We start from the raw sequence: 144,179 nt of genomic DNA, 5'->3' as shown, positions 1-144,179 counted from the left end.
AATCGCCCTTTCACCAATTATCAGCGATCCAATCTTTTCCTCCGCACATCTGATATTTTGACATTCGTATTGAAGCCGCTGTTTGGTGAGCGATGTTATGCCCGTTACACAAATATTTAGCGTCGTTTCGCCGTATTTCTCTTTTTTCTTCCCGTAAAATTAAATTTGTGTTTGCCTCTCTGGCGTAGTAGTTAGTGTGATTAGCTGTCACCCCCAGAGGTCCGGGTTCGATTCCCGGCCCTGCCACGAACTTCGAAAAGTGGTACGAGGGCTGGAACAGCGTCCACTCAGCCTCGGGAGGTCAACTGAGTAGAGGTGGGTTCAATTCCCACCTCAACCATCCTCAAAGTGGTTTTTCGTGGTTTCCCACTTCTCCTCCAGGCAAATGCCAGGATAGGACCTAACTTAAGGCCACGACCACTTCCTTCCCTCTTCCCTACCTGTTTTTTTCAATCTTCCCATCCCTCCACAAGGCCTCTGTTCAGCATAGCAGGTGAGGCCGCCCGGGCGAGGTACTGGTCATCCTCCCCAGCTGTATCCCCGACCCAAAGTAATAATAACCACATAACCACATTTCAGTAGAATTAGAGTGAAGATAAGGTATAATATATTAGATAGTATCTTGCCAGTTATATTCGTGTTTTTCTTCGTGTACGGCAATCTTTTCGATACCTACTTAAGCATTTAACCAAACGCAGGGTAGAGTAGTGTAGAAACATTGTAGTATAGATACAGTACATTTAGATAGTGCCGTATCTTGCCTGCTATTTTCGTGTGTACCTATTAGACCGTAATACTTATAATAATTTGCCTAAGCATTTAGCTTCGTTGGTAATCTTTGAGTACAGTAGTTCTTGCAAATTTCATTTCTGTTGTGCTTAGTTTAGTGACATACGGTACGGTTCCGTAATTAGGATACGTCTGAAAGTAGTTTAACATTACTGTAGTGTACTGTACAGTAGTATACGAGTAATATCCTATTAGAATTTAGTGTGATTATTTTATTATTGTAAAATATTTTTGTAGTACTGGTGTAGTAGAGGTATCCGTAGAAACTCGTACTAAAATACTGTTGTTGTAATTAGAATAGGCTTAATTGCAGTTTGGAATTGTGTAGTTCTTGTGTAGGCTATTACTTTCGATATTCAGTAATTAACAGCAGTTTTTATCCTGTCAGGGGTTGTAGGATAAAAAAAATAGAGCACGACTAAGTAGTATTGTAGTGTAGTCGTATATTAATTACCTTATTGTTGTGTACTATCCCAGACAATATATCCCTCCGTTCATTTATTTTTTGCAAATAAGTTATTTTATTTTTAATTTAATTCCCCCCCCCCCGTAAAGAATGGCTAAGGAGCGCGAGTGTAGTTTCTGTGGGTGTGGTGAGGCATTGAGGGGTATGAGGGAGGAGTTGGAAAGTTTGAGGGAGATAATTAGGATTCTCACAGAAGACAGGAAGGAAGATAGGACTCCCTCAAACAACGTACAGGTTACAGTAGGTGTACAAGAGGGAGGGGAAGGAAAGGGAGGAGTTGTAGAAGATAGGTGGTCTAACGTTCTAAGGGGAAGGAGATTGCAGGCTAAGAGCTCTATTCAGGATCAGAATTCAGGACAGGTGTCTGTGCAAAATCGGTACGAGTCACTCCAGGTAGAACAACAGAGGGAAGATGAGGGACAGGGAACTGTTGATGAGATGTGTGGGAGTAGGAGGAAGGGAAAAGGTAGGAAAGGAAAATGTAGAGTAGATGATAGGAAAAGACAGGTGGAACAGGGTCATGGGAAGGAGAAAAGGGAGGAGGAAGTAGCTTCTGCAGTTATCAGGAAAGATAGGGCTGACCAGGAGGGGAGGGGATCAAACGAGGTTGGTAGGGTTGAGGCTCTGGTCATGGGAGATTCCATCGTTAGACACGTGGGGAAAGTGTGTGGAGGAAAGGGTACCAGGGTAGAGTGTTATCCAGGAATTAGGTTGAGGCAGATCTTGAGGAAAGTAGAAGAGAGGGAGGAGGGGAAGGAGAAGGTGGTAGTGTTTCACGTTGGTACCAACAACGTAAGGCAAGCTGATATAAGTACCAACATAGTTGGAGATGTGTGGGATCTGGTAAATGCAGCACGGGTGAAGTTTAAGAAAGCGGAGATTGTTATTAGTGGAATACTGTGTAGAAGGGATACTGACTGGAGGGTGATTGGGGATTTAAATGAGACTATGGAGTGGGTATGTGGGAAACTGGGAGTGAAATTTCTAGATCCAAATGGGTGGGTAGGAGATAAGGATCTGCGCTCAGATGGCCTTCATTTAAACCGCAGTGGTACGTATAAGTTAGGAAATTTGTTTGGAAGGGAAATAGGGAGGTACCGTACATTCAGGGAAACGGGATGGCCTAGGGAGCGGTGATAAGGGAACAGGGAACTGGAAATCAAGTAGGGATGACATAAAATTGTTAGTGTTGAACTGTAGAAGTATTGTAAGGAAAGGAATAGAATTAAGTAATTTAATAGATATATATTCCCCAGATATTGTAATAGGAGTTGAATCATGGCTGAGAAATGATATAATGGATGCAGAAATTTTCTCACGGCACTGGAGTGTGTATCGTAGAGATAGGATAGGAAGGGTGGGAGGCGGAGTGTTCATTCTGCTGAAAGAAGAATTTGTAAGCTACGAAAAAGTTAAAAATGAGACACATGAAATTCTAGGTGTAAGGCTCATTTCTAAAGATAATAGGCAACTTGATATATTTGGAGTGTACAGAACGGGAAAGGGTAGCACTGACGCGGATTCAGAATTATTTGATAGGATAGTCAGCTATGTGGGAAACGACATGGAAAGAAATGTGATTGTAGCAGGAGATCTGAATTTGCCAGATGTCAATTGGGAAGGAAATGCGAACGACAGAAAGCATGACCAACAAATGGCAAATAAGTTAATATGGGAAGGACAGCTGATTCAGAAAGTGATGGAACCAACCAGAGGGAAAAATATCCTGGATGTCGTGCTGATAAAACCAGATGAGCTCTATAGGGAAACTGAAGTAATAGATGGTATTAGTGATCATGAAGCTGTTTTTGTGGTAGTTAAAAATAAATGTGATAGAAAGGAAGGTCTTAAAAGTAGGACTGTTAGGCAGTACCACATGGCTGATAAAGCAGGCATGAGGCAGTTTCTAAAAAGTAGCTATGATCGGTGGAAAACGGTAAATATAAATGTAAACAGACTCTGGGATGGGTTTAAAGAAATTGTTGAGGAATGCGAAAACAGGTTTGTACCATTAAGGGTGGTAAGGAATCGTAAAGACCCACCTTATTATAATAGAGAAATAAAGAGACTAAGAAGGAGGTGCAGACTGGAAAGAAATAGAGTTAGAAATGGCTGTGGAGGTAAGGAGAAATTGAAGGAACTTACTAGAAAATTGAATCCAGCAAAGAAGGCAGCTAAGGATAATATGATGGCAAGCATAATTGGCAGTCATACGAATTTTAGTGAAAAATGGAAGGGTATGTATAGGTATTTTAAGGCAGAAACAGGTTCCAAGAAGGACATTCCAGGAATAATTAATGAACAAGGGGAGTGTGTATGTGAGGATCTTCAAAAGGCAGAAGTATTCAGTCAGCAGTATATAAAGATTGTTGGTTACACGGATAATGTCGAGATAGAGGAGGAGACTAAGGCCAAAGAAGTAATAAAATTTACATATGATAACAATGACATTTACAATAAGATACAAAAGTTAAAAACTAGAAAAGCGACTGGAATTGATCAGATTTCTGGGGATATACTAAAGACAATGGGTTGGGATATAGTACCATATCTGAAGTACTTATTTGATTATTGTTTGGTCGGAGGAGCTATACCAGATGAATGGAGAGTTGCTATAGTTGCCCCTGTGTATAAAGGAAAGGGTGATAGACATAAAGCTGAAAATTACAGGCCAGTAAGTTTGACATGCATTGTATGTAAGCTTTGGGAAGGCATTCTTTCTGATTATATTAGACATGTTTGTGAAATTAATAACTGGTTCGATAGAAGGCAATTCGGTTTTAGGAAAGGTTATTCCACTGAAGCTCAACTTGTAGGATTCCAGCAAGATATAGCAGATATCTTGGATTCAGGAGGTCAAATGGACTGTATCGCGATTGACCTGTCTAAAGCATTTGACAGGGTGGATCATGGGAGACTACTGGCAAAAATGAGTGCAATTGGACTAGACAAAAGAGTGACTGAATGGGTTGCTATATTTCTAGAAAATAGATCTCAGAGAATTAGAGTAGGTGAAGCTTTATCTGACCCTGTAATAATTAAGAGGGGAATTCCTCAAGGCAGTATTATCGGACCTTTATGTTTTCTTATATATATAAATGATATGAGTAAAGGAGTGGAATCGGAGGTAAGGCTTTTTGCGGATGATGTTTTTCTCTATAGAGTGATAACTAAGTTACAAGATTGTGAGCAACTGCAACGTGACCTTGAAAATGTTGTGAGATGGACAGCAGGCAATGGTACCGGTATGTTGATAAACGGGGTTAAAAGTCAGGTTGTGAGTTTTACAAGTAGGAAAAGTCCTCTCAGTTTTAATTACTGCGTTGATGGGATGAAAGTTCCTTTTGGGGATCATTGTAAGTATCTAGGTGTTAATATAAGGAAAGATCTTCATTGGGGTAATCACATAAATGGGATTGTAAATAAAGGGTACAGATCTCTGCACATGATTATGAGGGTGTTTAGGGGTTGTAGTAAGGATGTAAAGGAGAGGGCATATAAGTCTCTGGTAAGACCCCAACTAGAGTACGGTTCCAGTGTATGGGACCCTCACCAGGATTACCTGATTCAAGAACTGGAAAAAATCCAAAGAAAAGCAGCTCGATTTGTTCTGGGCGATTTCCGACAAAAGAGTAGCGTTACAAAAATGTTGCAATGTTTGGGTTGGGAAGAACTGAGAGAAAGAAGAAGAGCTGCTCGACTAAGTGGTATGTTCCGGGCTGTCAGCGGAGAGATGGCGTGGAATGACATTAGTGGACGAATAAGTTTGAATGGCGTTTATAAAAGTAGGAAAGATCACAATATGAAGATAAAGTTGGAATTCAAGAGGACAAACTGGGGCAAATATTCATTTATAGGAAGGGGAGTTAGGGATTGGAATAACTTACCAAGAGAGATGTTCAATAAATTTCCAATTTCTTTGAAATCATTTAGGAAAAGGCTAGGAAAACAACAAATAGGGAATCTGCCACCTGGGCGACTGCCCTAAATGCAGATCAGTATTGATTGATTGATTGATTGATTGATTGATTGATTGATTGATTGATTGATTGATTGATTGATTGATTGATTGATTGGTACTCCAGGACACTACCCTTGAGCGGTAGAGGTGGGATCCCTCGTTGAGTCCGAGGGAAAAACCGACCCTGGAGGGTAAACGGATGAAGAAAGAAGAAGAGAATTAAATTCGTTCTAACAGGAATAAAGCTCCTAAATAACCAATTTTAGCATGCTTTTCAATTTGGTTTGCTTTTTGGTCAAGTTCAGATACCGTATTTTTTTTTTTTCTGATTTCATTACCCGTATCCTACTTTTCAATTTACAGACTATTTTCTGGAATCTGGTATTTAATTTTCTCATCCGTATATTTTTTAGATTTAACAGAGATACTCGTAGACCTTCCTTGATATAGAAACGAGACTTGTACTCCTTTTTCGTTTGTGGCTGGCGTATGAAGATATGGTACGTTCATCGTTATCTGAATCATAACTTTTACTAAATTTTGATGGCAATACATCATTTTTGGGAACCGGACGCTTCCTGCGTCTGACATTTTCCTGTTTATGAACAGGATACACAATGAAAACAGAAGGAAATTTGATTGATGTGCTTACACTGAAATCTGTTTTATGAAAAGAATTGCTAGGTACCTAAAGCGATCCTACTATATCACTTTGCCTAGAAATAGTTTGCTTCCATTTCTCCCTTAAACCGCACTCGGAAGGGAAACTATGGAACGTCAATTTTCATGCGTTTCTAGTGTCATCCGAATTGCAGAGAGGTACACAACAGTGCACCTTCTTCTCAAACTCACAGACACTCACCGACAGAAACAATATTCACAATAAATTGCACAAAATCAACACAGCATCACAATTACTCCGCATATGACAATGTTAAAGTCCGCCAAGAATAGAACTGAAACCTGGCATCTAGCGGCCAAACCGTGAACACGGTCGGGCCGCTTTTTCAGCGACAAATTAGTAGCTATGTCCCGGCCTTGTATATATTGTAGGCAACGCCTAATCCGACTTTACAAATCGATTAACCTTGTTCGAACTAATATCGATTTTAAGCGATAGCTCATATGATGCTACAGTATTTGTGTTGTTCGAATTCCAAGTGCCCTGATGGCTGTGCTGTAAATATTTTTTCCTGGTGCTTGTTTATTAGAAATACATCTTAGCCAGTCCTGAAATCCTGTATTTCCTGTTTGAGTACACCTCAGAGGCTGGAAGCTGCATGATTCTGTTAATGTATTTATATATATTTCCTGCCTGAGTGCACTCAATTCTGTTGTTTTCATATTCGAGTGGTATTTGTATAATGATGTGATACCCATACCTTGCATGTGCTATGCTCTTCTGTCTTGCTTTTGAAAGAATCTATTATTTGTCATAATATCAGCTTTGTGGTAATGTGTGAATCAGCCATTTCTAGGTAAACTTACTTTGTTGTGTGAGGTTATGCTCTCGATAACATAGCATGCCGTACGAACTAGGGGTATCAGATCATTACCAGTATTTAGGACATAGCAAGTTCTTGAAAATAAAAATATATGAGTTATAATGTATTGGGAATGGAAATAGTATCACTGCATTATGATCGTTATAGTAGGTGTGGGGGTGTGGTGAAGAAGGTGGAGGGGAGATAGAAGGTGGAGGGAGGCGTCGTGATGAGCATAACCGGATGTGCGTCACTACGGCGGAAGTCACTTCGCTGCGCTAGCTGTTGATAATAATAGTAAGGTATTGCACACAATGCGCATTGCGGCGCCGTCTCTGATTGCGGACTGAAACTACAAGGGGCCATCTGTCTTGGAACTGAAATTTATTATTCACTTTCATCTCTATACTATTATATCCTTTTTAGAGCTCTTACATTCAAGAAACACTGCATGAACACTAAACTTAAAGTTTCCACCAGGAATCATTTTCTACGTAAATTATCTGGATCAGAATGGGGCAGTCAACCAAAAACTATTCGTGCTTCCGCCATGGCACTATGTTATTCTCCAGCGGAATATGCCTGCCCTGTTTGGTACAATTCATCTCATGCCAGACAGGTAGACATAGCACTTAATGATACCTGCAGACTTGTTACAGGTTGTCTAAAGTCTACTCCAACTGAAAAACTCTATCGTCTTGCAGGGATAGCACCACCCGGTGTGCGAAGAGAAGTAGCTGCAAATAAGGAAAGGACAAAGGTTAAGCACGAAAGTACTCATCTACTGCATGGACATGAGCTTCCAGTACAGAGACTGAAACCTAGGAAGAGCTTCCTACGAACATCTCAGGAACTTATAGTACCAGCTGAAAAGGCAAGGATACAGCTATGGAAGACGAAGATCCCCTAAGGCTCTGAGCAGATGGCGGTTGAGGAACGTTTGCCACCCGGTTGCAATGAGAGCTGGACAATCTGGAAATCTCTCAATAGGTTGAGATCAGGAGTGGGAAGGTCCAAAGTTAATTTGGCAAGATGGGCCTTCATCAATGGCGACAACACCAAGTGTGACTGTGGAGAAGATCAAACCATCCAGCATATGCTTCAGTGTCCGCTGTGTCCATCTTTGTGCACGCAAGATGACCCGCATCGGGCTACGAAGAGAGGACTCGAAGTAGCGTTGTACTGGTCCAAGATTATTTAAATGTTACTTGAAATTATTGTAACTGTTTTCTTTCTTTGATGTATCTGACACGAGAATAATAATGATATCCTTTTTGGGCCAGACCCTGTGGTCAACCGATTTAAACGAGCTTCAATATACCTGTGGGGAGGGGGGTCACTCAACGTTAACTCGTGTATAAGGATTCAGGTCAATTGGGTTGAATTGAAAATGGGAGTAGCGCCTGTGAGGTAGGCAACCCGAACAGCAGGAGTCAACGACCTTTTTTTAAACAAACCGACATAGCGTCCTCCCTGTATTTTAGACAGCTGGGGGTAACGGCTCCGGTTCCTCTCGTTTTCAAAAAAAAATGAGGTGAAATGTCATGACACAGGATCCGCTTCGGACACTAAAAGGCGAACAAGTTTTAAACATCTCAGGTCCACAACCTAATAACTTCCGAAAAATTGATGAATCCCCGATTCCATTGCAACGCATATATACTCGGAGTTAAATCACAGTCAAGCGGAGTGGTGGCGTGGCGGCCACCGTACTTGTCTGTGAGCCTCGTAGTCGTGTGTTCCAGTCTCGTGGCAGCTATAAATCTTGTACAAAATAAATTAATATTTGAGGGAACGCGAAGATAAAAATGGGAACAAAAATATTATGCAAATTGTAGCACACTTTATTTTCTAGCTGAAATTAATATAGACCTAAACGTTGTCTCAGTTTCTGCTGGATCTCTCTCTCTGTATACATATTAATTTGAGTCAGAAAACAAAGTTCACTGTAGTTTGCTTAATATTTTTATTCACATGTTTACCTTCTCGTTCCCTCTATAAAAACATAGCTACGGCGGTACTCAAACTCACGTCGCCACGGTTCGACACCACTCGGTCACCGCTCCGCTTGACTGTGTTGGAACTCTCCAATGATATATGAGTTGCTTTGGAATTTGAGGATTCATCAATTTTTCTTAAATTATTCGGTTGCGGATCTGACTTATCTAAGTAAAACGGGTTCACCTATTAGTGTTCTCTCATCTCCACTTGGTCCGAAGCGGATCCTGCTTCATGACATTTGTCCCAAATGTTTTCGAAAACGAAAGCGTATTGACCTAAACCCTTGAGTTACCGTTGAGTGTCTCCCAACAAGTGCATTAAGCTCGTTGAAATCGATTGGACGCACGGTCTGATCTCTCCATGTAAAAACTATGAGCTACTGCTGCACTGGAGATAATGATATGGTTCAGTCTGTTGGGAACTATAACCTATTTTTAATTTCTTCTAGTACCTTGTTCATTATGCCTTTCGTAATTAGATATCTTTGTAGACACATTTCTTCTGACAACTCTAAAAAGTCGCTTTTTCTTAGTATGGGTCATCCTTTGCCATCTTCAGTATATAAATAGTCTTCATACAGCAGTAAAGCTTCAAACTTACGTCTTCTGCATGCCACCATTTTGAAATATTAACAGCTGTTAAGAGGTTTAACACAGGGCTGCTGCCAGGTTAATTTAGCACAAGTATTAACAATTTGTTAGATTTAACGATTCTTGATGAGACGACCATTTTGTTAAATCGTGTATACGTCTCCTTATCAGAAATATTAAGACTTAACATTCGTTGAAGGAACTGTGCCTAGTGTTATAAATGTATAACATAGTACTCCTGTATTGTTTCAAGTTGTAGCGGTAGTGTTCTAATATTATATTTACTGTGTGATTGTGGGAAAGCCGTCATATGTACAAAGCTAAGGAATCGGACTGAGTTGGTACCGTGCGATTAGAGGCGCGCTGCTGTTACTTTGCAATCGGGAGATAGAGGGTTCGAAACCCACTGTTGGCAGCCCTGAAGATGGTTTTCCGTGGTTTTCCACTTTCACGCCAGACAAATGTTGGGGCTCCACCTTAATTAAAGCTACAGCTACTTCGTTCCTACTCCCAGCCTTTTCCTATCACATCGTCGCCATAGGACCTATTTGTGTCGGTGCGAGGTAAAAGAGACTGAGTAATGATAATAATAATAATAATAATAATAATAATAATAATAATAATAATAATAATAATAATAATAAATTTATAAGATTTTCTCAAAGGCCTTTCCTAATATAACAGAAACCACAGTTAGATCATCAATTGGGAGAATATCAAGCTCGATTCAGAAAGGGGAGATCCTGTCCGGAACAAATCTTGAATATTAAAAATCTCATAGCATACCAGAAATCTTGAGCGAAACATACGCCATCACCTTCATTGGCTTCCAAAAGGCGTATGACTCACTAGACCGGGAAAATCTTCCTTCTGTACTCAAATAATTCGGTCTAACCAACAGACCTCATTAGGGAAACTCTCACTTATACATTTTGCATAGTCAAATTCATGGCAGAAAATTCGGCTCCTTTTGAGATCAAAATTGATGTACGGACTGTTCCCCATACTGTTCAATTGTGCCTTGGAAAAGGTAGCCAGGGAATGGGATAATACAACCAGAGGTGGAATTCGATTGGGATCGGTAAACAAGGGTATCAAGAGCAAATGTTTAGCTTTCGCAGACGACATGGCCTTACTGGCTGAGACGTAAGAGGAAACTAAGGAGCATTCATCGAACTGCTGAAGCAAGCAGAGAAGATGGGTCTCCAAATCGCCTTTGGAAAGACCAAAATAATAACCAACATTAAGGATCCTCCAAAATATTTAAATGTAGAGGAAGAAAAAGTGGAACTCATCAGGGGTTTCAAATACCTTGGTGAATGAATCAGTTGGAATGGTCTTGAGAAGAAAGCAATGGAATTTCGACGAACCAAAATATAAACAGCCTTGCAGCTTACAAAATACACCGATAACAAAAAATCCTCTCCTGGAATTCCAAGATCAGACATTATAATACAGTAGTAAAGCCTGAAGCCCTTCAATTACTGGCTATGCAAAATTACGAAAATAACAAAGTAATATCTCTGAATAAATTAACTGAGGCATGACAAAATCAAGAAATTAACGTTCTTTCCATTCCTCACCAAAATCATAATGAATTCTTGTGTTATATCGCAAAATATAATTTCCAGTTTATATCATTGGTATCACGTTGCTGATGACCACATACCCTACTCCTACTTTATTCAGTCATTTACATATGTACACGGCCAACTTAGAATTGAACTTACTTCCAACCTGGACCCAATCATTAGTGAACTAACTTGGAATTAATTAAACTGAAAGGAAAAACTCTAACCTGTGTGCGTGCCAGAGCCTCTTCGTCAGGTGGACACAATAGATGACTGCCAGCTGATGTTCACCTAGTGCGCAATCTCCTTGTAGATGGTACCTGGCTGAAGGCTGTGTAGTGCCTTCACTGCTCACCCATGTAGCCCGGTGATCACAGGTACAGCCCTCCCCTCTGAAATACATCCGTTATGATCGCAGACGGTCTCCAAGAAGTGGTCCCATCATAATATGGAGGTTTCAAATTCAAGGTGCTGGAGGGCTTTCTTCCGGTATTCAAAGCTGGAATTCTTCCATGCAGGACACTGATTTCCTCCCTCAGGTCTCAATCCACCACCTGAGATATTGCTTTCATCTGCTTCCCAATGAGATTCCCAATGTTGGCTCCAGTACCATGAGTTTGAAACGTCCATGTTATGGCAGGACCACTTCTTGGAGGTACTACACAGCCTTCAGCCAGATACCATCTACAAGGATATTGCGCACTATGTGAACATCAGCTGGCAGTCATCTATTGTGTCCACCTAAGAAAGAGGCCCTAGCATTCACACAGAAGGTTGCAGGAATTCGTCGCCGAGGTCAAGCAGCCAGCCTGCATGCCTCTGGACTGGGTACCTCATCATCATATCCAGCGCGAGGCAGCCTACGCATTCATCATTGGGGTCTGCGACACTGAGATTTGTCCCAAGCCTGGGGAGAAATTCATTATGGTCACTGGCGCCAGCAATGTGGGGAATTGTGATTGCATACTACCGCATATCATTGTCCAAACCCAAGCGGAACTTCTGGGCTTAACGAAGACCTTGGGATACTTCCAAACGTACCTATATGGGTCACCACAACTCTGCTCTGATATGGCTTCTTAGCAGGCCAGTTGAATACAATGTTTTCAGGAATATGACTTCACCGCTAAACACTGTCAGGGAAGGAGACACTGCGGAAATGATGCTCTCTCCAGAAGGCCGTGCCACAAAAATTGTGCCCACTGCCAGGATGTGGACAAGCAGGCGGGTGCCGTTGATCTGGGAGCTGTCACCGCTGAAGGCTGGGATCAAACTGCTCTTCCAAGGGTAGTATGAAGGACAACAATGTGCGGACAGAAGTCGAGTCAGGACATTGCCAAACGCAACCCAACCCATAATGGTGACAGAGTAACATGTGGGCCATCAGTCTGTCATTAAGACTCTAGAACATGTCCGATAGCGCTACTACCGGTTCACTTAAGGAACAGTATTGAGAGGACGTGTCAGATCTGTGAAACCTGTGTTGCGAGGTGAGAAGTACGTACTAGGGATAGGGGTCGGAAGATGAAGTAGAATACTGAAGCACCTATTGAGATGATAGCCATCAACATTACTGAGTCATTTCCCGAATCCAATGGCAGAAATAGCTACCTGCTCCCGGCTACATACTATTTTGCTTAGTGGCCTAAAGTCCACGCCATCCCCAAACAACAGGCTTCGATAGTTGCCGACGTCTCGATGGAGGTCTTCTACCGCTTCAGTGTATCGAGCGAACTGTGTAGCAACCAGGGGAAGAACTTCTATTCAAGGCTGATGCAAGAAGTCGAGCAAAGTCTGGGTGGTCAGAAGATCCGTACGAGACCTCTAGAAAATAGTAGCTAATAATCACCCTACCGGCCCATCACGTTACAATGAGGACTTATAGCTATACAGTGCGATGTCAAAACCTTTTACATTCGACTCATGGTTAAGCTGAGTTTAACATGGGATTATATGTGGCTCAATACAAACTCTGTCCTGGGAGAAGGCCTGTACCGATCATGCTGTCACACGTGGAATACCCACATTATAAACCTGCTGCTGTGAACCGTCACTGGTTCTCAGAACAGACTGGAGACAGGTTGAAATTCTACTAGCCTCTTTAGATAGTTTATTGCTTCCACCATCAAGTACAGGAAATGTACACTAGGTATTGTCAGAATTAATAAAAAATATCCATAGACAATATCTCAGCCATAATACCTGAGTCATAAGAAAATTATTTTAGCTAACTATATTAGGTCAGTTTGTGAAATACTGCATTCTAGATAATCTTGTACACTATAAAATGCATCTTTCCTTAAAAATTGTTACAGTGCCCTGATAAATGCACTATTGTCTAATGTTCAAATTGGTATTGGAAGCTTATTGTACATCTTAAGCTGTTGATATCAGTGGCTGTTTGTGCTTTTACTAAGCCTACAGTGAGGAGTATCCAGATCATTCTTGTAACTTGTATCGTGCATGTGAACTGTAGATCTTTCTTTAAATTCGTATTCTCTTTCACATGTATAATATTTGGAAAAATATATAAACAGGGAAGTGTCCTAATTTTTAGGCTCACAAAAGAAGTTTTACAGGAGTCTCTAAACTTTAACCCAGCAATTAGACAGACTGCCTTTTCTTGCCAAATAAATACATTATTTTATGTTGGACAATTGCCCCATAACCCGATCCCATACAGTATATGAGGGTGAAAGAAAGCATGATAGGATGCAAGTAGCATGTCCCAACTGATGCAGGTTTCAAGTTTCCGCAACAGATACCACACCCTGGCTATTCTGTTACAGAGTTCTGATGCATGTATTTTCCAGGTAAGTCTTCTATCTATGTAGGCCAAATAACTTAACAAAATTATGGCGGCAATTATTTACAGTGTGATCCAAGGTAAATAGGATATTTTCTGTTTTATTGACATTAATAGTTAATTTATTGTGATGAAACCAGTTTTCAGCAATTTTAACAGATGTGTTGACTTGGTTTGTAGTGTTGTGATATCATTACTAGAGGAAAGTTGTATCATCAGCATATAGAACTGACGTGCAAGGAACATTACATGCTAGGTCATTAATATAGACCAAAAACAGGAAAGGTCCCAAAACAGACCCTTGTGGGACACCTGATTTAACAGTTTCCATACCAGACATTTGCTGCAAGTTTAGCCTCATGTATAAGTTTTTATATAATTTCCTGCAGTTTGTGAATATTTATCTTCTAAATTATTATTTAGTTTATACTTATTACAATAAGCTGACATAATGCTACGCATTTTACCCAAAATCAGGCGTAAACCAGTTTTAACTCTATTTCTTGGTTGAGAGCTGCTGGCCTTAATAGTTACAACTTTTACAGGAAGAGCTGAATTCAAATATATAATTATCATGTTAATGAAATAAGAAAATGCAAAGTTGACATCTTTCATGGCATAAAGGCTAGTCCAGTCTGTTCTTATTAATTTGTCTTGGAATTCATTAACCCCTTTAATTGATATGACACGTCTGATGCATTTTAATTCTTTCGATGACTCAAAAGCACTTCTCTTAGAGTTAAGCTTAAATTCAACCCAAATGCCACCATGGTCTGACAATACATCTTGTCCTAGATACGAGCATTTGTAAAATGATTTGTATAGATTGGTTACAACTTTATCTAGGCATGCATTATTTCTTGTGGGTTCACCATGTGTGCAATATAAGTCATGAGATCTTAACATATCAAAGAAGTTTCGAGTATTTTGTGATACCTCTAAGATATTTGTATTGAAATCAGCAGCTATAACAATATTTTAATCATATTTACAAGTTAAATAAGAAATCAACTTCTCTAACTGTGATATGGTAAATAATTTTACGTTGGTATTAGGGGCACGATACACAGATACTACAACAAAATCATATTCACAAAATGTAATAGTTACTCATTCACATAGGTTATTAATGCAAAAGGAAGTAATATCTATTACTTCAAATTTAAGTGATTTCTTAACATATATTGCAGCTCCACCATGCGTTAGTGGGAAGTCTCTACTAAAATTACTTCCAAATTCAAAATCATGAGGTAGCCTATATATAGATTGGTCTCATGTCTAGTCAGCGAGTGCTCATTTACACACAAAATATCAGTAGGGCCTTTATTGAGTATTGCATCTAATTCATCCAGTTTATTTTTAACTGACTGTAAGTTAATGTGAAAAATAACTATGTTGATCATGATTGTTTCTACAGGTTCATTGATTTTAGTGAACTGATGAGAACCTAACCTAGTGTGACTACCTTGCACATTAAGACTATTCCCCAATGCAGTTTTAAAAGTACCTAACCTGTATAGACTACCGTAAGCATTAATATCATTCCTTGACTCTAACACAACAGACCGACCTACATTGGTCGCTTTCTCTAGTTTTTTAGAGGAATGAGAGAAGTTCTACACTCTACATTTTGAATTGCACTAGCAAACTCTAATATACTATTTACAACATACATTTTTCCAAACCTATTTCGGTGCTGACCATGCCAGCTATAAAATCTTCTCCCTAAATTACTAATATCTACAAATTTTACATTCTTGAAGTGCCTACATATTTTCAAAAGTTCCTCGTTAACCTCCTTGTTAACACAAGACCATGCCGGAAGATCGTGTCTATGAGGAACCGAAAATACCACAACATTGGTGTGATGCAACTCCTATAGTCTTGATCTGAGGGAAGAAATCATTCCTCTTGCATTATTTCTTCCCACGTTGTTAGCCCCTGCTAGATAAACAGCAACCCCCGTAGCTCCTAAATGTTTACAGTATTTTTGACTTTCCAAGGTTATGTCATTAAAATTTGCACCAGGCTTAATCACAGCAGAAACATCATGCTTACTGTTTCTAATTAGTTCTGTAGCAATATTCCCCCCTAACTATCGGCAGAAAGTCTTATCTTCACAGATTTCCGCGAGGTTTTGCAATTTGGTTTTACAAGATTCTTGTTACTTTCACTTCGAACATCCAACATATTTACTTCAGAGCTGTTATCTACAGATTCGTGACTACCACTTGCAAAGTGTTGAAACATATTAAAACAGGAAAGTGACAATCGTCTTTTATCCGCTTTCTGCAGCCGCGTATTTTACCGGCACCGATCCCCACCGTCTATAGTTTTAGGTTCATAATTCGAGTCCAACTCGAGCTCTAATCCACAGTTCAAATACTTACTCTCCATCACATTAATCCTATCCTTAAGTGCGTCATTTTCAGCTTTAAGATCCTCAACGCCATTTCGCAAAATATTGAAGATTTCCAACCCATTTTCATACTCTAGATTTCGAGCCGCCATCATCGTAACGCACTGTTCACAAAACCAGTCTTCAATTGCATTAATATTTTCTCCATGGGCCTCTTCCTGCACTTAAAATGCCACCAATGATCGCACGATTTACACATTATGCCGTTTTTAACTGTTTTATGGCATTTACAGCACTTAACATCAAGTTTTACACTCACTTCCTCGGGAGTAGACATAACCGTGTTCACAATACCGGACGTCATGTTTTACCTTCAATTTACTTGAAAACAAATTGATACAAAGTATATGTTTTTGATACACACTTAATTGAAGTATTTCAAGGCAACTAAGGAGGGAGAAATTACACAAGAGAGGGGACAACATTCCAAACACATGAGGTAAAGAACTCAAACGTGATATAAGTCACATTAATAACGAAATAATAAAACAGGAACAATTAAACCTTAGTCAACACCAAAACAAGAAAGAAGAATTAAATACGGGAATATCAAATTAAGATAAATATAGCCATTAAATGTTCAAGGCGATTCATGTTGGAAGGTACCGGTACTTGTGAAGCATATGGGAGTCAAAATCAAAACAGCAGCAGGAAAATAGATTCCAGTGGAAATAATCAATAATTAAAACGTGGGCATAAATTAAGACCGAGAGGAATAAAGAGTTATTGATGCTGCATAGAATTTATCTACATTATACTAACGTAGTAATTATGTGAAGCTAAAATGGATTTTCACATAATATTTACAACTTTAAATATGGTATATGGAGTCTAAAGGGTTTACAGTACATCAGTGGATGGTTCAACAGCAATTAGTATTTCATTATTCAAACGTTCGAAAGATATGGCATACTTTTACGTATATTTATACGAACTTGTTATATGACATCAAGAGCCTTTTGGACATTTGGATTTCCTGTTGTCAGTTCCTGGAAAATTGAACTCTGAATATCAAAATTTGCAGACGCATTCGCATGTAGATAAAAAATATTGAGCCACATTTTGACAATTTTTTCTTGATTCCATTGGCAATGGGGCCTAAAAGTTTTCATTGCTTTTTACGAATATGCACATTTCCTTGTATTAAGATATCTGGTAGCAACGAGGATAATGTAGTTATGTTAGTGTTCCTAACAGCTGTTTTTACGTTGCACATCGACAAGTTTCAGTGATGCAAGGAATGTAGTGGGCTAGGATTGGGAAGGTAGTGGAGGCAGACTTAATTAAGGTACAGCTCCGGAAAACAATCTTCAGGACTACCGATGTTGAGATTTGAACCCGTCTCCCATATGCAAGCCCGCATCTGCGTGACACTAACTATATGGTCTGTGTTAGTGTTGGCAGGCAGTTCAATGAGGCAATCTTTATCAGCTATTTCACAACTGTTTCACATTTAATAAATCAGCTGTGTACTTTCTATATAAATAAGCGTGTTTCATTTTCTGCTTCAATCATACCCATTAGCTTATGTGAGTATTAATTATAGGATATATTTGTGAAGCTTCTAAGCATTCCTGTGTTGAGTATTTTTTAATTCAGAAAGATGATAATGTGTCCTTCTGCCCAGCTTTTACGTTGCTTAGTATTCAGGTTATCGACCATCATTTATCTGCTTGGCTCAGGACCCTTATACAATAATGCAACTTACCGGCTCTGTAGAAATTATTGTGTGAACATAAGAATTCCCAGTCCTTCTTGCATAATATTATGCACCGAACACAAGGCATGTCATAGTTGTAAGTTGCATAATGCCAAGTAAAATACATTACAGTGCGGAGAGTTTATTGGAACAATCAAGATGAGGTTATACGTGGAGATGGTATTGCATGTGCAATGTGTAAGTTCATTTGGTTAACAACAAGATACGCAAGAAGGGTGTTACGATCGGATAAAATATATCAAGAGCTAGTAATCTACAAATTGTAAAATTTCTCCCAAGTATTAGGCAGCTCTCCTTAGTTTAAATGTTCAGAATCGCATGTGGTTGTGCACTATTCCCTCCTTTAGGTCTGTACCATACAAACATAAACAATGCCTATCAACACATCCTAAGTTTTTAAATGTGAAAACATTTTAAACCTCTCTCTTTCCATGTATAAATCACAATGTTTCTCCCATAAATCAACTGTTCCTTGCATTCATATTTTATGCTACTGATAGTGATCAGCTTGATATTACAAATTATGCTGGTTTAAGCCAATTGTACAACAAGTCAGCTCTGTCATAGTAACATAATGACCGCACTACACTTACCTTCCGTACTTCAGTATGTGCCGCACCAAGTTTCCCTTGGTGGCGCACTGCTCTGTATGTAATACATTCTTTGACCGCTATCGACTTTTGGGTCCATCTATTCCCTGGACGTGACGTATGACTCGTTTTCTCCTTGACAGAGTGCGCTTCCGGCCATCAGCCGAAGTGCCCTCTTCAGTCAGTCTTGTGTCCGCCTTCTTTGAAATAAGTTCGCAGGACGGTTGTAGCCGACATGGCGGTCGAGACAACAATGTACTTTTGAGATACGAGATCTTTGACCTGTGCCGTTTACTTTTCCTGCAGTATATTTATCTACTTGAATGCCCGACTCTTTATCTCTGTCGCTATTTTGTGACTACCTAATGCTCTGAGCAACGCCCGACTATCAAGGTAACTTTTTTTGGCTTGCTATGGTTGCGTGGGCGTATTAGTTATGTTCATTTAACCGTTAATGCTGCATTTTGTCTTATTGCTAGTTTTCTCTGATCTTGTGTGTTCTGTTTTTTGTGTGACTTAAACCCGTAAGGATGGAGGATGGTTTTAGTCAGTGGTGTGTTTGTTTGGCGTGTATGTGGTCTGAAGTTCGAGACCTATTGCCATTTATTTTTATTCGTCGATTCTCTCATGGCCGAGCTCTTGATGCGTGACGTTGTGTTTGACGCTATGACTGGTATTCATGTTCGTCCGTGGTGAGGCGATATGAATACGTTGCAAGCGTGATGGTTACGATGAAGCTACTGTGAATTATGTGAGGATATGCCTTGCCTTGATGCGGCAATCCTTTGTTATTTTACGCGTCTTGTAATGAGCTCATGAGTCCATGAAAGCACTTGTCTTGCTATGCGGATCTCTCTGTGTTCGTTATGTGTCTGGACAAAACTGATTATTCTACCCGTATACATTTCTTTTGGGTCTCTATGGTGTGAGTGTGTACGTGTGGTTGTGCTGTATGCTTGCCTGATTAACAGCATTCTCCTTTTCTTACAGTGTTATTTTTTAAAGTATTATTTACATTTTCTTATTTTCATTCCTCAGGCTATTTGCTGGCCTAATTATATATTTACGTTTGTTGCTTTAATCTGAATGAGTCTTCTTTCATTGTTAGCATTGTTTACTCGCCTCGTAACTATGGCAGCCATGTTTATTCTTTGATTTCTTTCTGGGATGCTGTGCTTTTTCAATGGGGGATTGTTGTGTGATGGATCTCTTCTCTGGAATGCTGGTCCATATACATGGAGATGCGTGAGATGTAACGTGTATGTTTTATTTTGATGTGCGTGTAAGTTCTTTCGATGTATGTCCACTGATATTAATTCATTGAGAGGACGAATGTGTCATACGTCGCGTGTATGAAATTATGTGGAGGAAGTAAATCGTATGTTACAAGTTTGTGAGTGAAAGAAGCTTGTGTGGCCAAGTTTGATATGTTTTCAAACTGCCTCTTGATATGATTGGATGAATAACCTACACGATAAGTTTCTATGCATATCTCCGTGAGTAATATTTCAAGCTTGATTTTATTATTTTTTGTTTGATCTCTTTCGCTTTATTTTTCATTAATAAACCCCCATGTATTTTGACCCCGTTCTTTCATTTATCGGGAAGGGTTCTTGGTTCTTTCCGTCTCCCGCTCCTCCCTTTAGTTTAATTTGGTTCGAGTCCAGCTCCAGACTGTTTTAGTCTGTTCCAGCCCGTCCACGGCCTCGTCTCATGAGGTAAGTTGGTAAGTATTCACGGACCTGTTGGTGTGTGTATGCTTGCGTGTGTGCGTATGTGCGTGTGCGTGTCTACGGTAGCAGAGTGTGTGTAAGGTATGAGTGAGTGCGCGGGGTGTGGTGCAAGATTCAGATCCATCTGCAATATTGCTAAAAGCGTAAAATTTCCCATTATTTCTCGTTACACAAGTAACACATATATTAAATTAACTTCTGGTCAATAACGTATTACAAATACAATGAGTCGAACTGAAAGTACTTTATTAGTTTACCAATTTTAACAGCACTACTTGCAGGAACATTGTAGCAAATATTACTCTTCTACCTCAATCTGTGTGAGGAAAGCAACGGGGAACTACCTCACTCTTCATTTCCCTAGTACGCCTCTTCAGTGATGCCTAGGCCATCTATGACAGCTGATGGCAGACCTGTTGAGGATCCCACCAGCGGAATCGCTGACGAACTGAACATACATACCGCAATCTGTAGTTAAAAGATGGGGCAGTTGGCTTAAAACTACCTCATGTGTTGCCGAATATTACGATAAATTTGCAGGGGTCGATGCATGGGGGAGAAGTTGGAGAGTTTTTAGGGAGATAATTATGATTCTCTCAGAGAACAGGAAGGAAAGTAGCCCTCCCTCAAACAATGTACAGGACACAATAGGTGTCAAAGAGGGATGGGAAGGAAAGGGGAAACTGTAGAGGACAGATGGTCTAATGTTTTAAAGGGAAGGATATTACAGGCAAGGTCTCTATTCAAGATCAGAATTGAAGAGAGGTGTCTGTAAGAAATTGGTACGAGTCACTGCAGGTAGAACAACAGAGGGAAAATGAGGAACAGGGAACTGTTGCTGAGAAGAGTAGAAATAGGAGGAAAGGAAAAGGAAGGAAAGGGAAATGCAGAACAGAGGATAGGAAAAGACAAGTGGAACAGGGTCTTGGGAGGGAGAAAAGGGAGGAGGAAGTAGCTTCTGCAGCAGTAAGAAAAGACAGAGCTGTTCAGGAGGGGAGGGGATCAAATGAGGTGGGTAGGGTTGAGGCACTTTTCAAGGAGGATTCCATTGTTAGACATGTGGGGAAAGTGTGTAGAGGAAAGGGAACCAGGGTAGAGTGTTACCCAGTAATTAGGTTAAGGCAGATGTTGAGGAAAGTAGAGGAGAAGGAGGGAAAGGTTTTTAATGTTTCACGTTGGTATCAAAAATGTAAGGCAAGCAGGTACAAGTAACAACATAGTTGGTAACGCATGGGTTCTGATAAATGCAGCATGGGTGAAGTTTAAGGAAGCAGATATTGTTATCAGTGGAATATTATTTAGGAGGGATAATGACTGGAAGGTGATTGCAGATTTAAATGAGACTATGGAGTGGGTACGCGGGAAACTGGGAGTGAGATTTCTATATCCTAATGGGTGGGGAGAAGGTAGGAATCTGCGCTCAGATGGCCTTCACTTATACTGCAGTGGTACATACACGATGAACTTTAATAAAACCGACAAACTGCAGGGACTTATTCCTGACTGGAAACGGTGGAACAATGTCCTATGAATATGTGTCTGGAAACACATCGTTGCGACGGTAGATATAACACACGAATGAAATTTTCTCTGACTACTTGCAGTGTGTTTCTTCTGTTGCAGATAGTGTGATTGAAGCAGCATACTGTCGAAAGCAGAATGGTCCGGCATTCATGTCGGGAACAAGCCGAGATGGTGTTTGTGTACGGCCAAGCCATTGGAAACGGTCGAGAGGCCTCACAGACACCAATCACATCACAGAATGTTTCACACCATTTTTGGGCGTTTGTGTGATCATGGGCACTTTCAGACAGACGAACGTGCAGGGAGGCGGCGGACTGTGCGTACATCAGATCTGAGGAAGAGGTTCTACTGGACATTGAGATGAACCCTAGTACAAGCTCCAGGCAAGTGGCCTGCCAACATGGTGTGAGCCAGACTATGATTATGTGTATCCTGCATGACAACCGCTATTATCCCTATCACCTGCAACGAGTGCAAGAATTATAAGCAGCGGATTTCCCTCTACGGGAAGGTTTTTGTTGATTGTTTTTGCACCAGGCCATCATAGTTATGGGATTTCTGTTATCAATTCTCTTTACCGATGAAGCAACCTTTACCAGAAATTGCATCGTCAATCTGCATAATTGTCATCTGTGGGCTACAGAAAATCCCCGGGGAATGGTTTCTTCTCACCAGCATCGGATCAGCATCAATGTTTGGGCAGGGATTCTTAGTGACCACATACTTGGACCAGTTATTAATCCACAATGCCTCAACGGAGGAACGTACCTGGACTTCCTGCAGAATACTCTGTCTGGATTGTTTAAGAATGTGCCTTTGTCAATAAGACAGGTTATGTGTTATCTGCATGATGGAGCACCAGCCCATTTCCGCATTACAGTTCGCCAAAACCTCAATATATTCCCCAGGCGCTGGATAGGACACGAAGGCCCTGTTTAATGGCCTCCTAGATCACTGCACTTAAACCCCCTGGATTTTTACCTCAGGGAACATCTGGCCCTTTAACAGCGTGTTCATGATGCCTGTGGCGCTATTCGGCGCGAGGCCGGAACGTGCGAAAGAGTGAGGCAATCCATGATACGACGTCTGAACCCCTGCATAGCAGTCCACGGGGGCCACTTTGAACATCTGCTGTGATTTGGACGTGATTCAGCTATGTACTGTGTTCCGGGATTATTTGTTGTTGTTGCACGCACACCGTCCTTCTCTGGACACAAGTTCGTAGGACATTTTTTGCTCCATTTGCAGTCAGGAATCAGTCCCTGCAGTTTGTCAGTTTTATTAAAGTTCACCCTGTATAAGTTAAGAAATTTGTTTAGAAGGGTTATAGGAAGGTACGTTCAGGGAAATGGGGTGGTCTGGGATGTGGTAGTAAGGGTACGGGGATCTGGAAGTCAAGTAGGGATGACAAATGTTTGTGTTGTACTGTATTAGTATCGTAAATATGGGAATAGAATTAAGTAACTTAATAGATGTATTTTTACCAGATATTGTTTTTTTTGCTAGTTGCTTTACGTCGCACCGACACAGATAGGTCTTATGGCGACGATGGGACAGGGAAGGGCTAGGAGTGGGAACGAAGCGGCCGTGGCCTTAATTAAGGTACAGCCCCAGCATTTGCCTGGTGTGAAAATGGGAAACGGAAAACCATTTTCAGGGCTGCCGACAGTGGGGTTCGAACCTACTATCTCCCGAATACTGGACACTGACCGCACTTAAGCGACTGCAGCTATCGAGCTCAGTACCAGATATTGTAATACGAGCTGAATCATAGCAGAGAAATGACAAAATGGATGCAGAAATATTCTCACGAAACTGGAGTGTGTATTGTAGAGATAGGATAGGAAGGGAAGGAGGGGGTGTTCTCATTGTGGTGAAAGAAGGATTTCATAGCTACAAAAATTTAAAGATGACAAACATGAAATTATATGTGTATGGCTCATCATTAAAGAACTCAGGCAACTTGATGTCATTGGAGTGTACAGGCCAGGAGAGAGTAGCAGTGACACTAATTCAAAATTATTTGATAAGATGATCAGCTATGTAGGAAACAAAATGGAAAAGAATGTGATTGTAGCAAGAGATCTCAGTTTACAAAATGTCAATTGGGAAGGTAATGCAAATGACAGGAAGCATGAATAAAAAATGGCAAATAAGTTAATATGGGAAGGGGAACTGATTCAGAAAATGATGCAACCAACTAGAGGAAAGAATATACTGGATGCGGTGCTGGTAAAACAAGATAAGCTCTATAGGGAAACCAATGTAATAGATGGTATTAGTGATCACAAAGCTGTTTTTGTCATAATTAAAAATAAATGTGATAGAACAGAAGCTCTTAAAATTAGGACTATTATACAGTACCACATGGCTGATAAACAGGCATGAGTGAGTTTTAAAAAGTAAATAAGGTCAGTGGAAAATGGTAAATAAAAATGTAAACAGAATCTGGAAGAGGTTTAAAGCAATTGTTGAGGAATGTGAAAACAAGTTTGTACCTTTAAAGGCAGTGACGAATGCTAAAGACCCACTATATTATTACAGAGAAGGGACTAAGAAGGAGGTGTAGGGTGGAAAGAAATAGAGTTATGAATGGTTGTGGAAGTCAGGAGAAATTGAAGGAACTTACTAGGCAATAGAATCTAGCAAAGAAGTCAGCTAGGCATAACATAATGGCAAGCATAATTGGCAGTTTTACAAATTTTAGTGAAAATGGAAGGGTATGTATACGTACTATAAGACAGAAATAGGATCCAAGAAGGACATTAAAGGAATCATTAACGAACCAGGGGAGTGTATATACGAGGGCCTTCAAAAGGCAGAAGTATTCAGTCAGCAGTATGCAAAGATTGTTGGTTATGAGGATAATGTGCAGGTAGAGGAGATTACTAATAATAAAGAAATGTTAAAATTTACCTATAATAACAATGGCATTTACAGTAAGATATAAATTTGAAAACTAGAAAAGCAGCTGGAACTGACAAGGTTTTGGGGTATGTGTTAAAGACAATGGGTTGAGATATAGTGTCATATCTGAAATACTTATTTGATTATTTGCATGAAGGAGCTATACCAAATGAATGGAGAGTTGCTATAGTAGCCCATATGTATAAAGTAAAGGTTATAGGACATAAGGCTGAAAATTACAGGCCAGTTAGTTTGACATGCATTGCATGTACATTTTGGAAAATCATTATTTCCGATTATATTAGAAACGTTTATAAAATTAATAACTGGTTCGATAGAAGGCAGTTCAGGCTTAGGAAAGTTTATTCCATTAAGTCTTAACTTGTAGGATTGCAGGAAGATATACCAGATATCCTGGATTCAGTTCAAATGGACTGTATTGCAAATGATCTATCTAAGGTATTTGGTAGGGTAGATCATGTGAGATTACTGGCAAAAGTGAGTACAATTGGACTAGACAAAAGAGGGACTGAATGGGTGCCTATATTTTTAGAAAAAAGAACTCGGGGAATTAGTGAATGTGAAAATTATTCTGACCCTGTAATAATTAATGGGGGGGGGGAAATTCCTCAAGGCAGTTTTATTGGGCTTTTATGTTTGCTTAGATACATCAATGATATGAGTGAGAAGTGGAAACAAAGATAAGGCGTTTTGCAGTTGATGTTATTCTATACAGAGTAATGAATAAGTTACAAGATTGTGAGTAACTGCAAAATGACATCAATAATTTTGTGGGATGGACAGTGTGCTATGGTATAAAGACAAACATACTTAAAATTAGGTTGAGAGTTTCACACATAGGAAAAGTCCTCTCAGTTTTAATTATTGCATTGAATGGGTGAAAGTTCCTTATGGGGATCACTGTAAGTACCCAGGTGTTAATATAAGGAAGGATTTCCATTGAGGAAATCACATAAATATTATTGTAAATAAAGGGTACAGATCTCTGCACATGGTTATGAGGGTACTTAGGGGTTGTATTAAGGATTAAAAAGAGTGGGCATGTTAGTCTCTGGTAGGACCCCAACTAGAGTATGGTTCCAGTGTATGGGACCCTCATCATAATTACTTGATATAGGAACCAGAAAAAAAACAAAGAAAAGCAGCTCGATTTTTTCTGGGTCACTTATGACAAAAGTGTAGCATTACAAAAATATTGCAGTTAGGGCTATGAAGACTTGGGGGAAAGGAGGCAAGACGCTCAACTAAGTGGTATCTTCTGAGCTGTCAGTGGTGGGATGGTGTGGAATTGCATCTGTAGATGAATAAGTTCCAGTGGTGTCTTTAAAATTAGGAATGATAAAAATATGAAGATAAAGCTGGGATTCAAGAGGACAAATCAGGGCATATATTCATTTATAGGCAGAGGAGTTAGGAATTGGAGGAACTTACCACAGGAGATGTTCAATAAATTTCCAATTTCTTTGCAATCATTAAAGAAAATGCTAGGAAAGCAACAGATACGGAATCTACCACTTGGGTGACTGCCTTAAATGCAGATCACTTGTGACTGATTCACATACAAGGTGAGGAATAAGCTGATTAGGCAGAAAATTTTAGTATTTCTATGGAAAGTGCTGATGACTTTTGTGATTGAAGCACATACAAGTTGTGTCAGAAATATCTGAGGAATGCCAACAATAGTGACAAGGATGACTGCCAAGTTTACCATTCATCATATAAAATATTTACATGTGTCTATGTTCTACTGGAGCATATTGTGTTTCAAAGTCATATTTGTCCTTTCTGAAGTCCAACATTTTCTGCACAATATGAACATAGTTGTAATCATACAAAATAGGCATCCAATACATTAACATTTTATACCACAAAACTGTGCAATGACAAGCTAATGTATTTCTCCTAATAAATGCTCCAATGGTGTCTAATATAACTTTTATTAGACAAGTCTCACATAATTAGTGCTAGCTTTCATGTCCTAAAACTGAACTTGACCACTACAGGATAAAATTAACACAAAGGTATTTGTTCATATTATCAATGTTCACGAATATTACATAGTCTCTCTGATGTCCAAGCTGTGGCATCAGAAGAATATCCAGCAAATGATGATCAAACAGTACTACTAAAATATCATATTGCAATTAGTTGAAAAAGAAGGGAATATAAAAGTAATGTTTCTTCACCTTGATCAATAAATGTATTTAAAATTATAAAATTTGTATTTTTTAATAAAATACAATGATCATCCAAGTTCTGAGGTGCAACTTTCTTAGCGTTAAGGTGGTCACCCCATTTATGAGCTGCCATGTGTCTATTTGGGTACACTGCTCCATCTGCATGTTTCCAGGGATACTTAGATAACAAAACAAGATGTGGGGAAATCATCAGTTAAAACACAACCAATGACGGAATGTGAGAATCCTACCCCAGGAAAAATCAATGTTTTAGAACTAAAATATATGGTTTCAAGGCAGTGAATAATACTAATACAGTAATAACGTTATTGGCTTTGTCTCTCACTAACTACCTTAATGGTTTTCGCAGCCACCGTGGTGCTGGAATTTAGTCTGGAGAGAGTTCTTTTATGTGCCAGTGAATCTAAAGGCATGAGGCTGAAGTATTACTCAGCCAGGATTGAACCTGCCAAGTTGGGGTCAGAAGGCCAGCGCCTCAACAGCCACAAACACTCAGCCCGGAACAAGGCAGTGAAAAAATTCCTGAAATGCTCTGCCACATTTTGGAAGCCTTCTCTACTACATGTTACAGAATGCTTAGGTAGTAGAAGACAAAGCAATTTTGTGCCATCACTGTGAACGTTTTGGAACTGATTTAACTGAAACAGAGCATTCATGAGACCTGAACCTTTTGTGGTAAAAGTGATGTTCCGAACCAATATGCCAATACCCTGCAACAGATGTTAATGCTTCTCATACAATGGGAAGCAGTGCGATTCATGCTCGAACATGTCGACTGTCTGTAGCCTCATGGTAAAGTCTCGGTGTTTGTCCACACGTCTCGTCCACAAACAGAATGAGCCTCCGTGGCTCAGACGGCAGCGCATCGGCCTCTCACCGCTGGATACCGTGGTTCAAATCACGGTCACTCCATGTGAGATTTGTGCTGGACAAAGCGGAGGCGGGACAGGTTTTTCTCCGGGTACTCCAGTTTTCCCTGTCATCTTTCATTCCAGCAACACTCTCCATTCTCATTTCATATCATATATCAGTCATGAATAGATCACTTTGGGAGTGGCGACCCCATCGTACTAATAGCCTATATCCATGTTTCATTCATTGCATACCTGACCCGGTCAAAGACTGGAAAACAGGTTGTAGGTTTTCATTTTCACTTCCATAAACAGAATGTGCGCTTTGTTATTCATGAACAAGCAATTGCCTTCAAACAATACACCAGTCTGACCTTTTCTCAGAGTAGGTTAATACATGAAAATTGACTGGCAAAACTTATTCATCACAACGGTACAAACATAATGAGTGAGCAGGTGTTACCTAGACTAGTTAATTGGCTACCTTTGTAATGCTTGGAACTCTTCATCAGTCTTTTTGCAGTGAGTTGACAAGTGCCTTTTCAGTGAAAATTGTCTCGTAAAAGAACTCTTGCATACTATACATATAAAAGGCCTTTCTCCAGAATGAGTAAGCATATGTTTCTTGAGCGATGTACGCAGGGCAAACGTACTCTCACAAATCTTACAGCAATGTGCCCTCTCCCCTGAATGAGTCAACACATGGACCTTAAGATAGGATTTCCGAGAATACGTATTCCTACAATCATTACACCGAAATGGTCTTTCTTTAGAGTGAGTCAACTTGTGTTCTTTAAGTTGACACATTTCCCGAAACGCTTAAGAACAATCCGTACACCGGTATGGCCTTAATCCATCATGTATTAACATATGTCTTTTTAGACCAACTCTTTGCGAAAATGACATATTGCACTCTGTACAACAGTATAATTTTATTCCAGTGTGCGTTAGCGAATGGCGAATCAGATGACTTCTTCGACTGAATGTCTTGCTGCAACGACCACATTTATGCAACGTTCCTTTGGTCAGTATAACGACGTTCTGCGCACTGAAAAAGAAAACATTTCTCACAAACAGAACACAAAGAGGCATAAAGTTAAAGAGAAAATCAATATAGATATGAATATATTTCCTCTTATGTTGCAATGTCACCTGATGCCTTAAAAGCTCAACATGGCATATATGCAAAAGAGATTTTACCTGTTTGGTATAGATCCTCTTATCAGAGTTCATTATTTGTATCTCTGCTTTCCAAGCTATCATATATGTACATTTAGTCATTCCTTGCAGATTAACTCGGCAATGATAGCAGTATAGTAGTCGTAATGAACGATCTTTGGTTCCAAGTGTCTTCATGCTAATTATGTGGAGTGAGGTGGACACTTTACACCATTAAAATGAAATCAGTACCACAATATTGTTTAACATAGCACATACATAAGCATGGATATTTGATAAAAATGAAGTGTGGGAGCAAATTTGATAGCTCTGTGTACTATATTACAATACTAAATCCTCTTATACTGGTTAAAAATTGAATAGAACAGATCAAATCAATAATACATAAGCATTCATCTTCCTGCAGTAAATGCAGGTTGCAATGAAGCGTAAGTAGAGTACCTAGAAGAAAGCTGGACCAGAGTTTCGATAGAAGAATTCTGGACCAGCGGCAGCCACTGCGCATGCCCCGTGCGCTTCACTCCCTGAAGGGGCCTCTCACTTGGCAAGGCGTGTGTGGAATGTTAACTACACATACTGCAAGGTCTTAATGTGAGAGGTAATTAATTCTTGAAAGGTGTGGGGGGGCAAGGTGCTGTGACTGGATTTTGCTGGAGTAGCTTTCACTGGCTAAGGGGGTCAACCACATGTAGAATGAGGACAACACACTCAGAGGTCTTTATGTAAGAGGTAATTAATTTTCTTGAAAGGTTACTCTTGTGGGCAAGGTACAGTAACTATGTGGCAACTGGATTTGCTTTAATAGGTCACTTGCTGGTGAAAGCTGAACAGGATGTTAGTTTATGTAAAAAAAATGATCCCTCACTCCTCTCTTACTAGAGGGGTGAGGGGGAAACACTAAGGAGTGCTACAGTGCAGCTGTTACTAGGCAAGATCCGCTTTCTAACTTGTTGAAGGTTATCTCTGTCACGAACAGGATGTTTATTGTAGGTTGTAATTTTGAGTGAAGGTGAACTAGTGACAAGTCCAGCCTACTGGTGAGGAGTGAAGGTGGTGGCAGGGAGTATTTAAGGAGCAGAGCACAACATGAAAACTATCATCTAGTGGGAAGAGTTCTCTACTACTACTACTTTTCTTTCCTCTTCAGTAAGTGTAAGTTTATTTAGTTTGTTAATTTTAAAAAAGATATAGCAGTTTCAACAAAATGGATATGTTAATGAAATTAAACAAAATTGCCAAGGCACCACAATTTCATAATAGAAAGTTAAGTGAGTTGCAACTTAACCATCCATTTAAGGTTAAAGCGCTGAGAGCGGTAGAAACAAGATTTGGGAGGAAAATAATCGTTGATATAGAAGGGGAAGATGAGGAGACTGTGAGTGTTTTCCTGCCGGCGCAATTCTCAAAACTTACAGCAGAAGAAATAGAAGAAATAAATTCTTTAAAAAACAACTTGAAAATGATGTACAGAGGCATGGAGAGGGGCTACCATCAAGTGTGCTTCCTACAGTAGAATGTCATCAGTTACGACATCTATTTTAACTAAGTAAGTATGCAGAGAGTATTTTCGTTCTTAATGTAATTTTTTTTTTCGCCGTATTCGCATAATTGTTTTGTTAATTGAAAATAGTATGTGGTGTTTCTTTTCAGGTCCGAGGTGGTAATATGATGAAGTGGAAGAAAGTTGAGATTAAACCAGGAACTGAACATCAAGCATATCCAAGCATACAGAGTCGTCGTCTTCAAGTACATCGAGAGGAGGATGTGGTCGCTACTTCACAGCCTGTTGAAGATGAAGCGGGACAACTGAGCGCACAACAAGAACAAGAAGTGAGTGCTAATTGTATTGAACTATGGAACAGAGGGGGTTCTCTTTTTAATTATACAGTATATGTGACGAACCTGAGTAAAGCTTATGAAAGCCAGCAGGAAGTGACAGCTGCTGTAGTGCGATTTCTTTTGAGTGAACTTTCAAGTAATGAACATTTTCTACTATTTCTTGGCTATAATACATTCGAAGAAATTTATAAAATTGAATTTTCCTTTTCGTCACAAAATTCAAATTACATTTCCTATTACCGTAATACATTGCTAGGGAAGCTTCAGGAGGAGTTTCCTAGCGAAGCTGTACACTGTTCACGCGATGCAGAAGGTAGTGACCTAGCTCGATGGTTATACTGTGTAATGACGGATTGTACATTCTTGATAAGTCGTTGCTACAGCAACTGCTGGACTTGTCTTGAGATTGCTGAAAAATTTAGCACCAAATCGTAATTCTTTTTTTTTTGTAGTCATGGAGTATCCTTCGAGCAGCAAACGTAGGAAACTAGACATTAATTTACAGACAGATGAAGATGCGGGTAGAATGCAAACTCATTTTGATAGAGCGTTTGAACGCATTCGCGCGTTTATGAGGGAGGTAAATGGATCAATACTAATTTCATATCGGTTCGAACCTAGCGACGAGCGAGAAGAAGCTCAGTTCAAGCTGATTGAAAATCTTAACGAGCTAGAGGAAATGCGTAATCAGATGTTAGAAATTTATTTTCACGCTCGCGCTGTTAATGGACTAACTTTTCAGATAGAAGATTTGTCTGCTTTCCAGTGTAAACAAATCGAGGAAGCTTTTCGGCGCAGAGTGTACACACTAGCGGTGGTAAATGTTAACAATGATTTCTTACTCCCCGAAGAGTTCCTAGATAAATCTTACGTGTGGTTTAATAAATACGTGAAGGAAGCACTCAAGACACAAGCATTAAAAGTAAATACCGTTCTCTGCACACAACATGTCCTTCACGATAAAATCGATAACAATTATTTTCATTCAAGGAACGCTGAAATTACTGAAGCTACTAATTTAAGAGAATGGTACAACGAACATGTAACGAGACCGATTCTGAAAAAATTATCAGAGTTCGAGGCTCGTGATTCGGGATGGTCTCTGCTACGAATTCGCGAATTGCGGATAAACATTAATAAAAATGTAGGTTTTCACGTGGGCAAGTCGCCAACTAGTCTAACGTTGCCTACAGCAATTCGAAACAAGAAAGCAGTTATTAATCTGCGGAACACACGAGATGCTTGCTTTGCGTGGAGTGTAGTTGCTGGCTTAGTTCCAGCTAAACATCATGTAGATCGCATTTCTTCTTATCCACATTATAATGCAATTTTAAATTTAAAAGACATACCAATCCCGATGGAAATGAGATACATGAGAAAATTTGAAGATCAAAACGAAATCTCCGTGAATGTATTCGGAGCGCAGTATGACGAGAACAACTGGGTGTGCATAGGACGGAATGATGACAAAAAAGAGTTTACTCTTGTACCATTGTACATTTCACATAAAACGTGTGAAAAGATCGTAGATCTTCTAATGCTTCAGATTGGCGACAGTGAGAAGTATCACTTTTGTTTGATTAAGAATCTTCCACGTCTTGTGCGCTCATCTCTTACGAAGAACCATAATAGAATTTATATTTGCAGACGGTGTTTGTCTTACTTTTCTAATAAGGAAAAATTAGCTTTGCATACTAATAACTGTATACAATTTCCGGTGGGCAAAAGTATAATGCCTTCGGATAGCGAACGGCTAGTGTACTTTACCGAGTATAAGGTTAAAGAGCCAGTGCCTTTTATTGTGTATGCTGACACAGAATGCATACTGAAACCTGTGTCTACTTGTTTTCCAAGTGATGACACCTCACATTCAACTCCAATTCACGAACATGTGCCATACAGCGTAGCATATTATTTACACTGTAGTTTTGACAGAGATTTGTGCTCTTTCAAACTCTATCGAGGTAGTGATTGTGTAAAATGGTTCGTAGATGAGATGTATAACTTGGTGGACACGCTTGCGCCCTATTATTTTGATACGAAACCAATGTTAGCATTAACTGTTGAGCAAGAAAATGAATTTCTTTCGTCTACATTATGTCACATATGTGAGAAGGAAATTGCAGATAATGAAATTAAAGTTCGCGATCATTGTCATTTAACGGGTGTTTACAGGGGATCAGCACATCAATTGTGTAACTTACAGTATCGTAAAATTTCTATCTTGCCGGTAGCATTCCATAATTTGACAGCCTATGATGGTCATTTCATAATTAGAGAACTGCATAGGAAGGGAGGGGATGTTGTGACAAATCACAGAACGAACATTAAACTATTAGCAGTGAACATGGAACGATACAAAGGATTTTCAAACTTTATACGTTATAACCAAAGACAGTGTGTTGAACTAAGATTTATAGACACTTACAACTTTATTCCTTTTTCGCTGGACAAAATGTCGCTATTACTTAGTGACGAGTCAAAGCTTGTAACGAGACGGTATTTCACCGATGATTTACAGTTTAAACTCGCTTCTCGGAAAGGGATATTTCCATACGAATATGTTACTAGTATGGAGGTGTTAGACGACACTAGTTTACCGTCAAGGAGTTCATTCTTTAGCTCTTTAAAGGGTGAAACTGTTTCGGAAGAAAACTACGCGTTTGCTCAGCTTATTTGGAATAAGTTTAACTGTAAATCGTTGGGTGAATATTCTGATCTTTACTTGAAAATCGATACTTTACTCTTGGCCGATGTATTTGAAAACTTTAGATTGAGTGGAAAAGAGACATATGGTATTGATGCCGCTCATTTCTACACGGTACCGTCTATGGCATGGAGTGCTATGAAGAAAATAACAGCTGTCCAGCTAGAATTACTTCAGGATATCGACATGCTGCAGTTTTTCGAACGCTCCATACGCGGTGGTAATGTGCAATGCGTTACGCGGCATGCAGTAGCAAATAACAAGTACATGTTAACATACGATGAGTCCAAACCGGAATCATACATAATGTACTTTGACGTGAACAATTTGTATGGATTCGCTATGCAACAGTTTCTTCCAACGGGCGGCTTTCAATGGGTCGAAAACGTTGAGAATTTAGACATTATGAATGTAGGAGATGAAGCAGATGTTGGGTTTATGGTAGAAGTTGATTTAATCTACCCGCTAGAACTTCATGATAAACATGCCGATTATCCATTGTGTCCTGAAAAATCTACGAAACTAATGAGCACTCTTTACAACAAGGAACGGTATGTTCTTCATTATAGGCTATTAAAACAGTGTGTAGAATTAGGTATGAAAGTAGCTCACATTTACAGAGCGATTCAGTTTAATCAGAGCGCATGGTTAAAATGCTACATTGATTTGAACACAGAGAAACGAAAGTTAGCAAAAAATGAGTTCGAGAAAAGTTTCTATAAATTAATGAATAACGCAATTTTTGGTCGTTCATTAATGAACGTAAGGAAGCTGCGCGACGTCAGATGGGTCACACAGTGGAAGGGACGTTATGGTGCTGGTACGTTGATCTCAAGAGCAAACTTCAAACGTCGTATTATAGTAGACGAACAGTGTATGGTTATCGAAATGAAGAAACTTCAAATTCATCACAATCAACCGGTTTACCTCGGTGCTACAATTTTAGATTTGTCAAAAATGAAAATGAACGATTTTCACTACAACGTTATTTTGAGAAACACAGAATCAAACTCACAACTACTCTACACTGACACCGACAGTTTAATATACAATTTTTCATTTGATATATATGAGTTTATGAAGGAAAATTCAGTTTTGTTTGATACAGGAAATTATGATGAAAATAATCCTTTCCAAATTGAAAGAAAAAATTCAGGTGAAATAGGTTTGATGAAGGATGAAAACGGTGGAAGTATTGTTGAAGAATTTGTAGGTTTGAGACCAAAGATGTATGCTATTAAGTTGTGTGAAAAAGAGAAACCTACATGTAAAGCTAAGGGTGTCAAAAAAAATGTTGTCGATCACCTTACAATTGATCAGTATAGACGTTGTCTGTATGAAGGTGAACAAGTGACCAAACTACAAGTGTGCATTACTTCCAATTCTCATTCTGTGTTCACGGTTCGTCAATACAAACTAGCACTCACAGCTAATGATGACAAAAGGTACATCACAGATAACAAAATTAATACATTACCATTTGGACATTACAGTCTTGCAGAGAAAAGAAGTATAACTAATGTATAGCTATCTTGCAAAGTAGGTTTGCTTTTTTTGTGAACACCTCCTCCACTTTGTCATCAGTTTACCCCTCTGTATGTAAAATAATGTAATTTTCTCTGAAGGTGAATATTAAGTAATAAGAGGAGAAGCTCCTATGATTACTTTAATCATTTTTTATTTTAGAGAAACTTTTGTTTCATTCTGTAATTAATGAAAAAAAAAATGTAAGCTTATAGAATTTCAAACTAGATAAACATTTCACTCGCTGTTTCTTTTATTCAATGTATTGTACTGTATTTATACTTTTAAAGTACATTGCATACTATTATATTTATTTAATTATGAAAAAAAAAGGAATCTTATAGAATTACACTCGCTGTTTAAGTACATTGTATACTATTGTACTAACTAGTATTGTACTGTAAGTTAATTTTCTATCATTTATATATTAAAGTGCATTGTAAACCTTTATTTAATCTTTTTTCTTTTTCGAAAAAAATAAAAACTCTACACTAGATGATCAAAAAGTTTGATTTTCTTTCAAACTATCCTGCGCAGCCTCTCCTTTTATTCCTTGTACTCTTAACTAAAGTAGGAGTAGGAGAATGAAAAAAAAGAGAACATATTTCTTTTTTACAATCAAGTTTATTGAATAGGAAACTACAGAGGTTTTTCAAAATATAAACTTCTGATTGAATTTGTAACTGCAACCACGAGGAGAGATCTGCAGAGACTGAATCTTCTACCGCCACCAGAGGAGAGTCCTGCAGAGGGGAAAAAAAGAAAGAAAAATTAGTTGATAGCAGCATAAAACAGAAAAAGCAAGCAAGAAAAAAAAGGAAACTATTTTTTTTTCTTTACCTTAATAATTGATGAAATAGTAACTAATATCAAGCTCAGACGTCGTTGTTGTTGTTGTTGTTGATCCCACTATGAGGAGACACCTGCAGAGGAGAAAAAATAAATAAATTAGTTAGAAGCAGAATAAAACCGAAAAAAAAACAACCAAGGAAAAAAGGATGGTATTATATCTATATTTTTTTTCACCTCAATAATTGATGTATTAGTAGCTGATATCAAGCTCGGACGATGTCGTTGTTGTTAGCTCCTGAATCCTGACAAGCCTGGTGTAAGTTCGCCTTCAGATGATCTGGTAGATACTGCCAGAGCGCACTTAACTGATGTTGTTCGTAAATAGATAATATGTTTTCAGGGAAGAAAGCCCACTCAAATTTATTGAATCTGCTCACACCTTCTTTCTTAAATTTGTTTATCACTGAACACACTATTCTCATCACACCATCTGTCGATTTTAGCCAACTATGAACTGCGTGAACGTTGAACATAGCACAGCTGCCTGAATGTCTTGCAACATGTGGTAAATGGCGCGGACAGTCAACAGGGAAACACTCGTTACGCATTGTTCTTAAATCAGGTACACCTTCTATAGTGTTCAAGTCAATTATGCATGTACGAGGATACTCTTGCAGTGCTAATAGACGTAACTCATTAACACAGTTGCACACAACCAGATATTGGTATTGTTGTTCACTGAGAAGATTGAAAAACGACGTAAGCGTGAAATCTAAATTAGGTACACTCATACCTAATAGAGCAGTAGATAACACATTTGTAGACGAATCTATATTACAACAGGCTATCTCGTAACCTCCAGTAGGTAATCTCTGAATGTCAACTATCACTCCTCTGGGTTTTGCACTCATGGTGTGCTTGATATCGAAGAACTGAAGCAGAGAATCTTCACTCTCTCGTTTATATACACTATTAGCAAGGAAAAAAAAAGGAAGAAAAACTCGCGCAAGATTATTGGAAGAAAAATACTTCATTCGTTAGTGGTTTATAATTTATTATGCGATCATGAATAATAATGCAATGCAGAGTAGTGTTGGCTGGAATAGGTTCGTTCGTTTCAATTTCAACGCGAACATCTACAGAAGAAGATTTTATCGATTCAACCTGTTCCATGCAATTAACAACAACAATAGGACAATGCGAGTGAAATTCACTTCGTGATATGTTCGGTTCGGAACGATTATCATCAAGCTGATAGTACGCATTACGAAACTTGATGAACATATCATACAATTCACTGTAGTCACCATTGTTAAAATTAGCTACAGCCTTTTCATAGGGATAAAAGTTTGAATTTAAGAATACGCCAACGGATCGAATATTACAGTGATCGAACAGAGAAGAAGAAACATTAATTTTCTTACGATCGGTTTGGAAAGCAAGCATAAAAACTCTCGGTTTTTCTATTTGTGACGTAGTCATAACAGTCCAATTAATTTTCGTTGAATTTGGAATAGTAGGTAACTCGTGATAACTCCACGATCGAAATGCTACAGGAATAGAAGGATTTTTTTGGATTAACTTTATGCGTTTAACTTCTTCCTCGTCGGACAGTATTAGAGTTGGTAGCTTTATATACATTTTTCGTACTTTGACCTTAGCTGTATCTTCCGCGTTGGCTGAAAACAGTGCACATTTGTCATCTCTAGAACGAATAAAGATAAATTCAAGTTTACAGTTTATGAATGGTTTCCTGTAGTCTTCAAATAATCCACAAAGAAGACTCAGTGGGATAATTGCGTGGAACAGCTTTGTAGTTGCGTGGGCAATATTAGCTTCGTTTGGTGGTGTAGAAATTGATAGAAAATAGCCTGCATTTTGCAGCGCTAACATTTCATTTTTAGAATAAGAGGCGAAAGTTTTTATAGCACTAGTTGTGCCTACACGTCGTGTTCTTTCAATCTCTTTCCCATTCAATTCAATACGCATTTCATCGAAGAGATTTGCTGCAAAGTTTTGATCGGGAACGGCTGTAGCTGATGGTGTATTATCTGCGCTTGATCTAACTATTTCACCTTCGATGTGAACATCAGCTTCAGAGGGTAAAAATATATGTTCTTGGTTGTGTACAGGAACTCGAATTTCATCGTTGTTTTCATATTTCGTGCCAGCATATGGATGATAGCTGCTTACTTCCCGCCTAGCAACTCTGTTGTCAAATATAACTTTGTCCGTTACGTTGAACATATTTCTCCTTGATGTTAGCGTGATTGTACACAAAAAGAGACTAAAGTAGTTTTTGGTAGAGAATTAGAATTTATATGCTTTATCCTAGGGGGGTAGTCGGTAGCATTGTAAAGTGAATTCACACAAAAAGAGAGTGATGTTACCTTGATTACGCACACGAAAAGAGAGTAAAGTAGTTTCTGTAGGAGAAATAGAACTTATAGTAGTCGGTAGCCTAGCGATTGTAAAAAGTCTTTATTGTTTGTGGTTAATTTTTTCTTGTCGCGTACACGATGAGATTGTTTTTTTAGCTTTACTCTATATTTTACTACTCTAGCTGCTTCCTCTTTTAATCCTCGGTTTTTTGACTGGTTGTTGTAAATTACTACCATGATGTTGTTGTTCAACTGTTCCTTACTCGAATGATAGTACATAAGTGTACGCTTTATGTTATATATGATTACTGTATTTTTACTGGACGAATAATTAACTCTACTGTTACATCCTCATTTTGTAAGTCGATTGGGTTTTCGAACTGATCTTCGAGTACAACGGATATATGTTGAATAACACTAGTGTTTACCGGTAAGAAGCTTATAGTTGACGGTTGAACTACGATAGGATAGCCTGCTGGAACAAGCGGTTTAAAATTGTATAACGAATGTGTTTGTTTACCGTTGAGGTAGGAACCGGAACCTAACACGAGATTACAACATACACGAATCGAGTTCACGTTATTAATTTTAATAATCTCTCCTGAAATATGTAATTTATTAGCATCATATTTTCGGCGTGAAAATCCTAACAAATCAGCAATTGAATCGGATACATCAAAGTCTACGTCTAGGTTGGAGGACATTTTACAGCGAAGATAGGTCTTTTCGTAAGTAATAGTAATAAGTTTACTATCTCCATCTAGAGGGTCATTCTCCTCTTCGAGAATAGGAAAGTTGTTAATTATTGCTTCTTGAACTAGAGCTCCTATTTCCGAAAAAGTGTAACTACCTACCGGTAATGTGAGTACAGTTGTTTTGTCTCCCTTCATTTTAATACCAATCTGGTTATTTGTGCTATTAACGATTACGTTACCTATTTCATTCAGCTGTGATTCATGGTTAGCATATTTCTCATATACATTTAACAGATAACCTAAGCTAGTGCCAACACTGTTCGGTACATTGAAATCAATGTCAAACGGAGAATGCATAGTAGGTTTGTTGTTAGTAGTCGAGATAAAAAAACTAAGTTTTGGAGTGTACTCCCGCAGAAATAGTTTCACATTTTAATAGTTAGCAAACTTTCTATTTTTGCAACAAGATCTTCGAATTCATAAATGCCTTCTGCTACACTCAAAAGAATTTTTTTACCATTCAAATATATAGCAAACTTATTATTTTTACTAGTGACATTTCGAATACTATTAGATGTAAATAGTGCGGCAAGACCTATTTCATAGAAAGAAGCTCTGTTCAAATAAATCGGAGTTTCTAATACTACATCAATCTTCGAGCCTCTACCCTCGAGTGTAATCCGTCTTTCATACGGCATCGTGCACACTGAACACAAATACTAAGGTCTTGCTTTATTTATACAGTATAAAAATAGTAAACACAGATGACCACAAATTGATGAATTAAAAGTTTGATAAGAATGAAAATTATATCGAATGTAACAGTTTCTTAAATATTCTAATACCTCTTTAGGGGGACGTAAATTACCAAAACTATCGAAGTAGTAGACATACGCACCTCGTTTACTGAACGCAACCCAGTGCGAACCAGGTTTACTTATCGGATCTAAATTCAAAATACAACTCTCATTTTTACGAGAAATTTTCGGTAACGTATCTCGCATAAACACACCTCTGAAGTACGGAATTTTTAAACGATATGCATAACGATACAGATCTATGTTAGTTAATGCTCTATTCGGCAGACCTTCCATTATCTTTTGTATGCTGGAGGATTTAAGTAAATGCCCTTTCCTTTGTTTCGAGTAGAAAGCCCTTTCCCACGCATCGCTTCTAGCATTCGATTGTGGCGCTTCATTTCTTTTAATTCTTCCTGTGCAGCTTTCGCCTTGTTTACAGCCGATGCTATGCCCGCAGCTCCACTTGCTAGACCGCCCAAGCCCGACAAGGCTGCAAATATCGGAAGGAGTGGAAGAAAACCACCTTTCTTTTTTTTTACAGCATGTTGTCTTTTTTTTGGTTTTACTCGTTCTCTTCGATGTTTTGATTTTCTTCTTCGTCTACCACCACCTACTTTAGTTTTCGCTTTCATAATACCCGTAACTGCTAGTGCAGCTGCTCTTTCTCCTAATGATGCGTCCTGAGAGTTTACACGAGACCAAGCCTTAGAGGCTAAGATTTCATCTGCTTCTTTCCTTCTGTTCTGGTCTTTGTATGTAGCGTAAGCGATATCGTGTTCTTTACATGCCTTATCTAATAGATTTATTCCTTGATCACCACGCTTAAGTCGTTTTTCTAACTTTGTCCCAGGTCCACAGAATTCATAACCTGGTATGTGCAATTCTACTGGTAAATTATCTATAGCTTTATTAAGAACTTTGCCTATTATTCCTCCTTTCCCTACTCGTTTACATGGAGCTGCTACAACGTTGCGTCTTCGACGCAGCATACTCAAATAAGAGCTCCTGCTATCAAGTGTGTTGTTATATACGAATTACATTTTTACACGATGTGCAACTGTTGAGTACTAAAAATGTATGTAAGTTTTTTTTTTTTTCTTTTTTTTTCTGAAAGGTAGAAAGATATATATATATAAGAGAGATATTTTTCTGCTCTCCTCATTTTACAGCGACATGGCGTACATTCCTCGTCCGTTAAATTTAAAATCTGAGGTAGATCTGATAAGGACTTTCGCTAGATGGCGTGTACCGTGGATAGACCCCTTAAGTTTAGCTAAAGCTGGATTTTACTTCACGGGATACCTAGACGCAGTTAAATGTATTTTTTGCGGAATCGAATTATTTTCGTGGGATAAAGATGATGATCCGTTAACAGAACATAGAAAATGGTCGCCTTCTTGTCGGTATATGAGAGGTTGTGAAGTTGGCAACATAGTATTAGATCACTATAACAGGACAGCTCTTCCAGCACTTCTTAATACTACGTGTAGTGTGATGCACGAACCATTTTGGAACTAGATAAGTAAAACAGAAGGTAAAAAAAAAGTTCGTGTTTATTTAGTAATCAACAATAACTTTGAGAAAAAAGAAATCCACTGTGCACTCGATCGTTGAAAATTATCATCATCAAAAGAAAGTGATGGTGAAGACAATAAAACAATCGATATCTTTACCTGTTGCAAATCTGAACGACACAAAACGTTCAGTAGGAAAGAAAAATAAACATAGTAAACTGTTGCCGGACACAATACGCTGTCTCATATGCGGACCATCGAATGCAGGGAAGACTAATGTAATGATTAATTTGTTATTGCAACCGAACGGGTTACGTTTTGAGAATGTGTATGTTTACTCAAAATCATTGTCGCAGAAGAAATATATTGAGCTAGAGAAGCTTTTAAAATCTATTAAAGAAATAAAATGCGAGTTTTACTCTGATCGTGAGCAAGTAATACCGCCAGAAAAAGCTCAAAGAAATTCCGTGTTTATTTTTGACGATGTAGCAAGCGACAAACAGCAGCACATGAAAGACTACTTTAGTAGAGGTCGACACCATATCGTGGATGTTTTTTACTTATGTCAGACCTATTCCTGCATTCCCAAACAACTTATTAGAGACAACGCTAATTTCATTATTCTGTTTAAACAAGATGCAAGAAATCTTCGGCATGTCTACGACGATCACGTGAACACCGATATGAGTTACAACCAGTTCACTGATTTATGTTATCGTTGTTGGTCACAGTCGAAATTCAGCTTTCTCGTTATCGATAAGGATAGCGAAATAAGCAAAGGTCGATATCGAAATGGATTCGATATATTTTATGTGATATAAATACGAGAGTGTATACATTAACGAACTCATTTTCGAATTGTTGAGTAGAGAAAGAACATCACGATGGCATCAAACAACAGAACCAGTAACGTGTATGTAACGCGACCATCATCACGTCATGATATTGCTACTAAATCATATGTAGATGAAAAAATGATGGTTAATACAAATTACGTAACATCAACATCTGACGGAAACTTAAGTATTCATGGTAAACGTTTAAAGAACGTCGGCAATCCTATAAACATGGAGGATGCTTGTAATAAAAATTATGTGTTAAAAACCGTTAAGGACAGTATTAATAAAGAAGAAATACAACGTGACATTTTAGATCTTAAAAATGAAATACATGACATATGTGAACTAGAAGAGGATGCAGTTGATTTTAAGAACAAAAGGCTGAAAGGAATAGCTCCAGCGATGAATGGAAACGATGCAGTTTCGCTTGACACAATGCGTACGCACACTAACCATGTGCAGAGAAATTTAGAGAAACGAGTTAACGACGTTTCTGCACGCATAGAATATGTTGATTCTCTTTTACGTGATATTGTGGATGATCACCTTCCTGTAACTGACAATATCCTCAACATGAACAACAAGAGAATATCGGGTGTGGCAGATCCTGAAGAGGAACAAGATGCAATTTCGCTTTTATTTTTAGAAAAGCATACAAAAGGTAGACTACTACAAGTGAATGACGATGGATCGATAGATATGCAAAATAAACGAGTAACAAACATCGGCAAACCTATTCATTCGACGGATGCGATTAATAAAGCATACCTGGAAAAACATTCAGCAGCGCGTGAAGAACTCGAAAAACTGAAGAATGAAATAAGCAATCAACAGAAACTAAACGTTGATGGGGGTGGTACTTTGAGTATGGAAAATAAGCGAATTACTAACGTACATAATCCGTTAAATGAGAAAGATGTTGCAAATAAAGTCTTTGTAGAACAGTATGCAGCTGCACGGAGAGAAGTTGACGAGTTAAAACTTGTCGTATCTAAACTTCAGAAAAATTCTCTACCAGTAGAATCTAACGGAGAATTAAATATGAAGAACAAACGAATTACAAATGTTGATTCACCTATCCACGAGCAAGATGTTGTTAACAAACAGTATTTAGAAACGTTTGCAACTGCAAAAGAAGAGTTTGAAGTGATGAAAAAGGAACTGCACAAAAAACCAAGAAAAGCTCTTTTTCAAATTAACAGTCTACCGTCAAATCAGTCACCAATATATATGCTACAAAACTGTCGTCTTATGTATAAGCTTCCCTACACGGGTACACTTACACCGTTAACAAGTACACGTGGTTCTCTGGTATATGCGATGATTAATCACGTGAACAATCCAATCGAATTAGAAGTAGGTACACCAATTGCTGTAAAGGAAGGTGATGAAATTCAATTCCGCCTAAAAGACCCAGAACAATGGAATACTAACGATCTTCCGCTCCATATACTCTTTGAATATACTATATATGAGTAAAACAATAGACGTTACGCTTCAGTTTAAAAAATGCAGGCGAACATAGTGGAAAAAAGTCGTGTAAAGGATAGACTAGCAAAATTAAGAAAAGATGTAAAAAAAAATATAACTCTCTTAAAGCAAATATGGCTTTAAACCAACTAAAGTTAGAAGAAACATTTAAACCAATAACTGCACCATTAAATAAACTACAGCAGCTTACAGTTAACTCGAATGGATTAGTTGCAAAGAAAAATCGAAAATTAAATAGTTATATAAGTGATGAGGCAGAAGAAGAATCGGAAGAAGAAGAAGAAGAAGAAGAAGAAGAAACTCTGGACAGAAAGGTTACAACTCTCCTGCAAAATTATCTTAACCCACAATTGAGACACAAAGTTGATAGAATATTCGGGGTTCGAGTAGTTCATGGAGAACACTATTTAGGGAGAAAAAAAGTACTGTTTCGCGATAACAATCTTATAATTGACAATTTTAACTATCCTTTAACTGAAGGTCTCCTTGAATTAATATTTCAGAAAGATCCGGACGCACAGTTGTATGATGATAAGGATCTGTCAGCTTACAGTCATATATTAAATTACACTAACGTGCACAGGAAACAGTATGACGCAGGCAAGCCAATGAGAGGCACGAAATCGCTCAAATTTCAAAAAATTATCAAGCCATTAGTAGAAGATGCAAAAGTGAAAAAAGGAAGGAGCACACCAAAATTTGTAAGTGTACACAAATACAAACGTACAGGAAGAGGATCAAAAGTAGCCAAGTGGAAAAATGAACAAAGAAAGAAGATCGAATTAGTTCACTGGAATGATCCAAACAGTCTAGTGGAGAGATTGAAAAAGTTAATAGCATCTAGAAGTGCTGGTCATTCGTCACACGAAAACGAAATCTTGTCAATCGAAGAAGAACTTCGAAAGTCGAGGTACATCGAATAAATGAACACTGCGCGGTGGGACGAACTTCCGTTCGCAAATATATTTAAAGCGGTTAGATTCTCAAAGGATATTTCAGTAATCTATGAAATTGGATGTGAAGACAGAAGAAGCAACTGGCAACAACTGGCTATAGATCGACTGCGATTCAAGAAACGAATAGACGACACAGAACGAATTCTTTTACCTATACTTTATGAACAATATCAGAGAAGAAATAGCGAAAGAACTCCACGCTCCAGTGCGAAAGAATTTTGAAAGACGGAGCGTTATTAGCCGGGGGAGAGATGATTTACATCAAGCGGATCTTGTTGATATGTCTCTGTTTTCGAAAGTTAATAGTGGATATAAATACATGTTAACTGTTATTGATGTTTATTCAAAGTATGCCTGGGCAGTTCCACTTAAAACAAAAACAGGAAACGAAGTAGTGGAGAATATGGAACGCATCTATTCAAAATGTAAACGCTATCCAAAACATCTGCAAACTGACAGGGGAAAAGAATTTTATAATAAGATTTTTCAACAGTGGATTACAATAAGAAAAATTAAGCACTATTCGACAGGGAGCAGCTTGAAGGCAAGCGTAGTTGAACGCTTCAATCGAACACTGAAGCAGTGGATGTGGAGGAAATTCTCGGCGTGCGGATCATACCACTGGCTTCGCATGCTACCAAAACTATTAGATGAATATAATAATCGAAAACATCGTACGATTGGTATGAAACCTATAGACGTCACAAACAATCTACAACAACTTGCTACTGTGTACAAATTACGGGAAATGAAGAAAAAGAAGTCACCTTATCCACCAAAATTTAAAGTAGGTGACACAGTACGAATAAGTAAAATTAAGCGATATTTTACAAAGGGCTATACTCCTAATTGGAGTAATGAATTATTTACTGTAAGAAAAGTAAAAGAAACATCACCGAGAACTTACTTGCTTCACGACTATCAAAATAAACCAATATTTGGTGCGTTCTATGAACAAGAACTGCAGAAGACAAAACATCCTAAAATATACCTCATTGATAAAATTTTAAAAAGAAAGAACGACAAAGTTTTCGTATCGTGGCTAGGATTCGACGCCACGCATAATTCATGGATTCCGAAGGAATATGTATTCTAAAAAAAATCAATAGTAAGTACGCTAGTATAATATATTTTTAATTTTTTACTCTAATGTCTGATAGATTTACCATCTTATAGTGTCCTCTCTCTATTGTTGCAGACTTCCCTTGCCCAAGAAACTGTGCTGTTTGTTTTGTTGATGACAACGTTGGACATTACCTCAAGCAAGAAGATATTTCCACCTCAACTCTGCATAATTAATTCGAAACATTTGTGTAACATGTATCTTAATAAAATATAATAAACAAAATTTAACTAAAGATAACCTCTTGTAATTTTTTTAATATTAAATTCCAACCTTTTTCCTACTCCTTTACGTATCTGTGTTAGTGCGACGTAAAAAAAAATTATATTTAATTAGTTTATCTTCCTAAGAGCAGAAAAGAAAGCAAGATAAATAAAATATATTTTTGCACTCACCTATAACAGTTCAAATAAATTAAATTCTCCTCCTCCTCCAGGATCACTTCTTAATCTTCTCCTATATAGAAAGAAAAAGTTAATGTAAGATTAAAATCTTTCGCAATCCGACAATAGACGAAGTCTTGAAATTTAGAAAAAAGTTAAAACTCACCAAAAATATCGCCATCACTTCCGTGATCGTCCATTAGCTCTCTTAGTTCTGCTAACATCGCGTTGCACGAGAAGAAACTAAATTTGTGGATAAATAATATATTGAAGTTCGGGCTTTCGCGCCGTAACAAAATACGTGTATGCAGCCTAACGAGAAGCCGAAACTCTTCGTTAGTCATATGCCGAATTCTGTTAACGATCGCTCTTTCAAATGAGCCCTGCACTTCTACTATATTATTTATCTCACACATTTCCATTAATCTAACTATTTCCCGCAGCGCGAGCAGCTTTTCAAAGAGAGTTTCTTGGACGGACGGCATTTCGAAGGCAGTTTGAAACTGTAACGTACCTACAGCAAGCGATCGCAGTATATATACCTGTTCTAACGGTGATATGTAATTTGAAAAAAAAAAACAACTAGTTTCAAAAAACCTGCCTGGATACAACATCTGCTAGTAAGCTGCGTAGCGATCCGCACTTGAGTTCACGCATCCTCTTTTTTTGTAGCCTTGATGAAACCGTGGTCAAAGCACGACCATGACCAGCAATGACCGCGAAAGAAGTAAGGCGTTAACCGGTTTATGCGAAAGCTGCTTGCAGAAAACATCCGGGATAGATATACACTACAAAGGAATGATCTGCTTCAAACATATGTCTACAAAATAATAATTTTACACACAATAAAGTTGCGTCTGGTAATATAATGTGAGATTATCTTACACCTAGCATTAAAATTTTTATATAAAGCAAGTGAATTCGCTCACATCTAGATGAGTACAAGTTCGATCCTCCTCGTTGGCAATCATAAAATTATTCTCTCTAGTTCGCTATTTTAACACTAGGTAACTGCTAAGAGAAGTGTACTTTAAAGCTAACTGGAGTATACACCATGTCAGTGTGACGTAACGTAAACTGTAGCACACTATTTAAAAAAGTGTGTGAATAAATATTAAGGTATTCTCTTTGTTGGCAACAGTGTGTGCGTGTCATCAGTCATGGAGCGACAAGTAAAGAATGAGTTTGGTGAGAAGAGAAACCGTAACATCCAGTGTAAATGTGAACTTTGTACACCAAGTATTAAACCTGATCCTTTACGTACAATATATTTCTCATTAGTAAGTGAGGCTATTACATCATACTATACACATGGCAGTTTACTTCGAATGCCACAACATCTAATTCGCTATTTACCATCTGGGTTTCTCTCAACATATGCCGCTAAAGATTTAGATGAAGCATGGGAGAAACTACCCTACTATGTAAAAGCAAAACTGGAAATAGCAGTTTGCAGCCCGTGTGTCAGACATTATTGCTACAGAGGACAAGACGAGGTTGATGGTTTTGACGGAGCGATTCCAATGATTAAAGACTGTGAAGCATGTAAGAAAGAATTTAATCATGTATTTTGAACTAACAGGTAAATAAAACAGTGTGATGTTCCACTTATTATTCGAGTTGCTTGAATAATTCATCCTAACCTATATATGCATACACATATTTTTTTTTTGTTTTTACACCATCCAAATGCTATAACCTTGAATCCTTTACCAGATTTTATTTTTCTATCCTCAAATCACCAACCTGTGTAGGTGTGACAAATTATAGCTTTCACTCACACACTGTCTCAATTCAGAGGTTGATTAAGAAATAATTCGTAATATTTTATTTAAAAAGAAACCATGCTTTACAGTTTTTCAACCAATATTTCAGCTACGTGGCAGCACGTTCTTTTGTTTTGTTAAAACACTGTCGTGTTTGATGTCTTTGTTCACTGAAGTTCTTTGCTGTTGTTCTTTGCGGTGAATTCACGCACCCCTAACCGATTCATTAGACGATTTATTATTTCATCTTCCGTGCTAAACATATATATTCGATATAATTTTTGATGAGATAGCACATCATGTGATTGCCTAACTAATTTATTAGTTCAGAGATCATAATGCATTTTTTTTTTGTGTTAGCCATCTTGGACAAAGATAATAAGAAATCACAGACATGACACTCTCATGTATGAGCTGTTTGACCTCGATGAGTATACACAGTTGCCGACGTATCCAACAAAAATGGCGAGATGTTTTTGTTTTATTCCGTATGTAAAAATTCATACTATCGCGTTCGTAACAACGGAATGTCTTAATCAACCTCTGATTTCAGACTTTATCCGAGTTTTTTTTTTAAATTTGTTTTTTACCTAGTACAATGATATTTCATAGATGACATTTATTGATGTAAGGTTAGTAAACAATGCGTGTATCTATCGTCAAGAATTACAGCTAGATGTGCATCCTGTTGAAAAAATAATTAAAGGTAAGTAGTCATGAAAAATATTTTTATTATTTAATTAAACTAAGCACTTTTGTGTTGTCCTTCACTCATCACCAACCAGTTGGCTAGAGTTGTTACTCGCTAACCTTCAACAGACCAAAGCAGGAGGAGAGGAGCGATTCTTTTTTACAAAAAAAAATCTCATATCCTGTTCACCTTTTGGGCAGCAAGTAACCTTGTCAAGCAAATCCAGTTGCTGCAATTATTTAACATGTAGCTGTCTCACCTTGAGCAGTGAGAGAAACTCCACCAAGTAACTTTTAGAAGCAAATCTACTCACAGAACCTTGCCTTTCAAGAAATATTTACCTCTTACATAAAGACCTCTGGGTAAGTGTAGTTAACATTTCCTACATGCACCCTAACAAGTAAAAAGAACTCTGCAAAAAAAAAATATAAATTTAGTACCATATCTAACATGATGATTTTTGTCAAAATGTCTTTCCTGTCACCAACATAAACATTTCAAGAGGTAATCACATAGGCAAGTAGGGTAGAATATTTTTTTTTTTGATAATTGAGCTAAGCACTTTTATTACACTCAATAGAGGATCTTTTTTTTTAATCTCTACTAGAAGAGTGAGGTTAATAGTGAACTTGTTTTGCTCTTACAATACCTTTCAGTAAAAAGATACTCAATTACGCACCAAAACAAGTGATGTCACCTATCACGCCCACCCACCCTAAGCATAGCAGTAGTAAGCTACCGCAAGGAGCGACATTCCACACTTGTGTGTAGCCTTGACAGCGAGAGGCGCCCCCCCGCACGTGCCTTGCCAAGTGAGAGGCCCCTTCAGGGAGTGAAGCGCACGGGGCATGCGCAGTGGCTGCCGCTGGTCCAGAATTCTTCTATCGAAACTCTGGTCCAGCTTTCTTCTAGGTACTCTACTAGCGTATATAATGAGAAGCAGTTAATTACTATGGAAAACTACATATCATAATCTCCACTTTTAAATTTCTTGATTTTCTGTTAATTAATTGTTTGTTTACTTATTCAACTGCGTAAAACATTTCTTAAATTGGAGCCCAAGATTTTCTCAACATATCTCATAGAATTTTTATTTTAATGTGATTCTTTCTTGTTCATGTTTGTATTTAAAGCAATTTTTAGTATTAATTTTAAAAACGGCTACTTGGAGCAACCATGGCCTCCACGGTATGCACTAGCCTTGCGTCTTGGGTGGTGTGCTAAGTCCCTACTGACGAGCCTAACTTAGCACACGAGGACGAAACGCAGGCAACCAAGAATGAGTTAGCTGGAAAATGTATAATGTCCAATAACAGACCATTATATTGGTATTAGTACACAGGGCAAAACGCTGGCAACCAGGAATTATTTAGCTAGAAAATTTATTATGTCCAATAATGCACCATTTCATTTGGTATTATGTCCTCTTGTGGAAAACCAGATCAAGAAATACCTGTGTCCGGTCGCTAAGAACTAAGCAAAATCATAAGAGAATAATAAAGATCTTGGGCAGGTTAGTTCTCGTCTCCAATGCTTCGTTAAGGGAAGGTAAGTTTAATTAATGTGAAAATGCATAAAAAATCTTCCATTTTGTCCTTCAAAGTTTCTCTTTCTTCACCACATGATGAGGTAAAAAAATGTGTTATTTTCATGTGTCTTCAGATGGAGCAACTTCCACCTTTCTTCCATTATGTACTCCAACATTTGTTTCTTACAAATCTGCTTTAGCATATCATCATTTTGAAGTCATTTCCTCAAGGTGATCACTCTATACATCAAGACGGACACTTATTAAATTTTTAATAGCCTACCTGGAATAGTGACAGTGAATGTTTCCTAATCTAAAACCAGTCCGAGATCACCAGCAAGAGGCAAAAGCTGGACAAAACACACCAGTAATGAATTCATGCATAAAATAGATCTGGTACTAGTAAGGATCGCACCAAACGCTGAGGGGATGAGAACTACTGAGGAGGACATATGAATTGGGCAACGGTCCTTCACTGTTTTCAAGTTACGGTTGCTGCCTATTAAAATTCTGATTAGTGGGTCTTCTCTAGATTCGGTCTTAGGGTCCGCTAGCCATAGTTTCTGAACATGTGCCAAGGCCTAGCTGTGGTAACAGAGAATGAGTCCTTTCATACATATTGTGCTCGTTCGCATCTCGTAGACCATTTACAAAATGGCGGCGTAGGAAGGTATGGCCCATACGATCTATTAAGGCAATGAACTTCTTATTAATACGGTATATAGGAGACCATGCACGTCACGGAACGCACTGATTTGGAAGACACTGCAGGACAGTAGAGGCTCATTTTGAATTGTTTTGAAAAAAATATAGCAGCGGAATGATTGTTTAAAGATATACTCTAAAAATTTCAACTGCAGAAGTAAGACGCAAATACAAGCCCAGCTTTACATCTGAAGATTATCCTAAACTCCTGAGGAAGATATTGACTGTTTTTCAATCGGCGATAACATCTGATAAAATAATTCACCGGCGTATGTTAAAAAGAGACGAGATATCATAGAAATAAATAATTTGTGGTGAGATATGTCTGACTTGGATCCGGTGAGCAACCACTCTGCGACTGAAGAAAAAGGACTCACCATATTGCAGAACTGATAATTTCGTATGAGAAGAAAGTTACCCCTGTGGTTATAAACTTAATATCTATATACAGAGAACTTATTCCAACCGAAGAAAACTTCGTCGTTTAGAATAGCAGTAGAACTATGGAATATATCATGACTGATTGCTCCGCAAAAGGAATTTTCTACGCTGACTGCAGATTTGGAATGATGACTGCTTGCTAGATCTACAGGATGGACTGAACTGGGGATGAGCACCGGCCAGCCAGAGGACCGGATGATGAGGAGAGCACCGGCGAGCCAGAGGACCAGCTGATGATGATTGGACCGGCCAGCCATGTGACCAGCTGATGACCAGGAAGACATTATCCAACCGGAGATCCAGATCCTAACAGAGCATCTAACCACAACTAAGGAATGGAGCAACAACCAGACCAAACGTAGCATCTGACGAGCTAAGTCCATACATTTTTTTAGTAGAGTAGTTTCTTGCAATCTACACCCTCACTCTAACTTCGGCATGTGCTGATTAATTGGTGATATTTATGAATTAATTAAGAACGTGTGTGAAACATAAAGTGAAGTGTGAGATATTTAAGGTTATAAGATAAGATGGCAGTGTAGAATTAGAATTCTATTATATCATATACAGGCTACCGCACTTGCATACATACAGTAGAAACTAGCATGAGTAAATGAAAGAAGTGTTTCTTGTGAAGATCTAATAGCAATGAGTCTATATAACTAGTGAAACTTCGATTAATCTCGTTTACCTGTACAAAGATTACGTCACGAATTTACCTGCGCGACACAGATGAATATAGTCAAGTTACGTATTCCTTTCTTCATAGAAAGAGGGCATTGAACTCAAACTGCTGTTTTTAAGATAAGAGGTTATTAAAATGCGTTTATTACAAGGCAATTCTAAAATGTTTGGCATATAGTTTTGGGTGTAATCGGCTATATGCGTACGGCAATATTTATGCCGGTGGTATGATAATGTATATTGGAATGGTGTTGAAATATGGTTATTTATTGGAGCATATTAAGGAATATTTGGAATGCAGATGTTTATTTATCTTCTGCGATATGAGATAGAATTGCTATTCGCCAAGGAAACGTTGTGTTAGATTTACATGAGGTGAGTTTCTGTGCCATATGGAAAGAATATGTCAAAGTGTGAACATCGCGCAGATGATCATTTTAAGGTAAGACTGACATGTATTATGGTAGAATTGTGAATCGTGACACTTTTTATCTGACATTAGTAAATGGCATGTACCGAGTGCAAGAGAGTTCTTTAACATACGGTTTACTAGGCTCATGACTAAGTATACATGTGATATTCTTTGGTGCGGTGACGTTTCAATATAATGCGTATTAATTTCATTCTGTACTGTCCATACGAGTTGAGTAGCTCGTACACATGAGAGATATCGAGTTATAGAAGATGGCTAAAGCACATTGAGCCGTTGGTGGAGGAGTGTGTGGATCGGAAACTACTTGAACAGTTAGATAGATGTTCATTTCTTTTCACGCAGATATGATTTCAATTGAAGTGTTTTAAATATAAAGAATAGGATAATGGTTAGTTAGGAGCCATATGTCGTAGGCTCTAGGGAGGTATTGTCTTAGCCCGTAAGTTGTTATTTATGCGTATTCAAGATGGGTGACCAGATAATCAGAGTTCAGATTTATGAATGGAAAATTTTGAGAGCAGTTTTACGATTTCATACTCACGCAAGAGTTTGTTTGGGAGATACATACGTAAAGATATGATCAGATTTACATTCGCAATTTGACTTTATCCCATTTAATTTTTATTACGTTTCAATTTAGCAAACCATCCATTTTTATCACAGTGAGATGACTTAAATGTGGTGAGAATAATTAATATAATTATCGTGACGGTATTCACAACGAGTATTTATATGGAGACCGTAATTGCTCAGTGATCTCTTGAATATAATTTGAGTAAATCAAATACACTTCGGAACATGGCTACGAATATAGAAGTAAATAACTAATATGAACTTGAACATTAAATGAGAAAGAATGTAAATAATTTAAAGCTTAATTATTTTACTTTTATTTGAGCCAGCGCTGACTATAATCCTTTATGCTTAAATGTCATTAAGATAATACTACCCAGAATTCACATTAACTTACATTGAACATGATTTATTCAATAAATTTTCTTATATTTTTCTTTTAGAAAGTGCCTGTGTTTTGAATTCCTTTTGGGTAACGGCTAGTTTGTAAGTTAGCTAATAAGTTTTGTAGATATAAGTAATTGATGAGTTAGACAAAAAGAAAGAGATTCTTTTTGAGGTTTTCGACTACAGGTCCTTACTTGAGCGTATAGGTATTCCCATGATGTGCATCTCAACAGACCGAGTCTCTTCCGAAACCACGTAAAAAACAAACCCATATAAAATCACAGATTTTATGAGCGATATATAGAATACCCTGAGAAGAAATTGAGTTACCGGGAGAACTTGGCACTGACCGCTCGATAGGCGGGTGCAAGTTAAAATGGCTGCCCAATCGTGGGGCAAATAATGAGAAAGGTACTGGAAATGGTCTCCAAAGTGAAGCAAGTTAAATGTCGCACTAACGTGAGGCGATTAAAGAGAAAGACACCGCGGGAGAGTAAGAAATTGTCCGATAACCCATACTACTTAATCGGCAGTCCAGTGTTGAAGCTCGAAATGTAGGTATCGGGCAAAGAAAAAGAGTCACCAATGTATTGATTAATGTATTTAATTACTGCCACATTGTAGGACCTGTTGAAGAGAAAGATATCGTGGGAAGCTATACAGAAGCGAACTATGTATTATGAGCAGTTGATATGGTTGTTTAAGGTGAAACTTATCCAATCATGAGTCGTTATAATGAAGAAATGATGTAACAAGGAGAATTCCCAGGAATGTAGCAGTTAATGGGCACATGATAGGAACGATACTAGGAAAAGAAGATGGAAGATGGATGTAGATACAAGTCTATTAGTAGGAATAGATACTGATAAGGAATTATTGTTATTTATTAAAAGATTGCTTTCTTTTAACGACAATAATGAAGGATAAGGTGATTTTAAGTATATATGAATTGACACTTAGTTGATTTTAACTATGGTAAAGGCTGATGGCTATACATGTAAATATTGGATGCCGCATAGCGGAATTTTAATTCCCTTCTCTCGTAACATGTTCCGAAATGAGATCAAAATCATAAATCTGAACACGTGGTCTGGTTGTCGATGGTCTATCTGGTGGGATGGTGCCAATCTCCAGGAAGGTCCATCTATATTATCATTCAGTGCATAAGAAAAACTTTACACTAGTGCATAAGGTGCAAACTTTGAACTGCTTTGAACTTAGTAGACTAAGAAGGTGTTGTTTGTGTGATATTATATGTGATATTCTATGAACTTAGAGAACTGTTAGGCAAATTAGAGAAATTTTTAACAAAATAGAGAACTTATTAGAAATTTAGAGAGATTGTAACGAATATATTGAACTCGACAAAAGATGGCAACACAAGGAAGAGTACAGACAAGAAGGGGACAAGAAGAGGAAATGAGAAGAGCACAAGAAAAACAGGATGGAGCTCCATTATGGTTCCAAGAATATTTGAAAAGACAGAAAGAAGAAAGACAGAAGGAGAGACAGGAACGTGAAGAGAAACAGAAAAAGCAAGAAGAAAAAGAGAGGAAGCTGGAAGAAGAAAGACAGAAGGAGAGACAGGAACGTGAAGAGAAAGAGAAGAAGCAAGAACAGAAAGAGAGAAAGTTCGAAGAAGAAAGACAGAAGGAGAAACAAGAACGTGAAGAGAAAGAGAGGAAGCTGGAAGAAGAAAGACAGAAGGAGAGAGAAGAGAAGGAAAAAAGACGGACAGGAAAGGAACGAAAACAACAAGAATGGTTTAGGGAATTTCAAAAGGAACAAGAAAAGAAACAAGAAGAATGGCAACAGAAACAGGAACGGGAATCAAGATTTCAGAGATGCATCGTTGAAATGAGAGAGGTAAGAAGAGAGGATCAGCTGAAACAGAAAGAATCTTTAGAAGAACTCGTTAGGAAAATAGAAGATGAACACAAAGGGATGATCGAAGAGTTACGCAAGAAACAAGAAGAAGCGACTGAAGAAACTGCGAAAACACGATCGGAAGTTTATGAAGTTAAGAACGAAATTCAAAATATGCAGCCGATGTTGACCGAAACCATGGAAAATAGAAACAGAGAGATGCACGAGGAAATAAATAAGATAAATGAAAAGGTAACAGAGAGCCAAGAAACCATCAGAAAATTGGAAGAGGAGAAGATAAATGATATAACAACTGGCATGCAAGGATTAAATCTAAGGCAACAAGACTTAGATGAGAAATATGAGCAAGCTGCAAGCAAAGTAGCTCAGAAAATAGGCGAATTGAAACAGAAGATAGAAGACAACAAGGTTGAATCGGAACGGAAAATCGAGAAGACAGAAGAAGAGATGAAACAGATTAGAAGGGAAATACAGGAGATGAAGGTGGAGACGCACTCGGCGAAATCTATGGCTTCAAGCTCTAGCGATAGGCAAAGAGCAATAGAAGTACAAATTAGTGAGAGAGAGAACGCACCTTCAGGGATAAGCGACCCAACTAGGAGAGATATCGAAATGTTAAACGGAAGTAACCAAAGTGAGGGAAGCACAATAATTAATATCATTAAAAACTACGATGACCGCCCGAAACATTTCGACGGTTCGGCTAAGACCTCACCGAAGCAATTCCTTAGGGATATTGAGGAATATTTTAAAGAAGAAAAGATTCAAGAAAAAAGAAATTGCGCATTATTGAAAAACATCTGGACGGGAACCCAAACATTTGGTTCCAGGCTTTCAAGTATACCTTCCACAACTATGATGAGTTTAAGGTAGCCTTCCTGAGAAAGTTCTGGGATCCTGAGATCCAGCAACTCCTAAGATTAGAGCTGTACTCGAGGAAGTTCTCGACTGCTGGCCAAACTCGCTACAGCGATTTCTTCTCGTTCCAGTTTCATCGTTTTCAGGACCTGGATTCTCCGCCTAGCGAACTGGAGGCGATTAAAACCATTCAGAGACAATTGCCACTTGAGGTACAGAGATTACTAGTGGCTTCTGACATACTAACTGCCATTGATATGGAGAGACGATTGAGACAGATTGACCTAACGTCAATGTGCTTAATAGAGAGGAACCCCAGAAATCTTAGACAAATAGAGGCAGTTAATACAATTAGTCCCGAAATCACCAACCGCGGAGTAGATAAGGCTGATGAGATTAGGGCGGAAAATTGTATCAGAGCCCAAGATAAGGAACTGAGGAGATGTTATTGCCAGTACAGTGGAGAGCAGCATGGAAGATGTGGGCAAATTGGAAATAGAAATAGTTTCCAGTATAGGAATAATACTCGATATGGGAACAATAGAAGTCGACCATATCACAGGAACAGGAGGCGATACAATGAGAGGAGAGGACCAGCCCAATATAATCAGAACGAAGAGAATAGACGATATGTCCAAGAGCTCAGGGAATAGAGACAAAACAGGAGCCGATGGGAGGAAGCCATCAAAAACAAGGATATAAACGGCGACCTCGAAGGCGCGGAAAGTCTCGAACTTCAAAATTATAAACGAAGGAGACAAGAAGAAGGCTGGAAAGAGCATGAGAGCCAAGGGAACGCAGACAATTCCCAGCCATCTGAGCGGGAAAAAAACGCCGATGGCGAATTAACAAGTCAAGAAACTGTAAATAATGAACCGTTGGAAAATATTGTCAAAATTCGCAGTTGGGTAGTAGCTCAGATAGATCACTGGGACATTCAACCCGAGGACTTAATTAGAGAGGATACCTGTCACGAAACCCAACCTAAATTCAAGTTACCAGTAATAGTCGTGAGAGAGTTCGACACCAGGCTGTACTGTTTAGTGGACTCTGGAGCCAGCATAAGTGTAATGTCACATACCTTATTCCAAGAGCTAAGCCAGAAAATAGAGATACCGACCATACCTGTATCTGGCGTAAAAATCCGAGGTATCATTCCAGACAAGTCAGTAGAGTGTAAGATACAAGCTTACTTATGTATAAAGATCGGAAAATACGAATTCGAGCACCCGTTCATGGTTATGAAAAAAATAAAATACAACGTCATATTTGGGATAGACTTCATGATAAGTTCTAGGATGACAATTGACATGGAAAAAGGAGAAGTTCGATTCCCGGTAGTAGTAAATGATGGAAATAGAACCGTAGAAAGAATCCAAATTAGTGACACACTTGAAGAGAACGAGTGGTTGAAGATCGAGGGAAAAGAAGTGGATCTATTGGACGGAGAGAGCCTAGGACTAGAAGAAAAGGATCTTAGCACAGAAATAGAGCCGGAATTGATCATGAGAATTGAGGAAATCATTGCAATTGAAGAGGAAAGCTGCGAAAAACCTGAGATTTGGGAGGCTATTACTCAAGCTGCGGTCCCTGCAGAAGAAAAACGAACACTGTACAATATCATAAATAAGTATATTGAAGTTTTTAGCGATAAACCTGGGCAAATTCCTAACTACAAGTACAAATTGATGGTTACTGACTGGACGCCATACAAGGGAAAAATATATGATGTGCCAGAGAAATATTTCACTGAAGTTAAGCAAATCATCGAAGAAATGTTAGTTGATGGATTGATCGTGAAGACCATCACTCCATTCCTAAATCCCATAGTTATTGTCAGGAAAACAACGGAAAACTCCGTTTGTGCCTTGATGTCGTAGGCTAAACTCCAGACTAATTCCAGAGTACAGTCAGGCTCCCAAGATTAAGGACATTGTGAAGAGATTTCGAGGTCAGAAATACTTCACGGGTATGGACTGCACGGCCTCATTTCACCATATCGTCCTTGAAGAGAAGTCACGGTTGTTAACGGGTTTCATGTTTAATAACCAAACATATGCCTATTGACGTCTACCCTTTGGGTTAAAAGTCAGCTCGGCAGTATTGATAAGGGCACTAGACAGGAGCCTAACGAGTGAAGTAAAGGAGTTCGTAAATTGCTATGTCGATGATCTGGTCTTTGCGAGCTCTACCTTCGAAGAACACTGTGTCAAGCTGGAAAAGCTATTAAGTAACTTACAGAAAACTGGCTTCAAAATAAATCTGTCAAAATCCAAATTTTGTCAAAGCCAGGTGCTTTTTGTAGGCCAAGTGATCGACGGAGAAGGGATAAGACCAAATCCCGTAAAAATAAAGGCTATATGCGATTTCCCGAGGCCGACAAAGGTAAAGCATATAAGGCAATTTCTTGGGATGACTGGATTCTTCTCAGACCATTGCGAAGGTTACACAGAGACGGCTGCACCATTACAGAACCTGCTAAAGGTCAACAACAAATGGAAGTGAAATGATGAGGCCGAACAAGCTTTCATCAACATGAAAGAGCTGATGAAGAAAAGTATCAAACTGGGATATCCTGATTATCAACAGAGATTCATAATTCAAGCTGATGCATCGCACGTTGGTATAGGAGCATGCCTATAGCAAGAAGATAACGAGACCCAAAAACGAACTTATCTGGCATTTACCAGTAGGAAACTCAGAAAATACGAGCAACACTATACCACTACTGAGCTTGAACTACTAGCGATTGTGCACGCATTACAACAATGGGGACGTATAATTTATGGGTACCCAGTTACGATAAGGACAGACCACAAGGCGTTGACTTTCGGGTTGAAAGCCGTTATGATCAGCGAAAGGATAACGGGATGGATGTTATTCACGCAACAGTTTGACCTAAAAATCGAACATTGTAGTGGAAAGCAAAACATCCTTGCTGATGCGTTAAGTAGAAACCCACATGAAAGTGAAGAAGATGTTCTAGCAATTGAGTTGGATACGCGAGACGAACAACTGCTAAGAAAGTTGGAAAATTTGAGAGAATTTCAGGGATCCGACCAGAAATTAAAGATCATCATCGATAACTTGGCGAACAGGGAATCAGCGCCAGAATTCACAAGGAACTACGAAATCGTAGATGGGTTACTACTGAAAGCAGTGGACAAGATCAACCACAGTAAAAGAATTGTAATACCAGAAGAGCTACAAAGAGAATTAATCTGGCATACCCACAAGATGACCGGACATGCTGGCATAGATAAGGTCATTGGAACGATAATGGAGAAATTCACGTGGGAAGGATTGCGAAGATCAGTAAGAAACATAGCAAAAACATGCGATGTGTGTCAGAGAGTAAAGCATAACAATTACGTATGCGGTCATAAACCGATCCCAATTATACCATCTAGAGCTCAGGAAATTTATGCAATAGATATCTTTGGAAAGTTGCCCACTGCTAGGAAGGGAAAGAAATATAAACTAGTGGTTATCGACATATTCTCTAAATATATTTCATTGCAAGCCATCCAGAGAGCCAATACCAAACAAGTTATACACGGCCTCGTTAATAAGACATTTCTTGAAATGGGAAAACCTGAGAGGATCCTTACTGATAGGGGAACACAATTTACCTCAATTATGTTCCGTGAACGAATGAGAAATGAGGGCATCAAGCATACGTTATGCTCAGTTCGTCATCCAGCAGCGAATCCCGTAGAGAGGTATATGAAGGAGATCGCTAAATTCGGGAGAATATATTGCAGTCAACAACACTGGAAATGGATAGATATGCTCGACATCATAGCAGAAAGTTTGAACAATACTGTTAACCAGTCAATTGCCCAGATTCCTAGCGTAGCCCATAAAAATGTTCACCCACAGAGAACTTGGGACAGCATTTTTACTATGCAGCTAGAGAAAAAGCCAGATCCCCAAGAAATACCTCTAAAGATCCAACAGAGGCTCAAGGATCAATCCCAAAAACGATTAAGAAGAGTACGGAATAAGAAGTTCCATGCACCTTTCAAGCAAGGAGATCTAGTTCTAGTCAAAACTGCCCCAATATCAAATGCACCAGCAAAAATATGTGCTAAATTTCTGCCGCTATACAATGGACCATACAGAATCGAGCGCGTGCTTGGAAATAATGCTTATGAAATAGCAAGTTTAAATGGCAAATACCGCAACATGCACAATGCATGCAACATCAAGCTTTACTTTCAAGAAGATCAGCAAATGAAATCAGAACTTATGAAACAACAAAGCCTAGAACCAATAAACGACGTACCATTATAAAATGCGCCAGGAGGAAGGATTAAATATCTTTATTAGGACAGAAGGAATGAAGAAAATCAGCTCTTGAGTACACGGTCACGGGTGAAGTAAACAAACTAGTATAACAAAGACAAAATCGATATCAATCTGCTGATATTCGATAATCGAATAGCCAGTATCGGAGTGGCAAAGAATATACGAGATGCAAAGTCACATTTGAGATTCAAGTTAACAATGAGAAAATATATCGTGACCAATATATTTTCTTCGTGACGGGGGATTAAATGTGCCCGTTCGCATCTCGTAGACCATTTACAAAATGGCGGCGTAGGAAGGTATGGCCCATGCGATCTATTAAGGCAATGAACTTCTTATTAATACGGCATATAGGAGACCATGCACGTCACGGAACGGACTGATTTGGAAGACACTGCAGGACAGTAGAGGCTCATTTTGAATTGTTTTGAAAAAAATATAGCAGCGGAATGATTGTTTAAAGATATACTCTAAAAATTTCAACTGCAGAAGTAAGACGCAAATACAAGCCCAGCTTTACATCTGAAGATTATCCTAAACTCCTGAGGAAGATATTGACTGTTTTACAATCGGTGATAACATCTGATAAAATAATTCACCGGCGTATGTTAAAAAGAGACGAGATGTCATAGAAATAAATAATTTGTGGTGAGATACGTCTGACTTGGATCCGGTGAGCAACCACTCTGCGATTGAAGAAAAAGGACTCACCATATTGCAGAACTGATAATTTCGTATGAGAAGAAAGTTACCCCTGTGGTTATAAACTTAATATCTATATACAGAGAACTTATTCCAACCGAAGAAAACTTCGTCGTTTAGAATAGCAGTAGAACTATGGAATATATCATGACTGATTGCTCCGCAAAAGGAATTTTCTACGCTGACTGCAGATTTGGAATGATGACTGCTTGCTAGATTTACATGATGGACTGAACTGGGGATGGGCACCGGCCAGACAGAGGACCGGATGATGAGGATGAGCACCGGCCAGCCAGAGGACCGGATGATGAGGATGAGCACCAGCCAGCCAGAGGACCGGATGATGAGGAGAGCACCGGCGAGCCAGAGGACCAGCTGATGATGATTGGACCGGCCAGCCATGTGACCAGCTGATGACCAGGAAGACGTTATCCAACCGGAGATCCAGATCCTAACAGAGGGTCTAACCACAACCAAGGAATGGAGCGACAACCAGACCAAACGTAGCATCTGACGAGCTAAGTCCATACATTTTTTTGTAGAGTAGTTTCTTGCAATCTACACCCTCACTCTAACTTCGGCATGTGCTGACTAATTGGTGATATTTATGAATTAATTAAGAACGTGTGTGAAACATAAAGTGAAGTGTGAGATATTTAAGGTTATAAGATAAGATGGCAGTGTAGAATTAGAATTCTATTATATCATATACAGGCTACCGCACTTGCATACATACAGTAGAAACTAGCATGAGTAAATGAAAGAAGTGTTTCTTGTGAAGATCTAATAGCAATGAGTCTATATAACTAGTGAAACTTCGATTAATCTCGTTTACCTGTACAAAGATTACGTCACGAATTTACCTGCGCGACACAGATGAATATAGTTAAGTTACGTATTCCTTTCTTCATAGAAAGAGGGCATTGAACTCAAACTGCTGTTTTTAAGATAAGAGGTTATTAAAATGCGTTTATTACAAGGCAATTCTAAAATGTTTGGCATATAGTTTTGGGTGTAATCGGCTATATGCGTACGGCAATATTTATGCCGGTGGTATGATAATGTATATTGGAATGGTGTTGAAATATGGTTATTTATTGGAGCATATTAAGGAATATTTGGAATGCAGATGTTTATTTATCTTCTGCGATATGAGATAGAATTGCTATTCGCCAAGGAAACGTTGTGTTAGATTTACATGAGGTGAGTTTCTGTGCCATATGGAAAGAATATGTCAAAGTGTGAACATCGCGCAGATGATCATTTTAAGGTAAGACTGACATGTATTATGGTAGAATTGTGAATCGTGACACTTTTTATCTGACATTAGTAAATGGCATGTACCGAGTGCAAGAGAGTTCTTTAACATACGGTTTACTAGGCTCATGACTAAGTATACATGTGATATTCTTTGGTGCGGTGACGTTTCAATATAATGCGTATTAATTTCATTCTGTACTGTCCATACGAGTTGAGTAGCTCGTACACATGAGAGATATCGAGTTATAGAAGATGGCTAAAGCACATTGAGCCGTTGGTGGAGGAGTGTGTGGATCGGAAACTACTTGAACAGTTAGATAGATGTTCATTTCTTTTCACGCAGATATGATTTCAATTGAAGTGTTTTAAATATAAAGAATAGGATAATGGTTAGTTAGGAGCCATATGTCGTAGGCTCTAGGGAGGTATTGTCTTAGCCCGTAAGTTGTTATTTATGCGTATTCAAGATGGGTGACCAGATAATCAGAGTTCAGATTTATGAATGGAAAATTTTGAGAGCAGTTTTACGATTTCATACTCACGCAAGAGTTTGTTTGGGAGATACATACGTAAAGATATGATCAGATTTACATTCGCAATTTGACTTTATCCCATTTAATTTTTATTACGTTTCAATTTAGCAAACCATCCATTTTTATCACAGTGAGATGACTTAAATGTGGTGAGAATAATTAATATAATTATCGTGACGGTATTCACAACGAGTATTTATATGGAGACCGTAATTGCTCAGTGATCTCTTGAATATAATTTGAGTAAATCAAATACACTTCGGAACATGGCTACGAATATAGAAGTAAATAACTAATATGAACTTGAACATTAAATGAGAAAGAATGTAAATAATTTAAAGCATAATTATTTTACTTTTATTTGAGCCAGCGCTGACTATAATCCTTTATGCTTAAATGACATTAAGATAATACTACCCAGAATTCACATTAACTTACATTGAACATGATTTATTCAATAAATTTTCTTATATTTTTCTTTTAGAAAGTGCCTGTGTTTTGAATTCCTTTTGGGTAACGGCTAGTTTGTAAGTTAGCTAATAAGTTTTGTAGATATAAGTAATTGATGAGTTAGACAAAAAGAAAGAGATTCTTTTTGAGGTTTTCGACCACAGGCCCTTACTTGAGCGTATAGGTATTCCCATGATGTGCATCTCAACAGACCGAGTCTCTTCCGAAACCACGTAAAACACAAACCCATATAAAATCACAGATTTTATGAGCGATAGATAGAATACCCTGAGAAGAAATTGAGTTACCGGGAGAACTTGGCACTGACCACTCGATAGGCAGGTGCAATATTAATAGGAACTGTGCAAGCTGTTCCAACCCCTTTCATATGCATGAGATGAGTTTCTGTGCCTCACATGCCCAAGCATTTAGTACTTGTAAGGGGTCTGCTGCAGTTCAATTTTTTTTAAATTTGTTTTACATTGTACCAACACAGGTGTTTTGGCAATGATGGGATATGAAAGGGCCAGGAGTATTAAGGAAGCACCCATGGCCTTAATTAAAAATATTGATACAAAACTTACCTGACTTACCCTATCGACTATGCAATGGGTTATTCAGAACAGACTTGTCGGTCCTCTCATACGCACCCATGCTGCCTGTATAAAAGTGATGCCATGTGATGTGATGGTTATTCTTCCTACCACTGTGGCATCAGTTTGAGCATCTGGTGATTTTGCGCCCTTGTCGTTACAAGTAGATTTATAATACCAATATAATGGTCCGTTATTGGACATTATAAATTTTCCAGCTAACTCATTCTTGGTGCCTGAGTTTCGCCCTCGTGTGCTAAGTTAGGCTCGTCAGTTGGGACTTAGCACACCACCCAAGACGCAAGGCTAGTGCATACCGTGGAGGCCACTGCATAGGCTCTTTGAAGCCACCAGCAGTGCCAATGCACTATGAGAGCTATGTCTCATTTCCAAAAATAGATGCCTGCCTGGCCATCAAATGATGTAGATGTTGATTCCCATAGGGAACCTGAAATATTTGTCCCGAATGAGTAAATTTATAATACCAATATAATGGTCCGTTATTGGACATTATAAATTTATTTATAATTTAAATTTATAATTTATAATTATTAAATTTAAATTTAAATTTATAATGTCCAATTTATTTATAATTTAAATTTATAATTTATAATTATTAAATTTAAATTTAAATTTAAATTTATAATGTCCAATAACGGACCATTATATTGGTATTATAAATTTACTCATTCGGGACAAATATTTCAGGTTCCCTATGGGAATCAACATCTACAAATAGATTTGTCGTGTGATATCTTGCATTTGGCACATTGAGCTTTTCCCTTCTTTCCACAATCTGATGTGTGTCTATGATTAAGGCATATGATGCAAAAAATTAGCTTTCTTCAGCCTGTCTCTTCATTCGGTGATGTGGCCCAATGGCACAAAATGTTTCCAATAACTTTGCAACTCTCCTCACAGAACCTCTTAGCTTGGATTGAACGTGAAGTGCTGCAGCCATAGGAATGTTGCTAAATAAAATAGAGCTTTCGTCTCCAATCTTTTGGGTGGTAAGAGCTCCATCCACTAGTTCCCCTAAAGGACCCGTTGGTTACAAGATATTTCCATCAGAAAGACCCTCCTGACATGAATTATCCAGACATGGCATTTGTAATCTGGAAATGAACAGAGAATTTTAGGCATGAGGACTCGGCTGTTTCCATTAACACCCTGTCAAAGAGCGTATAGAGTTTGCATTTGAAGACTGGAATCCATGTTATGTCAAATTCAATGCTTGAAGAGTGGCATATCGGATAGGTTTATTGTTGTCCAAATAATCCAAGGGGCTTGAATAATTCTTTTTTATGTCACCGTGATGGGCTAGAGGTGTATTCTTGGTTTCTGCATGTGTGCCAATGGTCATGGTAATTCCTTCCACCAAGTATTTTGGCTCTCCTTATAAATAGCCATGCAGAAATATACTTATTGATCATTGTTATTGATGAAATGACTGCTTGAACTTCTCTGAGAAGCATGCTCATGTCTCTATATCTATTGAATATGGTTAGAGCTTGATTGGCAGAATTTTTCATTCTTGATGGAGTAATTGCATTCACCATTGCTGTTGAATGCATATCCTCGTTTGTGGTGTTCTGCCTAAAACTCACAAATTTATTTTCAATACCATATGAAACCTCTATAGTATTGAAATTAGCTCAGTCTAATATGGTTTGCACTTTTGAATGTCCCCGTTGTATTGTTTGTCATCAAGGAGGTCGTGGATCCCGTCAAGACATATAAGACAATTCAAAGTCTCTGGAAGTCTGCCCTTGTAATAATGGTTATTCTCAAGTGACGTACTGCCAGTAAATGCTTCTATTTCTGTGAGGAAGCATGTAATATTACTTCTGTATTTTTGTCTAAGATTGTTTAGTTATGTTATGGTCTGACAATGTGCCAGTTTCGCTTGGGGCAGGATCGGACATATGAATATGGTGGGGATTAACAGAGTCCTACTGGTATAAGCCTGTTAATAAATTCAATGCACAAAATTGCTCTAGAATCCCATTACATCACAAATAATTTACTGAAGTTAGCAACAAAATAGTACAATTTATTTATGTTAATAGGATGGTATGCAATTAAAGGCTGCTATCGTCAATTTCCTTTTGTGCAGTGCATTGTGAAAATATCATGATGTTCTTCAAGATTTTATTGGTTTCTTCACCACATGGAATAGTAAAAAGATTATTCAGAAATACACAGCTGGTAACCGAAGGAACACAGAAGTTGTAGTTGCCATTTTTGCATAGTCTTTATATGATAATGCATGTTATAACAATTTATAACACCACATATGAGCAACCACTTGATTCACATTTTACTTACTGCAGCACACGTTCCTTCTAGATCAGGTAATCCATTAATTTTACCTGGATTTTGGCATTGTGATTAGGGGAGGAAGTGATAACAATATTCATAAACTTAACATAATTCTATACTTTTTCAAGGGTTATGAATTTCATGTTTTTGGTCTGTATTAAACTGAGAATAACACATAAATAATAACACAGTAAAGGTTTCCATCTATTCAATACTATACAAGGTTTCCACCTATTCATATGTTAACTCTATACTGACAGACATATTTTATACACAACAATAATAAGAACAAGACCAAGTTGTGTGACAAATTCCAATATACACTAGTTTCCTGACAACTAGTTTCCTTCAAACAAGTCAGCCGATGACCTGCTAGAGGAGAAACTCCCTCTTGTGGTACCGTGAGACTCAATCTGTGGGAAATGTCTCCAGAACTACTCATAACCAAAAATGAGAAATAAGGACGTCTAACTCTTGTCCCATAGCGACATGTCAAACACAACAGTAATTCTACTACAGACACTAAGATAGTACAGAAAACTCATATCCTCATCTCGACGCGATGCAACACTTTTTGACACACCCCCAATGGAGATGAGTTGAAAATACAATTTCAACCACATATCAGGCCTCATCATCATCATCATCATGTTTAAGAATGATACGGTCCTGGTATGCTTCTTGTCTCTCTAGGTCATTCCATGTTTCTCCTTTCTTCTCTACGTCTTCTCTTATCTGATCTAAGCATCTTTCCCTTAGGCGTCCAATTGGACTTCGTTCTGGAATATTTTCAAAATACTTCCTTGGTGTTTGAGTCACCCGCATTTGCTTAACATGTCCTAGCTACTTAAACCTTGCAACACTCAGCCTTTCTTCTACGGTCAGGTTGACCTGCAGGTCTCTTCGTATCTGCTCACCGAGCTTGATAGCTGCAGTCGCTTAAGTGCGGCCAGTATCCAGTATTCGGGAGATAGTAGGTTCGAACCCCACTGTCGGCAGCCCTGAAGATGGTTTTCTGTGGTTTCCCATTTTCACACCAGGCAAATGCTGGGGCTGTACCTTAATTAAGGCCACGGCCGCGTACTTCCCACTCCTAGCACTTTCCTGTCCCATCGTCGCCATAAGACGTATCTGTGTCGGTGCAACGTAAAGCCAATAGCAAAAAAAAAAAAAGCGTATCTGATCATCCCTAATTCTGTTCTTCCTGGTTTTCTGTACAGCTGATCTAAGGAACTTCATTTCAACAGCTTGCAGTTGACTTACTTCTCCTTTATGTATGAGAACTCTTTTACCATTCCTAAATCTCTGGCAGTAATGGGAACCAAACCCAAACCCCAAAGGATGGCAGCTAATAGTGCTAACTGATATGCTACGGAGGCAGGAAACTCTAACATGATTCAGTGCTAGAAGGACATAAATGGTGGTACTGACGCATTAGATTAGATATCTCACAACATTTCTTGCAGCCACAAGACTAATTGCTGGCTTTTATACATTGTCTGTGTTAACGCATGGACAATTCACATTCACAACACCAACCACAAAAAGAATACTATTCTAAAGAGGGAACACTTGCTAACTAGACTGAGTGATGAAGAGATAAGATACTGTTGCCATGCATGCAAACGATGTTACGCATTATCAACATATCACTATAAAGTTTAACCTTGGAATCGACCCCAATGTGAGGAAAATGATGAAATATCTTCTGCCCCAAGGCACATTTGTACATCATAATGGTGAAGAATTTCAACGTTAGTTTGTAATGTTTATTGTAAGGGATTCTGTGTTTACCAACAGTGCCCTGCATTGTTCCTTAGGGATAATTAATGTATAATGAGGAAGTGCTGCCATCCTTGTGATGTTTTCAAAATGGAGAATGTTTGATAAATAAGATGATTCAACAAGGTTTGTGGCCCAGGGTTTAAGATACCTAGTTTAAAAAAGATGAAATTGATGATAACAGCTAGTTCAGAACCTAAGTATGGCAGTGAACAGAGAAAGAACACATCATATTGTATATGGTTAAGGGTCTACTTACTTGTTTTCCTGTTTGATTCCTGGGTCCAGTTGATCAACTGTGTGTTCTTCTGTGAATATTTCATCCTTAACATCCACAGGCTATAACAAAAGAAAAGAACATCAAATGAACAAAAGCAGAGTAAGGAAGTAAAGACAGTAAACATGAAGCAGGTGATAAAATAAAAGTAATTTTCCCAGAATAAAAATGTCCATTTATCTTTGAATGTAAGAAAGAACAGAAAGGACAATCAAGAGTTGAATTAAGTCAGAATTTAAAAGGGAGATTGGTACCCAATAAAGAACACATAATATGGTAGAAAAAAATGACAGGACAGCACTGGAAGAGAAAGCAACACAAAAGGAGAAACTTCAGAGGACAAGGCTGATCTCCACGCTCTGGTCTTGTCGTTTCATAGCTCCCTATTTCCACACTGACTACCAACACTTTAATGTTATGATGTGTTCCTTGTCCCAAGTTCCCAGCTGTAGAACTAACTGCCAAGTGAGAAATGACAGCAAAAGTTACACTTATCAGATAAACCATAAAGTTTAATTTACACTGAAAACTATGGTTGTACAAATCACTAGACACCCAAAAGGCACGTATAATTTTAAAAGGATTTTTCTTCTTGTGGGAAGGTGGCTGACAGAACGGTAGAATGAGTGTACTCTTAAAGCCAAAAGCAGGCCTCACTCTTTCACAAGAAGTTTAGAAGCATGGCGCAAAGCGAAAAGCAATTACATGCAACATTATCTCAAGTCTTAGCACAACATCTTAGTTTATGTACCTTTTTGTTGAATAGATGTTATTTGTAAACAACTTTTGATTACTTATTCACAACTCTGCAGCAAGGAACTGTGGGAAGGAAAAACTATGCAAAAATTATAGGGACATTTTAAAGCAAAATATGAGAAATACTGACCAAGATCTGAAAAAACCATAATATCACCATACACACCAAGATATCTGGTGTTCTCTATATTCATCCACACATCACAATCTTGGACCCTCAAAAAGACAGGCTGTTGATCAAATAATATATCTGAGGTCGTTAATTATAAATGTAGGTCAATGTAGTGAAGAGATAAAAAAAAAGAGTGTATGCAAGCAAATACGTTACATAAAGTTAAAGAATCATAAGCTAGATTGAGCAACAAATGCTGCAAAACAGAAATCATGGTTCCAATGTACCTGGTCAAAATTGAACTGTAGTTGATCAATGAAATCTAGTTTGTTACCCTTGAAATTCTCAAGGCCCCCTTTATTTCACAAAGGATTATTTCAGTTGGACAAACAGATTCCAAGGACCTTTGCATGAATGTTAAAGTATAATTTATTACATTTAATAATAACAATACTTTGCCTTAAAATTAATGGTAGTGTAATTCCTAAAACACAGCTGGGCAGCTCATAGCAGCGAGCTGTTGATGTCTTGGATTGAGGTTGTGTGAGCACTAGATAAATATACAGAAGGTTTGATTTTAAAAATACAAAAAAAAAATTCATTTATATTGAATAACGAATATATACTGTCTATCTGTTAGGTCCTCAGCCCCAAGGGCTGGTTGGATCCTTAAATAGCACCGTTAAAGTTTGTGCTGTTCAATTGAAACCACAAAACGTAATTGTGGCACCTAAATTGGGTGAACTAGATAAGATGGAAAGGTCACAAGACATATTGTTCTAGGTCATACTGCAATGGTTAAACTCACTAAGATCTGTCAAAACCGTGCAATGTCAAATGCTATGAAAATGCACTTGGTGAAATCACTAGTGTTTTCAGTCTTTTTGTACACTGTGAGACCTGGACCATGAATGCTATACACAAAAATCAAATTGATATCCTTGAGATGTGGTGTTGGCGGAGAATGCTGCGTGTACCCTGGACGGAAAGAAGAACCAATGTTTCCATTCTGAACGAACTGCACATCAAGAAACGTCTATTTTCCCATGTGAGTGTTATCTCCAGTTCCTTGGCCACATTTTCAGAAGAGAAGGGAAGAACCTGGAAAAGACCATTCTGCAAGGCAAAGTTGAAGGTAGTAGACCACGGGAAAGAACAGCAAGTAGATGATTAGATAAGGTAAAGAACACTGGACTACCTCCTCAGATCACGTTAAGGAAATCTGAAAACTACTCTGGGTGGAGGCATCTCATCAAGGCTGCAACACAGAAATGATAGAGTTATAAGGTCTCGATGCTCAATAATGAGCAAGACGACTAATGATAATGTGATAAGATGGGGAATGAGGTAGTTTGTCATTGCCTTCCTCACTGTGCAGCATGACCGGCCTTTTGAGTAGCATCTTTTATAACATTGAGAGGCACAAATGTAAATTAGCTCTCATACTGTTACCATTATAATAATGGAACTGAAACTTCAGTGGAAGCTACACAATTCCCCGGGCTTGAGCCAAGACAAAGATGGCAACAGCTAGGAACTCATACAGGTTATCAACATAATAGAGTTTAAATACTTCAGCAAAATTTGCAATGAAAGGTAAAGTACTATCTTCTTTTGAATGAATTTTCATTAATCTATGGCATATATAAACATGAATCCTGTTATTTAATATAACCTTTTATTACTACAATGAGGCAATGGCCCGATTCTTGTTCAAAATCACTCGTGTTGTCATGCTGTGGAAGAAAATGTAACACTGACTGGAGTGAAGCTTTTCATTGACCATGTTAGGAAGTTTTATTGAAACTGGCCCCTTTGAGGCAACATGTTTCCTTTAAAACTCCAGCAACTAATTGCTACTTCTTTATTTACTTCAGTAGTAAACTTCTGAGGTGGTGCAGCTCTTTTCAGGCACAACCCCAATGGAGGTGAGCTGCATGTACCATTTCAACAATATACCACAGCCATCCTACCATTAATACTTTACGGTAGAACACCTACTGTACTTAATCCAATATCAGCCACCATTGCACATCTGCCGCATCCCTAATTTTTAACAAAAATATTCACATTCATTTTGTGTGCCTGCAGTAACAAAAGGAAAAGGCCAATGACACGCACAGTCAGAACTGAACCAATGTTGAACTTGTCAGTAAATACATCATGGGAAGAGTTGAAAGCTGCACGGCTTCATTCAAGCTAAAAGTACTGAAAGTTGCAGAAGAAAATGGTAAGGGAGCAGTGGGCTATGAGTTTTCTGTTCATGGAAAACAAGTTAGAGAGTGAAGAAAGCAGCAAATGGAATTAAAAATCACTAGGTCAGCCAGGCATTCTTTTCATGGGCCGAATCAGGGCACGTTCCCAGGTCTTGAGAAAACAATCCTGGAATGGGTGAGAGAAATGCAGAACAATGGTTGCAGTGTTTCCCATGGAATGGAGTTTCATATGAAATGTTACAAATAAAAGCACGGGAAATTGTACATTCCACGATATTCTGGGAAACTAATTCTAAGCGTCACGGTTGGGTAACTTGGTTTATGCAGTGTAATAACCTGTCATTGTGGAAGAAAATCTCCTTGTGTCAGAAAACAGCCTAAAGACTGCACCAATAAAGTTGCATATGACCTGATCAAGGCAGCAAAACTCATACCTCCTCTCAAAGATCTCCATTCCAAGAAACACTTCTGTTTCTGAGAAGGGTTCTACTTAAAAATTGGTAACGTAGTATGGTGATGCTGGTGATTCCTGCTAATTGCTGTAAATTATTTCTGAAGGAATGAGAACATGATATGCAACAGGATATGTTCCGTGTAGTGCTGGAGAGCATTAGCGGCCACCTTCTTGATGCCTGGAGCTAATAAAACCAATCTCGCTGTGACTAGTTGGTCTGATTGATCTTGCAACTTTTGGACCTGTCAGTTCATAAGCTGTTTAAACATCTTCTGTGGCAAAAGTACTCCAACTGGAAGTCTGCTGGAAATCATATTATTTACTAACTCTATGATGCTACCATCATCATTTCTGACAGCACAATGCATGGCATGATGCTTAACAGCTGGGTGTCACAGCAGGATAAAGGAAGAATTGTACACTATGCAAATACAGTAGAACCTCGATAATTCGAAATCGGTTAATTCAAAATCCCGCCTACTTCGAAGCTCTCGTTCCCGGGAACATGAGATAAACTTTTGCATGTTATTTAATTTGTTTAATTCGAAATACGGATAATTCGTAATTCGAAGTACAATGTCGGCCCCATTACCGAAATTCAGACTTTTAATTCGACACTGCCTTTACAGCTTAAAACAACAGTACGTTACACAGTAATTTCAACTCAAAATTTATCCGCGTCATAATAGAACGCGTGTTCCGGAACGTGGAGGGGTAGCTTTCCGCACTTACACTCACTTCGTTGGGTCTACAGTGCGCTTCATGATTGCTAAGTTGAATGAAATGGGAATTCTTTTGTGTTCAACCTTTTAAGGAACGCCGTAATATCACGCAACAGGCAGTGTGCGGGAAAACAGAATGCGCGAACACTGGCGATGCCGACAGTTGACGAAAAACCGTGGCAAATATAATAAATTCGTAGGCACCGAACAATACTCTCATTGCCGATGAAACTGCATTGCTTTATTTTAATGCGAGCCCGAACGGTCTTATGGTTTTAAAGGAGAAATTGCCAGCCAGGGAATCATACAAGGGTCGGGGATGGGGGTCATTTTAGTGCGTTGCAATGCACATGGAAGCAAGAAACTTTATCCCCTCGCCATACGAAAGTTCGATAAGCCACAATGTTTTAAGCGCGCCAGACACTTTCCATGCCAGTAGAACATGCAAACAGTACAGAAATCCAAAAAATAATGCATTTGCACAGGAGAACCAACATAGTTTATCCTCGTCTTTGAATTGTGTAATTTTTTCCTTTCGTTGCATGAGGTTACGTTTGTCAGTGATTTATACAAGTGCATTATTTGAACATTGTAAATGCACCTTGTTGGATACATTTCGGAAATAGTTCTTTCCATGGCATTCGAAACTGTGAATCAAGGTTAACTGCATGCGGTAACGGACCTTAGAACATTTTGTAATGCGGCAAGAGTTGGTACTTCTGAATTGCAAAGTGGCGATTAATTCGAAATCACGTTATTCGAAGTCCAATTTTTGAGTCCCAACGACTTCGAATTAACGAGGTTTTACTGTACATACCATCTGATGTAGTAAAATATTGTGTTTACCAGGCTGAAAAAGAATTGACGTTTACAAAAATAAATGTAGAGTTGTAGTTCATTACACTCGCCATTTGTCGTGTTAGGAGGGTCCAGCTATTCAATATGTAAATTATATTATTACAATTGAGACCGTTGATGACCCAATGGAGTGGTTGTAACTAGTTCCTAATATATCATGATTAAATAAATAATTATCACATATAATTTAGAGTATTGAACAGGTGGACCCTCCAATCCTTGTTAACAGTAATCACTGTCAATATGGACCATAAAGGAATTAATTTTATGTGTTTTGTCATGACGACGTGCAAGTTAAGTTGGTCAAAACATGTCATCCTATGATTATGTTCCATGAGTAACGTTTTAAGTTTTGACTACTACATTGGCTAGCAATGCAGTTATTACTAGGGAGCGGATTTGTATGTAATTACATACTTTTTTTGCGTAAGTTTTAACGCAAGTTACGAAGTTCATTATTCCTATTGTGCAACCCCAAGTGTAAAAACTGAATCTTATTTCACATAAAAACACATATTGTCACATTTTTAAAATGTAAATACATATTTTAAGAAAATCTATAATAAGCACATAAATCGGCAATATTTGTTGATCAATAAAATTTAAAATGCTTCTGTGTTATAAAACAATGCTCATATTTTCACTTTACGATTACGGTATTGTTTTTAACAGTGTATTTAACATAATGTATCTGAATGTTTCGGCTATTTATGGACCTCCATAAGTTCTAAAACTTGCTGGTCACTGGCTACGACGTTACATTTAGACAGCGATTTGATTTGCTGCACAAGATGTTTCCTTGCATGATGTCATTCTAACTCTTTATAAGTCAGCCCTCTCGGGTTTTGTTTATAGAATATCAGCGAAAGGCAATCACGGAGAGATAAGATGACGTAATTCCGTTACGACATGGGAGACACGGAAGAATATTGCCCCACCATTAGGTAGTGGAATGTCATCACTCCTAAGAGTAAGGTTAGCTGTTCGGGTCCATATATCATTCCCGTGGTCGTGTGATTTTGTATGGATTTATAAGAAATATTTCCTTCAGTGTCCGCTGCTATTCTTTTTATTGAAACAGTGATTCACCGTATATGCGTGTGTCGTAACCTGCAAAATAGTGCCAAAAGAGAAGTCGAGTACAAGGTCGCGTCTTCAGCAATATGTAGTGGAATTTAAAAGCATTTTCACTACCGATGGAAGAGTATTATTTTGCTAACCGTGTGGTAAAACAGTACGTGCAGATCAACATTCTCAAGTAATCCAGCATTTGTCTGGAAATAAGCATACTGCGGCTGCTTCGCGTGTGCGTGTGCGACAATTACTAATAGCTGAACCAGCTACTTCAAATGCATACCCATCTAAATATTCCCAGTATTATTTAGATGTGTGCAGAGCATTTGATTGCGCCGACATTCCTCTTGGTAAAATAAATAATCCGGGACTGAGAAATTTCCTAACAAAGTACATTAATTTTGAGCCTCCAGACGAATCCACATTAAGGAAAAACTATCTCCCAAAATGTTACGATGAAACTTTACAGAGAATTCGGGCAGTATGTGATAGCGAAAAACTGTGGGTGAGCATTGACGAAACCACTGATTCAAGTGGCAGGAAAGTAGGAAATGTTGTAGTTGGTGTGTTGAAGAATGACAAAACTGCTTGCGAACATTCTTATTTGCTAGCGTGTAAAGAAATGCTTGCTGCAAACCATGTCACTGTAGCTAGGTTATTCAATGAAGCCATGCACTTACTTTGGCCAAAAGGTATAAAATACGACCATGTATTGCTTTTCCTTACTGACAGTGCAGCTTACATGAAAAAGGCAGCCGAAGGCCTTTCTGTGAGCTTTCCGAAAATGATACACGTAACTTGCGTTGTTCATGCTCTACACAGGTCATGTGAAACTGTGCGGGCTCAGTATCCTCAAGTGGATAAATTAGTGTCTAATGGCAAAAAAGTCTTCATAAAAGCACCCTCAAGAATCGATCTCTTTGAAGAGAAAAACCCGGATCTTTCGCTTACTCCTCTGCATATTGTTACGCGGTGGGGTACCTGCCTTAGCGCTGTGGTATACTACGCAGACAATTTCGAAAGTTTTGCATCCGTTGTGAACGTGCTAGATAATAATGACGCGTCGTCAATTGAGATTCTTCAAGAGATACTAAAAGACAGCTCTTTGAAAAATGATTTGGCGTTTATATCTGCAAATCTAAGCTTCTTGTGTAAAACTATGGACATACTTGAAAAATCCACTAACCTGTTGTCCGAAACAGTGAAGGAAGTGCGCGCTGTTGAAAATAAATTAGATTCACTCCCGGCTTCACAGGTACAGTGACTGTTAAAAAGTCAAATATCAAAATTTGTTCAGGAAAAACAGAGGATTTCAAACAATGTGCCAAATTTCTAATGTATTAGAGGGTGCTCATGTTGGTGAAATTGATGGCGTTATTGTTGGTGACATCTCTTTAACTATGCTCGTCTGACTTCCTGTGATGTGGAGCGATCGTTTTCGCAGTATAAGGCGTTCTTTAGAGATAATCGGCATGCATTTGTGATGGACAATTTGGAGATGACCTTTGTTGTTCACTGCAATTCTGAGACTAATTCTAGCAACTAATATTCCAGCGTGTGATGGGTGAGTACGAACTGGTACTATATTTTCAAAGATGATAGGTTGCTTTTGCCATATTTAAACAAAACATTACCTTTAAAAAATAATCAATCGTAATATCTACCCTGGCATATCAAAAATTAATATACCATACAGCACGTTTCCATACACAGACACTATTTAGCCTTAAGGAGCACGTTTGGTAGCACCATATTCTAATGCAAAACATTATACGTACTTACTTCTTGAGCGCGAGTAGTTATTTGATATTTAAAGGAAAATAATTTCAATTTTTTATCACATAGTTTAAAGTTTTTCAGCATATAAAAAATAAATATTTTTCACATTTTTAGCACATAAAAATCCGCACCCTAGTTATTACTATTTAAAAGGCACATGATAACTTGTTCCACATACACCATTAAATTCTACTGAAGCCTTCAGTGAAGTATTAAAATCAATGCTTATTCTAACTATGTTTCCATGCAATATATAAAATGCTTAATTTAACGAGGGATGTACCGGTCTCAGCATATTATAAAGTTGTGCTAATCAAAAGCCGTACTGTCAATAGCACGGCATCTCTTTGTTATTACATAAATACCTATCCAATAATAGTTCAAATGGCTACAATATATCCCTAGGTCTTTCAAGTACGGTACTTTGTATTAAGATTTTTCACATAATAGCTGCACCCCCTATTTTAGGACCTTAAATCAGGCATTAAATGTGCACCCTATAAGAGAGTAAGTAAATTTGGTATTATGTTCATTATGTCTTCATTGACAACTCTACACTGTTTCACTGAATTTGGTCAACTCCAAACCAAACAGTTCCTTTAATAGACGAGTCTCAATAGGATGGGTTTGTCCACTGTCAGACATAGCTGTATATTGATTTGTATATTATATTTTACATAGTGAAGGTATCTCCGTCATTTTGCAGCACCAAAGACTTGGGAAGGAGCTCGTACAAAAATCATACTAATAGCCAGCTACTGCTTGAAATAGGTGATTCCTTTAATATACTGTTAGAAGTAACGATACACATCACGTATGTAGCAGAGGGCCTTGGAATGATACTAGTTGCCACACAACACCTAACAGAGCATCTTACTCTAGGAGAAGACATTGAAACTTTCTACTTGAACCACTTGAAGAAATAGAAGACTGTCAACTGCAAAAATATTATATTTTAACTAGGACCTTCAAAATGAAACTATGAAATGGATGCTCGCCTGTTGAAATATGGTTGGCCATTTATCCCACAATATCCATTATTTGTCAATGCTTATCAAATTATGTCGATTACCTGAAATATGTTCTCCGGTGTCGGCTCTGGTTCTGTTAACTCTGATTTGGTTTCTTGTTTTAAAACTGTCATTCCTGATGCAAGTTGAACATTTTCCTGTGGGATAGAAAATACATTAGGCGCACTCTTCATACACATCTGCCAGCACAGTCACCAACAAATAAGCATGAAAATTCATAACCTCCCAGTGTCTGAATCAGTTTTAAAACTTCATTAATGCTTTAGAGAAAATTTATATAGAGTACCCTAAAATCTTTGCCTCTTTATTGCACAAGTTCTGAAATTACTTAAGGCATTGTTTTCTTTTGACACTCTTCTCTAAGAAATAAAATATATCAACAAGGATCTCATCCACTTCAAGTGGTAATCTTCCAACACCTTTTTCAGCTGCTAGATTAATCAGGTGGCAAATGGAACCTATGATGGCAATACCTGGTCGAACTTCCTTCAGAACTGCTGAAAACCCATTTTCATGTCCTATCATAACAGGAGCATTGTCGAAGCAGAAAGCCGCACAGTTTTTATTTGATATGTTATGAGAATTCAGCTGTGATAACATCAGGTTACCTATGTTTTACCTTGTTGAGTCCCCGTCTAATGCTGGTGTGGATAGCACAGTGCTCACTACTTTTTCCTGCAGAATATCATAGAATGTAACAACAATAGGATACAACTTGGCATTTGTACCACTGCTTCCATTCATTACCAAAGGAAATGGTCCGTTCTGAAGGCACTTAACAACTTCCGATGATGCATTTACTTACAATTTACAATGCATGTCATTTTTGTGCAACCTAAGCTATATTACCTTGCAACTTCTGATGTGAGAAACATCATCCATATATAAAAAAGCAAGTCGGGCTGGAGCGATGTATATATAAATATTTAAAAATGAAAAAAGACGTGAATTAACGAGAAATCTCACAAATTTGAAACTCGGTACGGGAGAAGCTCATGACCCCAGGATCCCTAGAAAAATCGAAAATTCTCAAAATTCCCTCAAGGGGGCACGCTGGGGAGGCTCAAATTTTGGGCTCAGCATAAGAACGCAGTCATATAATTTATCCAAAACGACAATCTATAAGTTTCGTAGGCTTAAAAATTTTCGGGAATTTCCTATTTTTTATCCCCCGTCCCCCCAAATAAAGATGGCGGCACAACCTGCCAGACGAGGTAGAAAATTGAAATTTGGTGAAATTATAGCTTTTGGTCCTTAACCGACGGAAAAATTCCAAAATGTTCAAATTTATCACTTTTTACCCCCAAAGATATCGAAATATGGAGGCAATTGTAATGACTGTGCAGAAATTCCTTTTGAGCTATTTGTTGGCTAAACGGTAACTCGTATCACAAAACGGATGGCACAATTTTTCTTCACTTCGGAGTGATCTACAACTTTGGTCCTATGACATTTTGTCGTATCTCTCTCCCTTATACGTTAGATTTGGCCGTATTTCTGCATTGTTCGGAAATTTGGTGATTTTTACAGGTATATTTCATGGTTTGACACACTTATATGAATGATAGGATCATCAAGTTAGGTTCGCACATTGGCACGATCAAGGGCCATATGTTGATCAAATTTCATGATTCTAGCTTATACATAAGTAGGCAAAACGTAATGTAAAACGTTACAAATGTACTCAAATTTCACCCTATTCAAATTTTGAACTCAATTTACCCACTAAATAGGGAAGATACGAGGAAATGGTTTAGAAATAAACATGTAGAGCGATAAAAGAGGCGTCTGATGGCGTAAACCGTTTGTTAATATCATGCACCGTTTAGGAGTTATGAATCTCGAAGTGGAAGTCTGCACTTTTCAACGTTCTAATGCTTATCCGTCATCTTATAAATAAAGTTGTAGGGGGTCCGCTGTCTGTAATTTCGTTTGTTTTGCCAATTTTTCAGATATATTTAGCCGTTTTAGGTCATCTCAAGACCGAATCGGTGGTTTTTACTTTTCGTGTCTGTCCGTTTGTTTGTCTGTTCCACCATCACGGCAAAACGACTGGATAGATTTCAACCAAACTTCATATTTGGAGTATACTCACCGCGAGGAAGGTTTCTATATGTATTCCATTTTAAAATCTCTGATTACACGGGGGGTTTATAGGAAAACCAGAACGGTTTTCCTCCATTATCTCTTATACTATTGATTTCCTGTAAACTTCGTGGACCGTATGTGAAACGTCTCTTCATTATAAACAACTTTCGTTATGTTCATAATTTACCTTACTATTCAAATGGCGGAGAAATTTACTATTTTCTGCGGGTATCATGGTCTGCGTGTGTGACCGACAGACCGACAAGAACCTACAGGTTACCATGGCAACGTCTCTGACTGCTTGCCAGCAGGGAAGTACCGTATTGCCATTTTCCTCATCATGCCTTTAAATTCATGGTTGTTCCTTGGGTAGAAGGCAAGAGAGGGCGTCAATCGGCCATTCTGCGGGATATTGGCGGAATATCGTTGGAGTTTATAACCGTCCTCGAATAGCTTAAGTAATAACAACATTAGTCATCTTATCTGTTGACCTAAGAATGGCTGCGCCCAAATTTCCCCTCTGTTACCTCTTTCATATATTCATAACTCACACCAGCATAATTTATTGAGGGGCATTTGATTTTCCAATACATTCACTTGGTATTTACGTATTTGTCATCATCCGCCTGTCCTCAGTTTTAATCCATTTTCTATTAATTTCAACTTTCTTTACTGAATTATTTTCTTCCTTAATTACACCGTATGTATGCGAGTGCTAATCCCGAAAGCTTGACACTCTTTCCTTTGAGGAAATATTCTAAGCTATGCAAATGTATAACTTTCGGCCCCGAAAAATATCGAAATACGGATGCAATTTTAACGACGGTGCACATCTTCGTTTCGGGATAATTGGTGGCTAATCTGTAAGTCTTATCACAAATCAGAAAGCACAATCGCCTTTCATTTTTGAGAGGTCTACAACTTTGGTCCTACAACTTTTTATCGTATTTCTATTCCTTATCCGTTAAATAGAGCTGTATTTCTCGATTTCAAATTAATTTTGTACTTTCACACGTATATGTTAACATTAATTTGGCACACTTATAGGAAAGATAGAATCATGACATTCGGCACGCACATTGGCTGACCAGTGGCAATGTGATAGCCAAATTTTACGATTCTATCTGTCACATGAGTATCACAAATATTAAGTAGTATGTGAAAACTGTACAAAATTTCACACCCAATGACTCTAACTCAATCTAATCCATAAATATAGGAGATGCGAGAAGATGTCATGGTACCAACCATGTAGAACACTGAAAGGGGCGTTTGATGGTGAGGTCCGTTTGCAGATATGTCGCAGAGTTTCAAAGCAGTAACTCTCGAAATAAATGTCTGCACTTCTAGAGTGTGTCTGTACATTGACTATTTTGGTAACATTTCTGTACAGTTATCCGTTTCAGGTGTAATAATGACCATCCGCATATTTTTAGCTTTGGTGTCTGTTTTTCTGTTTGTTTGTCTGTTAGTCTGTTTGTCTATTACTTGGAAACTACTCGATATATTTCCACTAAAATTCATATTTAGAAACCACCTGGCCTTGGATAGGTTTCAGGGCAAATATTGTTTCTAAATCCATGAAATGACCGGGGGGTTTATACGAAACCGAAACCGTGATTTTGCACTCCCACAAAGTATACACAACCAAACTTAATAGAAATCTATCTGCCTTAATGGAAATTAATTTTTAAACCTTTTTGCTCATGTACATCATTTCGGTAAGAGGATTTATAAGGGAGATATCATTAACCAGACTTAACTTAAGAACGGGCACGTGTTGAGCGTATTTCTTACAACTTGAAAACTATTGAAGATATTTGTACCAAACTTTATATTTAGCATTCACCTTTCCAAAGGTAGATTTTAAAGGTCAATAACATTTCCTGTTCCTGGAATGGACTGGCGGTTTATAGGAAACCGAAATGGTGATTTTACTCTTACACAATATATAGAGTACAAGACCAACCTGACTGGAAATCAACCAAACATGATGGAAATCCATTTCTAAAACTTTTTTCATGTGCATTTTTTCGACAGAAAGATTAATAAGGGAGATATCATGAATGGTCGGTTTTGCAGGGCAAGTCCAGCAGACATAGACCAAAAGGTGTTGTACGTGGAGCAAATTCCTTATCTATCTATATAAGTAAACTCCTAACAACTGTGTGCCTGTGCATTGACTATTTTGACGAAATGTTCGCACAGCTACGCGTTTAAAGGGTAATAATAACAACCATATGCATAATTTTTTGGTTTAGTTTCCTGAAAGTCCTAATTTTAACCCTCCTTGCCCAAAATGCACATTGCAGCATAATCTGCCAGACGAACAAGAAAACAGAAATTTGGCAAAATTATGCGTTTTAGCCTGTAACAGACAGAACGTTTCCAAGAGCTTTAAATTTTTCACTTTTTTCCCCGAAGAATATCGAAATATGGAGGCAATTTTAATGATGGTGCAGATCTTCGTGAAGTCCTATCAAAGGGAAGGCACAATCTCCGTTCAATTTGGAGCGATCTACAACCTTGGTCTTATGACTTTTTGTTGTATCTGTATCCCTTTTACGTTTGATTTTTCCCTATTTCTCGATGTTAAGTAAATATGGACTTTTCACATGCATAATTCATACTTTCAATCACTTATAAGAAAGATAGAATCATCAAACCCTACACGAAAATTGGCCCACCCAGTAGCCATATGCAATCCAAATGCTATGTATGTAGCTGTCACATAATTATCTGAAAAGTAATACAATGTGAGATAATCTTACAACAATTTTACCCTTTTCAACGTTCCTAACTCAATCTGACCCATGAATAGATCAGATATCATACGACCAGCCATTTAGGCCGCTAAATCTGACGTCTTAAGGTACAATCGTTTGTCGATATGACGTACCGTTTTGCAGCGGTCAATCTGTAAATGAAGGTCTGCAATATTTTAAGCATGCATATACTTTCGTATGTCGATCTATATATATTCACTGATGTCGTCTTGTAGCGATCGAGAAAGGGTGTGTCTGCTATTGTAATCAGTACTCCCCACACCGACTTTGACTGGCAGTAGGAATGGGGTCCTTCTCCAACACCTGTGTAAATGGCATTAGTAAGGAAGGCCTACCATTGTAGTGAATAATTCACTTCTCGATTTGACTTGCAGAAGGCAAGGGAGCATGCATTGTTGTTTAAAGGTCCCCTACCCGATTGTGTTTGGCTGTAGGCAAGGGTACCCGTCCTTATAAACAAATGTATCCATCTAAAATGTGACTGGTATTAGGTACAGTGGCCTGATATTTTGATGGAAACTCACCAAATTGGTGTAACTCGTAGTAAGCTGGCTGGTTGTAGGAAAAGGGGCCTGTCATTATAATTATAACTGCACAACTCAATTTCGACTGGTAGTAGGGAAGTTGCCAAACATTCTAATGAAAACTGTAATCTGTCTGGAAGTAGGAAATGGGGCCTGCCATTGTAACGAAAACTCCCAAATCGATTGAGACCGCGCAGTAGGCGATGGGGCCTGCAATTATAATGAAAACTTCCCAACTCGATTGTGAATGGCAGTAGGCAAGTGAGCCTGCCGTTATCATCACAAATCCGTAACAAGCACTTTACATTGGAAACACTGTATTGGGAACCTCCCTATGCTTTTTCTCGGATTACGCTAAGAGACATGCCATTTTAAAACAACCTTATTTACTGTATGTACAGTATTTACATCGATATTCGAATACAATGTAGAATACCGTGGCGAAGCACGGGTACATTTCCTAGTCTTCAGCATGATCAGCTGCACTTAAGGCCACATTGTGTTCCACCAAACAGAAAGTAAACAGACACTTGGCCCTAATTATATCACAGTCAACGCTTCCAGACTTGGCAAAAAGGGTGCTTATTTTCTTGTTACCTTCCTTCGATTTAACATAACTTATCGGTACATGTTTACGACACTTCACATGATTCCTTAAATCGTTTCTTCAACCAAGTGCGTTATTAATATCACACCCACATACCATGCAAAAGGCAAATTCTTCTCCCTTTCTGGGTTTTAGTATGCACAGAAAATCAACAGAATGTGATTATGCAAATGTCTGGAAGTATAGTTTCTTGTTGGATTTATTTACGAATCCTACAATAGAAATATAGCATATCAAAATATTCAAGAACAAATGTCTCGATATCTACTATAACAATGAAAGGAACCTGGATCACTGAACATCACATAAAATTATAACATAAACACTCAAGGGAGTAAAACACTTCATTAAAACACGTCAAAGCACACAAAGTCCAAAACTATTAAATGAACACGACGCCAACCTCGTGAACAAAGAATATGCACATGGTAAAAAACCACAAACACATGTGAAACGAATGTAATTAGTCCGAGGATTGCAGGAAACTCCTAAGCACGAAGTTATAACATAAAAACTCGAACACTTCATTAAAATATGTAAGAACCTTAAAAGGCCAAAACATTCAAGGAATGCCAACTTCAGGAACAGAAAACAACACTCACGTGGTCAAGGAATATGGGTTAAATCACAACAAGCGAATAGAGCAGAACAAAGAATTTGCAGAGAAGAGTCTGTCGACACCTATTAAGATTCAAAAGGAAGAACAGTTACCCCGGCTCTAAATTCAATTCCAATGATGACACAAACATCACATGGTTAAAAGTATCAATTATATCAAAGAATGAGTTATCGACTCCCATGGACTTGCCTTCAACCCATGCAAACATTCAATTGTGTGGAAGTACGGTGATTATCGAATGTTTCAAAATTCAATGTTTCAAATTTTTTGTCCACCAAGTCGTAAAATGACACAGTCCATCCGTAAAACCATAAGATGCTGCAATTTCCATAAATTTTAAGGATAAACTGTAAACGCTGGCAGGTATGGATCCATCATCGGCTGTCGTGGAGAACAGAGGTGTCACTGAGGTGGCTTTGTAAAAGAGTCCTGTTACTTTTCCCTCCAAGCCAGACAGTACTGTTCCACATTATACAACTAAGCCCACTGAAGTATATACATCAACCAACCTTACGAGTGACACTCCCACACCAATCATTACTGAAACTGACTGTAATGAGAGTGATGTTACTACAATCATTCATACCTCAGACACTTTCGAGTAATATTACCGTGCAACTGAGATACAAAAATAAAAATAAACTCATTCATGTCCATACTAGAAGATATCTTGCATTACAAACATTGTACCTCATAATATCGCATAGATTTTGGGAAGAAAATGGTCATGGACAAAACCTCTAAATTGCAGAAATCACATATCTGTGTCAAATCATATCAAGCAATATTTATAATTTGTCTCATTTCATTTACACAAAGAATTAAGTCCCTTGAAATATTTCAATCACTTTTTTACTCTGGTTAACTGTTCTGTTAACTAATTTGAAGCAGTTCAGTTAACAATAATATCCATCCATATTTTGAAATGTGAAATAAGTAACCTCATCACTGTCAATTTCTAGAATATGATGCATTACAGGCAATCAACAATAAAACTCTTTACTACTGCAAGGATGTGGTGTAATGCTCAGTGAAGGACTGTCGTGAAATTCACTTGCCCCTCCCTGACCATCAGAAGTGAACAAACAACATTGAAGAATACATACACTGCTTCAGCACTCCTTTCATGGTCTATTATGATACTTTCGACTTTCTAATTTGTTGGATTCGAAAACCTGGTTGGCACTCGGGGGTTTTGGGCATGTTACTATAAATTAATTTACTAATTAAAGTTCAATACTGTAAGAAAGTCAAGATATCACCTTCATAACAGAAGTGCATGAAGGGTAGCAAACCTAAGGAGAGGACGATAAAGTAATCCACAAAAGGAAGACAGAAATGACAGCAAAGAGAAAGGAAAAACAGGGGTTTCGATGTGACAGACTGCATTGTCCTGAAGCCAACATGAGTGCATAGAGAGGAATCATTTTTAAGGTTAGCGAGGCACAGATAACAAATGGATGCATTATGGTAATGGGTAGAGGTGCTAGCTTTTTAATTAGCAATAAAACAAAAAATCCTATTTAGAGGTAAGGATGGTTTTATTTTCGTGTATTTACAGATTTTATGCAGTCCAGCAGCAATCTTAAATTGTGAAATAATGCGAATTCTATGAAGAACACCACAAACACCACAATCTGTGAAATAAAAATAATTTTAAAAATTTTTCCACACCACTCCAAACATTCTTGTACACAAGCCAAACTTGAAATTTGTTTGGTATAAATTAAAGAATGATCAATTGTATCGTTTCTCGAGAGACAACCAATACTACAATATATTGTCGATAGTCTCGTTATACGGCAGCTGTCCTGAAAGGTAGCGTGTGTCCAGTGGTGAACAGCTGTTATCTTGTTGCATGAATCGTTTGGCCGACTACCTCCAAAATGTTACGTGATCGTTGTTTAAATTGGAAACTACATTTGCCTCCATTACATCGGCAGTAGTGTAATTCATAGTAGAGAATTCCATATACGGTACCGTAATTTAATAGAAAATGCACAAATTGTGTATTATCATTGAAGCTGGTATGTTATTTGCGTGAATCATTTGACGACTACGTTTTTTGTGGTAGTTTTAAACTTAGCAGCAAGCAAAGAGATGCAACATAATTTAAATAATATGAAAGGAATCAGATTTTGCGTGTAGTTATGACTTTATACTGGCGTGTGACTGCTATTAACATGGGATGACAGCTTTTGTTATAGGACATCACAAAATTGGGTTTAAAAATGCCGAAAGTAGCAGTTTCTGCTGCGGACAGACTTAAAGAATATAAGAATGAGGGATTTATAATTTCTTGTGGCATTCCTCTGTGCAAATATTGTGACTGTTGGTTATATTATCGCAGGAAAGATGGTTTAGAAAAACATTGCAAATCGGAAAAGGCATTCAAAATGCCGAGAAACTTTGCGTGTTGAAGTTAGAGTTCCTAAAGTGGCCACACTGAAGGAAACATTATCAAATGTTAGTTGCATGAAGGATTCGAAAGAAGAGTTTACTTTGGATACTATTACTGCATTCGTGAAAGCTACCATACCAGCATAGAAACTAGGACAATCGAGCTTTCCGTATTTAGCTAAAAAAGTACACTCGGGGAAGTGGAGATTTAGCATCTGCAAATCAGAGCCATCAGAAATACATCCCCCGCGATCAGTGAAAGAAGGAGGGAGGAAATGAAGAGCTAAAGAACAAAGACTTATTTCTGCAATGTGATGAAACAACTGACAAGAATGGTAGGTTGGTTTTTAACATTCTACTTTATCTATCAATACCATAAATTGAAATGAACACCCGTCTGGCTGCCTTTGTTGTTCTAGATTCTGCTCAGTCTGTAAACAGACTCTGACTATATAGCCGAGATCTTATTCTTATAGTCGTCAGTGTCCACAATCAGGTGTCTCCCCGGACGAGGTACAGGGCTCGCGCTCGAAGCGGAAGCTGACGGTACCATCAGAATCAGTCTGAGAGTATCACATAACACATGAACATATGACTTTGACACAAGCCCAGAATGAAACATCTGGCGATGAGGAACGTACGAAGTTGGAAAAAACCAAAACGAAGTAACAATAGTTAAGGGACAGGGAAGGGAACTAGCTATGTAAATCCTTAATGCCTGGCAACCACGTATTACTTAATTGATAGCCAGTGTCCCTGTTGAAAATGTTAAGATTTCTACATATTTCCACAGCTTCCCATAAAATTCTGGACCTGTAGTGTCTAGTGTAGTAAGAGATCGAGCACCTTGGAATATGACATCATGACCCGACGATAGAGCGTGCTCAGCTATTCCTGATTTGTCTGGCTGGTTGAGACAAAAATCTTGTTCATGCTCCTTGATACGAGTATCAATGGACCGGCATGTTTGGCCAATCTTACCGCAATTTACAAGGAATTTTGTATACCCAGGGATGTAAAAGTAGGGACAATTTGTCCTTGGTTTTACCCAAACTGTGAGCAATTTTAGTGATGGTGCCAAACACAGTTTCAATATTTTGTTTGCGCAGGACCTTGGCAATTAGATCTGTGGTGTTCTGAATGTAAGGCAGGTAGGCAGTTCCCTTCACTTCTTCCTTCTGTGAGCTTTAATTGATCGTTTCTCTGGGACGCAGGGCTCTATGAATCAGCAAGTCGCTGGAACCATTACCCTTGAATGTGACTTTGGGTGTGACCATCCTCACCTGGATATTTGATGGCTCACAAATTCGACTTACCCTCTTGGCGAGTGTCGTGAGAATGCCTTGTTTTTAATAATAAATTTTATTGCGCACAATGTGCAAAATTTACATATTACATCAATAAATTACAATTCACTCAAGGAGCACTTTGTTCAGAGCAAAACTGCTTCAGAGAGACTGTTCTCTTCTTGCACTTCATTACGTGATATGCATCACACTGTTCATTGCACAGTACACATACACACTCCTGGCTGGCCCAGTGGTAGGACTTCTTGGCACAGATACGGTGATGAAAGCCGTGTATTTCAAAGCGTGTCACCAAAAGTCTCAACTCATATTCCTCTTTCATCCAATCCTTATTTATCAGTGCGTCTGTACTGTAAAAGCTTTCCTCGATCGAGTCCCTTTTCTCCCGTAGTTCTCGTAACAGCTCCTCGTATGCCGGAGTTTGCTGTAGAGGCATTTGTAGTCTTAAATCCTCTATCAAGAAGGTTTCCCGTGCTAAGACATATACGTACCGGGATCGGGTGAATTTAGATACCCCCAGGACCCTCTTAAGTTATCTCAGTTTCATGCTTTCCAGTTCTCGTAGCTGTTTACATGATAGGTACTCCCATATTACTTCTAATCCGTATGTGAGCGTTGGTAGCTCTTTGACTTGGCCGTGACATTCTTTGCAGATGTTTGATTTCACTTATGCAGCTAATCTCTTCTTTCTGTGTACTGGGAAGGTCGTCCCGGAGACTTGTAGTGTGATCCCTAGATACGTGAACTGGTTTATCGGTGTTAATGTGTGTCCCCCACATACCTTTCGATAAGTGTCCTCCTCTCCTGTGTACCATTAATTCTGTCTTCTTTAGATTCATCCTTAGCTCGTTGTCATCCGCCCATTGCGTGACAAGCTCCATTCCGTTTTGCAAATCTTTTATGTTATCAGCGGCTAGTGCCATATCATCCGCATATATGTATATGCTTACATATTGTTCTCCCTCTTTGATATTTGTAGGGAGATCCTGGGTCAGCGCATTGAACAATAAAGGACTCAAGGGGTCCCCTTGTAGCACTCCGATGGTCTGATTGCGATACCCCGTCACTGATTTGCCCTTGGTTTGCCGCTAGTATGTTAGCTATTAAATTCGTCATATCCGATCGTCCGGCGAGGCTTTCCAGTTTCTCGATTAATTTCCTTCTATTGACAGTGTCAAAGGCTTTGGTGTAATCAATGAAGATTACATACTTCTTCTTGTATGTCCTTTAGCAGGCAGCTCGCCGCTATCAGTGTGGATCTCGCTTTTCGAAATCCAAATTGTTCATCAGGTAACAGTGGTTCCATCAGGTTACTTATTTTCTGTGCTAATAGTTTGGTGAGTATTTTAAATGCCACCGACTCCAGGGCTATCCCTCTGTAAGATTCTGGTTTGCTCATGTCCTTTTGTTCTTTATATAGCATCTTTATGACTGCCTTCCACCATGCATTAGGTATGTTACCAGATTCCACGCATTTGTTCATTAGCATTGTCCACACTGGTTCTAGGTAGGGTAATGTAGCTTTTCGATGCTCTGCGCAAAGTCCGTCTATCCCCAGTGCCTTGTTTACCTTGCTTGTTGAGATGGCCTTTCTCACTTCCTCACTTGTGAAGATTGTAGTTTTTTCACTTTCCTCTCCTCTAACTTCGGTCTGGTTTCCTTAAGGGCTAACACACCTCTCATATGATTGTCCCAGGTCTCCATAGGTATGTCTGCTGGAAATCGCGGCTGCCGTGGTCTGAGTGTCTTATAAGGGTTCTTCTCAGCATCCTTTACAAGCTATTCGTCTTCCTTTGCCCTAAATTCCCGTTTTTTTTAGCTTTAGTAGCGCCTTGAATTTCTTCCTTGCTGTCTGGTAGCATTCCAGGTCTCTTTTGTATTTCGTTCTCTTAGCTAAGTGCATTTTTGCTAGTGTAATGAGAATCTGCATGAAGGTAGCGATTTGTGTGGGTAGGCTTACGATAGATGGTATGTCCTAAAGAGCTGTCCGATCTCTTTCTAATTAGAACATCCAAGAAAGGAAGGCATCCGTCCAACTCCATCTCCATACTGAATTTAAATGAAGGATGTTGCTGATATTGCTGGTTTAGAAATAAATGAAGTTTCTCAGAACCTTCCGTCCAGGCCACAAATGTATCATACATATCTCCATAACATCATAGGTTTGACAGGTGCTGAAGCAATAGCCTCCTTCTCAAAATGCCCCTAGAGGAAATTAGCCATTACGGGTGAACGTGGACTTCCTATAGCCACTCTGTCCATTTGTTCATAAAAATTGGACCCACAAGAAATAGCTGGAAGTCATGCAGTGGTAAAATAGCTTAGTAATATCCTCAGGGAACAGATGTTCAATGAGAGACATGACCAAGTCAATCAGCACTTTGGTGAACAAGGACTCCACATCGAAATTCACCAAAAGTACATTAGGTGTTGACGAAATACAGAGAGTCCCTGAAGTATGATTCAGTACATCCTATGTGTAGCTGAAGCAATTTGCTTAGGTATTTAGCCAGACATACATAGGAAAATCTATTGCACTAACAACAGGTCTTAAGGGAACATTTTATTTATGGATCTTAGGAAGTCCATATAATCTAGGTGGCCCTGCGTCCTGCGGGTATAGATGTTTAGCCTCCCCTTTTGGAATTTTGAAGACTGTCTTAAGAGCTTCACGCTGGCATTGGACACACGAGTGGTAGGGTCAAGTGAGCTCAGTCTGCAAACAGGCTCTGGCAATATAGTCAAGACCTTATTCTTATCCTTATCAGTATCCATAACCACTGTCACACTACCCTCATCACCTGAGAGAATGGTCAGTTCAGAATCATCCCTAAGTTCCTTCAGAGTTCTCCTCTCGCCTCTTGTTAAATTGACATGGCAGAAGCCCAAAAGCCCACATCATGTCACATTTTATTGTTTGCAAAAGCATGGAAATACAGCGACAATGATCAAATGCAACAACATTATATTGTGGGGACACACACATTCATGGAAAATCAAAAGAATTTAGGAATAATGGAAGGAATATTGCATACTTTCTGGAATGTTGGGTGAATGCAGGATATAATGTGTCATCTACTGGTTTTAAATGGCCTGCTGTCCATTGTTGCATGCAGGTGATAAAATGGGCTTTCTTAGCAAAAAGAGTAGACTGACAGCCATGAAAAAGTGGATAGTATTATATTCAAACTAAAGTTCAGAGATCAGACACTGAAGTCACTGTTATTGTTTATCCATTCTACCACTGTAGGAAAATGGAAACTACTCCCACTTCTAAGACCTGTAAGAAAGATATTGGGGAATGTTGACTACAAAAAGTATTCCTTATACAGATGATTATCTTAAAAGAAAGCTACATTCTGTACAAGATCAGTTCAGCATCAGTATGCTGGACTCATGGTGCAATTGCTTGCACATTGCCTCCAAATCATTGTGAACTGAATGGCATAGTACGGTAAACAGGCACACTGGACAACATAATGTTAATACCAAGGTGAATGAAATGAAAAATATAATAAATAATGCATTTGAATCAGTCAGCCATGAGGAATGACTGAATTACAGAAGATAGTTCAAAGGGGATATAAAGGGTGAGTGTGGAAAGCAGATATAATTGCACTATGTCAACCAAACTCTAATCATTAGGATTTCAGCAGTTCCTCCAGCAGTGCTGACAGGAGTAAACAGGAAACCCTTGACTCCCCAATGGAGGCCATTGAACCACTCATTAATACTTAGATATCATGATAATTACTATTGAGAACATTTAAAGGATGAATGCTGGATTCTTTCTCTTCGCATTTTCTCAATTACTTATGAGGTGGTCAGCATTTTGTGTCAATATGTCCCAGGATTATGACAAGATGACCTTCCTCACATCAACTACATGGGAAGGTATGTATTTACTATTGCATGTTTCTGTGGTGTGTAGGTCTATCAAGTGCCCGAGCCACAGGAACTATCTAAATGCAGTTAAGATCCTTGACCCGGTCAGGAATTAAAGCCAGGCCCTTTAGAACTGGTCATGGTTACTCACCCATTCCGGCCTTCCCATTATCAAGTTCGGCGGTGGATATCCTGCATTTTAGTTTATGCCTTCAAAGAAACCTGATTTTTAGGACTTTACCTTTACCCATCCTATTCTGTTGTTTTCATCACACCGCAATATCTACTGCATGCTATACGCATCTACTATCTCGCTTGTAGCTTCACAACACATCACGTGATTTCTGACCCTGTGGGATATTCATTGGATAGCTTTAACTGCACGTTTAAATATTCTGGCAAATTCTACTCTTACAATATATACTGTGCTGCTTTTCCAACGTTATTGTTCAGCATCAACTGTGTGGTTTGCAAGGTGAGTGAGTGGCTGGTGGTGTTTCATCCAGAGCAGATATTTGCCATGAATGAGGTGAGCTGGGCAGTGTTAATTATGAGTGGATCTTATTTACATGAAAATGAATTTTGACCTCAAAGGTCTATAAATTAATATGTGGAAGTAACAGGTGAAATTCATGGTGTAATTTTTTTTTTCTTTTGCTAGTGGCTTTACGTCACACCGACACAGATAGGTCTTACGGCAATGATGGGATAGGATAGGCCTAGGAGTTGGAAGGAAACGGCCGTAGCCTTAATTAAGGTACAGCCCCAGCATTTGCCCGATTTGAAAATGGGAAACCACAGAAAACCATCTTCAGGGCTGCCAACAGTGGGATTCAAACCCCCTATCTCCCGGATGCAAGCTCGCAGTCGAGCACCCCTAACCACATGGCCAACTCGCCCACAAAAGCAATTGCTTGGCTGGAACTGTGCAGCAGTGTTAAAAAATGGTTAAACTGAAAGGGAACTGTGTGAGTATACCTCTTTCCTGGACTTAAAATTCTCACAGGAAGAAGCAATTTAGAAGTGTTGAAAAGACTTTCATACCCAGCTGGGACTCTGTTTTCAAACGTTATGGTGCTGTTTAAATTTTCTAAGAAGCCTAGAGCTGAATTTAAATCCTTTCAATTATGTGTAAAGCTTTGCATGGATTTGAGTTTTGAAGAACATTCAATATTGTTTGTTCACTGCCTTATTTAAGAATTGGCAAAGAGATAATATTGTGAGTTACTTTTGTCGCAATTGGCTCTGTAATCTAGTATTTAGGTTTCAAATCATTGCTTCTAGTCATTTCTAGACTAGGGAATTAGTGTTATATAAATAAGTTTGTCAACCAACCCTTCCCTCCTCCTCCCTTTTCCGCTCTTTTATAATGTTCCCTTTGAAAATGTATTAGAATTAATTTTAGTTATATATTCTGAGCATTGGTCGTGAAGCCTTATTCAACTTGGTGTAAATGATTGAATTTTATATTTTGTGCCTCCTTCTTTGGGGCCTAGAATTGTAAGTAACTCCTTCAAATTGCTTTGGTTAACCTGGAACAGAATGTTAAAATGTTATATGGATTCCTTGAAGGCATTTTGTTTGATGATAGTAAATAATAGGATCTAGGGTATGTTGACAATATGATATCTGACTTTGAAATATTGAATCTTCTGTGGTATTATTAAAGTCATAATCCTCATATGCTTCTTATCCCTTCCCTTTATTTGATAATGTCTTAGTACCTGGGGTCTGACTTCCCTGTTGACAAACAAACCTTATGTTTTCTCGTCAACTGCACCCGGCAGCCCTCTTTCGCAGTGTTATATAGGAAGAAAGAGATAGCTATCTGATCTTGAGACGTTTGTGGAATTCCCATAAGGGGATCATAAATACATGCGTTATCCTTGGGGTTTAGTGTCTAGCCTTTTAAGTTTCTTTGAAAGATTTATTGTAATGACTCTTCCAAGTATAAGCAATACAACATAGTTTTGCTAGCTCAGGACCACCCATCCTGCTGCCCAAAGATACGAGGGATGTTACAAAACATAGGCCACTTTGATTACCATTCAGACCAGTAATAACGTTAGTTTATGAAATAATGAGAGAAGTTTCAATCTCCTCTCTTGGATAAATATATGTTAACCATCCCTGTATATTAGCTCCTATATTATTATTATTATTATTATTATTATTAATATATCCATGCTCAGATGTGTACATTGCAAACAGAAGACTGGTGTTTGTGTGGTGATAGGTGTTATTACACCACGTCAGCAAAGCTGCGTGGTTCTTACATGAGAATAATTTGCCTTCGCTTTATGAAAGCAACTAAAGGATCAGGATGGAATCTACTGTAGTCTTCATTAAGGTACAACCCGAGTATTGGTGTAGAAGTGGGAAATCTCAGAAAACCATCTTCAAGACTTCAAACCCACCAACTCCCAAACTGCAGGCTAACATTTAGATGACCCATCAACTCAGCCAACTCGTTCCTCACTTGTTCATCACTACTGGTGGTGTATATTTCAAGCCATACACTTAACTCCTCAGTGATCCGGAATATCTGAGTGCTGCTTTACTCACCAGACAGGCACGAGATGAAAGTGACGTCCTTGTATTTGCATGGGTGTTTTTACAATGAGATGAAAACTAGTAAAATCGTTGATTCACAAACACTGAGTGAAAGAACAGAAAACAGTCCAAAGATTCATTTAGCAAAATCCCAGGTTAATGAGACAATTAGTTCTTGGAAAGAGGGCATGTACTTTCGTTCTCCATTACTTCATCGCACGCACCCTGCACTCTCATCCTTATCTTATGCATCTGCTCTCACTTCGCACAGTTCAGTCTGGTATAGTGCTCTTATCGCCTGATTTATTTGAAGTTGATCACACTTTCATTTTCATTCAAAATTCACCATACCATGCTTTTGTGCCACACAATATCATATTTCAAAATGACAGTAAGGCATGTAGTTATGAGTTGTAAGGAGTTTCAAGGTGTTGAGAGAATTATATGAATCCTCACCAGATCATGTCAATATGCATATCAGAGGAAAGATGGTGATTTATACCATTAGTCTACATAAGGAAACGCCCCGTAGAGAAGCATATATTCTCTGGAATGCAACAGAAATTTCAGGCTATTTGCCCTCAGGCAGAAAGAGATCACAAAGTCGCAAACTATATTGAAAGAAAAAAAAAATACTGATTTGGGATGATTCTTAAATAGAATCAAGGCAGAGATCTTCAGATTCAAAGGTATACCATTTCCATCTTAACAATTTTAAAGCTTTATAAGCTAGAACAAAATGAAGTTCGGCCAATGAGTGTCTATACCACGCATGGATGACGACATCAAGGGGTTAAGGAATAAAGCACAGATAAAAATGTACCAAAATGTTGTTGACGGAACGCAATTCATTTTAAAATTTCTTCTAGCATTCTGTACCAAGAACATAAAATAAAACTGCAGGAAATCTTTTGCAAATGGGTTAGCACCACACTTCCTACTGTAGTTGTCATTTACCGAGCAGTTTTATGCCATCAATGACAATTTTCTTGGATAGACAAGAAATATTTAAGCAATTCTCTTCACTTCTTTTTATTAGTCGTCTCATATGCTGTGCCGAATGCCTGCACAATGTACACCTTATCTCTGCAAATTTCAAAATAAATTAATTTTTTCTACCTTAAAAAATGTATTTTTTTAAAACACACCCACACATACAACTTTCTTCATAGTATTCTGAACTTCTACCATCAGAATCGATTTTCCGCTCCAGCAAGCCGGGTAGGGTGTTTACGAGCCTCCGCCAGTTCGTCTTATCCATACATAGCTGATGTTCTACCTTTTGCTGCCAACTTACATCACCTTTACCCACCTATCATGAGGCCTCCCTCTGGGCCTCTTACCAACAACATTCCTTTCATAGTATGCTTCTGGGGTCCTAATTAGAGCCATCCTTCTCATATGTCCATACCATCATAATCTGTTTAATTCTATGGCTTCCAACAGGCTCCTGTCCAATCCAAGTTAATGCTGAATACTTTCATTCCTTATTTTGTCTCTCCTTGTCTTTTGGAGACATGACCAAAGTAACTTCATTTCAGTGGCCTGTAGGCAACATTGTGCAGATCTAGTCAACATTGCTGCTTGCAGTCCATATGTTAGAATTGGTACAAGATATGTTTTGTACAGTGTGAGCTTGCAAGCTTGGGGAAATGAGTCAGCCCAAACTAATTGACGAATGGAGTGGTAGAATTTTGATGCAGCTTGTAATCTATTGCCTATTTCTTGGTTTATGATATTGTCAGAAGAAGCAAAGTGCCTTAAGTATTTGAAGTTATTGATAATGTCTACTTCTTCATTTTGCTCTCACAGGTAGACTGCTTCAGGATTTTGACTCATCAATAAACCGACGGTTTTAGTTTGGCTGATGATCATTCCCATTCTTTCAAATTCTTCTTGCCAAAGATCTAGTTTAGCTAGAACTTCTGCTTCTGTCTCACCCCATAGCATAACATCACGAGCAAACACAAGTGCATTCATAGTCAGATCCTTCTTTTTCACTGCTTTTATAACCTCATCCATTACAGTAATGAAGAGAGGTGGTGATAGACAACTTCCTTGGTGGATTCCGCTCTTGGTTTCAAAACAGTTTAAACTGCTTTTTGTCTCTCAATATAGTTGTTTTATTACATTTAATGAACTTCATGTTGGCCCTTATTGAAAATTGTATATTCCCTTAAAAAATTAAGTTTATTAAAATGGTAAATCTACATCACATTTGGCAAGGTCTTTAGAAATTTGCTTTTCCCATCTACCACAAGGCCTCCCTCTGGGCCTCTTACCAACAACATTCCTTTCATAGTATGCTCTTGAGGTCCCAATTGGAACCATCCTTCTCATACGGCCATACCATCGTAATCTGCTTAATTCTAAGGTTAATTCTGCTGAATTCAAATTCATTATTGAATAGATTGACCATTTTAATAAACTTAATAGTTTTAAGATAACATTTGTTTTACTCGAGCTATAATCTCATCTGGCATCTCTTTACACCTCAGACATTCCCATATGTGCTTACGTGGTACATGATCATATACCTTCTCAATATCCAACAATACAACTATAACTGTTCTGTTCTTCTCCCAGTATTTTTCAAAGAGCATTCTTGTCAAAAAAATTAGGTCTAGTGTTGTTCTTCCTTCAGTTTAGGTTTAACAAATTTTCTGATTTTTCTCTCCAGGATGGTCTCATATATTCTTAACCCATGAGATGGAAGGGTTATGCCTATCACTTCTTTCGGTCACCTTTCTTAAATAGTGGAATAATCACTCCTTGCCTCCAGTCACTGGGGATTTCATTTTCTTCCTGAATTTTATTTAGTACTCTGTACAACCATTGTATTCCAGGTTATCCAAGTGCTTTTATAATGTCCACACTGAATTCATCCAATCCTGCAGATTTGTTTTTCATTTTACATATTGCTGTCTCTACTTCCAGCCAGGTCAAACTTTCTATATTATAATTTAAGGGGTTTAGAGGGGCATCTTGTGTATCATCACTTGTATTACAGTTCAGTAAGTGATTGAAATATCCACTGAACTCCTGTAATATTTCATTTTCATTTCTAGTTACCTCTTCGTCTGGGAGCTCTACTGTGTTGATAATACTATTATCATTTCTTTTGTTTTTAACAATGCTATACAGGAGCTTCTAGTATTTGTCTTGCCCTATTCTATTGGCAAGATCTTCTTTGCATTTCCATTTCTCAATGTCAACTATTCTTTCGACCTGTAATTCTTTTTCTCTGTAAAATGTTAGTTTATCCTCGATTTCACTTGGATTTCCTTGCACTCCGGCACAGTATACAGCTCCTCTTGCACCATTTCTAGCTTTGACAGCATCTTTTACATCCTCATTCCACCATGCTGTTTCTTTGGATTTTCTTATTTGGCTCTGCCATCCACGTGCTCTTTCAGCTGTCTTCAACAATACCCTCCTCAGGTAATCCAATTCCTCAACTGTAGATCTCAGTTCTTCTTTTGATAACATCTTCCAAACATTTTCTCGAAATATTTCCTTCATCCTTGATTCAGAAAGACTCCAAGTTTGATTTTTTGGTGGTTTGTTTTTATTTTTTAGTGAAGATTTTAGGAGGTCTTCTCATTGTGATATCTGAAACCAACAGCCTGTGGTCTCCATCCACATTTTCACTAGGAATTACTCTGACATCATTTACAATTTTTCAAACTTCTTGGTCAGCGAGTATATAATCAATCACAGTTCCATAATGACCGTCCCAACTATATGTTGTGATCTAATGCGTATCTCTTTTCTTGCACCAAGTGTTACATACAACCATATTGTTCTGCATACAATAATCTAGAAGATGTTTGCCCTCTGTTGAACTATTCCCCATTCCATGAGGACCCAGGGAGGATTCATAGCCCAGTCTGTCTGATCCAACCTGAGCATTAAAATCTCCCATTACTACCAAATTTTCACAATTCATATATTCTTCCAAGTTGGACAGGAAGGCTTTTTTTTCCTCATTTGAACATCCTGATTGTGGAGCATAGATCTTGATTACAATATATTGTCTCCGTTCCAATTTACTGACACTTTAATTATTTTATCACTGACAAATTCAATCTGGCTACAAACATCAATATCTTTATAAAGTATAAAGCACACTTCATTTCTTGACTCCAAGGTATTTCCTGACCAGTATACTGTAGTTTATAGTCTAGACGGAGGTGTCTTATTCCTGTTGCCTTCTATTCTGTTTCAATCATCTCCATGGTAAGAATTTTCCTTTTCTCCATCATATCAACTATTTCTTCAGTTTTATTTGTCAGTGTTAGAATATTCAAGGTTTCAATCCGGCAACTGGGTCTTGATTTGGGTTTCGTACCTGGTGAAGCTTCAGGCTGTAAGCCGTCATACGTACCTAACTGTTGTCATCTTGAGTTCTTCGATATTTCTCTCATATTTCTCTTGAAAGCAATTGCAGTTACTCTCCAACTGACTTGCTAGTCCTAATGTTGGAGAAGATTTGCTGTCAGGTTTATCTCCTTTAGCCTTCAACAGTCCCCTGCCACATCTGCAAGGCATCAGCTTCCTGCTGAATTTATGTGTCATTTCCTGCACAAAGTCTTCAACAAACTGCCTAAGGGTGAACTCCTCTGCCCATAGCAATTGGTTCTCCCTTAGTTTGTCAGGTTTGGTAACGGCCGCCCAACCCTCGGCCAGACAGTTGCAGGTAGTACGGTCTACTGTCGCATATGGTAGCAGGATGTACGTGACCTGACTGACTTCTACTGACAAGAAATTCATTCCAGTTGAAAATAGTAATGTGTAAGTAGAAAATTAACCCTCGAAGAGGCGGTCATTTATCCTGTAGTGGCAGCGATATTTTACCGGTGTTGCAGACGCTTAGTATAAATTGTGTTAAAAATCGTTGACATGTTATACATATGTAAACAGCACACCCTTTTAACCTCAAAAGTACAACGAATAATATGATGATGATACTAAAGCTGTTATTTATCATCCACAAAGTGTAAGACCAAAAATATATTGAATTTGTTTATATTATTTATTTTTGCAAAAGTTTTTCTGTATATAATATGTTTATATTTAGGTAAATTTAAAAAAATGACATATGCAAAAGGAGCACCACTTCATGGTAAATAGTTGCATACTGGTATATAGTTTATAATACTGTTATTAGCTCGAAAAACTATACAACAATATATACAACAATTGTACGCTACCACTTGTACGTTTCACTCAGAGTCATTTGGGTGGGTCTTTCTTTTACTCCACGATTGTCAGGCCTCCAGAAGTGCACTAGTTTATGATAACACGCCTAGTGAATACCACCATTACATCCTGGACACCAGAATGTAGACTTCTTCTTTTCTTGCAAGCACACAACACATAGGCGATTTTTATTCTGTGGCAATTTTTTGAGAGCATGAGAGGGGCCTCCTGCTTGACCTGTTGGCCTCACAACTGGAATATGGAACTGTTCTCTTAGCAATCCCCTAACTATAGTGATCATGAAGTCTCATCTTGCTAAAGGCTTATCAGTGTTCTTTATGTTCAGGATGTATGCGTCAAATAATGTCATATCTAAAAGATTTGAAAAAATTTGCTTCCAGTACCTTCTGGTCAGTCTGGAACAAGTGGCATGGAAAATGCACTTATCTTTATTTTCTACACATCCCATGAAGATATTGTAGTTATGAATCGCTAGTGGTTTCAACCCTTCATTTCCATTTCGACTCCTTACAACAGCGTGACATCCAGTTGTGAGACAAAAAACTAGTTTCCGTATTTTCATGTCTTTATAAGCAACCAGTAGAACGTCACCTTGCCTAAAGTAAATGGTTCACCTAGGTTCAAGTTTTGCACCTAATACAATCTGAAACAGTCCATCTGAAGATTTATTCACTGTTTCTGCGAGGAAATGATTCAGTATTGCTGACATGAGTGCATATCAAAACTTCAGATTGATATCAGAAGGAAAACTGGTGACTAAATATAGCTGGCTCAGCTAAGACATACGTGTGGCCGACCGCTGAGTATGTAGCAGCTAGCACAAGACAGCGGGATTATGACGCTACTTTGGCAACGATTTTCACTAGATTAGTGCAAAATGCTATTATACAAACTATTTCATGATTATGATCGAACATTTCTCCTTCAATTGATTCGTAATTAGCACATTTTGATAAATAATAATTCGATTATCGAAATAAAATGAAGAGCATGTCAAAACGCCTGATATCAGGCGTTGCCATTGGGCAAACGCATAAAACGCGTGATATTAGGTGTTTGCCACTTGGAGGGTTAATAAAATATATGCTGGAAAGTGAATTCCATTCAAGAACAAAGAAGAAAGTGGTGGGATTCTATTTCTCACAATTCAACTTACCAGTGGTGTGACATCTTTAGTTCTTGGATGTAATGTGTCATATTCTACATCTGAAATAACTGAAGCCCATGCCGCACTCTGGGCGAAACACTGGTAACTTTTGACGATTGAGTTTCCTGAATTTTATTTGTAGCTATCTCAATCGGAAGCCATATTTTGCTCATGCTAGCCCGGGAGGGCAATATAGCAAGTGGAGATGCAATTCCCTCCTAGTACATCGGCACTGCATTGTGCTTATCACATGTATGGCTTGCAGTGGTGTCGCTACCGCCGTGCTAGCTGGCCAGTGTCTTGGAGGAGGTGCGGTATCCAACTGATGAGCCCATGCCGCACTCTGGGCGAAACACTGGTAACTTTTGACGATTGAGTATCCTGAATTTTATTTCTAGCTATCTCAAGCGGAAGCCATATTTTGGTCATGCTAGCCCGGGAGGGCAATATAGCAAGTGGAGATGCAATTCTTCCCTAGTACGTCGGCACTGCGTTGTGCTTATCACATGTATGGCTTGCAGTGGTGTCGCTACCGCCGTGCTAGCTGGCCAGTGTCTTGGAGAAGGTGCGGTATCCAACTGATGAGCCCATGTCGCACTCTGGGCGAAACACTGATAACTTTTGACGATTGAGTTTCCTGAATTTTATTTCTAGTTCAGATAACCATTGTAGAAGACTACTTTATTTCACAGTTTTCAAACTTAGTACCGAACCTTTTGAAATCTCAGTAAACGTGTTTATTGAATGCTCTGTTAATTACTTAAATACATTAATTGCCCAATGTAAATGCATAAAAATGACTAAATAATACTGCAGAATAAAGAAACATTACTTAATCAAATTAATGTAACTAATTGCTGAAAATGGAGCAAAATTGAATAAAATTCATAAAAATCTAAATGGCAAAAATGACAAAAAGCTTTATAAATATGCATTTCTGTAATAAGGAACTATGATAAGGATTTATGTATGTGTATGATGCAATCAAAAGATAACTCATCAAAACCTGGACCCTCATGATAATTATTGAGGAATGCAGCACATATCTCAGGTAGCCAAATATTTTGAAAGGGTACAAGAAAATCGAATGAGAAGAAAGGAAGAAGGACATATACAAAATGAAAGATCAACACTAGTTCCATCTTCAGTATCAGGCAGTTCATGGAAAAACATTAGGAATACGGAAGAGATATGGTGACAATATTCTTTGATTTAGAAAAGGCTTAATGATAGTGTTCCCAGAGCAAAGGTATGGAAAGAAATGCAACAGAAAGAATTCAGAAAGTTGGTGATAGCAATTTATGTTTTAATATGAATTACAACTAGGTAACCATCCTCAAGATTTGGAAAGCAAATCATATGACATGCACAAAAATTGTTTTAACAATATCCAGACACATGTGGAAAGCACAGAGTGGTTTTAGAACAAACAGGACTATGACAACAAAGTGTGAAGGAGACAGAGGGGAGGGGGAGCTGTTTGTGGTGTGGGGTGCAAAATAAACATACTGAGTAAGAAAATTATGGAATGAATATCACCATAGAAAAGAGTAGACTAGAGCAGAAAGGGAAAGGAATAATAAAAATCAACGGACAAACCCTTCAAAATGTGGAGAGCTTCAAGTACTTCAGAAGCAAACTGATGCAGTATGCAGGTTGGACAAGGAGGTGTAACATTGCACTCCTAGGTGGACAAGGGATGAGAGAAAAATCATATAAGGATTACTTCATTAACCCATTGATGCACTTTGACGGATGTGTCCATCCTCATGCCTGTGTTGTTTCAGCGTACTGTCAATGTTACCGAGACCCAGTGTAGTCCCTTCTTGTTGCTATTGATAAATCAAAAATTTGTAATTTGTGCTCTTTGTCATCTTTTATTCCATGGATAACTTGGCAAAACTGAATTAAATATGTAATGTTTTGATGATCATGTAAACAAACAAGGCAGTGGTGAATGAAGAAGACATTCTATTCTGGCTCGATAAAAATGAAGATGAAAGTGATCTTGCAGCTTCTGAAAGTAAAGGAAGTGATTTTATTAACCCATGAGTGGTCGCCAGGAGAATCGTAACATGAGTGGTCGCACGTGAGACTTTCTCTCACATTAAACTTCACTGAAAATAAATATGTTTCCTCAATTTTGCAGGGAGTAAGAGTGAAATGAGACACAAAGTCTGAGTTATACATTTTAGATTTTAAAAAATAAATAATTAGTGATATATTACAGAGAAAATTACCACTTAAAGGAAATTAGTCATTAGTGCAGTCACATGTCAGTACGTAATATTCACAAGAGTGCCAGGCACTGGTTCTCTGAGCCGAAGTTGGCAAGTTCGATCCTGGCTCAGCCCGGTGGTATTTGAAGGTGCTCCGATATGTCAACAACATGTCTGTAGATTTACTGGCATGTAAAAGAACTCCTGGGGGACAAAATTCCTGCACCTTGGCATCTGCAGAAACTGTGAAAAGTAATTATTGGGACCTAAAATCAATAACATTTTTATTAATATAGAACTTTCTGACAGATGCAATACGAATGCAAAAATAAAGTGCAATAGGTCTTCTCTCTAACATTTCAGATAGCTGGATTTTATAAAAAAGCTTATTACCCAACATTCTTCATCGACTAAATTTTTTAAGACTCATTTATCAGTAACTGCAAATGGAAAACGTTTCGTGCGTAACTTAAGTCAAATACTAACATCTACAACAGGAGAAAGTTTCCCTCTCGACTTCAATATAACACCAACGCTACTGGTCACGTGATAAGAGAACCTCTCACACAGGGTGCATAAACTCCTTTACGAATCTTCATTCCAACTAGAGGAGAGGATGCTTGCCCTTCAAATGTGAATCGCCTTACTCACGACAGTTATCAACTCAACTAGAAGAGGGAACAGTCACCTCCCTTGCATCACTGAGAAGTAAACTCACAATACAAAATAATGTGAGAGAAAATCTCATATAGCGACCACTTGCGGATTAAATCAGTAACTTCCAGTGATGATTCTGATGAAGATTCCAGAACGCATACATAAAATCCTACTGGAAATGGACTTGCATCTCCCGTGGCACTGTTAGCAGGTAGGCCTAATTCAAGTAACAAATGGATTTGGACTCATTTCAAAAATCAGCCTCCTGATGATGTGCATAATAATGCTCTCTGCAACATAAATTCTGTTGTCACAAGACGTCTTTAAGAAAATCCTAGTGAATTGGAGGTTATGAATGAATTTCTAACCCTCCAGTTTTACAATCATGTTACCAATGAGACCAATGCTTATGCCTGTCAATTTCTTGCTGCAAAACTGCTTTAATCCATTTTACTTCTAAATAGCATGTATTTTATATTTCCAGTTATTCCTCCACAATTTGCGATAGCTGCTTTACAAAAAAGTTGTTAATACAAGTAATGAAATATCACTAGTATTTTAGCTGAAAATAATTTCAATTTTATTTCTAAAAAAAGGGTGTATGAAAGGGTTAATGTAAGTTATAACATCTCACCAATTATTAGAAGACTGGACACAGGTTTTAACATAAATGGTTTTATACTTCTCAATAAAATTTACCAATTCAAAAGTTATATACACTGCTGGAAATTAAAAAAATTAGTACACCTGAATAGACGACATCGATTTTGATCCAATGACGGCAGATGCCACCTGGGGGACAGTAGATGTACTGATGTTTCAATGTCATCCGCCAACAGATAGCATAGAGTAATAGCTGCCAGAGCGCCATCTGCGCTTACCCTTTAATAGGGAATGTTTACAGCCATAAGGCTTGGTGTGATGTAAACGGGTGAAACAAACAGACACCATGCCACAGAGATGCACTCGTGTTTCCTATAGCCAACTGAGCGAGTTTGACAGGGGTCAAAAATTTGTGGCCTTCCGAGTGGCCTGATGGTCCTTTCGAAGAATTGACACACAAGCTGGATGTGCTGTATCAGTGGTGCAACGATGCTGGTTGCAATGGTCACGTGAACATTCTCACACCTGTAGAACATCCACACAGCATAGATGTCTGCCAAGATCGTCGTATTGTAAGGGCAGCAGTGGCAGATTGTACAGCTACCACAGTACAGATAAGAGGGTTTGTGAGCCCAGAAGTTTCAACACGACCTGTTTCAGTTGATGATGGTGTCCATAGACAGCGAAACCGGTACTGAATAAAAAATGTTGTGAATATATTAACAACATGTTATGTATTGGAAAAAGGTGTATAAATCAAATTTCCCTCTATTGTATGTTATCTTCTTTCAATACGGACCAGATACCGGTAGGAAGTTTTTAATGTTGAATGTTGCCAACCAGTTACTAACAGTGGGACTACGTGCAGGCACATCTCTAACCCGTCTTCTACTCATGCCACAGCATCGATGCGCACAGCTCGACTGGTGCCGTCAGAGGATCACTTGAAAGATGGAATGGTGGGCTGTGGTCTTCACCAATGAAAGCAGATTCTGCCTGCACGCAAGTGATGGTCGTTTGCGCGTATGACGTGGACCTGGCGAGTGCATTTGTCCAAGACACACTGGCTACAACTCTCGCTCACCTTTTGTGTTTGGGTATGGAACGCTGACCAGTGCTTGGTACATGCAGAATGTTGTAAGACCTATTATTTGCCATTCTTGCAACAGGAAGGTGATGTGTTGTTACTTTGTTCCAAAAGGATAATGCTCACCCAAAAACTGCATGTGAAACTCAACGTGCTCTGCAAGACGTGCAGCAACTTCCCTGAACAGCACGATCTCCGGACTGGTCTCCTATTGAGCACATGTGGGATATGATGGGATGACAACTGACACGTGTGACTCGTCAACCCACAACTCTTGCAAAACTAAGTGAACAGGTCGAAAAGGTGTGGAATAATATATCCCAAGACAGTATTCACCATCTCTATGATCGAATGGATGCCAGAATCAGAGCCTGCATTGCCGCCCGTGAAGGATACCCCACATACTAATATGGATGTTACAGTATGGATCGACACCTGGTACCTCAGTACCGCTTGAGCTATTGATCTGTAAATGTAATCATTTCATATACTCCATATGCACTGTTTCAACAATAAATCTTGAGTGAATTACAAAACCTGCTTCTGCGGTAAATATATACGCTTATGAAGCAATTATGTGTGCTGCTGCTATCTATAGTTATTGGATAGAACCTTAGGAATGTCACAACCTTCTAGATTCATTAAAAATTTGTTTTAAGAGTTTTACAGGTAAATAAAGAACGAGCTGTTGTTTACATTAATCAGCTGTGAAAATGGCAGCGTGCAGATAGGGTAATGCTACCTCGTCTGATACAGCTCATTTTTTAGATGAAATCGACAGCAGTGATGACAAATTATCAGTTATGGACAGTGAGTTTAATGTTTCTGAGAGTGATGATGACAATTCTAGCAAAATAGAAGTAGCTGAAAGCGAGAATGAAAGCGATATAAATAGTAGTGAACCAGACAATGGTTGGAGAGTTTATCGCCCAGCTGATCCAAACTTATAAAGAAACCACACACTTTCATTAGTGGTTTCTCACCTCTCACAGGTAAGAAACCATCTACTCCTGTTGAATTTTTTACACTTTTTGTAAGGAAGAATTGGTACAACAAATTTTTGATGTGACTAACTGCTATGCAAGAGAGAAAATACAAATGAATGCTTCGAGAAGTACCACTCGAAGAAATACAAATAGGAAAGGGGCAAACTGCCTTTCAACTGCATGTTTATTGCTTATAGTGTGTATCTAGAGTGATAAATTAATTGATAATGTTGTGAGTCAGACTTTGTATCTTCATTATACCTTCATTGTAACTATACAGCTTTTTCAAAGAAAAAAATACGACTAGTGCAGGACTACACAAGGAAAAAATTTGTCTGCAAAGGGTTAAGTTGTCTCTTTTCCAGGTAAAATCTGTTATTACATGATTTCTTTTACAGGTATTTTCTTTAGTGCATTGCCCCTCAGAATCGTTTGCTTGTTCTGGATATGCAACAATGTTATTCATCAGACAAGAGTGAGAAATGAAGATGTTAGGAAGGAAGATGGGATAGGAAAGCTAAATGAGAGAGTTGAAAAGAATAAACTAAGGTTATTTGGACATGTAAAGAGAATGGAGGAGAACAGAATTCCAAAACAGATGCTGGAGGCAAAATGCAAGGGCATGAGAGCAAGAGGAAGACCTAGAACAAGATGGCTTGAATCAGTGAAGAGCGGCATAAGAAGACGAAATTTAGACAAGATCATGGAAGAGGAAGATGGAGAAGTACCATAAATACCCCAACCCAGCAGGAGGTGGATAAGGGGAAATTATGATGATGATGTTGTTGAAGAGTGCAAAGAGTGGTGGTATAAAGAATCAAATGGTGTCGGTTAAGAATGTACAAACAACAGCTCGTTGATGTGCTACAAAAAGTGGAAGTTGACTTCAGTCAATCATTGGCATCTCTATGGAACATCTTATCCACCCATATCCACACACATGCCATGAAGTACTAGGCCTAATGAGACTCAAAAAGTGCTTTTTAGACAAGCAGGTGAGGTGTTGGAATGCTGATGTACAGAGTAATTAAGGAAATAAGTGGCTTTAACACATGGCTGGTATCTTGTACTGAAGCACACCATCATTGATTAAAGTCCTTGAGTTGGCAGCAAAACAAGCAGTCGCGGTAGCAAAATCAGAACGCTATAAGCAACTGTATGAAGAACCGGATCAGCCGAGGGAACAAACAAGATCTAATGTTTGGCTAGTGCACAGCACATATCAATAAAAGATGTCCACATTTTCAAAAACATCAAGGATGACAAACATCAAGTCCTTCAAGATCCAAGTGCAATTCTAGAGCACTGAAGGAAGTACTTTTCAAAAATCTCCAATGATGAATTTCCATGCCAAACACGGAGCATCGATCCGGTTCTTGGACCAATACCATCCATCATGACAACAGAAGAGTAAACTGAGATCTGAAAAATGGAGAAAGGATGTGGTATAACACACGTCATCAACACAGCTCTCTTACTCCCAGGAACGGCATCAAGAGAAGACAACGGTTCATGTGGAATTTTTAGACTTGAAAAATGCTTTCAACAGGGTACTCCATGATCTCATCTGGCATGCAGACTCCCTGAAACCTACATCGAATGGACGAAACTTTTGTATCGTAAAGTCAACAGCACTGTTCGCCACCAAGGCTCGGGCCTCTCGCCACTATTCTTTATTCTCTGAATGGACAAAATAATCAATTTTACAGACTCCTGTCGCTCTTTATGGAACTGAGTCCTGGCCAGCAAGATCAAGACACGAACAGACACTCCATGTACTGGAGATGAGGACACTACATTGGAGAATTGGGTTGATATGATGTATGAAATTGAATTCAGCTTCTAACAAGGCTTCAAGTTTGGCTGCTGTCGGAAGTTGTTCATTTGGAAGACCAAGGAAGCGCTGGATAAACAGGTTTGTACAAGATATGAAAAAGTCAATTGCACACCAGAAGATGCATTAGACAACTACAAATGACAATGACACTGTAGATATGTGGATTCTGCGGTCGTGTGAGAACAACACAAGAAAAGAGAGAGACGTATTTTCTAAATTTTACTTATTCATAACTTGACAGACTGAAGTAACTATCAGTTATAAAAACTAAGGAAAGCAGAGTGGAAAAGTTTTATGACAGAATAGAGGTGATTCAGACATGTTTAACAATGGCATGTGGCCTCCAGATAGGCCTGGTGCAGGTCTTTTGATATGATGCCCGTAGGCAACCTGCTCATCATGTTGAGGAGGCATATAAACCCAGTTCCCGTGACAAGCAGAATTAATCAATTATGGTTAAAATTACCGAACCTGCCAGGAATCGAACCTGAGACCCTTGTGACCAAAGGCCAGCACGATAACCCTTTAGCCATGGAGCCGGACGTTCAGACATGTTAAGATGGAGGGAGTGAGAAAGGTTAGGATATGGATATCTAGGAGGAAGGGCAAGAAGAAGACCCAGAGAAAGGTGGTTGAGGATCAAGAATAGTATAATTAGAAGAAACCTGGATTGGAACACAGTTAAGGAGGAAGAATAAGGGGTGGATAGAGGAACATCCCAACCTGGTGAGCTGGAAAAGGGAAATGAATAATGATGATTAGTCATGAAGTGTACTTCCTGACTTCAACAATAATTGTAGTAATCTTATTGAAATGGACTCAACATGCTCTTAAAACCAGAGGATGTCTCGATAAATATCAACAGAACAAATATGTTCTAGGCCGCAATGGCTCACCAATAGGAGCATCCTAAGCGAAATTGGAAGGTTGTGGTTTCAGATACCACTGGTGTATGGTTAGCCATTTTTGCTCTGTACAGAATATCTCTTTGGTATATATTGAACACCACATATACAATGAAATTTTACCTCCAGTACAATTCTAGTTACCAGAATTTACCAATAGCATCCAGTAACTCTCAGGTCATTTTCCCAAAGTACACTGATTTATGGACAAATGATTCATGACAGCTTGTTTAAACTTGAGGAATTCCTTTATCAGAAAGGAAATGTTCTCATTACTTCATCAATACAATTTACAAATGCATTGTTAGCCCCAATTACTTACTATTCAGGATAACTCCTTACCGGTACCATGAGTACCACTGCCCCTTATCAATGTAAAGCTGAGGAGAAATACGTTTCCTCTATATTCACCTTTCACCACATGAACTGGACTAATGAATTAATATATAAGCAAACTCATGGACAGCAATTAATATGCTACCCAAAAGTTCAATGAGTAAAACATTACATCTCATTCCAACATTCACTGTACACTAATGATAATAATTCAGTCCACTGATAAGATTTCTTACATTTCTCCTCTGACCAAGCTGGGAAGCAGAAAGCAACTCACCAGGGATTAGTAAACCATGGATACAAAAAAACTGGAATTGATCAAGTGGAAACCCATCTATATCTTATAAGTAGAATGTCACGATATAAAACTCACCATGCCCTCAAATCATTATAGGGATACACTTTATGGTAATCCACTTACAAAGTTAGATGGTTCTTCGTCTGTATCCAGAGAAAATGCTGGTTCACATTTGATCAACGCAGACATCTCCATACTTTTTGACAAACCTGTAAAGTACAAGAAATAGAGCTCTTTAAACAAGTCCAGAACACATATTCAGAATCATCCCCTTCAAAACAAGAATTTATCCATACAAAATAGGAAGGATAACAAAAGACTAAAATTGGCCTGTATGTATATCTTTGTCTGTCTGAGCACTACACATTCAACCCACCTCTTCTGAGATTTAAGAGCTTGACAAAACTTGGCCCCAATCTCTTCATGACATAGAACTACATGTAGCAGTTTACTAATGGTGGAGTTCGCTCAGGAATGAGAAAATCATGCAAAAATTATGTAAATGGACACCTGAAATAGCGGAGAGGAGGAATTCTTTCTTTACTCTTGCCAGGGACTCACTAAACTGTCCCTATAAGTATTCTTAATTACACTGAAAATTTAAACTGAGACAATGTCAATCTCTGCAACAATTTTCTGTGTTCCTATTCACCGGAGCAGTTTGCTATGGTTTCTGATAGAGCTTGCATCACATGTGGCCACAGGGCTGCCACATTCTGTGAAAAATAATAAAGCCACAATGTTTGAATGTGTCATGGTGAGTACCGGATGTATTCGCGATGTAGTACAGAAGTAGAAAAACCGCTGTTCTGCAGCTCCCAGACCCACATTGCTCATGCCCAGACCACAGGACTTGTCACTAGCCTTGTCTAGTGTGCTGCACCATGAAGGATTCTTCACCTCCTTTTCGCACCCTTGTTGGTAAGATTTATTGAACATCACTACCTTAATTCACTTATTTGTTACTAACTTTTCTCATATCCTGATGGAGTTATGGGTGTGATCCTTATAAAAACATACCAATTTGGTTCTGTTTAACAACCAGATGCCCTTCCTTATGCCAATCCTATGTGGAGTGATGTATTCAACTATTACATGTTCAGGGAAGACATATAACTTAATATGAATACAAGTCCACAGTTCTCAACCTAGAGTGCTAAAATCCCAGGCAAGGAATCCAGTCTGCAACTACAGCTCACTATATTGACCACTTAACCAAGGAGCTGCACTCTTCTGGTCTGGGGTCTAAGGGCAGATCCTCTTCCTGATAGCACCTGTCTTTCCAGGTGAATATTCCAACGAGGGGTACAGGAATTCTACCTTCAACAATCCGAGGAGAAAGCCAGCGCTCTCCCTTAACTAAAAGTGTGTCAAAAATAGTTCATAACAGGTGTCGCACACAGAAAGAAAATTTTCATTGTAAAGCTCTCATATCCTTGCTGCGAAAGATAGCCTAAAGACCCAACAATGTGCAGCTTGAATGACTGATCATAATTACTTTCTAAAAACTGCCTCATGTCTGTTTTATCATACATGTCTATATTGTATGGCACTTTTTAATAATCCTACTTTTACAACTTTCCATTCTATCACACTTATTTTTCACTATGAAGAAAAGAGCTTCATGATCACTTACACCACCTACAGTATCACTTGGGCTTCTCTATACAGTTTATCCGGTTTCATCAGCACCACATCAAGAAGATTCTACCCTCTAGTTGGTTCTATAATTTTCTGATTCAGTTGTTCTTCCAAGATTAACTTATTTGCCATTTGTTGGTCATGTTTCCTGTCATTCACATTACTATACCAATTGACATTTAGTAAACAGAGATCCCCTGTTACAATCACATTCCTTTTTGTGTTGTTTCTGAGATAACTGATTATGTTAACAAATAATTCTCCAACAATGTCAGTTCCATCCTTTCCAGGTCTGTACACCCTAAAAACATCAAGCTGCTTATTATCTTTACAGGTGAGCCTTACACCTAGGATTTCACATTTCTCATCCTTAACTTTGTCATCCTCTGTAGGTGGGAGCAGTAAAATAACAGCCACAGTACCCCCTACCTATCACAAGAGGAGACTAAAAGGGCCCCAGGGGTCCTTAACTTGGAAGCATGGGTTGATGGCCACGGGGCTCTTAGTTGAGTCCGGCCATTTCTTTCATTTACTTGTGTCCGCTCCTCACTTTCACCTGTCCTATCTGATGTCCCTTGGTCAACTCTTGTTCTTTTCTGACCCCATGTTATTAGATATGGAGACCTAATTGGTCTTTCATTTTCACACTCTTTATGGCCCTGCTCTTTCTTTGGCCAATACCTTCATGTTTCAAAGTGTTTTAGCCCTTCCATTTTTCTCTCGACTAATGTCAATAGAGGATGGTTGCTCAGTTGTACTTCCTCTTAAAACAATAACCATCATTACCAGCTTAACTTTTTCATACCTTACAAATGCTCCCTGTCCTTCCCTTCCCATCCTGTCTCTACAATAAACACTCCAGTTCCCTCAGAAAATGTCTGCACCCATAATATCACTTCCCAGCCATGATTCAACTCCTATTAACATATGGTAAATGTACATCTATTCAATTACTTAATTATATTCTTTCCTTTACAATACTTCTACAGGGTAACATTAATATGTTTATGTCATCCTTACTTGACTCAAACTTCCTGTACTCTCATTATTTCCATGTAGGCATTTGACATGGTACTCAATATAGCACACCAAGATCTGTTCAAATTATCAAGAAGGTAAAAGTTTCTTTAAATAAATAATATGATACCTTGTAAAAAAAAGTAGTTAAAGAGAATAAACAGTATTTCACTAGCAAAACAGTTGAAAGCCTTTGGATTGTTGTAAATATTGCTGCTATTCATATTGAAATATTGCATAGTTGGCATTAACAAGAAAATTTACCAGCTGATTCCTGTATCCCAATATTTGTAGTTCAAGTCTCAGATACTTTAGGCTTTAAATCTTTGATCTTTCAGATCTTAAAAGCAGTTTTAATTTCTGTTAGCTTCTAAAAAAATAAATCCTTTCTAATCAACACCATTTAGAATTGAAGTGTAGTTATTTTATTGTAAATTACCTTCATTGTTTTATTATTGTGTAATGGTCATGTGACAGATGAAAATCGCTCTACGAATTTAGTTCTGACTACATTTCCATTTTCAGTACCAACCACCGAGTAAACAAACACACCAAGTATAACTGTAACTCGTCCCATGCGGAAACCATACGATAACGAGGTAACAAATGACTATAATATTTATTACACTTATTCTTCAAACTACTCGAATAGAGGGATGTTGTCACCACTTACTTAATCCACTATCGTCAGAATATTTATTTATCCACGAAATTATCATCCTTGATATTATTATTATTATTATGATTATTATTATACTCAACGGTTCCTGGCACTGTCACGTTTGATTAATATCGTCATTATTATGCGGGACGCAAACACAAATGGTTATTACTGTTATTATTATTATTATTAGTATATCCCTCTTGTGATTATTATTATTATTAATGAATAGGTGACTCTAGATATTATTATTATTATTATTAACGTCACTCAAGAGGTTATTATTATTATTAATGTCACTCAAGATTATTATTATTATTAATGAACCGGTCACTTCCGCCAAAAATGCATTACGATATCGGTCACAATTACAATTATTTCACTCCCATATTTATATTTATCATTCAATACTGTGTTAGAGTGTAAACTTCTGCACACCTCTTAAAGCTTACCATATCACAGTTCCAAAGTACTGTAATGAACATTTATCAGCATACAATTTGACACACTTGCTGTTCTGCATCATAATTTAAGTCCTGCCACAAACCAGTTTCTCTCTTTATGTATAAGCCAACACCATTTACAGGTATTCTCCCTTTGCTTGTTAACTGCGCATTTTCAATATAGGGCCTACTTTATCACAGAAGGTAAGAGCAGTAAATATTATGACATCCTCATCACTCTAAAAAGCAGCCTTGCCCCAATTTAAATTGAAAATTCACCCTACTTTCCATATACAGTGAAACCTCGGAATGCAAGTAACTTGGTCTACGAGTGTTTTGCAAGACGAGCAAACATTTTAAATAAATTTTAACTTGATAAGCGAGTGACGTTCTGCAATACGAGATGCCTACATTTTTCCCTCCCCTGTGCCTTTGTTGAATGGATGAACGTGGTCTTTGGTCCTGTAGTGAAGAGATACCTTTATAAGTTAAAAACTTCATTTTCCCGTATTGAACTGAGATTCACAATTAGAATTAAGGAAGGTTCAACCTTTTCAATACAAAATGTGTTGTATAAGATGTTCACAACATATTATTTATTATATTGTTAGAACCGGTTTCGATGCTTATTGCGTCATCTTCAGCTACAAAAATTACAAATGGGCAAAGTACTTATCATAAAAATTGCATAAATGACTCTTGCATGGCTGAAAACAAATGATGGACTGCTTTTGTCCTTAAAGGCTAGAAGAAAATGAGTACAATATGATGATGTGATGTGACACATAAAAGCGTAGTAGTTTGATGAGTGAGTATTGTGCATAAAATTGGTCTGATGCTTTGAATATAAAAGTCTGAATGTGATAATAAAACGAAGTAGTAAAATTGCCCACTCTTCTGTTGTTGTTCAATTAAGACACATAAGTCCAGGTCCGATGTTATACGAGGAGGGCAAGACCAACAAAAAGATTTTGTCAAGGCCGGGACACCTGATGTTAAGCGATTGAATAAGGTTGATCTTCAAATTAGTCTCAGCTCAACAAGGGTGGTGAATCTTAAAAGAAAGGAAAGAAAAACTTAGTGAAATATAAATATAAATATAAATGGCCAAGCATCAGACCAATTTTATGCACAATACTCACTCATCAAACTACTACGCTTTTATGTGTCACATCACATCATCATATATTACTCATTTTCTTCTAGCCTTTAAGGAGAAAAGCAGTCCATCATTTGTATTCAGCCATGCAAGAGTCATTTATACAATTTTTATGATATGTACTTTGGCCATTTGTGATTTTTGTAGCTGATGACGCAATAAGCGTCGAAACCGGTTCTAATAATATAATAAATAATATGCTGTGAACATCATATACAACATGTTTTGTATTGAAAAGGTTGAACCTTCCTTAATTCTAATTGTGAAGAAATAACTTTCAGAAAATAATCTGCCGCTCAAAGTCTTGCTGATTATGGACAATGCTCCTGCTCATCCTCCAGGCTTTGAGGCCTTGAGGACAACATACTGACTGGAGAAATTCAAGTTCGTTAAGAGTACGTTCCTTCCTCCCAACACTATTCCAGCCTATGGATCAGCAAGTCATTTCGAACTTCAAGAAGCTATACACCAAAGCACTACCCCCCCTTCAGCGAAGCTTCGAAGTGACCGAAGGAATAAACCTTTCCCTCCGTGAGTTTGGAAGAAATTATTTCGTGAACTGCCTGAAGATCATTGATTAAGACGGGGATGGAGTCACCAAGAGAACTCCACTTCCGCTTGGGGAAAGCTGTGGCCTGACCGTGTTTCTGTACATGACTTTGAGGGGATTATTGGTGACAGCAAGCTGCCGATTGTTGATGAAATTGTGTCCTTAGGGAAGACTATGGCACTGGAGGTGAATGACGTGGACATTCAAGAGCTGGTGGAAGAACATAGCCAGGAACTGACCACCAACAAACTAATGAACCTGCATCGCGAACAACAGGAGGATTTTATGGAGGAGATCTCATCGGGGGAAAAGTCAATGGAATATCTCACTTCAACTGAGATTCAGGAGAAGTGCAAAATGTGGGAAACGGTGCAAAATTTTGTAGAGAAACACCACCCAAATAAGGGTGTAGTAGTGCAAGCAATGAACCAGTTCAATGACAACGCAATGCCATATTTTCATGTCCTCAAAAAGAGGCATTGTCATTGGACAGGTTCCTCGTTAAAGTTGCACGAAAAGAAAACAATTCCAGTGAGCCAACAGATAGCAGTGAATCTGTTCGTGAAATTCGTGCTACACAGTAACTTTTCTCATGTCATCTCTCGTCTCCCTCACACCAACAATGATTCAATGGTAAGGTAAAGTGCACTTTAATTTGTTTTACATTATATTTTGTTTTAGAAATGGTATGCGAATAAATATTTTTGTGTTGTGGACGCATCATCCACATTTCAATTGTTACTTGTGGGAGAACTTGCTTTGATATATGAGCACTTTGGATTACAAGCATCAAGGTTCCACTGTACATTTATGGATTGTAAAAAACAAATGAAAAATGTGTACCAGTACCTATAAGGTTATAACATTGTACAATTTTAGCAAGTACTGGTAATTAGACTTGCCCTTACAACCTGAAAGAAATTTTTCAGCCAATTTTGCTCTTTCTTGCATTTAGTTCTGCAAAATAGGGTTTATTTGAATGGAAATAAATGTGCTGTATAATGTAGCAACTAACTAAAAAGATGACATGGTGAATACATGCATAAAATTAAAGTTGCACTTGGAAGTTGCTACTTTACCCTTGTAAAATGAGAAAATAGCATTACACAATCTTTATGAACTGAATTTCAAGTATAAGAAACAAATAACCATCAAAATCACTTAAGTTGTTCTTTGAGAAAAATAACACACATACTATGAGAGGTTGTGATCATAATAAAAAAATACCATATCGAGGATAACGCAGATAGTACATGTCCGTATTTACAAATGTGCACAAAACATTAGCATGTTTCATTACTCTTCTTCATGACACTCTCTTCAAGATGACAAAAGCAGTCTCTGAAATAGTGGTTTTACTAAACTTGCAGAACAACACCTAGCTTCAAAAGACCAGTAGCACAACAGCAAAGGTGCCGCTGCAACAAGACCACAACCCAGACGAACTGGGCAACAAACTTTGCGTCATCATGATGTGCAAGAAAAGACAAGTGTCCATAACTGAGTTTTGTACCAGAGACTAGTAAAAACATTATTTACAAGCTTATGTACATTATGCAAATGTCTTCTTCTTAACAATAATAACTGAAGCATAGGGAAATGAATATACAAGCAAACATGATTTCATAGAATAATATAATAAATATGAAACAAATATGCTCAGAATATAAACATTGAATATCACATACTTAGTAGCAAGTATAAAATACATTGAGATATACACCTTAAAAACTAGAACTGCAAATGTAGGATGTTGCTAGGTTTGGAAGTTGCAGTATCTAAGACTTGCACAAGACAATGAAAGAATCCTTTTCTACACTCCAAGGTTGGAATTGAGGAACAAGATTTGTTGTGCCTCTTTTCCATGCAGTCTCGTTCTCCTGTCACTGAAAACTAAGCTCCCCTTGGAGAAGACTCGTTCACAGGGTATTGAAGTAGATGAAACACGCAAAATTTCTTGAGCTATTTCACTCAAGAAGGGAAACTCAACTTTGTGTCCATACCACCATTTTAATGCATCTTCAGTCACATTCTAAGTATCTCTGGACTTCAATAATTGACCTGGATGTAGGAGTCCCTTGTGGAAGTGCTTGTGAAAGACATTTGTCCATTAGTGACCATGGTGAAAATTCATCTCTGTTCTCAGCAGTGAGATTTTAGGGTTTATCACCTTCCAGAGACCTAATATTGCAGCTTCCTTTTAGAGATTTCCAGTGCTTGGTGATTTTGGAAAGCAAATTTCTTAAATCTTGGATCAAGAAAGCTATATAAACCAAGAGTGTTGCTCTCTTCAATATGGCCAAATCTCTCCTTGAGCCCAGAGCTTAATGTTTGCATGATATTTTCTGACAAGTCAGTAAAACTTTCAGTACAAAATTTCTCATAAACTGACTGTAGCCCATTAGCCAAAACGATGACAGGTGATCCAGATATGTACTTTTTACCACTAGCTGCTTTTGTCACAATTTCAAGGGGCTTTAATATTTTACATATTTCATGGATAACTTTCCACTCTTGGGTGTTCAGAACAGGTAGATCTTTGTCAATGAGTGTTGTGGTGCTTTTGATGGCATCTTCTAACTCACAAAACCGTTCGAACATGTAGAGTGTGGAGTTCCATCTTGTTGGTACATCAAGAATTAACTTTTTTACTTGAGCGGCTCCACTGTTCCTCTGGAAATTCAGTAATTTTTCAGTTGTTTAAGAACTCCATTTAACAAAATTTCACTGTTATTTTTATTTTGTTCAGGAGCCCATCAATTAAGTGGATAGCGTTTGTCACAATAATATTCAGCTGGTGAGCAAAACAGCTGAAAAGCTTTCAGTGAAGAAGGTCTGTAATAGCTATTTTGATGTTGGCTGCATTGTCTGACACTGCAAGCACGATTTTATTTTCCAATTTGTATTCCCTCATTATCCTTTGTAATTCCTGTGATAAATTCTCACTTGTATGGCTTCCTTCTAAAACACAACATTCTAACAGGACAGATTTCAGCTCAAAATTACCAGTCAAGAATTGACAGGTAATGGCCCAAAAACTTTCATTGTTTATGGAAGTCCAACAATCAGTCGTAATGCACACCTTCACAGCTTCCATCATATTTTTTACCTTATTCAGACACTGTTCATGTAACGAAGGTATCAAAGTTTTTGAAAACGTCCGTCAATTTGGCAGTACATATCCTGGATTAACCCTGGACCGCGCACGCCACTCCGTATCATGCTACTGTGCGCGCGGCGGTGTTTGGACCGCACAACGTAGTTTTGCCAACTTTCTCGCACATTATGTGAATTTTATCGTTCTTAGGTTAAGAAAATTTATTGATATAATTGAAAGATGTCATGTGTATTCTAAAAAGGGAAACATATATACACTTCATGAAATTGAACATGTTTTAGAGAGCACACAAATACAAGTCAAGAAAATTCAAACACGGGACTCCTCTACAGTACATAGGGTTATGAAATCAAATAGCAGATTACTGTTCCCAATGAAATGAAGCACATTTAGTTTTCATCTTCAGCTTCTTGACTGCACTTTTCACAGGTAACCGTATGCTGACTATGATTGCGGCACACATTTCGACGACATAGGTCACAGGTAACACCAGTCTTCATATTTTTGTGCGTTCCACAAATGAAGCAGATTTTCTTTTGTGATGCACACTTCATAGTCTGCTTGGCTTCACGAAACATAGATAAGAATACCTGTAAATCACTTGGAAGAGACAGAAGCTGAGCCCTTTCTCGGAGATATACCTCCATCAGACTCAATCCCAATTCAGTGAGATATTTCCTTCTCACACAATCCTTTGATGGGCTGTTGGCCAGAAATATCTTGTACGAGTTTATACCTGCAATATAGAGTTCACGAAGAAACACTACAAAAGGCCATCGCCTGGTTTTCCTTGCTGTTGAATATGTAGAACGCATCTGATCAACAGTATCAGTGCCACCGTTGGTCCCATTATATTCAACGATGACGAATGGTTTATTAGTTGTGGGATTGATTTCACCTGTGTCGTGCATAGTTGATAGAAGAAGGACAAATGTCTTCTTTTTCGTCACATAGGACACTAGTGTCATATCAGGTTGGAATCCAAACATGCTAGAGCCCACCTGGCGAGATTTGTCTATTCGAAATTCGGGAGGTATTTCCCTTTTATTCTTTTTAGTGTCCCGATGAATGTCAGTCCTTGCTCCAATAGGTATTCGGCTAATGGAATGCTACTATAGTAATTATCAGTCGTAACATTCCTATGTGAATTCTTTATTGGATCAGTTAGTCTTTTGACGATGTCCATCAGTTTGTTGGAACAACTGTAAGGACCTTCGGCTTGTTTGCCACAGTAGAGTTCCAAATTGAACATGTAAAATGTTCTACTGTCGCACAGAGCGTAGAATTTGAGCACATACTTAGCTGGTTTTAGAGGCATATACTGGATAAATCCACAGCGGCCACGGAAAGCTACCAACATCTCATCAATTGTTACAAACTCCCCAGGAGAGTAGGAACCCTGACAATTAGCAACAAACTTCAGATGGAATTCCCTGATGGCTGCTAATCTGTCTGTCGCAATTCGTACGTTTCTAGTACTTACGTCATCAAAACGCAAACACCTCATCAAAAACAGAAAGCGCCTGCAGCTAAAATTTGCTCTCAGGATTATCATTCCAGTACCATCTCGTGACCAAAGTTTTAAAGTATCTGCACGGTTGCCCTTTTTAGTTGCAATAACAAATAATGCCCCCAAAAGTGCCATAATCTCGGTACGTGTAGTATCCTTGCAGTCCCTTACTTTACGATTCCGGATTCTTTGACCGACTCTTAGCAACGTAAATGTTAGTATATCTTACGATATCATCGATCATTTCTAGGGAAATTATTTGCAGGAAAGCATCCATCGGTGTTGGAGTGTTTCGTGCACGTGCTTTTGGCCCGGGAAACGTCTTCACGATATTTTTCGAACGGGTTCTAGAATCCTTCAGAACTACAGGAGTGCTTTTCCACATCGTTTCACCATATTTTCCAATATAAAATCTGACGTCATTGCACCCCGTGTCCTCTTCCATTGGAATATCACTCGTAATAGATTGTGCGGAGTCACTAGAATGATCATCATCTACGAACCCCTCTCTTTCAAAATCGATGTCACTTTCGTAATCACAGTCACTGTCTACTCCATCTTGCTCCGAGAGTTCCATAAGACACTGTTGGAAGTCATCAGGTTGCATATATCTTCTTCGATCCCTGTAGCGAAAAAAATAAAAACAGATTACTATATTTATATACGTATAATACTTCATACCTGCAATTATATACATAATTAAGTATCCACCTCCATTAGTCACTAAAACATTCTGCAAGGAACGTTGTTACAGCTGAAATAATGTATAACACCGCTTGGAACAATAAACGTAAGCTCAAAAATATACATATATTTCTGTGCGCGTTGCGGTGTTAGGACCACTGCCGGCAAGCTGAACGGTGGAGGCTGTCTTCACGACTGTTCCCACGCTGAACTGAAGCATTACACAACTTATCAGTAGCGCTGTCTGATGCTTAGCAGAATAAGCAAAGATTAGCAGTGGACGTAATCGGGCTGAGTTCGCATTAATCGATAATACGAATCAATAATTCAAAAGTGCGGTCCAAACACCGCCTGCGCGTGCGGTCCAGGGTGAAGTGCTGCGACAAATGCCTTAAAACCCTTGTTTTCAACTATTTGAAAAGGCTGAAGGTCATATATTATCATTTGAGCAAGTAGTTCATCCAGTTCCTTTTTTTTTAGAGAAGGTCACTTTTCTCAGTATGTATGTTGCAATTGAACTTTGACATAACCGTCGCTGAACCTGACAGACTTCTTGCACTTCTGTCGAAGCTGTGCTGGTTGATGGAGTAGGTACTGCTGAAGCTGTGCTGGTTGACAGAGTAGGTACTATTGAAGCTGTGCTAGTTGATGAAGTGTGAGTGGGAACTGCTGGGCTCGATGACGGAGGCTGAATAAAAACAATGAAAAATACATTACGGTACCCATGTCATGGAATTATTGGTATTTAATTAGCCTCTTTTAATTTAATGTAACATAATGAATATAATATAATTACCTCATCCTGTCTTACAGTACTGGTACTGGACATGTTGACTTCTGCTGTTCTATATGGATAAGATATAGTTGGATGTTTTCTTTGTATGTGTTCAGTTAAATTAGTAACAGATGTTCGGTAAGACAGTTTCTGGCTGCAGATATCACACTTGGCATATTCATTGTCAATAGCCGTGAAAAACTCCACACAGGACTATTACGCTGTCTGTTACTAAACATATTAATCTATTATTATTAACCTATCTATCTATCTATATCTACCTATCTATTTATCTATCTATGTGTTATTATATATAACTATTACAAAGAATTAATTGAAAATATTCACTACACGATGCACTTGTGAGTTAAACAGCACTGATTTACTGAGAGACCAACTACATAAAAACAGGAATGGAAATGGTGACTCCCTTGATCTGTGAGGCAATTGGGGGATTTTCCCTGCTGTAACAATTTTTTTTTAACTCAACGTGAAATAAATCGAACATTAATGAAAAGTTATTTAATAGAGAGTTTCTATTCTATAAATATATTCATGGACCATAGATTTCAATTATTAAGTTGCTTAGGTAGAAGAAATTGAACGTACGTACCCTATTCTCATCTGTGTTTAAAAAATACAATCGCGCTATCTCTCGGCTACCGGTAAGCCCCTGAAACAGAAGTTCGCTTTACTCAAGTAGTTGGTAGTTATAACCTAGGTAGCGCTGGCTTCCCATAGCTACAGCAGATATCATAGACCTGTGAACGTGATTCAAGTAGATAACGTAAGCGATATTTCGTAAACGATAATTTGTCACAGATTCTTCCGTCACAGCGTATCTGATATATCGGTGACCAGTGTAGCAGGCTGTGATTTATCGACCATCTCTAATCGCAATGAATCTGCCGCCCGGGCGACTGCCCTAAATAGAGATCTTTATTGATCGATTGATTGGTTGATTGATGAACACATCACTCCTCTAAAAATAATTCCGAGTAATTTTGCATAATTTCCACTTGCTTATATTGTTACAGACTTTGGGTTGTAAGGTGTCAACTTCTGCCCCGAGGACGTCAAGCTGCACCAAGCTTTGGACACACCCAGCACTAGAAGCCATATAACGAAAATTAAATATGAACCAACTTTCATATACCTACCATTGCCATATAAAAGTCGCAAAATGATCTAAAAAGAAAAGTAACAAATTCATAAGAAAAATAAGTCAGTTTGAGGGTTAGGAAGGTCCCCCTATTGCCTGGCACCAAATACAGTAGAGACAATACACGACACTTATGGATTTCGCCTTGCTAAAATGGGAGACAATTCGACGGTGGCGCTCCTAGTGACTTGACCTGAACAAATCGCGCTAAATTCAAATATCAATGGAAATGTATATACGGAAAGGGATAAATAAATTACGTCTAGAAAGAAAGTGGTATTGAGATATTAACTTCGAACTTGCTAAAGCAATTCTGGATAAATGAATGAAGAATTATTTAAAAGGTTATTATTCAAAGATTGAAATTAGACATATAAACAAGGTGTGAAATGGACTGCTGTGAAATGGCTTGATCTTTCATTTATGCATTACTTTTTTAGCTTTAGCATACCTGCCTGAAATCTTACGGTTGGATTTGTCTTTTTTCCTCATTTAAAAACATTGTATCATCACATTAAGACATTTGTCAATAAAAATATCGGCACATTCCTTACACATATGATGCAATGAATTAACATTTAATAGCTGGACAATTTTCCTCTTAACATGAAGCCTACTAACAGAAAGAAAATCTATAAAATCCCGGCTTTAATCTGACAAAAGGGATAAAAGAAAGAAAAGTTTGAAAATGTTGTCGATAGTGATGCTTTGAGGAATATTTACGTACAATTAGAGTAAAAATGTAACATACCCTTGACTGTATAGTCGAGGATTTTTAAAGTCGCTGGCCTGGAAATGATCTGAACAGATCTTATAATTCTTATACAAGCGTAACGTCCCTTCTTTCTTGTACACTTTATCCAAATCGCTTCTGTGACATTTCAAAACCCACAGATCACACCTACAACAACACATCGGTATTGAAGGTTAACTGCTGCACTATACAATAAAATATGCGTATTATATTTTAAGCCCGTTAAAACATGGGTCGAGCAGGTCAGAAGATTATGAAGTACTATATAAATCTCTGTCACTGGAAGAATATATATGCAAACACAATTACTTACATGTTCTTGTCACGAGGGAACCTGAAGAACGACCGCGCATTTTTCTCTACTTCGTAATTACTGCAGCCAAACACAGCACATACCTTTCCTCTCATGTTGAGAGGAGATATCAAGGAATGACACACGCTACTATTTAATTATGTCAACTCACTGAAAACGCATAAATAACACCAAAAACTTCATACAGAAATACACGTGCTCTTATGACAGAATCAGTACCGTTCAGGTCTATCCGCTAGAGTGCGCTCCAATAGCTGTCCCTCGATATCTCGCTCAGTGTCGCGTATTGTCTCTACTGTATTTGCTGGCACGTACCACGTTCTCCGCGAGTACTTAACAGCATGACGGTCAGTTCGACACAAAACTTTCGTTTCGTTCAGACCATTGGACTATATTCAATATTTGTTCAACACGCACAGTCCTAAAACCACGCGCGCTTCGAGTTACACTTTGTGCCGAAGCAGCAGAAAGCTCTGAATATAATATTTTTAAACCGTTTCACGTGCCCATATCCCATGAAGAGACTTAATCGGTGATTAGCGCAAGTTCGGAATTAAATTATACAATCAACACTGGCGCAGTAGCTTTTAACCATATTTAGCATCAGTACTGCCGTACGTTCCAGTAATTAAAATTACTAAATGACTAAATCTACAACACAGTCCAACTTACCTTCAGTTCGCATGAATGGAATGGCTTACGAAACAAAATGTCTGCACAATGTTCTACAAGTCTACAGGAAGCTATTCTGAAATATAGGGACAAGTTAGAAACTAATTAGTTGGGGGCGGATTTCTTGACAAGTCATATTTTTCCCCTTAACATTACATCTTATAGTCTTGTATTTTCAACACATTTCCAAGCATGATAATCAAAATTAAACAGGTTTTATTGGGTAGCGGTATATAAATGCATATTTTGGCTTTCTTAAGTTTTATGGCATATTTTGATCAAAATATCATTATAACGGCATATTTTGTAATTTTCATTTGAATTTCGTTTTATAAAAATCAGAATAAGCTCTAGAAATTATTTTTTCAGGATAGACTGGAATATACTACTGAAGAACCATTCTAAAGTAGTGCATGGAATGTTTCTAACAGCTAGGAGCTATTGTTTGCTAGCTGGGTCTTTTCCTGGAAACCGGGCTATTGTTTACACGGAAGCAGATGTCTTGTCTTGTCTTGATAATTTGATGGGCTTCGCGTGATAGCGGGGTACTCAGTCACAGATGCTATAATAAAACTCAAAGTACGAAGGAGGCGAAAATGTAAGAGATAACATTGAAAGGAGTGTAAGACTTCAACTAGGAAGCAGAGGTAATTCTGCGGTTATTTGTCATTGTTCTTATCTTTCTCCTTCGCCCTTCCCTCTTCCATCTTCAACACACTAAATGACCTTTGTCATTAGGGAGCTTCAGTTATTCAGTTCCTTTCAATATGCCTAAAACGAAAGTCTCAATTTGTGGGATGTTGCGATGTTTTGTTCGAGAGTTCGGTGAAAACATATTCAGTATGGATGGAGTGATATTATTCTGTAAACTGTGTGAGATAAAAGTTACTGCCAAAAAAAACGCTTCTCTGTGCAACAACACAGTAATACTGTAAAACATAATAATTGTGTAACTAGATATTCTGCACTCGAAAACAGTCAACGTCTGCTATTCGAAACCCCGATATCAAGTTCACAGTGTTCACAATTTTCACAAGATGATGGTTTCGTCTAATATTCCTTTAAAGAAACTTAACAGCCGAAGCTTCAGACAGTTTCTTGAAAATATGTACAAAGCATCCTGTTCCCAACGAATTTACTCTCAGGAAGGACTATATGACTCCTTGTTATGAAAATATGTTAGATATAATAAGACGTGGCGTGGGAGACAGTAAGATACGGTATGGGTTTCAATAGACGAGACCACAGATGTGGATGGAAGATATGTAGTAAATGTGATCGTTGGCACGCTGAAGGAAGACCGGCCTGGTGATACGTTCCTCCTGACATGTGAAGTGCTAGAGAAGACAAACCATTCCACCATTGCAGTTTTCATCGATAATTCAATGAATCTGTTGTGGCCAAACGGGGCAAAGAGAGAGCACATTTTTCTATTTGTATTTTTTTTTTTTTTGCTAGGGGCTTTACGTCGCACCGACACAGATAGGTCTTATGGCGACGATGGGATAGGCAAGGCCTAGGAGTTGGAAGGAGGAGGCCGTGGCCTTAATTAAGGTACAGCCCCAGCATTTGCCTGGTGTGAAAATGGGAAACCACGGAAAACCATCTTCAGGGCTGCCGATAGTGGGATTCGAACCTACTATCTCCCGGATGCAAGCTCACAGCCGCGCGCCTCTACGCGCACGGCCAACTCGCCCGGATTTTTTTTTATATTTGTATTTGACTCTGCTCCGTATATGGTGAAAGCAGCCAAGGAAGTTAAAATACTATACCCGAAAATGTTGCATGTGACATGTTGTGGTGGCTCCATCTACATCAAAACGACTCCAAAGACTTAGTGACCAATCTTTACATCCTCTCTTTGCTCCTTTTTTAAGTTTGTATAACCTCCTTGTGAAATGTATGTTTATGTGGGTTTGTTTATGCCTGGTTGTCAATTGTGTGTGGTGCTGTGTTAACAATAAATCATCAGTCTGGTGTTTGCCTGCGGTGACAAGTAGTGTGTGACCGTTTGGCGAGTGTGTGTCTGTGTACGCTTTGGTGATGGATACTGATAGTGGAGGAGATGAGGCACCGGATCCCTCATCTAATGCCAATGTTGGTCGTGAAGAAACTGTGCCGATGCAAACCGATTTGATTAATCTTACTTCAAATATGAATTCATTACAGCAGCCTTTACAACCTCAACAGTCTAATGCCGCTCAGCCGCCTCCTCCACCTCCCCCACCTCCTGAAGAGTTGGAGGTTTATCAACAGGCTCATTTTGGTCCATTTATTGTATTTGTTGAATCAACTAAGTCGAAAAATATTGGTGGGCTACATCCCATGGCGCTTGGGCGCTTGTTTTACGATAATGATATTTTTGTGAAAGGTATAACGCCCAAAGGACGAAATAGATTATTGGTGGAATTTAGTTCCGCGATCCAAGCTAATTCCTTTCTACGTCATTCAATACTTGCAACTCACTCATTGAAAGCATATATTCCCAGTTCCAATATCTTTCGTGTTGGACTTATACGCGGTGTGGAAAAGAATGTGTCTGATTCTGACATTCTTAAATACCTTAAATCTGATGTTCGGGTCAAATCGGTCAAGCGGCTTAACCGTAAGGTTGTGGAGCCCAGTGGAGTGACCTACGTTCCAACTGGAACAGTTAAGATTGTTTTTCGCTCTCAAACTCTTCCTCAATATGTCTCTTTGTTTCAAGTGCATTTAGAGGTTTCCCCTTTCATATTTTCCCCGATTATCTGTTCAAAATGTCAGCGATATGGACACACGATTAAAAACTGTCAAGCTAAGTCACCCCGATGTGGGCATTGTGCGTTACATCACCTTACATCAGAGTGTCAGGAAAATATTCGCCGCTGTGTTCACTGTCATCAGGCACATTATACTGGCTCATCAAACTGCCCTACTCATCAACAGCAAACTGCCCTTAAAAAGCTTATGTGTACAGAAAATCTATCCTTTTCCGAGGCGTCTGCTAGAATACCCTCGACCCAATTTGACACGTCCAATAATACCCATCTTTTTCCACCTCTTCCTTCTACTAGTTCCACTTCACCTGTGGAAACCCCGAGGAAACGTAAATTTACTCAGGTGGTTATGAACGAGCCCCGTCCCATTCCAACACCTGGTTTTGATAAGTCTGGGTATCTTAATCTCATCCGACCCCCTCCAGTGTCTTCACATACCTCGGTCTTTCCATCCACTTCATCTTCATCCTCCCCGTCCCCGATTCCGTCTACGTCCCGTAATTCTCAGTGTTTACCTTCAGCTCCTTCTCAATCATCTAGTTCCCCTGTACTTCGCCAAAAGGCGTATCTCCAAAGTGGTATTCATCAACTATTTCTACAACTTATTCAATTATTAGGGGACCAGCCACATGTCGCACACACGCTTTATAAGCTTCGTGACTGTGTGCACACTATGTTCTCTTTAGATGCTACGTATCCTGCAGTGGAATGCTAGGAGTATTACTTCTAAACGGTATGAGTTACAATTTTTGATAAATGAAATTTCCCCATTCATTATAGCATTACAGGAGACTTGGTTTTCCCCATCCTCTGAGTTTTATTTAAATGGCTTTAATGTTGAACGCTGTGATGGTGTTTGTTACGGTGGTGTTGCTTTATTTATTCACCATAGTTTATCCTATCAACGTCTTGATATCTCGTATTGTCTACCCCATACATTTGTTCTTGGTATCTCATATAATCGCCTTTCCATTATTAACCTTTATTGCCCTCCAGATCTTTCTATTTCTCACATTCAATGGTGTCGATTCTTGCAGCAATTTTCTTCTCATAACGAGCTTCTCCTCTTAGGGGACTTTAATCTTCATCATTCTATGTGGGGAAGCAGTAGTGATACTTCCCTGGGTTCTTATTTCCTCACTGCCTCCCAATCGCATGACTTTGTCATTTTAAACGATGGTTCTCCCACGCGCCTCACTCCCCCCGGCTCTCCTCCCAGTGCTGTGGATTTATCATTATGTCGTCCTGCAATGGCTTCGATTGTAACTTGGCACCGTCTTACTGATACACATTCTAGCGACCATTTCCCTATTATTCTTACGTATGGTCTTGGTAGGTTTCCTAGTTCTTCTTCCACTCCTACATGTACCAGTAATGTTCGCTCCCTCCGTCACTTTGATAGAGTATCTTTTATTACTTATGTTACCCATCGTATTGAGCTTATTTCGGATAATATTTTGCCCTTTTCTACTCTCTTTCAATTTATACAAGATTATCTCGATCTTTATCATCCCTATAAATCTATTTCTTCCCACTCTGCTCGCCCCTCTTCCTTTTTACGATGGTGGGACTCAGAGTGCCATAATCTGGTTCTTAAACGACGCCGTTTATTCCGGATATATCGGAAAACATTAGCCCCTCACCATTATTTCCGTCTTAAACAACATATTGCTTATACTAGACGAATTTTTCTTTCTAAACGCCGTGCTGCATGGCGATCCTTTATTTCCTCCCTAAACGCTCATACTTCGTCTTCTCACTTATGGAGTGCAATTCGTTCCCTTACCCGAGCTTCTCAATACATTCCACCCTCTGTCACCCCTCCTCAGATTTTATCTATCTTTCTCAACTCCCTCACTCCTGATTATGTCGTGCCTGAATTTACTATCCCCCTGTCTCCATGCTCTTCCCGCTTTTCTGTATTACTCCAACCTATACACCTTTCTGAACTTGAGGCCACCTTGTGTAATGCAAAGAGTTCGTCTCCGGGCCCTGATTATATATTATACGATATGCTCCGGATTCTCCCTCTCCGTGCTAAACAAGCTTTATTAGCTCTCTATAATAATATACTTCTCACTACTTCTGTTCCTACCTCTTGGAATGATTTTTTTTAGTACCTATCCCCAAACCTGGTCAACTTCAAACTGACGCTAATGGCTTTCGAGGGATTGTCCTTGGTTCGTGTATCCGCAAGACGTTTTTAAAAATTCTCCTTCAACGACTCCTGTGGTCTCTTGAATATTATAATTTGGTTCCCAAATATCAATTCGCCTACTTTAAAGGTCGTTGTGCTCAAGATGCTATTAACATTTTACTTATCGATATTTTATTGACGCAAATTCGTAAGGATTGTCTTATTGCTATTTTTTTGGACATACGAGGAGCTTTTGACTCCATACCACTGCATCTTCTCTGGACTAATCTTGCACAGAAAGGTTTTCCTGCTCATTTTCTCCACATCTTGCGTAATTTGTTTACGTATCGGAAACTTTCACTTAAATCCGCTTATTCTTCTCTTCCTTGTCGTCTGTCATCTGTCGGTGTTCCTCAGGGAGACATTTTAAGTGGTCTGCTTTTCGCCCTGTATATGAGTAATCTTGAAGAATTGGTTACCCAAAAAGCTCGCATTCTTTTTTATGCTGATGATATAGTTCTTTATTACTCTCATAGTAATGTCGATGTGTGTCATCACCATATACATCAGCTAATGGAACAAGTCATTACATGGCTTACTTTCCATGGCCTTCAACTTTCTACCTCCAAATGCTGTGCAATGTTTTTTACCTCTAAGCGTAGGTTTAACTCTGAGCCACTTGTTTTCGATTCTCATGTCATTCCTTTTTGTTCCTCCCATAAATACCTTGGTGTTATGCTAGATCGCTCGTTATCTTGGAAACATCATATTACTCAGTTACGTAATTCTTCTGATATGTATATTAAAATTCTCCAAGTGGTAATAGACGATCATGGGGTGCTGACCCTGGCACAGCTCAGTTGTTATATTCCGCTACTATTCGCTCTAGACTCGACTACTGTGCGCATGTTATAGATACTGCGTCGGATTCTGTTCTTAACCACTTAAATACTTTACAATTTAAAGCTCTGAGAACTTGTGTTGGAGCATTGTTGTCTACCCCTACTAATGCTCTCCTTGTCGAGACTGGTGAGTTCCCTCTTCCCATTCGCCGTAAAATGATAACATCTAAATATTTACTTAAAGGATTTGCTCTGGCTCAACACCCATTGCTTCCTAAATTGCAGTTATTGGATGAATATTCTCTTCTTTCACAGGCCCGCCGTCGTAAGATGCCTGCTTTGTTGTATGCATATCAATTTCTTCTTTCCTATAAAAACACTATCTTACGCACTGCTTCTTCCCCCGTTTATTCAGTAAATTTTGATTGTTTATTTTTTGTCCCTTCTATCATTATCTCCCCTACATCTTCTTTTTCTTCTTCTATTCCTGGTTCTTCGTTGACTGGCCCACCTTTTAAGAAGCTACGTTTTGCTCTAAGTGATTCTGGCGTCCAGATATATACAGACGGCTCAAAAAACTCTTCTGGCGTTGGAGCAGCGTTCTATATTGTCAATACCAATGTTGCTGAACTCTATCGTTTACCCAGTGACTTTTCTATCTACACTGCGGAAATTTTTGCTATTCGTCAAGCTCTTATGTACATTAAGCATCATTCTATACCTAACGCAGCTATTTATACGGATTCCCTCAGTGCCGTTCAGTCGCTCAAGTCATCTCATCTTTCTTTTAACTGGTATTTGTATCATGTTAAAAGTCTCATTTATACTTTGCATCAATCTGGGGTGGTTCTCACTTTTGTCTGGGTCCCTAGTCATATAGGTATCTATGGGAATGAACAGGCGGATTTATTCGCGGATCGAGCTGTTCGTGATGACAAATCCCTACTTAACCTTGCAGTTCCTCTACCCGATTTTTATCCAGTTCTTAAACATTATGCTTATGGTCAGTGGCAAGAAGATTGGACTAGATCAGCTTCTTATAAAGGTCGCTATTATTACAATATTCAGCCTTGTATTCCTCCCTATCCTTGGTATTTGAAGGGTAACTATTCTCGCCGTCACATTACCAACATTATTCGTCTTCGCTTTAACCATGCTCTTACTCCTCTGTATAAACATCGTTTTAACCTCTCCCCCCACTCCTCCTGTATATGTGGTACTCTGAGTGCTGATGTAAATCATTTATTATTCCAATGCCCTGTGTATGATTCTTTTCGTCCGGCTTTTATTTCTCGTCTTATCAGTCTTCAGAAAGCTCTCCCCACCAATGTCTCCTGCTTGCTTACCGATATGTCTCCTGCTCTAATACATGCTATCAATCAATATTTGGATGACTCTCATCTTCATTTGTAAATTACTGTCTGTTTATTGTTCGCACCGTTACATACTCCTGCTTCCACTGTTTTTTGCTTCTACGCACTTCCTTTGTTATGTTTCGCGTTACTTAAGGTGTGTACATAGACCCGATGCTCAACTGTTCTTGAGACCTTCGTAGTGAAATTCATTGCGTGTGACCTTCGTAGTGAGACTCATTGCGTGTGATTTCGCATTATAAGTGTAATATCACGATAATAAGTGTAGTGGCTGGGTGAAATAATAGAGCCCATAACCTCTCCGACAACAACAACAATAAATCATTGCTTTTGTCCGACTCGTTGGCTGAACGGTTAGCGTACTGGCCTTCAGTTCAAAGGGTCCCGGGTTCGATTCCCGGACGCGTCGGAGATTTTAACCTTAATTTGTTAATTCCTACGGCATGGGAGCTGGGTGTGTGTGTTGTCTTCATCAACATTTCATCCTCATCACAACGTGCAAGTTGCCTACGGGAGTCAAATGGAAAGACTTGCACCTGGCGAGCCGAACCCTTCCTGGGATATCCCGACACTAAAAGCCATACGACATTTCATTTCATTTTTCATTGCTTTTTACAGTTTTCATTCTTGAATAGCAATTTAAGAGCACGTGTCAAGTTAGCTTACTCTAACAGTGGTGACCCCGACGTGACTTGAACGACATGATGAAATAAAAACGTGTGCATTCGAGTGTTGTGCAGTGTAACCGTTGACTATTGTTTCTGTAAACATGCCTAACACTGAGAATACGGAAGGAACCCTATCAACAGACATTTACGAGAACAGAAATGCACATATCGCACGCGTCTCGGTAAAAATACCACCCATTTGGCGAAAGAACGTAAAATTATGGCTGATGCAAATCGAAGCACAATTTGCTACGGCCGGTATTACGGCAGAATTGACCAAATTTCATTACATAATAGGATCGCTCGAGCCTGATGTCGCAGAGCTTGTAAGTGACTTTCTGAATCGACCATTATCCAACACACCTTTTACAGACCTCAAGTCCTCGTCTTATAACTGAATTCGAGGAATCAGAAGGACGAAAGGTAACCAAACTTTTAACAGAAATCGAACTTGGTGATAAGAAACCTAGTCAGTTACTCAGAGAAATGCGGACCGTTGCTGGAACATAAGTTCAGGACGACTTTTTAAGAACTATTTTCATGCAAAGGCTACCTGTACATTTAAGGTCTATATTAGCATCTTTCAGTGATACACTGGACAATCTAGCAACAACAGCAGACCGAATATTGGATTACTGGAGCCCTAGCATATCTGCTATTCAGTCGCAACAGTCAGCATCACCCACCGATAGGATTTCTAGGTTTGAAGAACAGATTGAACAATTAACATTATAAATACATAGTGTTCTGAATCGACCACAGTATCGTTCTCACTCAAAGTCCCGTTCACTTCACCGTAAACATTATCAACCACGTGGTTCATTATGCTGGTACCATTTCACATACCGACACAAGGCAAGGAAGTGTACTCCCCCATGCAGTTTTACTCTTACTTCTTCTGATTCGGGAAATACTCAGGCCCCTCGCTAGAGGCGGCACATAGTGACGTGGGCCATGTAAATTCTCGCCGCTTATTCACTACAGACCGCTCCCCTGAAAGGCGATTTCTGATCGATTCAGGGGCGGATTTGTCCGTTCTTCCTCCCACAGCACGAGATAAAACGCGTGCTTGCAAACGCCTGTTATATGCAACTAACGGGACACCAATCAAAACCAATGGCGAGCGCTTAATTACACTTGACTTTGGTTTGAGACGATCATTTTTGTGGCCATTCACAATAGCTGATGTTCAGCAATCTATCCTCGGTGCTGACTTTCTTAATAACTATGGGTTGTTAGTTGATATAAAACACAAACGTCTCACAGATGGCACAACTAATTTATCAACCCACGGACTACCACTATCGTCCCCTGTCTCAGGAAGTGTTCATTTATTTGACCCTTACAACAACTACTCGGTTCTACTCCAAGATTACCCAGGCCTACTTAGGGACAATCCAGCCTTTACTGCAACCGACATACAGTTTTTCCACACCATCTCTACAGTCGGCCCACCAGTCGCTGCCAAAACGAGAAGACTGCCTCCCGATAAACTTGCCCAAGCGAAGATGGAGTTCCAGAAAATTATCGACTTGGGTGTCTGCAAACCTTCGAAGAGTCCTTGGTCCAGTCCTCTCCACATGGTACAGAAAGAAGATGGTTCATGGCGACCCTGTGGGGACTACAGGGCCCTCAATGCCATCACAGTTGCAGGCAGGTATCATATATCTCATCTCCAAGACTTCAATACCAGACTATCAGGTAAAACAATTTTCTCAAAGATCGACCTAATCAGAGGTTTCCACCAAATCCCAGTCGCAGAAGATGATGTGGCCAAGACAGCAATTATAACCCCGTTTGGTTTATTTGAATTTGTCAAACTTCCATTTGGTCTCCGAAATGCTGCCCAATCTTTTAAAAGGTACCGGTACATGGACTCCATTTTGAGAGATTTGGACTTTGTGTTTTGCTATCTCGATGATATCCTGATTGCATCTCAAAATGAAGAAGAGCATGAGCATCACTTAAGAATCCTCCTTGAACGACTGCATAAATAGAGTATCAATGTGAATCTTTTAAAATGTGTTTTTGGTGCTTCCGAAATTTCCTTCCTAGGCTACAGTGTGTCATCTTCGGGCATTAAACCACTCTCCGACCGTGTTGATGCCATTCGCTCATTCCAACAACCTCGTACTATTGCTGACTTGAGACGATTTCTTGGATTAGTAAATTTCTGTCACCGGTCATTACCAGACACAGCTGCTACTCAACGCTTACCGGTACTCTTCAGCCTTTCTAAAGACACACGCAAGCGTGATCGCAGAGAGGTTAACTGGACACCTGAAGCAGTACATTGCTTCACACAACTTAAGGAACAAATAGCAAATGCCACCCTTCTGGCACATCCTTCAGGTGACTTACCGTTAGCATTGCTGGTTGACGCATCTGACTTCGCAATGGGAGCTTCCTTACATCAAATCCGTGACACAAAGATGGGACCACTAGGATTCTTCTCAAAGACTTTCTCCAATACACAGAAGAATTATAGCACGTATGACCGTGAATTATTCAACTGTAAAGTACTTTCGTTACGTACTAGAAGGCAGAAATTCTACCATCTACACTGACCACAAACCTTTGACATTTGCTTTTCAACAACGCCTTGATAAAGCGTCGCCCAGACAGCTTCGACATCTAGACTTCATTGGTAAGTTCACGACTGACTTACGGTACCTACGTGGGAAAGACAATATTCCAGCTGACTTCTGATCACGCATCTCATCCATTTCCATATCATCACAACTATCATTTGATGAAATTGCCCAAGCACAGGCATCTGATGATGAACTTCGCCAACTACAACAATCCACAGAGGCAACACTAAAGTTCAAGACCATTATATTACCATCAGGAGCTGAATTAATTGTTGATGTTCCTACAGAAGAACTCCGACCATTTTTGCCAAGTCAGTTCCGCAAATTTGCATTTGATGCATTACACAATATGGCTCACCCAGGTATTAATGCATCTACCAAACTTGTACAACAACGATATGTATGGCCGTCAATGAGACAGGACATTAAATTGTGGAGTAAATCCTGTGTAGCCTGCCAGTTACAAGGTCACGAGGCACACTACCAGCCTTATAGGCACCTATGAACCTGTGGACCGCCGTTTTTCTCATATTAATGTAGATATCGTCGGCCCTCTTCCTCCATATCAAGGATACACCTACATCCTTTCTATAATTTATCGTTTTTCAAGCTGGCCAGAAGCTACGCCCCTGATGGATATAACAGCTGAAGGAGTTACATATGCCCTGCTGCACACATGGATAGCTCGATACGGCATACCATCTGTTATCACCACTGACCGAGGCAAACAGTTTGACTGTTCTCTTTTCAGTAACCTCATGAAACTCCTAAGCATTCACACCATCAAAACAACTGGGTATCACCTTGCTGCTAACAGGAAGATCGAACGTTGGGATCGTCAGTTAAAATCTGCACTGCGTACACAACTCTCCAGCAACTGGATGCCCCAACTTCCGCTAGTTCTTGGTCTCCGATCTATCATCATACCTCACTTAGGTTCTACTCCTGCTGTACTTGTCTATGGAGAACCAGTGAGGTTACCAGCAGACTTCGTGGAGGAGACGCCACCAATGACATATGTACCCTCCTTTGTCTTGAAACTCAAAGAGCACATCAAGTCCTTACGTCCAGTTCAACCAGTGCACCACACAGTGAAAAGACATTCATTCCCTCTGACCTTCTAACTTGTTCCCATGCGTTTGTTCGTCATGATGCAGTTCGAAAACCATTACTGCCAATCTACGACGGACCCTTCAAAGTACGTACTAGAAGAGAGAAACATTTTGTGATTCAATTACCCAACGTTGAACAGACCGTATCAATAGACAGACTGAAACCTGCTTTCCGTCTAGATGACAAATTTCCTTCACAAAATGAAAAACAACAGCCCACCTAGCAAGAACTACAGACCAATCCTCCATCTCCTGCAGTAGAAGAGAAGTGTACCCGTTCTGGAGGAACTGTTCGCTTTCCAGCGAAATACCTCTCCGTTATCACTGGGGAGGGAGTATGTCGTGGCTCCATCTACATCAAAACGACTCCAAAGACTCAGTGACCAATCTTTACATTCTCTCTTTGCTCTTTTTTAAGTTTGTATAACCTCCTTGTGGAGTGTATGTTTATGTGGGTTTGTTTATATCTGGTTGTTAATTGTGTGTGGTGCTGTGTTAACAATAAATCATTGACTTTTACAGTTTTCATCCTTGAATTTAAGAACACGTGTCAAGTTAGCTTACTCTGACAATGTCTTGCACATGCCTTGCATAGGGCAGATGAAGAAGTTAGAAGTAGCTACTCTGAAGTTGATAAATTAATATCGAACTGTAAGAAAGTGTTTGTCAAAGCTCCACTTCGCATTCAGAAAATTCAAGGAGAAGCACCTTCACCACCCCTACCTCCCAAGCCAGTTAAAACGCGAAGGGGGAATTGGCTTGATGCCGCAGTGTACTACTGCAACAAGTTAGATGTCGTGGAGAAGATCGTGAAGCCTTTTGAGCCTGCAGAATCGCCCTCCACAAAAACCACTCAAGATTTATTTTCAAGCACTACATTAAAAACGGACCTGGCTTACATAAAGTCCAATTTTAATTCTTTATCTGCAGCAATTACGCAACTGGAAGTTTCAGGTGCAGAACTAAGGGATGCACTGGATGTTTACAGTGCATTGAACAGGAATTAAAGCATGCGAAAGTAACAATAGCATCTAGGGTGTGTAGAAAATTAGAAATTGTACTGGAAAATAGCGTACTTGTGTACCTGCACGAAATAAATGACATTCTTTGCGGAAACCCTTCATCTGCAGATTTCCAGGAATTTTCTCCAAGTAATTTAACTCTATTCAAGTACGTTCACCTTACATCACGTGATGTCGAAAGACGTTTTTCTCGCTACAAGACGTTACTCGGCGACAACAGGAGGGGATTCTCATTCAAAAATCTTAAGATGCATGTGGTCATAAATTGCAAAAATTGTCCTTGCCTAGGAGTATTGTACCGGTTACGACCTGTACATGCGTATTTTTGATAGTTAATTGCATTTAATCATCACGCGTAATACTCCGAGCAAGCCTGGTTTGTTTACATCCAGTGGAACGAGCGAGCGAGTCGAGGACAGCTGTGTGTGTGACGTAGCTGCAGGGGCAAGATAGATCACCCGCCTGATACGCCAAGTGTAGCTGGCCCGACCTGGTACGTTCTGGATTCAAGCGTCACACCTTCACGAACATTCGATTGAGAAAATTTTAAAACTCCTTTAATAATTATGGTAGCGACTTGAGCGATATGTCATTTTAAATGGAATCACATAAACGTCGCAAAGCGTGAATCTCAAGTAAATCCGTCGGGGGATTCATGAGAAAACCAGCTTCAAGGGATCACGCTATATGATGACGTAGAAGCCCCCAAACCGAATATAAGGAGGGCTCACTTTAGCCTGATCAGTCAGTCACAGCTGAGTATTCAGCCTGGCTCTACACGCTGCCGTAGTCGTCAGAAGCTCTCTTCGAGTAGTTACAGTCTTCATGCAGAACTTAGACCATCACGGCCATATGGGACTTATGAGTTGTGCGAGTGTTGAGGAACAAATTATTCTAAGTCATTTTAAACAGTGACTTGTAATTTTTACCAGTGGTGAACTCTGAAATTATTCAGTCTTTATGAACATTGACTTGTAATTATCGCCAGTGATGAACTCTAAAATTATTCGAAGTCTTTGTGGAGATTGACTTGCAATTTCTGCCAGTGATGAACTCCAAAATTATTCAAAGTCTTTATGAACATGGACTTGTCATTTTCGCGAGTGTTAAGGAACGAATTCTTTTAAGTCTTTATGGACAGTGACTTGTAATTTCGCCAGTGGTGAGAAACCACTTATTCAAGGTCTTTATGAACTTTGACTTGTAAATTCTGCGAGTGACGAAGAACACATTTTCGAAGTCTTTGTGGACATTGAGTCTATCAGCCACATTGGACTTAGGTGATGAGTGATTACCTACAACATCGTCTGAGACCATCGGAGGCCATCCAGAACATCAGAAGTTCGAGATTTACTCATACACGACCAACCTGGGTGTTCCGGCCTCATCTTAACGGAGTATTTGGCATCTTCCGGAACGTGTTCCACCCTGTTCGGCCCGGTGAGCTGGAGACGCGGACCATTAAAAGGACGATGTTGAAGACAACCCCTATCTACAATGAGGTGATGTGCAATTTGATATGCATTTCATGAATAAAATCTTATTCAATCTGATCAAAATTTTTCTTGTAGAGAGGACCCTGACTCCTGTACCAAGCCCTAGCTAGTGTCCATCCAGTTTCGCCTTGAGAACTATTTCATGCTTACGTTAAAATTAAAATCTTAAAGTCGGGATCTTTTACTGGTATAGTATGCAGTGTAACCTTAACGAGTTCATGAAATATTCATCATTTTAGTTGATTTTGGGTTAAAGATTTCGAAAAATTAAAACTTTTTAAACTCTAAATTAATTGCAGCCTGTAGCAATCGTAATAAAAGTGTTTCTATGTAACGTAGATACTATTCATAAAGACATATTTTGAATTTCATAGGTCATATTTTTATGTCTTTAGGTCATGAATGCATACATATTTCATACATTTTAGGTCATAGAAATCCGCCCCTAACGAATTAATCTCAAACAACAAGCACAAACTAATATAGAGATTGCCAGGGAGTGGGACACAAATCCAACTACGAACCTTTTATCGGCAACAACTTTAATATACGCTATTGGAGCTAGAGTTACCGTGGCTGCTGGCTCCAGAAATGCCCTCCAATGGATACTCGTTAGAGGATTTAAAGTGTGCTCATTCCGATTAAGGGATCTCGGATGAGACCGTATCGTTATTTTTCGTCACTACCTCACCGTGCCTGGCCGCTGCTGCCTTCCTTGGATGTGGTAGCCATTTCCCAGGCTCCCTCTACGGAATCGAACCCTGATTCGCTGTTACCCTTTACAACCATGGTAGCTGCAGAACCTACCATCGACAGTTGATTAGCGAGACATTTGGAAGATGCGTCGACGGAACGAGGACCGTGTCATCAGCATAAAGTTATCCAGAGTCACCAATGCAAACGGACCGGACGAGCTAACGCATTGATTTTGATCTAATAAAAGCGCCCCTGCCAATTCTAGTCGGGACTCTGTTTGCGTGTAGTAGCTCTAGAATGACCACAGTTATCCAAGTAAAGTGGTACGATCTAAGGAACCCTTCGATTCCCGGCCGGGTCGGGGATTTTAACCTTAATTGGTTAATTACAATGGCACGAGGGCTGGGTGTATGTGTTGTCTTCATCATCATTTCATCCTCATCTCGACGCGCAGGTCGACTACAGGTGTCAAATAGAAAGACCTGCACCTGGAGAGCCGAACCCGTCCTGGGATATCCCGGCACCAAAAGCCATACGACATTTCATTTCATCTAAGGAACCCTTATTGATTTAATGATCCATTCGCAGTTTCACCTTAAGTTGTCCTGTACTGAGATATGCATGATAGAAGCATATCAATCAATCAATACTGATCTGCATTTAGAGCAGTCACCCAGGTAGCCGATTCCCTATCTGTTGTTTTCCTAGCCTTTTCTTAAACGAGTTTAATGACATTTACTGAACATCTCCCTTAGCAAGTTATTCCAATCCCTAACTCCCCTTCCTATAAATGAATATTTGCCCCAATTTGTCCCCTTGTATTCCAACTTTATATTGTGATCTTTACTACTTTTTAAGACGCCACTCAAACTTATTCGTCTACTAATGTAATTCCATGCCATTTCTCCGCTGACAGCTCGGAAGATACCTCTCCGTCGAGCAGCTCGTCTCCTTTCTCCCAGTTCTTCCCAGCCCAAATTTTGCAGCATTTTTGTAACGCTAATCTTTTGTCGGAAATCACACAGAACAAATCGAGCTGCTTTTCTTTGGATTTTTTCCAGTTCTTTAATCAAGTAATCCTGGTGAGGGTGCCATACACTGGAACCATACTCTAGTTGGGGTCTTACCAGAGACTTATATGCCCTCTCCTTTACATCCTTACTGCAACCCCTAAACACCCTCATAACCATGTGCAAAGATCTGTATCCTTTATTTACAATCCCATTTACGTTATTACCCCAATGAAGATCTTTCCTTATATTAACACCCAGATACATACAATGATCCCCAAAAGGAACTTTAACCCCATCAATGCAGTAATTAAAACTCAGAGGACTTTTCCTCCTTGTGAAACTCACAACTTGACTTTTAAATTCGTTTATCATCATACCACTGCCTACTGTCCATCTCACAACATAATCGAGGTCATTAGCTGCCTCTGTGGATCCGTGATAGAGTGTCGGCCTCCGGATCCCAAGATAGCGGGTTCAAACCCGGCAGAGGTAGTCGGATTTTTGAAGGGCGGAAAAAAGTCCATTCGATACTCCATGTCGTACGATGTCGGCATGTTAAAGATCTCGGGTGATACATTTGGTATTTACCCGACAAAATTCACTAGATCTCAGCCTTAGACGCCCAAGAGAGATCCGGTTTACTCGGTCTGCCATCTAGTGGGCCTAGATTAAAACGGAACGTCGAAATTGACAGCCAGATGGCGTCAAATCGAAATGTCTGCACACGGTAGCTGAGGCCATACGATTATTATTATTATTTATTATCGAGGTCATTTTGCAGTTGCTCACAATCTTGTAACTTATTTATTACTCTATACAGAATAACATCATCTGCAAATAGCCTTACCTCAGATTCCACTCCTTTACTCATATCATTTATATATGTAAGTATAAAGGTCCAATAATACTGCCTTGAGGAATTCCCCTCTTAAATATTACAGGGTCAAATAAAGCTTCGCCTACTCTAATTCTCTGAGATCTATTTTCTAGAAATATAGCCACCCATTCAGTCACTCTTTTTTCTACTGCAATAGCACTCATTTTTGCCAGTAGTCTTCCATGATCTACCCTATCAAATGCCTTAGATAGGTCAATCGCAATGCACTCCATTTGGCCTCCTGAATCCAGGATATCTGATTTATCTTGCTGAAATCCTACAAGCTGAGCTTCAGTGGAATAACCTTTCCTAAAACCGAATTGCCTTCTATCGAACCAGTTATTAATTTCGCTAACATGTCTAATATAATCAGAAATAATGTCTTCCCAAAGATTACATGCAACGCATGTCAAACTTACTGGCCTGTAAATTTCGGCTTTCCTTTATACACAGGGGCTACTTTAGTAACTCTCCATTCATTTCGTATAGCTCCTTCAACCAAACAATAATCAAATAAGTACGTCGGATATGGTATCATATCCCAACCCATTGACTTTAGTATATCCCTAGAAATCTTATCAATTCCAGCTGCTTTTCTAGTTTTCAAATGTTGTATCTTATTGTAAGTATCATTGTAATCATATGTAAATTTTAATATTATTTAGCATTAGTCACTTCCTCTATCTGGACATTATCCTTGTAACCAACAATCTTTACATACTGCTGATTGAATACTTCTGCTTTTTGAAAATCCTCAGATACAGACTCCCGTCGTTCATTAGTTATTCCTGGAATGTCATTCTTGGAACCTTGGACTACTGGCAGGATCAATCAGGGAGCTGGCTGGCTCGAGAGCCGAAACAGGACGTCGTAGCCCACCGCCGACGAGAGCGGCCTGCGGGACACGCACTTGCTTTGCTTCATTGGCTGGCTGAGTGGCCGCCGAACACAGGCTCTTACCCGACCGGCGGGCCTTCCATAGGGAACGGGTCCCTTCATCATCCATAGTCACATCTCCACTTCGTCAGCTGCCCCTACGTGCATTAGGTGGCAGCAGTGAGATTAGCGATGCTCTGTTGTCCTCAACAGTGAGGTTAGAGTCCGTCAAGATGACGGCTGTCAAAAAGCACGTGGCTTTGTTTACAAACAAGAGCACGTGGTCGTGACGTCACGGTCACGTGGTTATGGCGTCACGGGGTCAATGACCTCGGATGCTGACGCAACAGAAAAATGCTGACGAGGTGGCTTAGAACTGTCACAGCTCACAGCTCCTCTACTGTCTTGCTCTCAGAAATACGCGAGACGTTTTTTCTCACTGCCTTCAAGTGTTGTAAATGGAACAATGTGTCAGATACGTACATTATAATGTGTTTTAGACTTCGATCATTCGCAATTGAGGTTCGGGCTTCACTGATAGCCTTGTTAGCCCTCAGTATACGCCACTGGTACCTTCTTCTGAAGTTTCGTGAGATCATGGTTCATAATCAAAGCACATTCCAGTATATACAGAATGGAAAGTAACGTATGCACCACATTAAGACAATAGATCTTCGAGAGAGGATTACGATGCCGTAATTTTCAGGTATGTAGCTTGCACCGTAACGCTGAGACTAGGGGGGAAAGGAGACGAGCTGATGCACTAAGAGGTATGTTCCAAGCTGACAGTGGAGAGATTGTGTGGAATGACATTGTTAGAAAAATAAGTGTGAGTGGTGCTTTTAAACAGTAGGAAATATCACGGACAGAAGATGAAGTTAGGGCAAATATTCGTTGAAAGGAAGATAAGTTAGGGATTATAATAATTTACCCAGAGAAGTTAGCTAAACTTCCAAATTCTCTGAAATTATTTAAGTAAGTAAATGACTGAAAGGCAATCTGCTACTTCGGCGACTGCCCTAAATGCAGGTAAATGATGACTGACACATTGATTAACTGATTGGTCGCACGCGGTATGATGGTATTTTGGTGTGGTCGAGCAGGCATGGTCGCTTCTGACATGTAACCGAAGCGAAGCATGTGTCCGGGCGTACACGGAAGGACCTGAGCAGACCCATAGAGTTAGTAAAGTATACACTAGAGGGAGCGTTGGCGCCACCGTCTACGAGAGAATCGCTCCAGCCAGCGGAGCAGCTCACTCCGCTGTACTCATCAATGTAAATAGGGGACTTTTTGTGAGATTATAGATAAGGTTTAAAATTCTTACTTGTAAACATTCTCAGATATTACAGTATACTTGCGATGCTTCTCTCCAGTAAAAAAGAAAGCCCTAAAAGCATAAATGCAGGAGATGTGCGTGATAAAAGAGGACGGTGTTCAGGTGCAGTTAAGTAACACAAAATCAATTTATTGTTCATATTAAGTCTTCTAACAACATACGTTTAGAAGGGGGGCACGTATATTTCGCTATATTTTGTGTAAATGACCAGGCCTTTGGTATAGTTCTGCCCAACGAACGAAAATGCCCTCTCTTGTACGAAGCGGATGAGCGAGTTTTTAGGCCTAAAAGCGTTGGCGAGATTTTGGGGTCAAGTACACAAAATATTCTTATCGCTGGTTTAGACGCTGGCTTTCTAAACCCAAGTTGGCAGGTTCGAGCCTGGCTCAGCCCGATCATACTTGAAGATGCACAATTATGTCAGCCTCTTGTAGGTAAATTTACTGGCACTTGAATGAACTCCCGTGGGAAAAATCTGACAACTCAGCGTCTCCGAAAACCGTGTAAATAGGTAGTGGGACGTAAAGCCATTATTATTATTATTATTATTATTATTATTATTATTATTATTATTATTATTATTATTATTATTATTATTATTATTATTATTATTATTATTATTATTATTGTTCGTTTTGACCTACTAGGGACCACGGGGATCGTATTAACTCTTAGTTAATGTCTTCTGCTTTTTCTTGGTCCAGTATGATTTCAATTTTCTTCTTCTTTTTATTATTATTATTATTATTATTATTATTATTATTATTATTATTATTATTACTACGGGGATACCCGTGGAGCAGAAAGAGGTGAAAGAAGGTGCCGAAGTTTACCAAAATAAAATTAATTTAAAACTTAAACTGAAGATTATATTTTCATAACTTCAAACTTAACAATTTTTACAGGAGCAAACATTAAACAAGTCTAGGAAAGACAAGATTAGTGGTATTAACAGACCGTGGACTTCAAGCCCTCACTTTACTTTTCCTGAGCTCCTAGCTCAAATTTACAAAAGAGCACAAATTTTTACAAGGGCAGAAATTCCCTAATTCAAAGAGCACTCGCTCCCAAAATTGCAACATCTAGTCTTCAAGAGGCATTCATTAATATTACTAAAAAAAGAGCTAACAGGCCCTCAGTTTTCCAAGCCTACTCAAGGCAACATCAACTTACAATTCCACGCCTCGCAAGGCACAACTTACAATTGGAACATTATTATACAGGGGCATTTAATACCCAACCTACTGGGCCTTCATGTAAAAGGAATAACAGTTAAATAAATTGCCCGAACACAAAATGAATGGAGGCGTATGCTTGCGCTCCTAGATTCTTAAAACCTAAAGGGCACTAGGCTGATAAAACAGGGGCTATTCCCAAACTACTGAGGTATCTCGTATAAGGATAAATTAATGCCATACGGAAAGGAAGAAAAAAGTTTGCAAAACGAAGTCACCTCAAACCAAGATGAAGGGGAGCGCGAGAGGGTATATCACTCTCTATTCCCGATTAACAGTCGAAGATTTTATGAACCTTTTTACATTAGCCGACAAAAATTACATTTTAGACAAGAAGGTTACATAGTTAATGATTCCGACCTTTCCCTCGGGTTAAACTGCGGAGCTAACAAGAAAGAAAGATGTTACGTGGCCATTACCTTGTAGAAGTTCTAGCAGCTGACGAGAGAGGCAGCCCGCCTTCTACTTTGACACAGACACTTAGTAAGATGACGATCAATTGGCCAAGAAACGTGAAAATCCGCAGTTTATAAACCCTCGGGGAAAGTTCGAGACCATTCAAGATTAAACTAGCCACA

At 38.7% G+C, this 144,179-nt stretch overlaps 1 protein-coding gene across 1 annotated transcript; it reads right to left on the bottom strand.

Moving 5' to 3' along the window:
* Positions 1–27,609: 27,609 nt before the first annotated feature.
* Positions 27,610–123,608, bottom strand: LOC136866945 (zinc finger and SCAN domain-containing protein 26). The gene is made up of 5 exons (XM_067144034.2): positions 123,566–123,608; positions 109,230–109,315; positions 77,081–77,176; positions 68,020–68,099; positions 27,610–28,679 (listed from the first exon to the last, which is right to left on the bottom strand). Exons 1-5 carry the CDS (start codon positions 123,576–123,578, stop codon positions 28,451–28,453), a joined length of 504 nt encoding a protein of 167 aa, XP_067000135.2. The 5' UTR covers positions 123,579–123,608; the 3' UTR covers positions 27,610–28,450.
* Between the last annotated feature and the right edge of the window lie 20,571 nt (positions 123,609–144,179).

This window comes from Anabrus simplex, chromosome 3, assembly GCF_040414725.1.
Source record: "Anabrus simplex isolate iqAnaSimp1 chromosome 3, ASM4041472v1, whole genome shotgun sequence".
Classification (NCBI taxonomy): Eukaryota; Metazoa; Arthropoda; class Insecta; order Orthoptera; family Tettigoniidae; genus Anabrus; species Anabrus simplex.
The sequence above is the reverse complement of the archived record's forward strand: the minus strand, read 5'-3'. Positions and strand labels throughout refer to the sequence as shown.

Bases quoted from the DNA above. Each gene is read 5' to 3' on its own strand.
- LOC136866945 (XM_067144034.2), bottom strand. The intron at 68,100-77,080 runs GTAATCGACATA...CTTTTGTTATAG, and splicing joins CACCGGAGAACATATTTCAG to CCTGTGGATGTTAAGGATGA. The intron at 28,680-68,019 runs GTAAGTAGACCC...TTTCTTTTTCAG, and splicing joins GGAATCAAACAGGAAAACAA to TGCGCAGAACGTCGTTATAC.